Source organism: Dermacentor andersoni, chromosome 1, assembly GCF_023375885.2.
Source record: "Dermacentor andersoni chromosome 1, qqDerAnde1_hic_scaffold, whole genome shotgun sequence".
Lineage (NCBI taxonomy): Eukaryota > Metazoa > Arthropoda > Arachnida > Ixodida > Ixodidae > Dermacentor > Dermacentor andersoni.
In genome coordinates, this window is record NC_092814.1 from 76,726,485 (window position 1) to 76,866,156 (window position 139,672).

The following is a 139,672-nucleotide window of genomic DNA, read 5'->3' on the forward strand; positions in this document are numbered from 1 at the left end:
ACTCCTAGCCATAGCCGGCAGAGAACAGTTGTTTCGATTCGGGATAGTCGAAATGGAATGCGTAGTCGGAGGGATTGGTCCAGGCGGTGCAGTCGAGTATGTCGGAAAGCTGGCTTGTTCCACATGGATCGTGTGACATCACGCGCTAGTATGCGAAGCTTTACTGTTGCCTCAGTTCTTGATAGAGGGATCGGTTCCTTCACGGCATTTTCGTGAGCCCTCCTGGCTGCTTCATCGGCGTTTTCGTTGCCCTTGATTCCGCAGTGGCCTAGCTGGGAGCCACTGAAAAGTGATTTCATGTCCTTTCTCTGCTAGCTGGTGATATAACTGCCTTATTTCTAGCACAAGCTGGTCTTGTGTTCCACGACGTAGAGCGGATAGCAAACAATGCAGGACTGCCTTCGAGTCGGTGAATATGCTCCATCTTTGAGGTAGGTCTTTATGGATCATGCGAAGTGCGCTGCGAAGTGCAGCAAGCTCCGCAGTAGTTGACGTTGTCCGGTGAGATGTTTTAAACTGAATGGTCATGGCTTTTTCGGCAAAGATCAAATCTCTTGTAGATCTGTCCACAGTTGTCGAGCCATCAGTGTAAATCTGGAGATGGTCCTTGTATGTCTCGTGCAGCATGAGTAGAGATAGCTGCTTGAGAGCTGGCGACGAAAGTCCTGCTTTCGTTCGAATTCCCGGTAGTGAGAGTCGAACTTGTGGGCGAACCAAACACCAAGGAGGTGCTACGAGCCTCTCGGCAGGCGTATTATATCTAGAGAGGCAGTCATGGTACTTCGATATCTCATGGCAAAAAGAGGCACTGGGCGGTAGCGGCGAGGTGGTGGAAACGGGCGCGGGCAACGTGCCTGATGTGTGCTCTGAGCACTTCCAATATCACATGAGTTGTGACTGGGTAATCTTGAGCTAACATAATTGTCTCTGCTGATGATGTGCAGCGCGGAAATCCAAGACAACTCTGAGTGCCTCCGCCTGTGCACTCTCAATTGTGCGGATGTTACTTCTGCAGATATTGCTCAGTACAGGTAAGCTGTACTTCAGATCCCAGAGAAAGAGCGTCCTGTAGAGTTTTAACATCGCTTGTTACTGACGTACCTCACGTTTTCCCTCCAAGAAATTTGAAAAGGTGTGACATGGCCGTTAGGCGTTTCTTCAGGTAGGCCACATTGGGAGTCCAGCTAAGGTATCGATCAGTGATCACCCTTAAGAATCTGTGCGTTCTGTAGTAACATAAATTTTTCTCATTGATAAATATGGCGTAGGACATCATTGGCTTTTGCGTAAACGCGACCAGTGCACATTTCTTAGGTGAAATCTGGAGACCTTGTTCGCCAAGGTACGCCGATTTTGAAGTCGCAGCGTTTTGAAGCCTCGCGCGCACCTGAGGACGTGTTACACCTGCTGTCCACACGCATATGTCATCGGCGTACCTTGATATCTGGACAACACTTGGTATGCGTTCCACAAGACCAACAAGGTCAAGATTGAATAGTGTGGGGCTCAAGACGCCACCTTGGGGAACACCACGGTGTGTGTAGTCTTGAGAGGTCGGACCGTCATCAGTCTGCACATAAAAGACCTCATGTGTAAGTAGTTGCGGGTCCACCGGTACACTCGGCCACCAAGACCAACCGATTCAAGAGCATCAAGTATAGCGCCATGAGCAACATTGTCATAAGCTCATTTTACCTCCAGAAACATGGCGACAGATAGACATTTACATATATTTTGATGTTGGACGTAAGTGACCAGTTCGATGACATTATCAATGGAGCAGCGGAGACGCCGAAAACCGGCCATAGCATTTGGATAAACTTTGTAGCGTTCCAGGTACCACTCCAATTTGGCAAGGATCATGCGTTCCATCACCTTCCCTATGCAACTAGCCAGCGCAATGGGCCGGAATGACGTGAGCTCTAGTGGTGACTTGCCAGGTTTAAGGAGCGGTACCATACGGTTTGTCTTGCACTATAGAGAAACCTTTCCATCCCGCCATGATTCATTGAATATATCCAGCAACGCATTTCGTGTTCGCTCACCCAGATGGCACAAGATGCGGTACGATTATACCATCTGGTCCAGGCGGCGACGACGACTGATTACACAATGCAAGAGCCGCATCGAGCAGTGGTGAAAGGCAGGTCCATGCGTGAATCCCGTGAATGCGGCATGATGCTATCCGTACCAAGGGAGCCTGTGCACGTTTATTGGCCTGCAATCTTCCTGCAGAAATCTTCCGCTTCCTCGATGTCCTCTCGGCAGTGGAAAAGCGCCAGGACTTTGGATGGCACGCGTTGTTCATGAAGTACAGGTAGGCCTCGCCGTATGTGAGAGAAATGTTTTCGGGGTGTCTAGGGATTCAAAAAAATTTGTGAATTACGAATTCAGAGATCACGCTCAGTGCCTTGAGTCAAGGTACTGAGCATGATCTCAGAAGCGGCACGTCATCGAGTGCACTCGCCGAAAGGCGAGACCGCTGTTCCGATGAAACGAACTTAAACGGACATATACGAACGATAAAACTTCGGTAGCAAGGCGTTGAACCAGTAGCAAAGGAAACAATAAGCTCTTCAGCACGCAAACCCTGGGATGTGCTAGGATGCCGATCTGCTAGTGCACCGAGCGGCAGGCGTAGATTAGTGGAGAGCGCGACCGGGTATCGCTTACACTATGCCTGCCTGAGATACGCGCTTATGCTGACCCCTGAGATATACGCGCTAATTCCGACATTGCCTGACGCCGGTTGTTTCGGATTGCCGAGTTTCCCTTGAACCGAAAACCGATAAAAATATTTCGGTTTTACTCCGAAACAAAATAATAAATAACGTTTCAGTTGCGTTTTTGTTCCAGCCAAAAATATCGTTTTGTTTAGTTTTTCGTTTTTGTTTTCGTTCCGTTCCGACACGCTGGTCTTGCGAGTGTACGAGACTACCTTTGTTTTTTGCCTTGTTTAAGAGGAGTGTGTTCTCTCGACACTAGTACTTCGGTGCAACGATGTCCGCTTGCAAAAGTTCACAATCGCGAATACAGGTGACTAAATAAATTTTTTGATATCATCCACCGTATAAGAGAAAAAGGGTAGTGCTTGATTACGGTGTTTACGTTATTGACAAATATTGGTAGAGGTACTACAACTGAATCCTGGGAAACTCGAGAGATTGCAGCGTAAGTACAGGAATGTTGAACGTTGACGCAAACAAAACAGGTCCTGCTGATTAGATAGCTTTTCAGTAGACCGAAAAGAGAGATAGGTACGTGAAAAAGCAATAGTTCGCGGATTAATATGTGATTGAGCAAATCAAATGTTTTGCTGAGATTACAGTATACGCAATCAAGATAACCGCGCTTATGAACTATCTGCGAGGCATAGGCCAAAAATGATGCAAGGTGTGTGGTTGTTGACCAGCCTGGAAAAAATCCGTGCTGCTCGGCCAGTAGCGAAGTTCGAACCGTGTATACTGGAATTTTGTGCAGGATAGTTCCAAATAGGTTGGAAGCTAAACGAAAATAGATATTGGCCTGCAGTCGTTGTTCATTTGTTTTAATACTGATTTGAACTATCAGCATTTCTCTAATGCTGATAGTTGTTCAAAATAGAAGTTAGAGAAGGAGCTAGTAGTCATCCGCATGTTTTTTTAGCATTGATGGAAGAATTCCATCTGGCCCACATGAGAAAGAAGCGCTGTAGTGCCATGCATGCAAATGCCTTTCTATCTAACTGCTAGAACAGACGATACCAATGAAGTATCAAGAAATGGCGAAGAGTAGTCGAGATTTTCCTTTCAACAACAACAACAACAACAACAACAACAACAATAATAATAATAATAATAATAATAATAATAATAATAATAATAATAATAATAATAATAATAATAATAATAGTCTCTACGGGGGAACAGCTGTTGTACTGTTGTACATAAAGCTCGCGAAGCACAACATACAGGAAGCACAAGTGCAGTGGATAAAACGACATGAAAGAATAGGAGAGAATGACAAAAAATAGGGGGACAAAGAGGAGGGTGTGTAGATGAGTTGATCATGCAACATAATTTCTGAAACCATTGCAGATAACAGAAAATTAACTTTTGAATATGTCGATATGAGCAGAATGCAGATCTTTCTTCACGGCGAACCATCGGATAGACACTTCTACAAGAAAGCTGCGTAGAAAATGCCGTATGCTGCCAGAGAGATCTTTGCGGCAAGCCAAATCGTACTTGGTTAAGGAGCTTTAGGCAATGAGCTGAACTAAACTGCAGTGAACTTGGTTCATTTGCAAAATAAAACAATTGGGAGCCGGGCTTACGGTGCCATTCACACTTGACTAAGGCCTCATATACCTAACGTGTTTCACATGTCTAACGCGTGCAGAGAAACTTAACGTTCAGTCAAAATGTGCACAAAGGTCTTTAGTGTCACCAATCCTAGCCGATGAAGCATGTCGAAGAGTGTGTAAAAATTGAACTTACTTTCTTTTTTTGTGCTAAGACAGGCTGTAATGTATACCACACATATCACAGAAGTAACGCAATCGAGTCTTGATCTCGTGCGCGTCAAAGGCTTCTAGGAAGATTCTGCTGTGACCCCAACTTAAGGCATAGCTGATCATAAGCTCGTGCATGGGAATCTGAATATACAAACATGCGGCAAAGTTACACCCCCTGCGCACACGTTTCTAGATTTACCATCTGCTGGTGATGAATCTGTTCTATATTGTTTGCACCTGTCCCTTGATGAATTTAACCATGATGACGACGTCATGTTTCTTTGGGACAAATTTAAATGTGTTGTTCAGTCTTACATTGTTTGATTTATGCAAATGTGTAGACAGAAAACTAAGCGTCGTAACCCACAAATCACCAGATAATTCGTTCATTTAAAACGTAGAATATAAAACGTCAGAACAGGTACCAAGTTCCCAACTTTAAAGGGCGCTTTACTTGTCAAATGACGCAACGCTTGTGACAAATTCTATAATCAGATTATGATTACATTTTTAAATAAGCTCCCCAAGTGAGTATTGGCCTTTTCTGTCCGACTCAATACGATGTGTTGAACAGCTAAGAATAAACAGCAAAGTGAACTCTATTTTTGAAGATATCGTTAATGAATTTAATAATTAATTTTATAAAACATTCACTCGGCCTTCAATTCTCAGCGCCCGAGATAAGACCAATTTAAAATCATCATACGTAATTCCCGATGTTGTGTTTGATCGCGAGCGAATATTCTGTATGATGTTGAATATTGAAAAAAAAAAAAAAAAAACTGGTGCTGATGGGTTGCCTAACAACTTTCTTCGACGCCACTATATATATATATATATATATATATATATATAGTCTGTTTACATTATTTGCCAATATCAAGATGACGTTGTTTGCAGATGATTGTGTCATTTATTCTGTTGTGAAGAGGTATTCATGCCAGGACACACTTAATAACAATCTTTGTAAGCTGGCGGACTGGTGCGGCAAAAGAGGAATTTAGAAAAAGTTTTTATAAAAAAGTGTCAATGAGAAAGCTACGAAACGAAAGGCACTACCTTATACTTCGAAACCTTATCGGGACCTTAAATCTGTTACTTCTGGTAAATACTGACGCTTAGCAGTCAACAACCTGAGATTGAACACTCATATTGATAACGTATGCAACAAAACATTTAAAAAAAAACTTTGCTTTCTACGTAGGATATTAAAGACGTTTGCACCAACTGGCAAGTTTCACGCTTATTGCTGCATCGTACGCCCAGCTCTAGAGTAAGCCTAAATAGCATGGCACCCACACTTGAATAAGAAAATTGCCGAAGCGGAGCCAATCCAGCGCCCGGGTGCACGGTTTATCTTCTCAGATTACCGAACATCACCATCTGCTTCTGGTGTGTTAGGCAAACTCGGACTGTATCCGCTTCACGTGCGCCGTAGAATCGCCAGGCTCCAATTTTCCTACTTGGTGCTCCATAAGCAAACTGGTTTGGCTAATGCGCCATATGTTTCTCACGCTTCACACAGGTCATCGCGTATTTTTCATTCTAGTACAAGCATACATTGCCCGCAGAAAATTTTCAGAAATCATTTCTTCCATCTATGAGTGAAGAGTATAATTATCTACCTCAAAGTGTTGTTAAATTCACATCACATGATTATTTGCAAAACTATTGTGAACCCATCTCCTGTAACCTTCTCCTACTTGGGCAGCACTGCTTCCTGCAGTGTTGTGCAAATAAATAAATAAATAAATAAATAAATAAATAAATAAATATGACTAAATAAAAGACTCGCCACCACAACTTTGGAAAAACATTTAAGAGCACCTTATGGACACTGCAGCATCTTGACAGTGAGAAAATGTCTCTTCAGAAGGCAATGCAGTCGCGAACACTGTTGGCAGTCTTAAATACTTTTAGGTCGTTAGCATACAGGAAGAATAAATAATGTTTGAAGTGTCGGCGAATTGGCATTTACGAAAAATAATAAAACGGTCAAGAATTAATCCTTCACGAAATCCGCTAGTGACCTAGAGAACCAAACTTCCTCCGTTATTGCTCACAAAGCAAGATCCATCGCTTAGGTAGTTCGACAACCGGGAGGTGATGGAAGAGGTTATGTCGATCTGCAGGCGGGCGTCGAATACTGAGTACACAATAACCAGTGTGCGTCAGTTGCAATATTTTTAGGGATTTGTTAGAAGACATTGCAATTAAAAGCAAGCATTCGTACATTCATAAAGTAAGCAATAAACGGTCGATAAATAGTTAATAAATATGCTTGAAATCTATGACATTGAACAATAGCAAATGCGAATTAATTATTATTAATTTTCAATTTCACATACCTTTGGAACAAGCGCAGTCGCTTTCAATTTTTTATTCTTACTTTCTCAAGTCTCAAGTTTCTCGTGTAGCCGCTTTGTGCTCTTCTTCAATCAAACAATATAACGAAGGGGAAAAAAATTAATCGTGCAGTATGAATTACTTATCTCGAGATAATGAAACATCTTGCGAAAACTAATCATTATCAGTGTATGTTACGGTAGCCTCTCGAACCTTATGAAACCATGTGGACATCGCCCTCTTAATATAGCTTCAATCACCTGTCCGTATCAATGAACAAGAAGAAGGGGAACTGAGGGGCCCCGTTTATGGCAAGTCACAAACAAATCTCTGGGTGGGAAAACGGCGCCGTGGTGCTGAGCTCAATTGGTAAGAACATCGCATGCGTAATGCGAAAAAGTGGGTTCGTATTCCACTTGCGGTCAGTTGTTTTTTCGTTCTCTTTCATTTTCATTTATCTGTAATTGCTACATTTCAATTAAAATGAACAAGTAATTTCCCCTACACTTCCTTGTTGCCATTATCTTTTGGCTTTATCTGTGCGTATTAAGCATACATAGCGATCGTTTCCATCGGTTACCCATCAGTGATCGTACAGTGGCGCTGCTATCGATTTCTCGTAAAAGTCATTATTACTTTCGTCTTTCTTACTGCCGAAGTTTTATCATATGATTCGTTCTCTGAAGCCCACAGGGCACGTTTGCTGTTTCTGCTTTAGATGAGAAAAAGACAAAATTCGAGACACGATACAGTTATGTACGAGTTCGCTTTCTTCCATTAAAATTATTTTTTGTCGCCTGCCGTGTAGCCTATCACCGATCTATTGTATTATACCGGGCTCGTAGCCAGGTCGGCATTTTAATTTTAAATGACGGTGAAGAACTAAGCACTACAATACACCGTCTCTTTAAACTGGGAGAAAACAAATATAGCTGCATGTCTTCGTAAAACATGCGCAAGAGTTTTAAAGGATGATGATGGTGTTGAAGCCGATAGGGTTACCCTGGCGTGCTTGGCCAGCATTTTGTATAGCACGGGTGTTTTATCAAACGTTCATCAACTAGGTGTCTTAGAGGAAGGCAATCGACATGCGTAGGATTCCTCTCCTGATTACTCCGGCTCATTCGGGAAACACTACGCCTTAAAAGCTCAAGCGTGGAAGACCGCTCTCATCTTGGTTTTGAAGCAAGGTCTTTCTTTCCTCGCCGAACTGGGGCACAACCAGACTAAATGCTCCACATCATCGATATCACCACATACGACACCGAGTGGGGAACCGGATCGTCCGGTCTTCAATAGTTAAGCCTGTTTGTAGCACTTCCACGAAATAGAATTGCCTTGATGCAAACATGGTAAGTTCAAAAGAAGACAGGTGAACCACAGCGCATTAAGCACAGGGATTACGGATGTTGAGATCCAGGTTCAGTCCCATCCCACAGTTGCCATCCAACTTTTGAAATCCAGGTTCTAAATCCTGCAACTGCAATCCACTGTTGCGATTTGGGTCTTGGAATTCCACGGTTGGAGAGGGCAACAAGAGAGGGCCGACGCTGCAAGACTTCGTCACCAACGTTATGTTTTTAAGAATTAAATTATGGGGTTTTACGTGCCAAAACCACTTTTTGATTATGAGGCACGCCGTAGTGGAGGACTCCAGAAATTTCGACCACCTGGGGTTCTTTAACGTGCACCTAAATCTAAGTACACGGGTGTTTTCGCATTTCGCCCCCATCGAAATGCGGCCGCCGTGGCCAGGATTCGATCCCGCGACCTTGTGCTCAGCAGCCTAACACCATAGCCACTGAGCAACCACGGCGGGTGTGATGTTTTTGAAGTGTCGCCCAAGTGTTTTTCGATAAATTTGCAAAAAATTATAATGCAAAAATTATCTGAGTATCTCCAAGCGACGTCAAACAACATTTCTTTGATTGTCTCCAAACACGGGGTATTTGCACATTTTTCAGTCTTGGTGCATGATAGATGGGACGCCCTGTACATGAAAATGTTGGGGAAAAATGTACTTAGACAGATACAGCGTTGTGATCAAAGTTAGAATAATAAAATTTTGTAACTTTTCGATATACTGGATTCTTCAGGAACCTGTAATAAAGCTTGTGCTGCGCTGGGTTGCAAGTGTTCTGATGGCCACGCGCTCAGGATTTAGTCTAGTGATGTTGGCTTCCTCTCCAAATCATGTATCTTCGCAAAAGGCCTCTTGCGGGGAGCATAATAGTTTTTGCAGTGTAATAGCAGATACTTTATGTCCTCGTCAGCCTTCTCCCAAAAGCACACAGTACTGTCAGCTTTTCCTATCTTGTATAAGAAGCATTCAGTATAGGCGGTGCCAATTCTAAGTCTATGAATTGTTTCTATTGAGCGACTGATCTGTATAGGTATGGTGAATTGCATGTTAGGGTCTGTCACATATAATCTGGACATTTTCGCACCGTTTTGTGAACCAAGTTTTCCTGCACATTCGACAACAGAGTTTGCTTAAAAGACACGCGCATCACTCGCCGCGACGGGTTAGTATAGCGATAGTACTCCATTTTCGCAGCTTCGAGCACATGTTATCTGCCGTGACGTTTGTTGTAATTTTGCAATGACTTGGTATCCACTGGAATACGATATCAGGGAGAAGACCCTTTGTTGTAGCGCAAGCCTTTTGTATTTCGTATATTAACGCATTGTTTAGTGTCCCCAAGCTCTATGGACAACAGTCAAGCTTGGGAATCGCTCAGAATCGCCCACTGAAATTGTCCTGAGTGTGAACATATGAGACGTAATGCGGAAAGTATAGCACACAGCTCTGCCGTCGTAAATGTCACAACCTAAATGTTCTTGGCCCTTGATATACCGGTATAAAGGACGTCGATGAAGAGCTCCCATTCTTACACGAACTGTACCTGACTTTAATACAATCTATGTATGTAGGGTAGAGGTGCGACAAGGTTGACTGTTTGATTGCATTCACTGGCAGGTCGCACTTACGAGTTAGACCCGGAATGGAAGTGGCCTAAAGTGTTTTTCTCTTTAGAATATGTGTAAAAAGAGACAAAAAGAAAAGTTAAGATTTGTGACTGATACATTTTGCAGTTATCATCTCTCTCTCGGCGTAGCAATCTTTATCCTTTGTGTTTTCAGGGACGATGCGAAGACACCGCGACGTCAAGCGGGCGAGGAAGTTCGTATTCGGCCCGCGGTGGCGCCGCCGGCCATGTTGCTCGCTGCGCTGGAAGGCTCGTCGCGTGACGCTGCCCCAGCTGAATGCGGTTCCTAGGCCGCGTATTTATGAGCGCACGTCTTTCCAGGCATCAGCCGGGCCGCGCTTTTCTTCCTGCCGCCTGTTGCTGCTACGAAAAAGGCGCGACAGTTACAAAAAAAGGAAGCAAGCGAAAGCAGCAGGCGGCAGAAGAGCCGCACCGAGGGAAGGGGCGTCAATGCACACACAAGCGCACTTGCAAGGCATGATTTACGGCCACGGCGCATTCAGTTCACGGACGGAATGTCCGTGCTCATGTGCAACAAGGCTTTCACACATTTTTTTTAGAAGCGTCTCGTCAATGTCTCGGCATATCTTTGTTCACTTTCGAAGCTGTTTTTCCTTTCTTATTGTCTTCGTCTCCTTGTTCCTCACATTGTGCGAAAGAGTTGTACTATAGGCATCACGCACGTTGCTGCAGAGGCCGCCACTTTGGCGCTATCTCAATCCGCTCATTTAGCCTGCAACTTAGCTTGCAAGGCGCGTTGTATTCCTCATTTTATACTGTGCTCAAGGTGGAGCTTTGTCTTGTAGTTGTGAAGTTGTCATCTCGATAAAATCTGCAAGGTACCCTTAATCGCACAGCACTCAACAGAAGTCGAGTGACTAGCAAAACCGGAAAATGGGAGGCTCTGTATGAAAGTTCTTGTTATAGATTCTGTTGAATGGACAACGAAATGCCAAGTGGAACAAGCATAGACAAACGGACAAGAAAAGTTTGCTTATATACGCATGCTCTTTCTTTGCGTAGCTCCATACTTTAAGAAAGGATGCTGTATTGTTCTCATTCACTTCTTTGCAATTTCTGTAGAGTCCCACCATTGCAACGATTGAAAATACTGCTACCACCAATTTCCAGCTTTTCGATCTCGCCTCCTGGTTTTAACTTACTCCCATTTATATTATGTTTCTAGGTCATATTATTTGAGAATAAAATCCGAGGTTCTTTACCTTGCACTTCACTCTTCCTTTCTCTGGAAGGTATACTATCTTGTTATTCAGTGGCACAAGGGCTAATGTACTTTTTCTTTTTTTTCACCTAGCAATAGTCGCCCCTTAGAACTTCATAGGGTACGACACCGTCTCTGCGCAAAGCTAATGTACTCACTCTTGTTTAGCCGTTTCAATCTTCAGACTTCTCCCAGCTTTTTTTCAGGGGAAGTTATATAGATGAGTTCTTACCGTAGATATTCTATTGATTATGATATTGACGGAAATCGTATCTGCTTCCTGCGAACGTCTACTGTAATGCGTAAGCTCTTCATTGGGATTGGTCGTTAACAACGGCAGGTACATAGCTACTCTTTGCCCTACATGACTTGTAAGTGTAGAGAGTCTACCGGTACGTGAGCAACTGTCCCGAGTTGTCACATCGCGGTGACAGTGATACGTCACTTTGAGTATACAGGATACTGTCGAAGTGCGCTGCTAAACTATCGACAGATTCACTGACGCGGGAAGCGTCTGAGCAAAGCCAGATGCGATTACCGTGCCTCAACCCTGTTCGAGCGAAAGGTGTTAGGCACGCGTGTCGTGGTTCCAGCAGACCTCTCTGTCTCTCTAGTCAGCGCAATCGAAGCTTAAGCGAGGCATCGAGGATGTTTTATCAAGCAGGTAGAGGACGGCTGTCATTCTTTATTTGCACGATGTCTCTCAAAGGATTATGAAGACGTGTGCCACGGCTGAAACGCATGTGGTTTGAAGTCTTGCGGCACGACTGGGGGCTTGTAGCAGTTGCCCAGTGGCGATGCGTGTCGGAACTATTAAGTGCGAAAAGAATCATGTCGCAAAATTTACTGGGTGCTCAAACGTCGTCGCGTTTCCACGTGTGTGTCTTCTAAGAACTATGCAGCGCTGTTCCCCATCCGTATTCAAGAACCAACTAACCTACATGCAACTTTTAATTCCTCAAACAACCCTTGTATAAACAAAACGCGCTGCTTTGCTTTAAGTGCATACTATATACGTCGGTGAAGCAGGCCGGTGCGCCACAGATCGCAAGCGTAAACATGCAAACTCAGTAAATTAGTCAGACAGCGCACTACTCCACTGCATGACTCTGCTGCACTACAGGGGATGAACACCTACGTTCGATTTAAAGGGCCTCTCACCAGGTTTGGGTATCTGGAAACAAACATACGCCGCGAATCAAGCTGAACATTTAAATGATGGCCGGACCCACTATCCCCGCCAGCAAACATGACGTCACAGTTCTCGCCTATCATGTCGCATGCCCCGCTGCTTTGGGACCTCCTTCTGTATATATGGTTGCTATGCTTTCATTTCTTTGAGTGAATCAATAAGTTTTAGAGAGTTTTGTGTCTCTTGTAAAACCTTTACAGGATGATGACTGTGCATTCATTAGTGATACCCTTACTATACAAGAAATTGAGCTAGCTATTGATCAGCTGCCCCTGTCGAAAACACCCGGCCCTGATGGACTTTCCTGTGAATTTTACAAAGCTTTCAAATCAATTATCAGCCCCATATTATTGGACATTTTTATTACAAGTTTAGAGGTAGACGCCCTTCCGCAATCTTTTTGCAAAACCCACACAGTTTTAATTCCAAAAAGTTCAGATAAGGAGAAACTGCGTTCTGTTGAAAGCTACCGACCAATCACATTGTCAAACGTGGATTATAAAATTTTTGCAAAAGTTTTATCGAATAGATTGCAATTTGCGATGTCAATTCTCATTGGTTCCCATCAGACGTGTGGAATTGGGGGCCGATCTATTCAAACCAACATACATATCGCCCGTACACTCCTTCAATACTGTTACGGTTCCACTGAACAGCTTGCAATGCTCCAGGTAGACCTTGCTAAAGCTTGATCGTGTCAGTCACTCCTATTTATTTACACTTCTAGAGCATGCCAATGTTGGCTCCGTTGTGCTTAAAGGCGTTAAGCTTTGCTATACGTGTTGTACTACTCGTTTAGTTATTAATGGCCAACTCTCTAAACCCGTTTCCATTTGCTCTTCGGTAAAACAAGGATGCCCTATGTCCCCATTACTATTCGCCCTTTATCTGGAACCGCTATGCTTAAGCGTAATTCAGTCGAGTTACATCCATGGCTTCAATATACTGGGTAATGAAGTAAATGTTTTAGCTTATGCAGATGATTTAGCGTTCTTCTGCACGGATAAATCCAGTGTTGAAAAGGTAGTATCAACAATAGAGAATTTGGCAGCGTATCAGGAGCACGAATGAATTCGGCAAAAAGCTTAGGCTTATGGTTTGGCTCATGGTGCTATACACCAGAACAGTTTGCAGGCGTTAATTGGACCGGTGTCCCACCAAAGTATCTCGGCGTGCCGCTAGACACATATAAATTAAGCGCACACTATTGGAAAGAACAAGTTTCGGCCCTGCAAAGTTACGCCCAGACATTCGTTCCACACCGACTTTCTATTTTTGGGAAAGCCGAGGCCTGCAATAAATTCTTGGCAACAAAAATTTACTACGTATTGCAAGTTATACATTGTGCCAGGCTCTACAACCAACGCTTTCACCGAATCTTTGCAACCTTCGTGTGGTCTTCAACTTTTGAGCCCATGAGGCGAGACAATATTTTCAGACCCGTTAATGAAGGTGAGCTGGGTTTAGTACATCTTTATGTGCGCCAAATAGTGTCTCGTTTCTTCTTTTTTCGCGATACATCGCATCCTATAATTCGGTCATTCATGCAAGTCACACTTGTTAATGCGTTACCTGATTTAATCGTTTCTTCGAATTTTTCTTCGCGTTTATACTTGTGGGGGTTCATGCAAGAAGTTTACTTCGCGGTTCGTTTACTGACATTTCGGTTTTCCACTGAATACTTGTACTCTGTGTCGCGTAAAACGTTATACAAAGATCTGTTGTCCATGCTTTTTCCGCCTCCATTTTACCGATCACTATACATTCAATGGCCAGGTCACGATGTTCTAAAGCGAGTTCGTAAAATGTATATATCCCCTTGCTGCAAAACATTCTTTTATAAACTTCATAGCGAAACCATACCGGTTAAAACATGGCTACAGAAAAAGGGTATCTTTGTCTCTTCTGTTAACTGTTGCCTTTGTGACGTGCCAGAGACGATTGAACATTGTTTTATTAGCTGCACCGACGCCATACTATTTTGGGATGTCCTCCAACGGACTTTAAAAAAGGACTTTGACATCAATGCTCATACTGTGCGATACCTGCTGCCGACCGCTGATAATAGTGCACCTTTCGATATGTTTTTTCTCATCGGAATGCACAGTTTGTGGAAAACGCGAATGATGGACCGAAACGCCGAAACGGTTGTGCCTACAAGGTTGAATTTCATCCAAATGACACTACACCTAAAGCAGGTTTATGATGGACTTGATACCCAGCCGGACTGGTACCCCATTTCGGTGAGGTGCCTATCCTTACCACCCTTCTAAAGTGCAACCGCATTTCTACCCACAGTATGAACGATGCATTTTCTCTGAGTGACTATCATTGTGCTCTCCATTCTCTGATTATGCACAACTGGTGAATATCGGGTTGTTACTACTGTAATAAATACCATGAAAGAAAGAAAAAAAAATTCTTATACTTTTCCTTCTTCTAGGGTTCAGGACATGGCAGAGCACGCAAATTGCCAACAGCAGCGGGTTGCAATGAAACGTAGAGTGCGCGAAACAGTAATTGGAAGCGCGCGGCTCAGAAAGCAGGGAAGAGAGGGAGAAAAGAATGATCCGAGGGCACTTAAGCACTTCTTATGAGTTCTGAATACGAATGCATTAATGTCCGATTATGTACCATAGCGGTACATGCAGCCCGAGCCAACAAGCAGCAGCGGGACGCGGTGCCAAAGCCGCATGCCACGGACGTCCTTCGCGACGAGAGACCGAGGAAGCAGCGGCCACCAAGGCCGGCAAGCAAGCGTAGCAGTGAAGCCCAGTGGGAATGAGAACAACGTTAGTCTAGTAACGTTGGGTGAAAGAGCGAGATACGGACTGCACGCCAGCTTCTGAGAGCGAGACGGCAGAAGCCGGCGCGCTCTAATTTCATCACTCCACCTAATTTTCAGGTAATAGCTAACAGCAGATTTGTTGAAGGATGGTGGGCAGATTGTTCTAGAGAAACTGGTCACCCTGTATACGCAATGCCTCATGACCTCGAGCGTACCGGAATCTTGGAAGAACGCTAACATAGTCCTAATTCATAAGAAAGGGGACGCCAAAGACTTGAAAAATTATAGACCGATCAGCTTACTGTCCGTTGCCTACAAAGTATTTACTAAGGTAATCGCAAATAGAATCAGGAACACCTTAGACTTCTGTCAAGCAAATGACCAGGCAGGATTCCGTAAAGGCTACTCAACAATAGACCATATTCACACTATCAATCCGGTGATAGAGAAATGTGCGGAATATAACCAACCCCTACATATAGCTTTCATTGATTACGAGAAAGCGTTTGATTCTGTCGAAACCTCAGCAGTCATGGAGGCATTACGGAATCAAGGTGTAGACTAGCCGTATGTAAAAATACTGAAAGATATTTATAGCGGCTCCACAGCCACCGTAGTCCTCCATAAAGAAAGCAACAAAATCCTAATAAAGAAAGGCGTCAGGCAGGGAGATACGATCTCTCCAATGCTATTCACAGCGTGTTTACAGGAGGTATTCAGAGACCTGGATTGGGAAGAATTGGGGATCAAAGTTAATGGAGAGTACCTTAGTAACTTGCGATTCGCTGATGATATTGCCTTGCTTAGTAACTCAGGGGACCAATTGCAATGCATGTTCACTGACCTGGAGAGGCAAAGCAGAAGAGCGGGTCTAAAAATTAATCTGCAGAAAACTAAAGTAATGTTTGACAGTCTCGGAAGAGAACAGCAATTTACAATAGGTAGCGAGGCACTGGAAGTGGTAAGGGAATACATCTACTTAGCGCAGGTAGTGACGGCGGATCCGGATCATGAGACGGAAATAATCAGAAGAATAAGAATTGGCTGGGGTGCGCTTCGCAGGCATTCTCAGATCATGAACAGCAGGTTGCCATTATCCCTCAAGAGAAAAGTTTATAACAGCTGTGTCTTACCAGTACTCCCGTACGGGGCAGAAAAATGGAGGATTACGAAAAGAGTTCTACTTAAATTGAGGACGACGCAACGAGCTATGGAAAGAAGAATGATGGGTGCAACGTTAAGGGATAAGAAAAGAGCAGATTGGGTGAGGACACACACGCGAGTTAGTGACATCTTAGTTGAAATCAAGAAAAAGAAGTGGGCATGGGCAGGACGTGTAATGAGGAGGGAAGATAACCGATGGTCAGTAAGGGTTACTGGATTCCAAGGGAAGGGAAGCGTAGCAGGGGGCGGCAGGAAGTTTGGTGGGCGGATGAGATTAAGAAGTTTGCAGGGACGACATGGCCACAATTAGTACATGATCGGGGTTGTTGGAGAAGTATGGGAGAGACCTTTGCCCTGCAGTGGGCGTAACCAGGCTGATCATGATGATGATGATGACCCAATTTTCTGCCGTCCTCGACTGCACTTCCCTTCACTTGGCACCCATTCTGTAACTCTAATGGTCCACCGACTATCTACCCTGCGCTTTACTGCTCAGCTCCATTTTTTTCATTTAATGTCAACTAGAATATCAGCTATCCCCGTTTGATCTCTGTCTCTTAACGTTTCGCCTAACATTTTTCGTCCCATCGCTGTTAGCGTGGTCCTTAGTTGTTCTTGCGCTTCTTTGTTAACCTCCAGGTTTCTGCCCCGTATGATAGCACTGGTATAATGCAGTGACTACAGTTTTTCAACGGTGATAAGCTCTCAATCAGGATTTGGTAATGCCTGACGTATGCACTTCTACCTATTTTTATTCTTCTATAAGTTTCCTTCTCATGATCAGGGTACCCTGTGAATAATTGACCTAGATAAACGTACTTCTTCAGCGACTCTAGACGCTGACTGGCGATCATGAATTCTTGTTCTCTTGCCTGTCTATTGACCATCACCTTTGTAATGGATGCATTGGATTGAACATTTGCAAGGATACATTAGTTTCGGAGCTACCTGACCCGAAACGGATTCTTTGTATTCACCGAGGATCGTTAAACTACCGACAACTACACCAGCCGTGGAGTTCCTCAAGGTGGTGTTCTGAGCCCATTTTTTTTTCAACCTTGCTCTGATTTGGCTGGCGGAACATCTGCCACAGTGGGTCAGCCTGTCAGTTTACGCAAATGACATTTGCACCTGGGCTTCAAGAGTAACTCGCCCGCAGGTTCGCCCAAGATTACAAAAGTCTGCAACGCTGACATCTGCTTATCTTAAGAGACAAGGCCTCGGCGTCTGTACAGCAAAATGCGCATTATTCGCGTTCACGCGAAGCTCGATGACTGGATGCCATGGTCAGCCTATCTTGTACAAGAGAACTCATCCCTTTTTAATGATCACTGTCGACCGCGACCTCTCCTGGAGCCCCCATGTGTCCTACCTAAGGAAGAGACTCCTCTCGATCAATCACCATTTCAAAGCCATCGCTAGAAAAACATGGGGACCGTCGGTGTGTTCTATGCTTCAACTGTACAAGGCGCTCTTCTTGGGTTTCTTGCGTTACAGCACTCCGGTGCTGTCAAGCACCCGGAGGGCAAATTTTAGAGTGCTTGAGAGAATGCAAGCTCAAGCACTTAGAACCTGTCTTGGTGTACCGCGATGCGCTTTAACAGCCTCAACAATCGCCATCGCCAAGGAACTTTCCATCAGTAGGTATGTCGCCACCAACACCCATTCATCGACAGTTTTCGCGACTCCAGTCTCAACGCCTTCCTTCTCTCTCATAAAGTAAACCAGAGGCAATGTTTTCGGGCATCGTAGCCTCCTTTCAATACTCTCTTCTATGCGATTCCACGCCTTCAGCAAGATCACCTTGTCCTTTGTGGTATCTCCAGCAGCCACAAGTGGGGGTTTCCATTCCAAGATTTGGAAAGAAGTCCGACTTGCCAACTTGCACCCTGAATGAAGCCGCTTTACATCATCTGCATGATTCCTGCTCGAATCCAGTTAGTGAAGGGAAGTGATTCATTTCATCATCAATTCAAGTATACATATCTTCTCCAGTGGTACAGCGGGAAGGGGTGGCGAAAAGGCAGCTTAATGCCTGACAATGCGCCAATCCCCGCCCAGACAACATTTATACACATGGCTATTCGACTCTAACCAACTCTCCTAGTGCGTTAGTTATTCCATCGACGTCAAGAAGTTCAAAATCAGTCACGTCACAACATCGACAGGGTCCGAACTTGTCGCCCTCCGTAGCGCAGTGCTATATGTGCACCAGCAATAACCAAATCACTGGACTATATTCTGTGATTCAAAAGTAGCCCTGTAATCAATTTTATAAGTTCTGCGCCGCGGCCCACGTAAACAATTGGTAGCAGAGATACGATTACGCTACCATCAAGCGGTGGACAGAGGCCACGACATTGAATTTCAGTGGCTACCTGGGCACTGTAACCCTACTGGCAATAAATGTGCCGACAAAGCTGCCCGTGAGGCACATGGTGAATGTGAAAGCACCTCGATACCATTTTCGAGAGCGGATGCAACGTGGCACCTCAGTGGTCTTACCCACATTATTACTATAAGAAAATGGAATACACCGGAGTTCACCAGACAGCGCCTATATGGATGGACACAGATATGAGAGAGAGAGGCAGCGTAAACTTTTATTTCAAATCAACAAGATTTGAGTCCGGCGTCTTTTTAGTGGGTCTGGGCACCCGCAGACCACAGATATGAAATTACGACTTTTACCCGGTTTTAACGGACGGAAAGAAACGTTACTGTGCGGCCTGCGAATAGGAGTTTCATTCACAAACGCCTACTCATTCCTCATTAGAATGGCGGGCAGTGCCGATTGCAGTACATGTGGTGTCAAAGAAACGACCAAACATCTCTTGTGTGTTTGCTCCATATATGAAGATAGGAGGAGTGCCCTTCGGATAGCTTGGGGCACTTAGACGACAGGCCTTTCACAGAGGAGAAGACCTGCCCGTGCTCTCGAGCGTTTGCTATCTACAGGCCATAAAGGCGCTGCTGGGGTTTACCTTAACAATATACTGCCACGTACTGTAACGTACTGCTGACGACCACTGGCTCCTTGGTCCTCACAGGTGATTTCAACACGCATCACCAGCTATGGGGAAGCACCAAGATTAGCTTCAGACAGCAGAATGACGGCAGCCCAATGTATTGGCGAGGTACTTGCTTGGACGTGACTGATTTCAAGGCGCTTTGCCACGTGCACACACAGGCTTCACGCTATTCCTCTTTCCTCTTTCTATTCCCCCTTTCCCTTCTCTCAGTGTAGGGTAGCAAACCGAACGCTCTCTGATCTCTCTGCCTTTCTTCTCTTTGCTCTCTCTCTCTCTCTCTCTCTCTCTCTTGAAATGCATCAGCCTGTATGACCGCCTGTGACTGACTCAGCGATGACGCTTGTGTGTGTAAAAGTGCAAAGTGTAGACTTCTCCCTTCCTTCTCTTTCAATTCCCTTTACCCCTTCTCCAGTGCAGGGTAGCCTACCAGGCTCAGCCTGGTTAATCTCCCTGCCTTTCCCTCATGACTTCTCTCTCTCCGCAAACAAAGGGTAGGGAACGCTTCGGGCTAACTTTCGCTTTAACGCGTCTCCTAAACTTAAGATTGCGCGACCTCCAGCACTACGTGCACGGGAAGACAGCTAATATGAAGTTACCAGACATCTCCTCTCACCCAAGCTTTGCGCACGCCGGAAATTACCGCCAAGATAGGGCGCGCAGGCCTCGTATGCGCCCAGCCGCACATCCACATCCGGATTAAAGGGAGGAGACCCGTGCTCACCTGCTCTCCAGGCACGCGCTTGATCAAGTGAGCTACAACATTGGGCGCAAGGTAATGCGGCGTGCATCAAGCCACCATCCTTCCCTGCTCGCTCTCGCACGTTTTCCGAAGCGCCCACAGTAAACTGAGAAGGATCTTATTGCATTTGGTCCTTATGCGGAAAATCACCATGAGAGCGACGATGGCGGTGAAAATTCGCCTGTAGCGTTCATATATTTGATATGAAGGAAGGACAGGGATGGAAAGTACACTTTGTTCAGTTTTATACCCTACACGTGAGGATCGAAAGCGAGAGAAGACATGAATTCAGACGAATGACTCGCACCAGACAAGGTGAAGTGGATGTATATACAGTCGGGCACCCAAGTCTGTCGTATATATTCAGGTACTGTAGAAGAGCTCGTGTTACTTTCTGGGCTGATGAGCTGTAAGGCTGGGCTGTGGGGGTGGAATGCAAGAACGCTCGTGTAATGCACATTGCGTGCACGTTAAAGAACCTCACGTGGTAAAAAACAATCCCGAGTACCCTATTTCGGCGTGCCTCATGATCAGATCGTTGTTTTGGCACGCAAAAACCCAGACTTAAATTTTCAGCCATTCCAGTGGCGATAGCTGCATGAATTTACGGAACGCTATTCCGGCCCACAGACGACACAGCAATGTTGTGGCATGGGGTGAAAGATTTGGTGGTAACTGCAACAGTAGCGAAGGAACCACGATATATAAGCGGCAGTTGGAGTTCTGTGGAGTATTACAATGCGTCCACCTGAGCGCCGACACACCATAGAGTAGGTGCTACAAGAGATATTCGCCATCGTGTGCGTACATCGGTTAAGCGACTTGCTTTAGGTATCGACAAAGCTAACGGAAGTCATTGAACACAAAGGCAAGAGAGAGAAAAGAGAGAAAAGAGCAGTGATGTTTTCAAAACCGAGGAAATCGTACAATGTGCGTAGCCAGGTATCCCATCTTCTAAAAGGCTAATGTTGATGTCCCCCATGATGGCAGTTTTCTGTGCCATCGCCAAAGTGCTTAGGAGTACGTCTACTTCATTACCAAATTCTGACACAGGGTGGTATAGCGAACGATATGTATAGCCAAAAATTGTTTTCTTAGTTGCTACTGGTAACTCTACATTTATCTACACCGACCTAAAATGCTCATATTCTGATAATATAGCGACTATAACGTGTTTTGCTAGAATTTGTCATCTTCTTTCCCAGAAGCTTTGCAGAAATGCGGCATGTTCTGAGAACATCGACAAGAATTAAAACGTTATGCCAGAATCCCCAGCGGAAGCATATGTTCTTGCAGCTGGTGGAGAAAAGCAAGATGATGTCACGAGAAATTCAAACGATGGCACAATGAAAGACCTTTTCTTTCTGTTCTTTATTGTTTTTCTGTCCTTTTCGAGCTTGTCCCTCGCTGTCCAGGATGCTCTCTCACACTCTCTTTCATTTCAATATGGTGGACGAGCTGTATGCTAGCCCATGATGTTCGTCCCATGAAAATGTCACACCAAAACAAACGCACCGCGTATGACTTTTAACAACACAAAGCCATAGTAAAGTCATTTAGGATTGAATGTGGAAGCAAACTAACGCCTGCACTCGGCTTTTTCCATGTTTTCCAATACGAGCGAGCGTTCTCGTGTACGTGCAAACAACCTAACATGTGCCTTGCCCTTCGGTAATCAAGCCAAGAAAACCTTAATACTGAATGGGCCAAAATTTTTATTCCGGACGAGATGACGTTGATGAAGTCTAGGCTGTTGCAAAGACTGAAGTCGGTCAAGCTTCGCCAGTATTGTTAAGTCGTCGCCGTAACCTATAATGATTTTAATTAGCCGAGAATAGCCGGCTGCATTCATGTGTGAACATAGTTAATATGGCCGAGACAGAGTAATTATCCGTGGCACCCTTCAAGCAACACCAGAGTCTCAGTCTGTTCGAGTCTTTGCTCAAGAGTATGTCCCACACCTTCTCTATAGCCCTGACTGGCCTTCGCTTGCATTGTCAAGGTTGAGTAACATACTTATAGATCTGCATAAATATCCAAGAAAGTAGAGAGTAAAGTTATCATCAGCGCAGTAGCTCAGCCAGCTTAGCACTACGTAATGCCATTTGGAGGTTGCGCACTTTGGTTGCCACCATTTGTATGCTACCTTTCAATCCATTATCATTCACTTTGCCTGTGGATATTACAACTGTAATGAAAATGATAAAGCTCGTGCTCAGCTGTGAACAAAGCACTTATTAAGAATGTAGATAGATTTAGCTGAGGAGATGAGTTGAAGAGGTTTGAAGCCCGTGCCTTCTGCTACTCAATTTGCCTTATAAATGGACTAAGGCACAATGGGTTATGAAAATTACTTCAAAAAACCTGATTGACATGTAAAAACGACAAACAATCAAACTGTGCAAGACATGATGTCACATTTCATTTCTCTTGCTTTATTTTGCTTCAGTGAGTTGAGTTCTTCGGTAATTCATCTGATCCGGTACCCCCTTTGCCTTGTTTTTTTTTTACGTTTTTTATTTGCCGTTTGCGTTGGTTTACGAGGGCTAAGGGCTCGTCGAGATGTCTCCCGACATAATTTTTTTCGTAATTCATGTGTGTAAACTAGCTCAATAAATAAAATAAATAACTACTCTGCTGAACTCCTAAAAAATGCTTTATTTTCATTTATTTTTCGAATTGTGGGCTGTTCTAAAAACGTCGCGGCGCTTATCACTAGGCCAAAAAGGTATCACGCATGCTTTCATGTTCGCTTCGTATCTTGATCTACAATGTGCCTTTGACCTTGCAGTCTGACGTCAAACCGTACAGTCTGACATATGTCAAGCCTTTCTACAAGAAAACCACGCTAAGGACTGCTAAACCCATGACTGCTGTCAGCACTGGCAGGTGTTGTGCAGTCGCTTCATCTTTAGTTCTGTCGGCCTTAAGCGCCAAGCTGAACTTCCTGCAAGAGCGCGCCGCCTATTATTTCAGTCATTATTCGAAACTTTTTTATTATCGCTCTGGATGCGGCACGCAGAGCAGCAATTGCACCGTAAGTAATGTAAATCACAGCCAGTACCAGCTAATATCACAAAAGGTAACTCCACGTAAGCGCTTTAAGCACCGGTTTTCACAAACACTACACGAAAAGAAGCAGCAACGTCGTGTCAGAGAGAGAGAAAGAGCAAATAATAAAGAAAAGGTAGGGAGGTTAACCAGGACTGAGCCCGGTTGGCCACCCTACACTGGGGAAACGGAAAAGGGGACGGAAAGATTAAAAGAAGAAGAGAAAGTCCACTGGGGATATCGTTCGGTCACTCAGTCCGGATCACAGGCGCTGACTCAATCCAGTAGCTTTCAAATATCGCAGCAGCGCTTTTGTGGCCTTTTGTAGCTTCGATATGCGAGGCCATGGTCCCAAGATCTTGTTCAAGGTGAACGGTATTCTATCTAGCTGAGTGAGAGCTGTGCAGAGGTCATGTCTTTCGTTTTCAAAAGATGGGCAGTAGCACAGTAGATGTTCTATAGTTTCCTCGACACCGCAGGCATTGCAGTCGGCGCTATCAGTTATTCCAATCAAAAACGTATATGCATTGGTGAATGCGACGCCCAAGCGTAAGCGGCACAGCATTGTTTCCTCATTTCGCGGAAGCCCTGGTAACAGCCGCAGTTGCATATAGGGGTCGAGGGAATGCAATCGATCTTGGGTGAATTCAGGTGTGTGCCACTTCTCTGATGTCATATGGTGTGCTACACTCTTAGGCAAAGTTACACCCTTTGGCTTGCCCCTTCTGCCGCACAACAATAATCGTTATCTGCCTTGATGCGTTTCCTTTCTTTAACGCTGCGAGCCCGGTACTTTCCAGTAACGAACGGCACGCGCGTTATCAGCATAGAACAGTTTACACCCTTTGGAGTGCCCCTTCTGATAACGCGCGTGCCGTTCGTTACTGGAAAGTTCCGGGCTCGCAGCGTTAAAGAAAGGAAGCGCATCAAGACAGATAACGATTATTGTTGTGTGGAAGAAGGGGCAAGCCAAAGGGTGTAACTTTGCCTAAGAGTGTACACTCTAAGAAAAGTTTACACCCTTTGGAGTGCCCCTTCTGCCACACAACGATAGTCGTCATCTGCCTTGATGCGTTTCCTTTCTTTAACGCTGCGAGCCCGGTACTTTCCAGTAACGAACGGCATGCGCGTTATCAGCATGATAGCATTCCCGACAGGAAAGTAGCGGGCGCGGCGTTTTCAAGAAAGGAAACGCATCAAGGCAGATGACGATTATTATTGTGTGGCAGAAGGGGCACCCCAAAGGGTGTAAACTTTTCTTAGAGTGTAGCTTGCTTAGGTGTTGGGCTGCGTCGGTCCGTGATGAAGGTACAGAAACAAGGGTTGCTTCTTCGTGTACTTTCATAGCAGCTTCGTCAGCGAGGTCGTTGCCGGAGATACCGCAATGGCCAGGCAGCCACTGAAACACGACGTCGTGTCCTTTCGCTATCATACGATGGTGCATTTCTCGTATCTCCGACACTAATTGTACACAGGACCCGCGACGAAGAGATGACAGAAGGCATTGTAAGGCCGCCTTCGAATCGCAGAATATTGCCCACCGATTAGCGGGTTGGTTGTTAATGTAATCAACGGCACCTCGGAGGGCAACAAGCTCCGACCGGGCCGATGTTGTCAAGTGAGAAATATTGTATCGGATGCTGATTGATCTTGCTGGTATAACCACTGCGCCGGTGGAGCTGGTCTGAGTGGAAGAGCCATCCGTATATATGTGGACTCGGTCAAAGTAGAAAGTGTGCAAACAATCCAAAGCTGCTTGCTTCAAAGCTAAGGTAGGCAGGTCAGTCTTTTTTTTTTATCCCTGGCACAGTAAGACGCACTTGAGGTTATTTTAAACACCACAAAGCTGAGGTTGAACGTGCTGAGGGTGTGAAGCCCGATGGTAGACAGGCACGATGGATGCTGACCTCGTTGGAGAAGGACGCCTGTGGTCATCTTCTGACGTCGTGTCAGCATACCTAGAGCACTATAAAGGGAGGGTGACTCACGTGTCACTGGCCATTTTTATTTTCATATTATTATTATTATTATTATTATTATTATTATTATTATTAAGACGTATAAAAATATACTTGTCCCTCTACTAAAGTCAAGTACGTCTCCTAGCACTTGGAAGGTGGCATAGGTAGTGCCTGTACACAAATCGGGTGCTAGAAATGCAGTTATTAACTACCGGCCAATATCTATAGTCTTAGCTGCGTCAAAAGTGTTCGAATCTCTATTGCATTCCCTGCTTGCTGTTAGTGCTAAGAACATTTTAATAGATGAACAGCATGGCTTTGTATCAGTGCACTCCACAACAACGAACTTCGTCACATTTATCAACCATGCTTCCAGTGTGGTACATAGTAGGAGCCAACTAGACGTCCTTTACTTTGACTTAAGTAAAGCATTTGATGTTGCTTGCCATGAGCTCCTCGGGATCATTACAAAGCTCACACAATTGGACATACCTTCTTCCGTCACTGCCATGTTATCTAATTACTTAAGCAATAGGTCGTGATTCGTCGGCATTAAGGGACAGAGCTCTTCTAGCTATGTGGTAACTAACGGAGTTCCTCAAGGATGTGTTCTTGGCCCTCTTCTCTTCCTACTGTTCATAAATGAGATTTCGTCAGCCATTCAACACTCTTCATTCCTTCTATATGCTGACGGCTTAAAGCTATTTAAGACAGTCAACAGTGTTCACGACTGCACTGACGTCCAAAAAGACATTTCTTTCGCTCTCAATCTGAGGCAGACAAAATAAACTGCTCTTAAATGCTTCCAAAACAATGGTATTCAGTTATATGCGAAAAGCACATCATGTGTAATTTTCACACACACTTCGGGATACTTCATTGCCCAGGTTCGATGAAATGAAAGATCTTGGTGTGTACTTCGACAAAATGGTAAGCTTCTCTTCACACACTAAATATGCGAAACAACGTGCCTTTCGCGCTCTTGGTATTGTTTGTCGTATATCACCATACTTCCACTCCCCTGTTGCCTTCCTGAAATTCTATTCTACTGTGTGCCTTCCACTTCTAGAGTATCCCTCTGCAGTTCGGGCGGAACGTGCAAATTTAATTCGAACCTAATTAAACGCGTCTAGAATAAATTTATATCTCTTTTAAAGCACCGCTTTTGCCGTTCTGGCGATTATAGTCCAGCTCTCTAAAAGATACCTCAACTCACACCTCTAAAGTCAAAACGCATTAAACCAACCTTCCGTTCTTCTATAAGGTGGTCCATGACATTATACATTGTTCAAAGCTTCTTCATCATGTGCAACTTTCTGAGCCGCAAAAATATACACATCCAGCTTTTCTGTACACCAGGGTTTAGTTCGCGTGGGTGCCACCACGTGGCGTATTGACCTTAAGCTTTTCAAGCTTCTCGCTTTGACGTAGTGATGACGTCAACTAAACAAAAATAAAACAATTAAAAACCATTCCTGCGCACTGAACTTCACCACAAAGCTTGTCCCGCCGGCGTTATCACTGCTCTTGATAAAAAGTAGCCGCTCGTCGGCTGGAAATGACCTATCACCCTTTGAATCCGTTTAGTGGTGACACGGCAAACACAGCGATGATTGATTCCGTGCTCTCCAGAGGCTTTCCGAAAAGCAGCCACGATTTTCATTTAATGCTACGAAGTCAACGTGCTAGGATAATCGTTGGAAGCACTCCGCGGCAGCTTTTCTTCAGTAGGAATACATTCTGTAAGTGTTCGCAAGACAGCGTCCGAACGTCGCACAGCCGCTATGAGAGACGCCGTTGTGGATGACTGGATTTTGACCTATCGATTTTGTTAAGGTGCCCCCAAACATTTCCCAAGCAATTTTCCTATTCCCACTCATGGGCTACCACAGCAGCTGCGAATCGAGAAAAAAATGTTTTTATGTATTAAGATGGACACATGAACTAGTTGTTTTTGCACCTTGAGGCATAAGGCACGACGCAAGAATTGTGCAACCTTTCTCTGTGTCGCCATCCGTTAGCATGCCATAGCATGCTAACGGACGAAATAGCTTCGTCCGTGTACGGAAGAAGCTGCTCACAATGGCTCGTCACATTTACTTGCCACCGGAGCAGGTGCTCCTTTGCGTATGATATATACGTTACTTGCAATTAGTTGTCGAAATACTGCCATCTCACTATTATCCATGTGCACGAAGGAAAATTGCTGTTTAAGATGATTGTGCAGTAATGGATGCGGGATTTGTATTTTCTCCGTATTGCCTACCATGCTGCCGTTCCGCCTTTATAATGTTGCCGCAGCGTGGACTAGCAGATTCCAAAAGCCAAAAAGGCTGCCCACATACTCAAAGTCATTGCACGCAACTCATCACATTTACTTCTATTCAAGAGAGAGAGAGAAAACAAGGATAGGAAAGGTATAGGGAGGTCAACCAGAACAGCATCCGGTTTGCTACCCTACACTGGGGGTGGGGGGAATTGTGTGACTATCAAGGACCTCATCAAGAATTGTTGGCAGTTCGAGGAAGGTGAGAGTCGGCACACGAGGCAACTTGTTCGCATCCTTGTCGCGCGAAGATCGGCACCAGCCATCCAAGAATGACGCCATGGACTGCATTGTCTCTGATGCTATAGAGCCCGCGTCCCAAATTTCAGCCCCGGCGCACCCTGTATTGAATGGCGACCAGGAATCTCCCCTATATGTGCAGTTGTCCGACAGTTGCCGCGCGCTGGCGTCGGCCACAGGACTTACTTGACCTCTCTTCAACACTTGTCGACATTCTCGCCTTATTTCGCACCATCGGGCTTCAGCTGAGCTCCTTCTACAGCCAACTTATTTGTCCCAAACTTTTGCCAACCACTCAGCGTTATGGTTTGTTTATCTTTAACCCCACAAAGTTAGTGCTGTCCTGAGATTTCCAGCGGTTTCACATTTCTCATGATGCCCGCATTTTTGTCAGCCTCTGTTCATAAATTTAAGAATTTTCTATAGACGTCGTAACCATAGTACACCACCTGACCATGCTGCTCAAAAAATCCTCGTTTATTTTCCTGAGGTTTTCTGCAAGCTTCTGCCTTCTTGTAGTTCATCAGCGTCATGAATTCAGTATCGATTCTGTATCATTTTGATGACTACGCTCCCACGGAAGTCCGCAACGTTTCAGCGGCCATGGGATTGGAGCCGTTTAAATCAGCTTTACCGTGGACTTGGAATGAAACGGTTCTGTTAATTAGCGCGATTATTAAGCATATAAATTCTCAGTCTCATGACGTCATCGCGTTCTTTGAGGGATTTCATCACTGCGACACTCAAGTGGCCGACTGGGCCACTTGGCTTTGTGGCTTCAGGAGTAACCGTATACCCTGCTGCCGAAACGCCAATGGTCTATCCGGTTTACTACTGACCTACAAGTCTGTGCTTTTTTCTTTCCAGTCTGTTCATTATTTGCGTCCTCGACATCTGGGCTGTAAAAGTGCTTCCTTTTTACTACACTGTACTAATAAGTGAACTTATTTTGAAATTCTATTCGTTTATAATGTCGCATTCTTGCTATCATTGTCATACGTAATGTACACAGAGTACTCGGGCACCCTCAGATTAAATGCTTTCACTTTCTGCCTGAGCAAGACCGCCATTCTGATGCAAATAAACATGACGAACTAATTTCCAGAGAACTAAACACTGAATAAAAAGCTGACATCATCCATGGACAACATCAACAAGGGCCGCAGTACTTAATATCCTGACGCTTCTATTTGCAAGCTTAAATTTTCCAGGGTATGATCTTGTATTGCAGAAACGTACCCCGGATGTGTATTTATGTGCTAGTTGTTATCTTCGGGCACCCAATAAAAATCATCCCTCCCCAACTCCATGATGTACCAGCTTAAGAGGCCACTTATAGTGTCCCTGTGCATCATGTCACGTGCACTCAGTGCTCTCTCTCTCTCTCCTCTTTTCCTCTTTCCAGTGCCCCTCTCCCTTACCCCCTAGTGTAGGGTAGCAAACCGGGCGCTCGTCTGGTGGACCTCCCTACCTTTCCTCTCCTTCCTCTCTCTCCCTGTCTTGGGTTGGCATGTACTATTATGTGCGTCGTTACGTCGCCACATACCAACTCTGCCAGGGCTTGAAAAAGCCGTCCACCTAACCTTCTTGAATCTCTTCACACACCATGCGGGTAATTTCAATAAGGTATATTTCAACATTGTCATGGTGCGGCATTATTCGATTCGGCGAAGCACCGATCAGCGGGCGCCCAAAAGGTCGTGGAAGTAGGGACCGGCGAGCAAGCCGCGTATTGCCAGCCACTCGGGCAAGCGGCCGAAAGAAGTCGAAGGCAGGTTTAGAGATTATTGTCTTTTTGTCGTCGGCGCGACAATGACGCCCCGACAGCTTTTTGTAGGAACTCCTGTGTATTCTCTGCCCCGCGCGTGCATTGAGAAGCTTACTAAGAAGGCGGAGGTGCGAATACTCCGAAATATGTTCTGTGTCTGAGCAATCCTGTGTCCACGAAGTGCTGACAGTGTATGTGTGCCGACAGCGCCTTAGGCCGGCCACCGTCGTTTCTCCTGTGTTTGTGGACGAACAATAGAGCCCCGCCACGGACTCAAGGGTGTGTGTGTGTGTGTGTGTGTGTGTGTGTGTGTGTGGTGCAATACGAGTGCGCGACCTCTAAATGCAGGGGGGAATCACCTGTTCCCTCGCCCCTAATTAAAGGGAGCGCGGCCAAGACCTTGGGAGGAACCGGAATACAAGTGGGTGAACTTGATTGGATCGTGACCAATATCTGCGGTTCCCCAATACAGGGAACTAGGGAAAGGAGAAGTTATTTAAACGCAGGTTTTAGACCGAGCTAAGCAGTCTAGAAGCTGAGCCCACAATCTGCTGAGACGCGTCAAGGAGCTATAGTCGGATACAACTTTAGAAAAAAGGGGAGGCCCCGCCCAGAAGACCGAAGCTCGATCGCCGATTGCCTCCGCGACTAAAATAATCTCGCTCGAAAAATCGTGCTCCTAAAACGCGCAATTCTCGGTATAAATAAAGACTTTTGCATTTCGATGACTGGTTTAGTAGAGCTCTCATGTGCTACAGCACATGCCGGATAGGGACAGAAAATTAACCCCGTGCCTTCTACAACGCTGCCCGTCGTCTGCTCTTTAGCTTCATTGCAAGCGACAAAAGTAGAAATAGCAGCTCTGCATGGCTTTTGCGCTTGTTCGCATGTACATGGCGTATCTACTACTCGTTTTCCAAGCTTAAAATGAATCAGTTGCTATTGAAAAAGTACTTAAATAAAACAATGCATTTATCGCTGAAGCACACAGCTGACGCGACTTGGCCCAATTCGAAACGCGGGCGGCCATCTTCTTCGTAGGCGGGGTCACCGACCGTCCGGCTCATGACGTCAGTCCAGAGTGCGCGCCCATTGGTGGATGCTCGTGTGCATCCGCGCCGGAGGAGTAAACGCCCCCTTTTTTCTAAAGTTGTATCCGACATTTAGTGCCTTTTTTTATAGTGCCGTCCACTGTCGCCTGGACCGCCTAGCTCCGTCTGAACCGCGAGTTACTAGGTGACGTAAAAGACGACAAACAAACGTCTGCAACGAAGCTCACAGTAGTTCCTCTCAAGTTAGCTCAACCTGCTCCAGGGACGTCATCAGATCTAGACTTCCGGGAAACCCAGCCCAGCAGTCCCATCTACCGCAACGAGATCGGCTGGCCAGCGTTCTTCGGGAAAGCTCTGCCGTCGACTCCACGCCTTATGGACTTGCTGCTGCTGCCCGGCCATGCGTATGCCATCATTTGTTTTCTTTCGAACTCTGTCTAGTGGACCACCATTAAGTGTATTCGCGTGTAGTGTTAATTTCTATATTCACTGTTAACTGTTCGTTGTATTTATTTTGAATTCATCATTGATCTAGATTAAGTGCATATGTGTTAGTCTTCTTGTGTTTTTTGTGTTCCTTTTCATCTTTGTGTCAGTGTCAATCGACCAATATATTTTTTTCTGTCTTTCTCCTGACTCTGACTCCTTCGCTGGGTTCGCTTGAGTGCAGTACGACCAACCGGCTTGTATGCCCCGTCGACGACTTCGCGCAGACGGCGAACGGGCGACAAGACGTCAGAAACACGGCCCTTTCCCTTTGTTCATTTTCGCAAAGGGTGTGTCTATTGCTGTGGATACGAAATACGCCCAACGGTAAGTTACCACTCAAGCCTTCCCGGCAACCTGCGCAACTGATGCCTCAGCCTTTTTTCAAAACGGCGTTGACGTTCAATATGGCGATCCTCGAGTACTTCTCGCGGACTTAGCTCACCACTATCTCTACAGTGCCACTGCAGATACTACTCACGCGTGATAGACACAACAGAAACACGCAACGACCTTAATGAAGTCTCAGTCACACGTTAGTCGACATGCTGCCGATGTACATTTCCGCTGATCACTGGGATAGGGCACGAGGCCCTGTCATTGGTAACATTTGCCTTTAACTGCTCGCTCTACGACATTGCTTGGTAGTCATCGTTTTTTCTTTTTGTCGACAGGAGCATACTATGCATGCACGCTTCCTCTGGATATATTTTCGGCTTTAGATGCGCCCTCTGATAAGGCTATATGGTTGTGGTGGTGTTGCCTTGACTGATCACACAAGTGCACTTGCTCGGGCCCACTTATCCGCTTAACAGCATTACTAAACATCATTATATGACAGCTACACGTGGATCACCCGCTCATCACCAGAACCTGTTGAGTTTGTCAGTCGCCCTCGTCGCGTCCTACGCCTACGTCCGTGTTGTCAGCCTGAGACGCGTACTTGATCCGTACATCGAACCAATACAGTACATGAATTTCTCGTGTTTTTTGACGCTTAGCACATCTCCATCGCCGACAACTTCAGTTTAAAATATTGCAACAAATAGATAGAAATCCATCTTTCAAGCGTCTAGACGGATGCGCACTTAGAACCCAAGAAGGCAGTTATGCAGGAGGTTTCGGCGTCAACAAAACATTTCACCAAAGAAAAAAAAGCCCGGTAATCTCGACACGAAGAATAGAGAGAGAGAGAGATAAAGAGGAGATTAACCAGATATTAGTCTCCGGTTTGCTACCCTACACTGAGGATGGGAGATAGGGGTTAGAAAGAGGACAGAGAGGAAAACGTTAAAAAAAAACACGCACACGCGGAGGCACACACACACAAGAGGCGTTCCAGTTAAAGACGTTCACAAAGGCCGGTAGATCGCAAAAAGCGCAATAGCGCTTGCACGGCGTTCTTCTGTGACGGTAGGTCCTTTCGATGGTGTAAAATTCTTTTTTCCGATAGCGGTTGGTCGTCCAGCTGGTCAAGTTCGTGGCGAAGGTATTCCCTCTGTGGACTGTACTGCGAGCAGGTGCACAAAATATGGTCAATCGATTCTTTATGGCCGCAGTGGTAACAGGTTGCGGTGTCGGTCACCGATATATGTGGAATGCATAGGCTTTGGTAAAGGCAACGCCCAACCACAGTCGATATAAAAGCGTGGCGTCTCCACGGCGAAGCTGTGATGGCGCTCGAAGACTTAATGTGGGATCAAGTGAGTACAGTCGCGTATTTCTTAAATGCGGCTCATCCCATTGCGATGCGGTGCACTGCCGAGTAAGTAGGCGGAGCTTCCGTGCTGCGTCAGCAGTTCTAGAAAGTGGAATTGGGACGAGGTGCTCCTCAGTATGGGCTGAGCGGGCAGCTTCATCCGCCCGTTCATTGCCGATAATCCCGCAGTGACTTGGAAGCCACTGGAAGGTTATTTCATGGCCTACATCACTTATATGGTGTAACGTCTCTGTAATATGAAATGTTATTTGTTCGTGCGGTCCGCGTCGTAAAGGTTACAGTAGACACTGTAGTGCCGCCTTCGAATCGCAGAATACCGTCCACTTGTGTGGCGGTTCATCACCAATGTGATGAATGGCAGTAAAGAGCGCTGCGGAGCTCTGCTGCCGTCGATGTTGTCGCGTGGGTCGTCTTAAATTTGATTGTTGTAGCTTTCGCTGGTATATGACGATTGCCGCCGTGGAGCTGCTTGGAAGAACATATCCATCAGTGTAAATATGCGTAGAGTCATGGTAGTTCTCGTACAAATATAGTAGCGTGAGCTGTTTAAGGGCTGGTGATGATAGATCAGCTTTTTTTCGAGATGCCAGGTATTGTGAGGTGGACTTTTGGCTGAGCGAGGCACCATGGAGGAATCGAAGGTCTCGCAGCTGGAGTGAAACAAGCTGGCAATGATTCATCATATGCGGTTATCGTTTGGCTGAAAGGTGTCTGTGGTCTGTCCGCTGGTAGAGAGGCTAAGTGGTGCCGAGGAGTCTTGGCTAGATGCCTTATATGGGTCCTGAGCACTTCAATTTCAATGTGGGTCTTTACAAGGTGGTCTGTAGCGACTGCTATTGTAGCCACTGTTGAAGCACTCTGAGGCAGGCCTAGACAAATCCGGAGCGCTTGAGCCTGAATACTTTGTATTCTGCGTAGATTCGTTTCACCTGTGTTAGTTATTACTGGCAAGCTGTATGGCAGAAATCCTAGAAAAAGCACCCTGTACAGTTGTAACATGACACTTGTCGACATTCCCCAGGTCTTGCCAGCGAAAAACTTGAACAGGTGGCAGCTGCCTGTCAACCGTTTTTTCCCGTATGATACGTGAGGGCTCCATGACAAGTCCCTGCGGATTATGACACCTAGAAATTTCTACGATCGAACCCGTCGTATTATTTGGCCATTTATCATTACGCTGTACTTTGCCATGGGTTTGCGCGTAAATAGCACCAGTGGGCATTTCTCGGAGCAAATCTTTAGGCCTCGATTACGGAAGTAGATAGCAGTTTGGGTAGCGGCTCTCTGAATTCTCGCTCGCAACTGTAGGCGTGTTACTGCAGACGTCCATATGCAGATGTCATCCGCGTACATTGATAGCCTGACTGTGGTTGGCACGTGCTCAAGGAAAGCAATTAGTGTTAGATTAAATAACACAGGGCTAAGTACACCGCCGTATAGGACGCCGCGGTAGCTATAATGTAGACAAGTATGGCCTTCCTCGGTGCTTACAAAAAAGTATCGCATGGAAAGGTAGCTCCGTATCCATTGAAACATCCGACCACCCACTCCTAACTCTGCGAGAGCAGAGAGGATGGCTTCATGCGTAACGTTGTCATACGCCCCTTTAACGTCGAGGAATAAAGAAGCGCAGAGACGCTTACGACATTTCTCATGCTGAATGTAGGTGACCAGGTCGACGACGTTATCGATCGATGATCGACCACGTCGAAAGCCCGCCATGGCATCCGGGTAGGTGTTGTGGTACTCCAAGTACCACTCCAGGCATCTTAGGACCATCCTTTCCATTACTTTGCCCACACAGCTCGCCAAAGCGATCGGGCGATATGATGAGAGTTCCAACGGCGACTTGCCAGGCTTCAGCAGTGAAACAAGGCGACTTGTCTTCCAGCTTGTTGGTAGCGTGCCATCTCTCCAAGATTCATTGTACAACTCAAGGAGAACACCTCTCGCTCGCTCCCCCAGGTGACACAGAGCTCGGTAGGAAATTCCGTCAGGTCCTGGCGCTGATGTGCGGCTACACAAAGCTAAGGCTGCCTTAAGTTCGTGGATTGATAATGGCAGATCCATGCGGTGATCACGTGGTGGCGGACAACTACTCGAAGGCGATGGAATGTTGGTAGCTGTGAGTTGGCCGGATAATCTGGCGCAGAAATCCTCTGCCACGTCAATCTCCGATCTCTTTTGAGAGAGGACAAGAGCCTTAAATGGGAATCGTTGTACGGGGAGTGTCCGGAGACCACGCACCGTTCTCCATAGTTGCGATAAAGGCTTGCGTGGATCTAGCGACTCACAGAAGGCAGTCCAACATTGCAATTCGAGATTGTCTAACCGGCGCTGGATCTTCTTTTGCGTGCGTCTGGCGGTCCATAAATCGTCCATTGTCTTCGTACGTCGGTATCTTCGTTCAGCGAGTCATCGGATTGCTCGAAGTCGTTCTAGTTCCACATCAAATTCCGTCAGTTTCGAAGAGCATGTGAGAGTACGCATAGTGTCTTGCACCGCGCTAGAGCGCTTCTTCCAAGTCGAAAGATGGATTGGCGGCGCAGTGTTCTTCCATGATAGACTGAAATTTAGACCAGTCCACTCTTTGGATCGTATCCCGTATTTTGGAAGAGGACAATCCTCTGATCTTGATGTACGTGGGGATATGGTCGCTTCCGTGCGTCTGCACGTCTGACAAGGCTTCGTGAGGCGACAGCAAGGTCAAGACAGCTGCTGTACGTGGAGCCACGTAAGAAGGTAGGACTACCATCATTCAGCAGCCAAAGTTCATTACTGTAGGCGAAAGATACCAGAGCTCTGCCTCAATTGCGTTGATCTTCGGACTTTCCCAGAGTGCATGATGGGCGTTGAAATCTACAATAATGATCCAGTGATTGGGAGTTGAGGAAAGGATGTCTCGAAGTCTTTTGTGATCAGATCGACTTGACAGAGATAGGTAGACGCCCACAAAAGTAAAGGACAAATTATTTTTCCTTATGTTTAGGCATATATATTGATTATCGTCATTAGGTGGTACAGGCTGATGAATGTAGGTGAGGTCACGGCGAATAAACACCAAAACCTTACTGTTTTCACCAACAGTTGACGACATAAACGATTCATATCCAGAAAGCCTGATTGTGTTCGATAAGTTCGGCTCGCAAATGATCATAATGCGAAACATATTGGCATACATGAAGCGACGGAAATTCGAAAGGCGCGCTTTGAGTCCGCGGACATTCCACTGAAAAATAGCTGCCTGTCGGACCTCATCCCTAAAACACAGTGGCTGTGGAGCCATGTTCTACTCAAGGGTTGCCAGCACCGGACTCAGAGCGTCCAGTACTTGAAGCGCCCTTCTGGCAGACGGTGTGTGCATGTTGCTTAGCAACACGCGAATAGCATTCATTAAAGGCCTAATAAGAGCTATTACTTGCTCATCTGTTTTCCGCGACCCCTCGGATACAGCACCTTGCGGGCGGCTTCTTCTGCGGCTCTTCTGCCGGTCGTACACGCGGAAGTGGCGGCCATTCCTTTGTAGAGAGAGATCTGGCAGCTTTCTGCCCTTCTAACATCGGTGTTCGGAGTGCTGGAAACTTCCACTGATGGTGCTGCTTGACGAGCTAACTTTTCCTGAAAAGTTGATATTTTCAGTCGTGAAGACCTTCGACGGTGACGTCGTCTTCGCCGCACTTTAACAGCTGCCTCTTTGTGGGTAGAGTTGTCTCTCCCCATTTCTTTAAGAATGTTGATCTCTTTCTTGATCTGGGGACATTCTTTGGAAGAGGCGTTGTGATCACCCTGACAGTTAGGACACTTCAACGTGGTTGCGCTGCAGTTGTCTTCTGAGTGGGGTTCGGTGCATCGAGGGCACACGGCCGAATTTCTGCAAACGCCCTTCACATGGCCAATCTTCTGACAATTGAAGCATTGCATTGGTCTTGGAATAAATTGTAGAACCTGGTGGCGAAAGTGGTCAACGTTCAAGTAGGCTGGAAGGCAGTCGGCTTTGAACGTTATCCTCACACAACGTGTGTTGCCGAGGGGACCAACACGCGCAATGACGTTGTGTTCACTTGCTGGTTTTATGAGAACTGGGAGGTCTGCGTTAGATATTTCATTGTCAATGTCATAGGTGACTCCTGTTATTGTGGCGCCATTCGATGGCACGATGGAGCGGACTTTGATGTTGCCCAGCTGTGTTACATGTTGTAGAATGTTCAGCGCGTTCGGGTTTATCACATCGATTGTCATGATGTTTCGCTTAGTGTTTATCCTGACATTCTTGATCTCGTTCGGCACGGTGTTTTCTAGATACATGGAGAGTGCTTGCCTGTTTAGGACGCGCAGGTTGTCAGTAGCGTTCTATGGCACAAACAGGATGAAGTAAGGCCATCGTTAAGGCGCTGTTTTCACGGTGTTCGAGCTGGACGCCGAAGATGAGTTGAGAATTCTTCGTTTGGCCTTGCGGTACTGGACAAGTCGAAAGCTGTCGTCAGAGGACTCGTCACCTGCTGCGGAGTACAGCTCTGTGTCCTCGCTATCATTCGACGTATTTCCTCGCTTCCTTGAACCGATGTCCGCGGGTGAACGGAAACCGGGAGGGTCTTCGGGGTGTTGTACACCCATCACCGCGACGGAGGGGGCGGTAGATCCCATGGGTGCAGTGAGAAGTCCAGAAAAGCACAGAGACGGGCGAGATGCACCAGGAAAAATGCATTCACCGAAGGTCAGACTTCTAGGATGGAAATGGAAACTGAAAAATAGTTAGTCCAATTGCGGGCAAATAAAAAATCGCAGTTTGGTCCGAAAGGCGAACCATCGATTTGGAGAGCAAATTATTACACAGCTGTACGAAGTAAGGATAGTAGATTTATCAGCAGCATAAACTTGCAGACATTCGCTTACTACGCTCTAAAAAATCCACGCTTATCTAAGCGTGCGTTTTAAGTATTTTTACACGCTTAATGTAAGCGTTATATTTCTCTCCGCTTACCGATCACGCCTGCTAGGAGTGATCAGCAGCGCCTCCTCACGCTTAGCAGACGTGATAAAGACCCTGATTCCATGCTTATTGTGGCGTTAGGAATCTCCACGCTTGGAGAGGGTTCCCGAGGGGGCAAGGAGGATGGAGTGAGGAGCATGCCCCATCCCCCCTCGCCCCTTCTATACATGCGCTGGAAGCAACGAAGCACCGGCCCTTGTCGGCTTGGGCGCTTGGGTGGCTTCTCTGTAGCGAGCTTTACTCACCAAGCTCTTCGCAGTCATCTTGTTTAACCTCTGCTTCGACGGCGCAGACTGTAACGAACCAAGACGCTATGACAGTGGCAGCATGCCGGCGAAGTAGAAGCTGATTATGCTGCAGAGAGATGGCGCAAAATGCTCCCGCCGGTGACACTGAAACTAATCCACTAAGAAGGGGCTTTGCAAAGCCCTGGCACATGTCAAGAACGCCAAGGAATATAAAACGTAAACAAGCCCCTCGATATCTTCTTGTACAAAAGGACGAATGCCCTCTCAACCATGCTGTGCGGCGCAGCGCGTTCGAAGCTAGCATGCCTTGTGTAGGATAGAAACGTCAGGACAGAATTTCCTGCATTAAAATAATCATGCTATTGCACTCTTTCTCCGATTGTTGGCCCAAAATACCTGATCAATTTTTTTTTCGCTGGCCTCTTTTTCTAAGAAAGACGAATATTCTAGGCAGCAAAAAAAAGCATGACACACATATTTCTTCCTGAGGTAAATCCTTTATTCATGATATTCACTCCCAGGAAATATGATACAATGAAACGTTGAGGCTTAAAAACAACACTTGCAGAGTTAAAGCGTTTTCAGATCGCTGAGAAAGCGTAAGTCTTTATATGAGTTTGATTTAAATGCGCAACGCAGTGAACAAATCCTTTAATATTCTTTGCGCCCATGATATTTCTTTGCGTGTTCTTGGCTTTAAGTTGGTTGCACAAACATTGGCCATATGCCGCCGGATATGTTGCATATTACATACCATACAGGCATATGCACATCCCTAGTGTCTTTTCTAGGGATATGTTATCACTGATCTCAGTGTTTGCCTGCTCACAGCCACAGATAAGAAGTCTTGCTTCCCCCAGACAATGCATGGTCTTATAAGGTCACTTAGCGCTATCTGAAGAAAAAAAAATTCTTAATACCCACAGTAGAACACTTCAGAGGTGAAAACATGTTTCTTTTAGACTTAATGTGGTAACGAAGACCGCTTGCTTTTTCACTGCTTTAACACTGGTTGCACTGATTCTGACATTTCTCCTACTGACTGCTCTTAAAATGTTGCGGTTTGCAAATGTTTGGAAGTAGGCGATATGGGAAAGATGGTCAAATCACCGCTGTAATGAGAGCATGCATTGCAAGCCTGGGTCGCAAGCACGCTTCTGAAGCGACTTATGAAGACTATAAGATTTCATTATTTTTGATGAGATCACAAGGAGCTTTTTCAACCTTTATTCGCTTTGAAATGTGACGTGAAAAACAACAATGTGTAAAGTACATTTAGGTAAGACACATAGCAGCAACTGATTTTATTCCATCATGCTCTTCATAAAAATAAAGTTTAAAAATCCGAACACAACTGGCAACGCTTTCGATAAAACCTTTTTATACCTAAGCAAAAATGAGCTAGAAAAACGTAGTTACGCTTAATTCCCAATCTAATGGCGATAGAAATTTTGACAAGAATGACATTCTACGTGAACTTATCCCACGTGAACTCTCACTGCGGGCATAGACGGGTTTGCAGCTGCAAATCATGAGCTGCATCGGGCAGAGTATATTCCCGTTCATTAAACGGTCATACTTTCTCTCTTTAAAGCCCAATATGTAAAATATGCGGAGCTACACTAGATATATATCCTATTTCAGGGCGCAATTGAGGCTGCAAATTAAGTAGCACGTGTGGTTGCAACCTCACATGCAGCGCTTCGGAGATGCAGGTCAGTCGACTAACAAAATTATGAATTTTCACTTTATAGACAGTGGTATACTATGAGCAGCATACGTGGCAGCTATATATACACGGCTTACACGTCATACCACATTGATGCGTCCCTAGCAGAGTTCTAAATTATGAGAAGCAGCCCGGTGCAAAATGCAGAGTCGCAACTCCCAGCTCAACACCCTTGCCCGAGGCGAAATGGCAGCGGACACAGAGACAATGGTGCGCTGGCGAATATGAAATAAAAACAACAGAAATAGTGCGAATTTTGTACTTCAGCACAATAAACTGAACAATTAAGAGGAATTCAACAGCGCAGTGTTAAAACTTGTTAAAGAAGCACGACGCTGACTTCTCTCTATTTTGATCAACGCTACTGCTCCCGTAAAAGGTTCTCGCTTTCCAATAAATTTACCATCACGGCAAATTTTGCACCACACATTATACAAGCACATGCCCGAAATCATGACAAACTGGCAGTCAACCGCTATTTAATAAAAGCGAACCATAACTAATGTTCTTGCCTCTATATTTCAATCGTCCATGAATATCAGGTGAGGGACCGCGACATATCCATTATCCATACGGAAATACTGCTCTGTAGCCGTCAGGCCGTGGTGCATTCTCTCTTGTAAACTCTCGTAAACTCGGCACAGTGCACAATGTATGCATACACCACCCGCGTTGTACGCCATGAATGTCTGTAGAAGTGTACATGGCGATACACACCAGCTCTGACAATTCGATTAGGTTGCAAGCTCTGTGCTGCAACGAACGAACGTCGATCGTGGCAGTCCGCCGAAAATTCCACACCAAAAATGGTCGAGCGCAGTATTCAAAACACCACAGTCTTCTTCAGCCTCCCCAAGAAAAGTTTCGCATTCTCCGCAGGGCAGCGAGAAGACGCAGAGCGTCGTTCTCCCTCACTCATGCTCTGCGCAGATCACGTGATATATCACGGATCCCCTATTCGGATATATATAAGCGTGATAGAAAGTTCCCGCGCGAGCGCTCCGCGGGAGGTTAAGCGAGTAATTTGCGTTTTTCACGCGTACGCGGCTCGCTCACACTCGCACAAAACAGAACCATGGCGGGCAATCTTGTCCTCACGCTTACATGAAGGAATGTCACGCTTAGTTTCGGTCACGTGGGGCTTAAAACGTCACCCAATGCCTCATTTACATGCGCGTCACGCTTAAACTTGAAGTTTTGCGTGAGATAACGCGTGGAATTTTTTAGAGTGTACCTAAGTTAAGAAGCATAGTGTCGGCGCGCACAGGCAAACATGAAGACATCACACTCGATGACCGCGGACGCTCGCTGTCAAAACGCTGGCGTGAGGAAGCGCGGCAGCAGCAGTGAGTGAAGTGACCTTCGTGCTCTGTATCGCTTCAACGCAAACTGAACGGTGAGAACGCAGCACGCACAAAGGTATGAGCCGCCCCCGCACCTGGACTCAGCCCCTGACGCGCCCTATCTTTCAAGATAGGGCGCGCACGGCCGCGCAACACCGCCCCCCCCCCCCCCCCCCCCCGATATCATGCGAGAGATGGAAGACGGCGCGTTTCCTCCCCGCTTTCCTCCACTGCACGCGCTAGATTGAGCCGCCATCGTCGACACCCCTCGGGCACGGTCGCGCAATACGCAGTTGCTGCCGGAGCACAACGCCGCCCCACTCTCTCCCCTTCCACCGGGGCCTTTCGCGCGACGGAAGACGGCGCGTTTCCTTACCCGCTTTCGTCGCTCGCGCGATCGAGATTAAGCCGCGACCGTCGGCTCCCCTCGCGAGCTTTCACTCGCACGTACAGCATGCGGCGCGCGACGACGGTGTTATCGCCCTTGGACTTTATACGCAACATCACGGCGACGGCGACGGCAAAAATGCACCTGCAGTGTTCATTTAATTGCTATCGCAACAAAACTGAAAAGGTAAAAGCCTGAACCGAAAACCTGTGGCTTCTCTATAGCGGTGAACCCAATTATTTGATTAGAAAGCAAGCAAGTGAAGACAAGAAAGCGGTCTGCACTGGGAGAGAAAGTGGCTGTCGCTGTAAGTGAATTTAGAGCCCGCAAAATCACTGTAGTGTGATGCTTTTGATACATCAACGACCATGTCAAGGATTTTTAGCTGGTCATTCCCAAGAAGAACTGTATAGGATTACGGAAGTGATGCTAGTTGTAGCAGCGGTAACTACGTTTCCAGAGGCCATTGCGAGGTAATGGCGCTCACTTTCTTGCATTTATACGGAAATCGTCAAAATGAGGCATCTAAAATTTTGTGAATGAAAGTGAGGACAACCACGGAAGTACGTGCAAGAAAAGGATGTAAGAAATTCGGGACAATTGCAAGCAATAATTTTACATTAGCATAAATATGTTGGCGAGATATGTCAATCAACTTTCCCCGAGGAATGAATTCTATTGCTCAGATGAAGATGACTGTCCTTGAAGAGCAAATTTTTTTCTAATGCCTTGCGAATACTTTGAAATATTTGTAGTCCGAACATACTTTCAGGACACTTTCTTGCGTTTTTTAAATGGCAAAGCAATAACTTCGAGCGACGGTCTTTGATTTGCAGGAAGCTTGACAGAAGACCTATGTTATTTTATCTCGTATCAGTCGCCTGCTGATAAGGCACTGTTAGCTTAGGCGTTTGCAGACACCACCCATACTGGGACTGCTTATTACTGCCTGCTACATCTCGGCTCAAGCGGCGAAGTAAAATAATCAGGCTGATGGCTGGAAAAATCGGCCACCGTAAACCTCGATGCGTAAAGCGCAACAACAAATATGTAGAATGGTGGCATTGCTTGGGGTAAGTGTTATTAAGGCGAGCGCTTTTCTAGGCTCATGGTGAAGTTTGTGTCAGCAGGCCTGACCGCCGGAGAGTCCGCCGTAGCGTCATCACGCCATATGAAGACAGAGTAAAGACATATTAAAGAATGGAAAATGACTCATAGTGAGAGTTAGTGAATGATAACGTTATAATTAAGATTGGTAGAGGTTAATAATGACTAGTACTGACTACTAATGACTCTGAAATTATCAATATGTCTAACGACGGCTTATAATGACCACAATTGATTAGAAATGTCTAGTAATGAGTAGTAATGACTAAAATGACTACTAATGACTACGAATTGACCAATATATCTAACGACGGCTTGTAATGACCACAATTGATTCCAAATGACTAACAATGCTTACTAGTGAGCAGTAAGGACTAATAATGACTGAAATGACTTGTAATGACTTGTAATGACTATGAAATGACCAATATGTCCAACGACAACTTGTAACGACTACAATTAATTAGAAATGACTAAACATGCTTAGTAATGACCAGTAATGACTAATAATGACTGAAATGACTTGTCATGACTACTAATGACTACGAAAGGACCAAAATATCTCACGACGAATTGTAACGACCTTAAGTGATATTAAATGACTAAATATGCTTAGTAATGACCAGTAATGACTAATAATGACTAAAATGACTTGTAATGACTACTGGTGACTAGGATATGACCAACATGTCTCTAACGACGGCTTGTAATGACCACAATTGATTCATCATAATCATCATCATCATCAGCCTGGTTACGCCCACTGCAGGGCAAAGTTCTCTCCCATACTTCTCCAACTACCCCGGTCATGTACTAATTGTGGCCATGTTGTCCCTGCAAACTTCTTAATCTCATCCACCCACCTAACTTTCTGCCGCCCCCTTGGAATCCCTTGGAATCCCGTCCGTAACCCCTAATAACCATCGGTTATCTTCCCTCCTCATTACATGTACTGCCCATGCCCATTTCTTTTTCTTGATTTCAACTAAGATGTCATTAACTCGCATTTGTTCCCTCACCCAATCTGCTCTTTTCTTATCCCTTAACGTTACACCCATCATTCTTCGTTCCATAGCTCGTTGCGTCGTCCTCAATTTAAGTAGAACCCTATTCGTAAGCCTCCAGGTTTCTGCCTCGTAGGTGAGTACTGGCAAGACACAGCTGTTATACACTTTTCTCTTGAGGAATGAATAGTGGTGGCGTTGAGGTAGAGCATCCGCCTCGCGTGCAAGGGGACCGCGGTTCGAATCCCGGTGCTGCGCAATTTTCCACGGGATTAAAAAAAAAGAAGAAAAAAATTCGTGTGTTCATAAAGTTGCATAACAGGCATGGAGTGCGGCCTGATCCCGGTGACCAGAACCGGTAACGCACTCCCTCACCAGAGCAGGATTGGCCACCCTGGTGCAGAAATTGGCCACAACCTTTCTATATGAATACAACAATCAGACACAAATGACTAAAAATGCTTAGTAGTGAGCAGTAATGACTGAAATAAGTTATAATGGCTACGACATGACCAATATGTCTAACGACAACCTGTAACGACTAAAATTAATTAGAAATGACTAAATACTTAGTAATGACTGAAATTACTTGTAACGTCTACTAATGACTATGATTTGACCAACATGTCTAACGACGGCTTGTAATCACCACATTTGATTACAAATGACTAACGATGCTTAGTAGTGAGCAGTAATGACTAAGAGAAGAGGCGAATGATAAGAGGAGGAATAGTAGGCTTTCGCTATTCACCTCTTAAGAGACCCTGTAATTTTTCAGATCTCGTAATGTAATTCACTTCGGCTTGTTTTCCGTTCACATGAATGATAGTGAAAATCTACTCAGGCGCGTGATTTACCAGTAAAAGGTTTATGACTATGTACTACATGTACCAACTGGGACCCCCTATATATGCTGTTCCACAAGTCAAGTAAAACACTTGAATAAGATTACTTTAAGGAACACGTGCGAATTTGTCACGTACATTTGAGACGTCAGCTGCGAAGACAAAGCATTGGCACAATTACGCCTCTGCACCACATTTGTTTGTGCTTGCTCCTATAACTGTTATCGGCGATAAAAGATAAAAACGCGGGCTTCCCTTATCCTAAATGTGTTTGTCCTTATCACAGTATTAATGCTTAAGCATTCTTTGGCGAGTACCTCATCAAAATTTGTCTGTCCCGCGACGCATCATATCTGTAAAATAAAGGCATAATTGTTCAAGTTAACACATACAATCGTTATGATAGAGTGATAGTATATGATTGGTAGCGATGGGTAGACATGCATAATCTAGCTAAATAAGTAAGCAAATGAGAAGTAGCAGCCGAGCCAAAGAATGCTTACGCATTACCGCAATTCTCAGAATTTCTGTAGCATATTTTTTTGCCATTAGTCAATACCATGATGACTGGTCGGAAGCGAAAGCGGATAACTTGGAGAGTTCATAAATTCTCTTTATTTATGTAACGATCTTTACCCATTGTGCTCTTCAGAGCAACCAAAAGCAGTGTATTAAGGCAGCTGTCGTAGAGATACCTATTGCTCACCTGCTTTTGCTACGTAATATTAATAATATTTAGGAGGTGCAGAAGAAGAAACGCGTATATGTGATGGTCCTACACCTATGACCCTGTGAATTCATTATGCGAGTGTCTTGTATTCGTCTCTCAACCTGTTGCTGCATGCTCCGTGATGACCATCGGGATGCTAACTGTGACGGTCCCGAACTTCTGCTCATACTGCCTACGACCACTGTTCCCCACCAGCTTCACGATCACCCGACAACTAGCTACTTCGGAGTACCCCGCATTTCCACGAAATTGTGACGACAATAGGGCAGGCGAAAATAAGGGGAAATATTTCCACAACGTAAAGGGGGAAGGTACATGCGAGCTGGTGCGTCGACAGCAACGTTAGCATATCTCCGACCATCGTCACCTCGCTGAGCGCCTTCTCCGACGTATGGGAATGGTCTGCAACAATACATGCTGCCCACGTAATGTCATCATCATCATCATCTGCCTGTTTTATGTCCACTGCAGGACGAAGGCCTCTCCCTGCGATCTTAAAATTTTTTTTTAGTGAGCCATGTGGGAGGGGGTGGCCGAATACTGCACCAGGGAGGCCAATTCCTGTTCTGGTGAGGGAGTGTCTTGTTGAAGCTTAGTGCGCCTTCCTAATTTGGTTGTACCTGGATTAGTATAGCCCCACTCGCTCTCGGCACCTTTTGCCGGTGACAGGCGTCACTCCAAGCCTGCAGATGTTGTGCCCATGTAATGTAGGTGCTGCCGAAATGCTGCAGTAATAAAATTGATGCTTTGACGTCGTATCGTATTGCCGGGTAGCAGATTCATGCGAGAAGGACAAGAAAGAACGCTGACGAAAAATGTTTTGTTAATAAGTATTAGATGGTTCGGTTTGCGTGCGGAAGCCTTGTTCGCTTATTCACGCCAGGCATTTCGATAGTGTTTAATACTCAAGGTTCGAGAACTAGGGAGGTTAGCATGTCGCCCAGTTCACAATAATTGACTGTAGAAATTGTAAGGCTGATGCCACAAACGAAATCGAACCAATCACAATAATAAGCCGCTCTACCAGCTTACGTCAGGCGTATAATAAAATGGTTATCGCCTTCCAGTTTTCATAAAAGCACGAAAATCAGGCCTTTGTTCTGGAAATGTACTTATGTTTCGCTGACATCCCTTTTTTTTCATACCATTAGCATTATTAAATAGCTGGTTCCAGACAGAATGGGGACGTGGTTTTGTGCGCGCCAGTGGCGCTGAAGAATGTTTATTTATGTGCGTTTTCTTTATGTTAACATAGGATTTTTTAGAACAACCCTGGCACGTGGCACGATTTGACTTCTTGAGCTAAATTATTTTAGAGGTGGAAATTATTTGATTTGCACGAGTATTCATAATGAATGTTTGATAAATTAACGAAGTTTCGCTAATTAGGTTGTAATCAAATTATTTTGTGGCACGTATTTCAGTCTACAATATCTAGACGGCGAATTCCAAATTGATATCCACTTGGAACAAATTGTGAAGATGACACCAGCTTCGAGATATGCGTTCCCAAATTTTGCGACTAAATGCATTGGTGTTCAAGAAATTTTTCAGCTTCAATGCCTAGAAACCTAAAAAGTAGTTTTGTAAAAAAAAAAGTAAGTTGAAGAACAGCAGCGCTTATCTCAAAACTGGTATTAGTTTAAAAATTCTTTCTAAGTGAATGGGGTTTGTGAAATCACAGGCTCAAATTCGTATAGTATTGCAATACGGGAGCTAAATGTAGTTAAGTAAATAGCTGAGTAGCAAAATATTCTTATTTAGACAATCATGCATTTTGATTTACACTGTTACCCAGCTCAATCAGTAGTTCTTTACCATACACCACAGGTTATTTTTTTTTTAATTCTGTTAACACTAAAAAAAAAAAAAAAAATGGTAGGCGACCTTAATCTTTGACTTAGGTGTCTCTCAGTTGCACTTGCATCTCGGCATTCGTGGTCTTTAGGTTAGGTTTAGGCGAACGCTACGCACGAACCGAACTTGGAGGCAACTGTTTTCCATTAATTAGCCGGTTAAATATGCCGCCGTCTTGTCCATGACGTCATTAGCGACGTCATTACTTCCATTTTCTACTTCCGGGTTTCCAGGAATTTCGCCAAGTCGTGCTCACTTGGCGGGTCGATGCTGTGCTTTGGTGTGCGGTAATCAGTGATTTTTAATTAATTCTAATTATTCCGGGCACTTCAGTAACTCGTAACTAAACTTATGATCTGATGTCGCACCTATAATGAAAGCCACGAATCTTGTACTGTACGTACGATTTCTTTTCCTTTTTTTCTGATTTATTTTGAATTTCGTTCCCGTCGTCTCAGTGATGTCCAATTAATTCTGATTATTCCAGACGCTTCAGTAACTCAACTTGTAACTAAACGCTTTTGTATCATACCTATAATGAAACCCATGAATTTGGTACTGTACAATTTTCTTTCTATTTTTTTCTAATTTATTTTGAATTTCCTCTCCGGTCGTCTCAGGAGGTGAACCGAAAGTGCTGCGCAAGAAACAAGTGTGCCACTCAATGTTCGTGTCACTCAAACTCGAAGCCTATCACAAACAATCACAGCGAAAAGCCACAAAGTCAACGGGTAGGGACATTTTTTCGCAGTCTACGATGGACTTGCTGAACCGTCGGCGTTATCTGCAAGCTGATTTCCAAGCCCGACGCGTGCGTTTCATTCGCGGCTGGCATCGTATGGCAAAAAAAAAAGAGAGAAAAAAAAAACGCATACTTGCGCAACCTTGCTGGATCAGAAGAAAAATTTCAGTGCAGCTGTTTTATTTATAGGTTGTATTAGCCATTTTTTAATATCCTGCAATAAAACACGCATATTAAATATTTGTCCGCATATGACCCGTAGCATGACTCTCTTATTGTGTATATTTAAGCCTGCTATCACATTCCGTTCTGGAAAAACAGCTTCAAAACATGCGTACGATGCTTGTATACTGCTTTGCAGTGGTAGAATAAGTAATTCACTGCAAGCACTGCAATTAAACGACTCAGTTTAAAAAATGTCTGCGTACGTCCTGCAGCGTGGCCCCCGTTTGAGAGAGATTCAAACTTGCTGCTGCGTTTCGTCCTCCCACAGCACGGAGAAATCCTGCGTATAACGTTTTCAAGCGCTTGTACAAAGCTTTACAACATAGAACAATTCACCGTAGCAGTGCGGCACCGCTCTTCAAAATTTTGATATTGCAAGCCTGAATGACGTGTTTTGCTTGCATGTAGTCAGGCAAAATATGTTCTTGCGAGCTAGTGCGAAACGTTTGATTTCTTTTTCATATAAATAAATGCGGTGCTTTCAACCTTACTCATACTATTGTGAATGCCATGACCTTAGTCTTCGATTTGCACTTATAAGAAATTTAACTTGCGATACATGGTACCAGCTTCGGCCGTATTGGATTTCAGACAAATAAGTTTTCCCACTAGAAAACATTAACCGTCATTCAACGGAGTCCCCCCGCCCACGCTTCCCCGCTAATTATAGTCTCGTTTCTTCATAACCGTGGTGTATGTGGCCGCAGACATCAGAGGTAGGATAAAGCGCGGTAATTGTAGGGCTAATAAACTAAAGGCAGGTGATTCACTTTTTTAAATAATGCACTTAGGTGACCTGTCTGTACATGCTAAATCAGCGTTTAGATTACAAAAATTGTGATTCTCCTCGCCTTTTTAGCGCGACGAATCTACATATCCTTGCGAAACCGAAACTCAGACGCTAATGAGTGCATGCAGCTACGCGTGCCATTAAAGAGACGTCACCGGTTTAGACCACAGCTACAATTTCAATAACGCTATACAGCATCATACAGTAGACTGATAGACTATGATATTGGAGAATAAAAAGATATACCGGCAGTAATAAAAGAAATTTTTTTCAAGGGAGACGTACATATTTATCCTTTGTGTCGGCTGGATGAGCTGGATGGCAGAAGTCATGGAGAAAACAACATCGGTCAGCATGTTTCCGGAGAAATACCATGACGTCCTGTGAATGATAGAGGCGGGGTTGTTTCAACAACTGACTACTTTAATTCAACTGCTGAATGTTTGGTATGCGGTGGTACGGCATCAAAAACCAAAAAAAAAAAAAAAAACGTGCGTCTAAATAAAAGAAGAGTTGTCAAAGCATGCGTCGAATAAGCTAGTAGCTCTGATAAACGCACGGAAGCGCAAACCTATACTGAAAGTGCAAAGGGAAAGACACAAACAGTGAGATTATGAGTGCGAATGTTAGATTGTACTTCAAGGCCAATCATCTTTGGTTCACTCGTCTTAGCGAAGGCACCAGTCATCGGTAAATTCTCGTGACACTCCCGTAGGAACGTTTCCCTGCAATGTCTGGGATGCCACCAAACGTTTGCTGCGGGCAAACGCCGCCGACAGTGCTCGTAATAACTGAAACACTATTCGCTTGAGATTCGCATAGGGGCTGACGGGCAGCATTTAGTCAGCCCTTCATTGTATCATAGCTGCTGCAAATTGAATAATCGGCGTTGGCATTTAAAACGAGAGAGAAAATTGTGCAGATACCACTCACTCACAGGGGAAATCCGTGCTGCGTAAAGCGTAACATTTAAAATTATTGTCTCTAATATAAGTCTGCGCACATGACTCTATCAGTAGAGCATCCGCCTATATGAGTTAAATGGTGCTGGTTCTAATCTCACATCTGTAAAAATATCTCTTTAATTGAAGAGGCCCCAAACCAGGCGAGACGGAAACTTAGCTAATGCAGTGTTGTGCGAACACCGCTGATCGGTGTTCGCACAACCAACAAAAAATATGGTGGTGCTGGCGTGCAGCGTCAGACCAAACGCGAATGTTAGTGTAGCAATATCAGTACCCCTTGTCATCACCACGCAGAAGGAGATTTAGCGCCACCCAGTTTTGTATAACAATGCCTTCCGCATGATTCCTATGTCACTCTTATACTCTATAGCGTTTCCGGCCGGCTGGTCCAGCTTATAACGCGTGCGGAACGTCGCTCGCGTGTTCCAGTTACCTCTGTCCAGCGCCAACTTATTCCAGCTAGCACCTGCGAATTTCTTAATTTCATCACCCTACCTAATCTTCTGCCGTACTCGACTGCGTTTCTCTTCTCTTGGCACCCATTCTGTAACCCTAATGGTCAACATGTTATCGAACCTAGGCATTACATGACCTGCACAACTCCATTTCTTTCTCTTAATGTCAATTAGAATATCGGCTATCCCTGTTTGCTCTCTGATCCACACCGCTCTCTTCCTGTCTCGTGACGTTACGCCTAACATTCTGCGTTCCATCGCTCTTTGCGGGGTCCTTAACTTGTTTTCGAGCTTTTCTGTCAGTCTCAAAGTTTCTGCCTCATACGTTAGCACTGGTAGAATGCACTGATTGTACACCTTTCTTTTCAGTGATAATGGTAAGCTTCCAGTCAGGATCTGACAAATGTCTGCCGAATGCGCACCAACCGATTTTTATTCTTCTGTAAATTTTCTTTTCATGATCAGTGTCCCCTGAGAGTAATTGACCTAGTAAATGTACTCGTTCACAGACTCTTCACAGACTCTAGAGGCTGACTGGCGATCCTGAAATCTTTACTTGCCAGGCTATTGATCATTACCTTTGTTTTCTGCATATTAATCTTCAACCCCACTTTTACACTCTATCTGTTAAGTTCCTCAATCATTTGTTGTAACTCGTCTGCAGTGTTGCGTAACAGAACAATGTCATCTGCAAACCGAAGGTTGTTGAGATATTCGCAGTCTATCCTTACTCTTAAGCTTTCCCAGTTTAATAGCTTGAATACTTCTTCCAAGCACGCAGTGAATAGCATTGGAGAGATTGTGTCTCGCTGTCTGACCCCTTTCTTTAAAGTTATCTTCCTACTTTTCTTGTGTAGAATTAAGGTGGCTGTGGAATCTCTGTAGATATTTTCCAGGGTATTTACGTAAGCCTCCTCTACTGCTTTAGTACGTAGCGCCTCTATGGATGCTGGTATCTCTACTGCATCAAATGCCTTTTCATAATCTATGAAAGTGATATAGAGAGGTTGATTGTACTCTGCAGATTTCTCCATAACGTGATTAATGACATGGATGTGATCCATTGTAGAGTATCCCTTCTAGCCTGTTCCCTTGGTTGACTAAAGTCCAGTGTTGCCCTTATTCTATTGGATATTGTTTTATTGAATATTTTATATAATACTGGAAGTAAGCTAATTGGCTTATAATTTTTCAATTCTTTAACGTCTCCCTTTTTGTTAGTAGCATACTGTTGGCATTCTTCCAGTTCTCTGGGACCTTGAAGTCGATAGACAGTTAGTAAAAAGGGCCGCCAGTTCTTCAAGCATTATGTGTCCTCCATCTTTGATTAAATGAACTGTTATTCCATCTTCTCCTGCCGCTTTCCCCCGTTTCGTGTCTTCCAAGGCCCTTCTAACTTCATCGCTAGTTATAGAAGGAGCCTCTGTATCCTGCTCATTACTACTTCGAATGGAGGCATTCGGACTCCTCTGGGTACTGTACAGGTCAGTATAGAATACTTCCGCTGCTTTTACTATATCTTCGAAATTGCTGCTGATATTATCCTGCTTATCTTTCAGTGCGTACATCTTGGTTTGTCCTATGCCAAATTTCCTTCTCACTGATTTCATGCTACGTCCATTTTTTACTGCTTGCTCAGTCTTTCTCACGTTACAATTTCGTATATCCCTTATTTTCTCCTTGTTCATCAATTTTGACAGTTCCACGAATTCTGTCTGGTCTCTTGAGTTGGACACTTTCATTCTTTATCGTTTCTTCATTAGGTCCTTTGTTACAAGCTCACCATTATAGGACCAAATGGTGCACGTCTTACTGGCACCCTCATTTGGTTACTCCATCTTCAGCTATATTTCGTGATGTCAACAGCTGTGAGTACAGTGTACCCTAGAGCGCATTAAGGACAGCCGGAAGTCGAAAGGAAAAAAAACGCGCCGCCCAGAAGAATAGCAATGCGAATATTCATTTTGTTCTCCTAGGTGGCATACTAAAATTTATGCAGCTGATTGTGGGGCTCATTAGTCGTGAGAGTAACCAAAAAACACAGCTCAGTGTTCAGTGCCAGCCTAAGGATATCTACATCTGGGTACCTACGGAACAATTCCGCAAGGGCGTGAGCGCCTATATATAGCTGTGACTCCCGTATTCAAAACCAAATCGCATCGTATATTCAATTTAAAGTCCAGCTGCAACGAAATTTCACTTCGGCGAAGTTGATTGTATATGAGTGGCGTATACGCCCGCAAGTATCACTTAAGGTGAGGGCGCGTGCACACCGTGGTTAGTGGATATGACGCAAATCCGAAACCCGATTATTAATGTTTTGAATGCTGAGTCATTTTAGCGAGAGAGTGGCGTTTTTGTCAGCTGTGCTGTCGATAACGTCTATTTTTCTAGCTTCTCCTAACGCAGCCCCTTGTGTCTCAAATGTAATATGTGGCAGGAAGGTTGTTTTTGCCTGCGCTTTGTCAAACTAGGCCATTATTGCTGCCCAAAATTTTGATGCATTTGGTCTTCACATGAAATGGCAAATCATTTACGCGGTGGAGCAGAAGGTTTTGTTTCTCTTTAAGACAACGATCCCTCTTTAATGTTCCGTGAGTTTTGTAGAGAAGGGAAAGCCTAGCGCTAATTGGTCATTTTTGTACGTTGCTTGTCTTCGGCCCATTTTCCCTCTCCTACTCAAAAAAAAAAAAAAGCCTAGGTGCGTTATTTCATTTATCTACCGAAATTATAGAGGCCTCTATAAGCAGGGCTAGATCACTATATGGTCTTTGCTTTCAGTGACCTGCCAAAACTGAAATTTATTGTGCATTCCATGGTAGATGGCACAAACATTTCTGTTCTTTTTTTACGTTGCACAAGGACACGCTCATGCTTGTAGTTATGTTGTCCAAGTCCAATAAATAATATCTTATTGTAAGAGCAAAGACTTCCCAAATGAGCAACGCATGCTACGTTTTGGGAAGTAAAAATACTAAATACCAAGTGTACGTTCTAGTTGCACCAAATTAAAGAAATTGCCTGTGGCCGATAGCACAATTGTAAACCCTGAATCAAGTTGCTCGAGGAGACGGGCATTATTCTTCTATGAGAAATCAGAATACTCCATTTAACATTGCATATAATTGCACTAATTAACGTTTAATTAATTAATTTACGACACACAAAATTTACAAATTGTAGACGGCGAGTTCGCAAGCCGTATCCACTTGTAAGGAATTCTCACGATGACACCAGTTTGGAAATATTATTATTTAACGTGTGCGATGAAATACACAGGCGTTACAGTAACTTTTGTGCTTCCGTGCATAAAACAGCGTTTTAAAAAAAAGTTAATGGAACAACAGCGCCTTCATCAAAAACGGTACCATCCTTGGAATTCGTTCCAAGTCGATATGCCTTGCAAGCTCACTATAGTCGGATACAACTCAAGTCTGCAGTGAAGCCTGGCCTACGCCCTCATAACCGCCCGCCACTGTTCCTCCGCGAGGCTGCAAATAGTTCGTACTTGAAACTTTCCCTGTTACCTAAATAAGGCGGTAACCCCAAAAATAGAACTATAAGTGCGCAATTTTGTACGTTTTCGTTCGTCTATTTAGTGGAACGGTAAAAGCATAATAGTTTATTGAACTGAAATAAGACTGTTGCTTCGCTGCAACTATTTATTGTCAAGTTTCACTTCAGTTGGCAGTGAAGTTTCATGAGTGAAACGGGGTCAGCTGTGAAATGAACAGTACCGCGGGTTTTGAAGAGTGAAGTACTCAGACTCCATACACTTTGTCCATCTCTGTTGCACACCTCATCGCTTCCGCCGATGAAAGGACTCTTCAAGAACAGCAGACGCTCAGGAGCTATCAAGTACGACGCCATTTTGAAATGGTCGCATGACGACTATTTTGTTTGCTTCTGTGATTGGCTGGCGGAGTAAGAAACCCGCGTAGTCCATGTGCCCTGGTTGCCAACTGCTGTTTTTTTTTTTAAATTGTATCCTACTATATCTGCAATTCGCAAATTAGAATATGTGCTCGAAATAATTCGTAAAAACATAATTAGTGAGCTTTCGTTAATTAGGGAATCACAATTTTTTTTGCTCGTAGAAGTAATTCCTCCCTCACCGAGTAATTTAGTTCAACGGTTACAACTGGGCCGCCTGCCACAGGTGATTTCTTCGAATTTGTTGAAGCTGAAAAAACACCCCACATAATATTTAAAGAGTAACATTGAAAAACCAAAACTAAAAACGAAACCAAAGCTGGATGGATGGATGGATGTTATGAGGGTCCCCTTTGGAACGGGGCGGTGGGCTGCGCCACCAAGCTCTTGCTATTATACTGCTTAATGTCCTACCTAGGTTAAAGAAATAAAAACCACGATGAATTCCCACAACCAGATTTTCTGACCCCCTATTATGAACTGTGTGTTCGTACGTCTCCGTTCTTTGTCGTCTCCCTACTTTTCTTACACCAATCTTCCAATCGCCTCTTACTAATCTCTATTGCGGACACGTTTACTTTCCCACTGCTCTCGCTGAACCCAAGGGCTTCAAGAAGGCCAGTGGTGCCTAAATCGACTGCTGGGCAGACGTCTTCACATTCTAATAAAACATGCTCCATCGTTTCCCTAGCTTTACCGCAACAGGCGCATGCTTCTTCTTCCTTCTTATATCTCGCTTTATAAATGCGTGTTCTAAGGCATCCTGATCTCGCTTCCGAAAGTAATGAGCTTCCGTTTGAGTTATCATAAAATGTTTTTTTTTCCTGATTTAATTTTTTTCCTCTTAAGCAGTTACTCATGGCAGGTTTCTTTTCCATTGCCGCCACCCATGAGGTTATTTCAGCCTCTCTGACTTTCCGCTTGACGCTCTTTGTTGCTGCGTTGCCCAACCTACAGGCCGCATATTTGCTGGTAATCTTCCTAGCTCTTTTCCTCCACTATGAATCAAGAGCTTCAGTTTCCTGTTCCTGCCCTCTGGTGGGAGACTGCGGAACTATGTCCTATGTGGCTTAAATTTTTTTTTTTTTTTTATATATATCACGGAGCACGGTATTCAACTGCGTCCAGCATAACGTGGGACGATAGGTGCGTGCGCTTAAAGGGGCCCTGAAACACGTTTTATCGCAGTAGAGAAATGCATTCGAAGTTAAAACAGGCTATTTAAGAAATACTTTGCCGCAATAAGTACTTCAATGCGTTCTGCATATCCCGGCCACGGCGGCCGCATTTCGATAGGGGCGAAATGCGAGAACACCCGTGGTACTTAGATTTAGGTGCACGTTAAAGAACCCCAGGTGGTCGAAATTTCCGGGGTCCTCCACTACGGCGTGCCTCATAGTCAGAAAGTGGTTTTGGCACGTAAAACCCCATAATTTTTTTAATGCGTTCGGCAGAAGCGGAGTTATTGGCGATCAAACACACCCTTCGCGGTGCTTCCGCACCATCAATGCCTTGCCATGGCTTTGGCTGGGCGGGGCGTGCCCACAACACTCCGCCTACTGAACGTTACCGTGGCGCGCAGTTAAAATTTTATTTTGGATGCTCACTAGACGCCGATACTTGCGATTGTGGCGCCTACGACACGCCAAACGTAAGCCAAACGCGGTTGTCCTCAGCGAGTCGCAGTGCGCTCAGCCAGTGGACTCGTCGCGGCACCCCGCGGCGGTTGCGGCAGCTACGCTACGTGGCAGACCGCAGCTGCATGCAATCGTGCGTCTGTAGTACGTACGCGCAGCGTTTGCTTTGTGCAGAACAGGGCTTGCGTGCGTGCTCGCGCTCATATGTGATCCACTGTGGCCGTGCTACGTGGTGCGGACCGGCTTTGTCCTGCGCCATACTTGACCGACGGCTAGTAGCCGCATCCAACTCTCGCATTTTTGCAGTGATATCAATAGCTCAATACTGTATCAATACGAAGCGAAGTCTGCCAAGGCGTCTACAATCAAGAGCGGCCAGGAGTGAGCGCACGCCGGCAAGCGTGCATGCGGTCTGGCCTTAAGTTTCGCGTGGTTCGAGGCTAGTTGAGCGTTCAGAACTAGTCGAAATTATTGAGACCCGGCGGCTGCGACACCGATAAGCAGGGTGGCCGAAGTTTAATTTCTACGCGGGCGGCCACGGCCGAGCGTGAGCAGACGATAGTCGTCTTGTTCTGGTAGTACGTCATTATTATCGAAATTCGAAAGCGGTTTTTCGCTTACTTCAGCCTGTTTATTAAACTTCGTCAATAAATATACACAGAAACATTACGAAGAAGCGCACTGATCCAAATACCCTTCTTGATTGGTCTCAGCTTTGGCCCATAGCAACCGCGTATGGGAATCTGATATATATTACGAAATAAAGCGTCCAGAAAAGGGTGAGGAGCAGGCTTCTCTTGAAATAAGAGCGTGTGAGAGAAAGGTGACTTCGCGCTCCGCTTGCGAGCTCCACGCGCCGCGCACGACTGCAAAACTTGGCTGAGATGTTCACAGCAGCGTATTCTATCTCAGGGAAGAATGGCGCAAACGAACAGGGACGAGATAGAAAACACGGACGAGTGCAGACTACCAACAATGGTTCATTTTGAAAAACATGAAAAATGTATACCCCAGCATAAAACACGTGTAGCAGCTTAAAGATTAGTGGTTGAATAATCAATTTCTAGTTCGTGCAGACTCACTGATGGCCTCGCCACGCACATGTCACCGTTTGCGCCATTCTTCCTTGAGTATGGATTACCAACACGCCTAGAGTCAGTACTTCTGTATGCTATCCGCGGAGTGCTTTTTCACCAAGCCCGAGGGGTGGTTCAGGACCCCTTTAAGCCACTCACCCACGGCTTCCGACGTCCCAGCAATGATAGGCTTGGGTTTATCAAGATCCCACGTGAACTTGTACGAGTGTGTTTCAAAAATCGTTTTTGGGGACAGTGCTACGCCATGTGTGGAAAGTCAAGATAGGCATCATTCGAAAGCTGAGTCAGCGTATACTAAATGCAATTCACCAGCTATAACTATAGCCGGCGTAGTTCTATGCAGTGACCGTTTTCGTCTCAAAAATCGAGTGCAAATTTTCGTCGTTTCTGTAGGATTCCACTGCTGAATCTTTAACCGCCCTGGGAACAAAATTTTGGCTTTCAACAGCATAATCACTGAATTTGACTCGCGTGACTTGTCTTCTAGAGCCTCTCTGTCACCTGCATTTTTTTAATAATTGACGTGTACTTTTAATTATTAGCGAAAATCCCGTTCCTTTCATTGAAAACATGCTGGCGTCTGCCGCCACCACTTGGGGTGCTGGTTGGTACGTGTTTGTACGTGAATGGACGTGCGTTTCAGGGCTCCGTGGTGGCGACGAAATCATAAGTTTTTTGTGCATGCTTTGAGCTTGCTTCTGTTTTTAATTTGCGTTTTTTATAGCGTTTAAATAATAATTAGGTAGTCTTCTCTCTTTTTTCTTCTCCCTTTTTTCGTGGGCGCGGGTGTGTTTCGTGTGTATTTGGTTTTGCAGGATAGTCAAAGCGTCCTTTCGCGCCACGGGCTTCAACACGTGCAACCGGGCGGGATGTTGAGTCTTTATATAGTAGCTTGGAAGTGGCAAGGCTAATAGCTATTAGTAGTTTTACTGTGTGTGCTTCGGTGTCGGGAATATTGCTTTGGTAGGGGAGTGAGAGCGTGGCCACGTGGTTGAACACGTGCGGAAACGCGTCATACAATAAGTATGTGTGTCATTGATTGCTTTTAAAACATTGGTGAGAATTACTTTGCAGCACTTTAAGGATTTAGATTGTGCGCGTATCGGTTTTTGCTAGAAGGCACGTGCTCTGCATTATTATAGTATAATAGTACTATAGTATTTGCATTAGAACAAGCCGTGGAATACATGGCAAGAAAGCCGGGAAAGCGTGCAGTGTGCGGGGGGTCCCTCAAGGCAGACGAGGGGACGGATGAGAATGGAGAGGGAATCGAGTCAATCGGCAAACACTGTGATGTCGATGCTAGGTTGAAGAAAATGGAGGCTTTCCAGGACTTGCTTGTCAAACAGGCCGAAGAGCTCAAAAATGAGCTAAATATGGAGCGTGATGCACGGAAAGTAGTGGGAAAAAAGACTTCAAGCAGCCGAGGAAAAGATGAACAGGGCCGCCATTGTGAGCGAGAATGGTCGTGACAATGGAACGCAGTCCCCATACGTGACAAGAGAGGGAGTGTGAGCAAAGCACGTGGAACGCGTGCAACGGGGGGAGGGGGGTAGCAGGAAAGAGCGGCACCTACCTTGAGGCTGCCACACACAAAAAGCAGGAGCGCAGGGGTCAATGCCCCTTTTCAAGTTCGAATCACGCGGAAAAGGACAAAAGGAAGCAGAAAGAGGTAGGAGGGAGTGAAATGTTGATTATCGCCGTCGACTCAAACCTAACTAGGTGCTCAGAAGCAATTCTGGAGAGGATGAAAGGCGATAAAAGAGTGGCGCTAGAGACATTTCCAGGGTGGACACTGGGTTATGTCATGGAGCGAGCAAAAGCAAGCTCGCTGAAAATGCCCACGTGCGCAACCTTGTCATAGTAGCAGATGGGCTAAATGATGTCCTAAACAGGAAAAAGGGCAGGACTAGCCCAGTGCTTGGGGAAGGGGATGGACGACTTGCGCGAGCTGTCCCCTAAGGTGCAGATCGTGGTGCGCACAGTGCCGTAGGTGCCTGTACGTGACAGTCACGCACAAAGAGCCGTAGTGGCTGCTAATCAGGCGATATGAAAAATGAGCCGAGAGAGAAGTTTCGAGGTTGTCGAAGTAAACAGGGAAGTGAGAAGGTGTGGTGGTGTTGAACGAGACGGGATCCACTTCAATTATAGCATTGGACGAGAAATGGGCTGGCGACTTGCTGGTCACGCTGTTGCTTCTTTAGGGGGGCCACGGGCACTCAGGAGGTCAGAGTAGGTAGTAATGAAGGAGGTCCCCTAGGGGAACATCAGAATAGCATCGCCGTCAATAACTGAAAAAGGAGGAAAACAAGAAAGAGAGCTCGACATGCAATAGGCTACATGAACATGCAGGGCGGCAGAAGGAAGGAAAAGTGGGCAGAGATTGAAGAGCCGTTAAATAGAGAACACATAGGGGTGTATGCGGTGTTGGAATCGCACCGCTGGCACGAGTTGTTGGGGTCTCGGTGCTGACGCCCGTTATTGCCAATGGGTCGCAAGCCCCAAGGGTAGCGTTGGCCTGGCGGCCTGGGGCACTGGAAGCATCCGAAGGTCCCGGCAAAGCAAGAGAAGACTGGTAACAGAACAACTTGTTTATTCTAACATAGCAAAAGAGCGGCCGGTCAGGTCGACCGAAGTGGAGAGACGGGAGAGCACGTAACTCAACAGTACAAATCGGAGCCTCTCTTCTGGCGTCCGGGGGCAGCTGCTCTTATACTCTCGGCGTCGCGGTCCAAAAGGGAAGGTCACGGGATGAAGGTCACGGGATGAAGGTCACGGGACGGCGGAGCATGAGCCCACGACGGCGCGCACGGCCGAGCCGAGAGACCTGCTGAACCGAGTGTAGTGACGCATCGCCAACCCTCACTTGGGGAGCTCCGCTCCCCGGCTGCCGCGCTTTGACAAGCGTGGGCACACACGCACACACGAAGACACGTGGCACTGAAACACGCCTGGACACGCTTGGCGGGTAGGCGTTGCGGCGGCGTTGAACGGGCCAAAATGTCCGCCGCTTTGAACAAAGCCCCGGCGTCCGTTGCATCCGCGCCGGCATTACCGCGCGTTGTAGGCGAAACGTAACAGACCGCCCCGCCGGGGGAAGGAGATCCCGATGGTCAGGGGACTGCATCCCCTGTCCGGAGGGATGTCGCTCGATGATGCTCATAACCGAAGTCGGGCGTCCTTTGGCGTTTCTTGAGCGCAGCGCACAGAGAAGGCCTCGTTCTCACGTTCAGGTGCACACAGGACACTGCAAAGTGACTTCGGGAGAGTTGACATTTTTGTTCTCGTTTCCGGCAAGCGTTAGAACTACGCCGAAAGTCAACCGCTCAGTCAGCAAGCACGGCACAACCCTCACTAAGCCCTGCCAGGCTCTTTCCCCTTTTATACTGCTGCCTAGTTCCTTACAGTAGTTTAGCAGCACTCAGAACGCGTCCACAAATCGGAAAATTGCACTAGAAAGCACATCATCACTTTGAAACACTACACAAAAGCAATAAGTTAAAAAAAATCCTGCCTCAGGAAGAAAAACATCAGTAACAAGCAATTTTGAGGCTGATTCCCACGTTAGGGGCTTCGACTTAAGCCATCGGCGTTACCGTTGAGACTCCCCTTTTTGTAACGCACCTCAAAGGAATATTGTTGCAAAGCGAGGCTCCAGCGCAGGAGGCGGCCATTTTTGGGAGAGATGGTCTGCAGCCATTGGAGAGGGCAGTGATCCGTCTCAATGATAAACCTCGAGCCAGCTAGGTAACATGACAATTTCTGAACGGCCCACACGATACACGCACACTCTTTCTCGGTGGCGCTATACGCCTGCTCACGACTCGTCAGCTTACGACTAGCATACAGGACGGGGTGTTCTACTTCTCCATTTTCCCGTTGGCACAGTACAACGCCCATGCCTCGCTCACTAGCATCGCACTGAACAACGAACCCTTTTGTGTAGTCGGGCGATCGTAGCACAGGCTGGCTTGTTAGGGCGCTCTTTAGGGCGCTAAAAGCTCTTTCCTTCGTCTCATCCCAGACGACTGTTTGCGGCTCTGTCTTTCTTAGAGCATCCGTCAAGGGAGCCGCGATATCAGAGTACCTGGGGATGTACCTCTGATAGTAGCCGGCGACACCCAAGAACGACCGAATATCGGTCTTCGTGCGCGGTTGCGGGAAGTCTCGCACAGCGGCCACCTTTATTTCAGAGGGGCGGCGACGACCCCGACCAATCACGTGTCCGAGGTAGACAACCTCGGCCTGTGCTAACTGGCACTTGGGAGCCTTGACTGTCAAGCCCGCATCGCGCAGGCGGGTTAGCACTGCCCGCAAGTGCGCCATATGCTCAGGCCAGGATGCGGAGAATATCGCTACGTCGTCTAGATACGGTAAAGCGAATTCTTGCTGTCCCCGCAACACTTTATCCATGAGGCTTGAAAAGCAGTATGGCGCGTTCTTCAAACCAAAACTCAAAACTTTAGGACGGAAAGTCCCCATTGGTGAAATGAACGCCGCATACCTACTAGCCTCTTCTGTAAGTGGAACCTGCCAATAACCCCTGACAAGATCTAGGGTGGAAATAAACTGAGCGCTACTCACTCTCTCAAGGCGCTCCTCGATGTTAGGGATCGGATAAATTTGATCCTTAGTGATCGAATTAAGCCTGCGGTAGTCGACGCAAGGACGAGGTTCCTTGCCCGGTACCTCAACTAAAATCAAAGGGGAGGTATAATCACTCTCACCCGCTTCAATAACACCGAGCTGTAGCATTTTCTTTACCTCAGCCTCCATAATATCGCTCTGGCGGGGTGACACCCGGTACGCCTTGGATCGTACTGGCTCTGGGGAGGTAAGTTCTATGTCATGAGTAAGGACAGAAGTCCTACCAGGCCTCTCAGAGAACAGACCTTGAAACTCTTGTAAGAGCTGGTGTAGTTCGGTTTTCTGCTCAGGCAACAGCGATGCTTTACTTATTAAGTCACTAATGACTTGATCGGTGTCTTTCCTGTTCGTCACTGAGCCTAGTCCCGGAAGCTCGACCGGAAGCTCTTCTAAATTTCCCGCATCGGGAATTTCCTCTCCAGTATCTGGTGCCTTTAACGCTACAGGCTCAATTTTATCCCGTTCGGGCGTGCTCTGACTACCAGCTTGCTGCACCTCTGACCCTTTCTCATCGTTCAACAACGTCGGCCCCGCAACTACCGCCTTTGCAGCGAGCTCCCGAACCTTCGATCTGGTTAAGGCCTGAACGCTAGCCTCACCAAACAAAAGCCCCTTATCGCGCAGGAGGTGATCGGACCTGTTCGAAAATAGGTACGGGTACTGGGGGGGCAGCATAGATGACACTGCGGCCTCCGTCTCAAGTGCTCCGAAAGGTCCTTCAATAAGCACTTTTGCTACCGGCAGACACACGCTATGAGCTTCCACTGCTTGCTTGATCCATGCGCACTCGCCCGTGAACATATCGGGTTCTACGTAAGAGGGGTGAACTACATCCATTGTAGCTGCGGAATCGCGAAGCACTCGGCACTCTTTCCCGTTCACGAGGAGGTCTCGCATGTAAGGCTCGAGAAGCTTCATGTTCTCGTCAGTGCTGCATATAGACAAAAACACGACTTGTGTTTTTGTTTCTGGACACTGCGCCGAAAAGTGACCCGGCTTCTGGCACGTATAACAAACGCGCGCTTGCCTCGTCTCGAACCGCTTTCTGCGTTCGGCTTCGGTTGCCGCCGTCTCCTTACGTTCGGTCGGACTGCTTTCACTCGCATCCGAACTACGTGTGTCCCCCTTTGCTCTCATGGGCGTGAACTTTGGCCTCTCAAACTTGGAGCCAAATTCACCCTTTTGACCGTCCTTAGCTCCGCGAGCCCGACGCGTCACAAACTCCTCGGCTAGCTCAGCGGCTCTAGCCACCGTACTAACGTCTGGCCTATCCAAGACCCAGTACCGCACGTTCTCAGGTAACCGACTATAAAACTGTTCTAGCCCGAAACACTGCAGAACTTTCTCATGGTCACCAAACGCTTTCTCTTCTTTGAGCCACTCCTGCATGTTTGACATAAGCCTGTACGCAAACTCTGTATATGACTCACTTTTGCCTTTCTCATTTTCCCGAAACTTCCGACGGAACGCCTCCGCTGACAGCCTGTACTTTTTTAGCAGACTCGATTTCACTTTGTCGAAATCCTCTGCCTCCTCTCTCTCCAAGCGAGCGACTACGTCGGCCGCCTCGCCGGGTAGCAAAGTGAGCAAGCGCTGTGGCCACGTTTCCCGAGAGAACCCCTGCTTCTCGCACGTTCGCTCAAAGTTAACCAGGAACAAACCAATGTCCTCTCCAAGCTTAAACGGCCGCATCAGGTCAGTCATTTTGAACAATACTCGTTCTCCTGCACCGTGTGCCTGACTTCCATTACGAGCGCGTTCCATCTCTAACTCGAGACGCTTCATTTCCAAAGCGTGTTGACGGTCGCGCTCTTCTTTTTCTTTCTCTTTTTGTTCTTTAAGTTCACGCTCCTGTTTCTCTTTTTGCTCTTTAAGTTCACGCTCCCTCTCCTCAATGGTCTCAAGGCATTCCGACAGCTCGTCATCCTCAGCTTCTAACTCAAGAATAGCCCTTAGCAGTTCTGGTTTTCTGAGTTTGTCTGAGACATCCAGACCCAACTCTCTTGCAAGCTCCAGCAATATCGGTTTGCGCAACGACTTCAAATCCATGGCTGCTCTGAATGCTGCTTTCTCTACTGTCTACTATTGTCTTGCCGCAAACTAACCCGGCAGCAACGACAACCACAATTACCAGCTCTGTTTCTAACTCTAACAAAAGCCTGGCAAAACTCAGAAGAAGAAAGTCCCGCACTCACCAAACCTCGCAGCCAAGACTTCAGCGCAGTCGTTCCGCTGCAGGCAACCAGTCATCACACAGGGCTCGTTGCGCTGCTCCCGGATGGTCGTTGTGCTGCTCAGCATACATTCAACCGCATCTCTTCGCTGCTGGCCTCCGTTGTCGCGATCTCACCGCTGGCAACCAGATGTTGGAATCGCACCGCTGGCACGAGTTGTTGGGGTCTCGGTGCTGACGCCCGTTATTGCCAATGGGTCGCAAGCCCCAAGGGTAGCGTTGGCCTGGCGGCCTGGGGCACTGGAAGCATCCGAAGGTCCCGGCAAAGCAAGAGAAGACTGGTAACAGAACAACTTGTTTATTCTAACATAGCAAAAGAGCGGCCGGTCAGGTCGACCGAAGTGGAGAGACGGGAGAGCACGTAACTCAACAGTACAAATCGGAGCCTCTCTTCTGGCGTCCGGGGGCAGCTGCTCTTATACTCTCGGCGTCGCGGTCCAAAAGGGAAGGTCACGGGATGAAGGTCACGGGATGAAGGTCACGGGACGGCGGAGCATGAGCCCACGACGGCGCGCACGGCCGAGCCGAGAGACCTGCTGAACCGAGTGTAGTGACGCATCGCCAACCCTCACTTGGGGAGCTCCGCTCCCCGGCTGCCGCGCTTTGACAAGCGTGGGCACACACGCACACACGAAGACACGTGGCACTGAAACACGCCTGGACACGCTTGGCGGGTAGGCGTTGCGGCGGCGTTGAACGGGCCAAAATGTCCGCCGCTTTGAACAAAGCCCCGGCGTCCGTTGCATCCGCGCCGGCATTACCGCGCGTTGTAGGCGAAACGTAACAGACCGCCCCGCCGGGGGAAGGAGATCCCGATGGTCAGGGGACTGCATCCCCTGTCCGGAGGGATGTCGCTCGATGATGCTCATAACCGAAGTCGGGCGTCCTTTGGCGTTTCTTGAGCGCAGCGCACAGAGAAGGCCTCGTTCTCACGTTCAGGTGCACACAGGACACTGCAAAGTGACTTCGGGAGAGTTGACATTTTTGTTCTCGTTTCCGGCAAGCGTTAGAACTACGCCGAAAGTCAACCGCTCAGTCAGCAAGCACGGCACAACCCTCACTAAGCCCTGCCAGGCTCTTTCCCCTTTTATACTGCTGCCTAGTTCCTTACAGTAGTTTAGCAGCACTCAGAACGCGTCCACAAATCGGAAAATTGCACTAGAAAGCACATCATCACTTTGAAACACTACACAAAAGCAATAAGTTAAAAAAAATCCTGCCTCAGGAAGAAAAACATCAGTAACAAGCAATTTTGAGGCTGATTCCCACGTTAGGGGCTTCGACTTAAGCCATCGGCGTTACCGTTGAGACTCCCCTTTTTGTAACGCACCTCAAAGGAATATTGTTGCAAAGCGAGGCTCCAGCGCAGGAGGCGGCCATTTTTGGGAGAGATGGTCTGCAGCCATTGGAGAGGGCAGTGATCCGTCTCAATGATAAACCTCGAGCCAGCTAGGTAACATGACAATTTCTGAACGGCCCACACGATACACGCACACTCTTTCTCGGTGGCGCTATACGCCTGCTCACGACTCGTCAGCTTACGACTAGCATACAGGACGGGGTGTTCTACTTCTCCATTTTCCCGTTGGCACAGTACAACGCCCATGCCTCGCTCACTAGCATCGCACTGAACAACGAACCCTTTTGTGTAGTCGGGCGATCGTAGCACAGGCTGGCTTGTTAGGGCGCTCTTTAGGGCGCTAAAAGCTCTTTCCTTCGTCTCATCCCAGACGACTGTTTGCGGCTCTGTCTTTCTTAGAGCATCCGTCAAGGGAGCCGCGATATCAGAGTACCTGGGGATGTACCTCTGATAGTAGCCGGCGACACCCAAGAACGACCGAATATCGGTCTTCGTGCGCGGTTGCGGGAAGTCTCGCACAGCGGCCACCTTTATTTCAGAGGGGCGGCGACGACCCCGACCAATCACGTGTCCGAGGTAGACAACCTCGGCCTGTGCTAACTGGCACTTGGGAGCCTTGACTGTCAAGCCCGCATCGCGCAGGCGGGTTAGCACTGCCCGCAAGTGCGCCATATGCTCAGGCCAGGATGCGGAGAATATCGCTACGTCGTCTAGATACGGTAAAGCGAATTCTTGCTGTCCCCGCAACACTTTATCCATGAGGCTTGAAAAGCAGTATGGCGCGTTCTTCAAACCAAAACTCAAAACTTTAGGACGGAAAGTCCCCATTGGTGAAATGAACGCCGCATACCTACTAGCCTCTTCTGTAAGTGGAACCTGCCAATAACCCCTGACAAGATCTAGGGTGGAAATAAACTGAGCGCTACTCACTCTCTCAAGGCGCTCCTCGATGTTAGGGATCGGATAAATTTGATCCTTAGTGATCGAATTAAGCCTGCGGTAGTCGACGCAAGGACGAGGTTCCTTGCCCGGTACCTCAACTAAAATCAAAGGGGAGGTATAATCACTCTCACCCGCTTCAATAACACCGAGCTGTAGCATTTTCTTTACCTCAGCCTCCATAATATCGCTCTGGCGGGGTGACACCCGGTACGCCTTGGATCGTACTGGCTCTGGGGAGGTAAGTTCTATGTCATGAGTAAGGACAGAAGTCCTACCAGGCCTCTCAGAGAACAGACCTTGAAACTCTTGTAAGAGCTGGTGTAGTTCGGTTTTCTGCTCAGGCAACAGCGATGCTTTACTTATTAAGTCACTAATGACTTGATCGGTGTCTTTCCTGTTCGTCACTGAGCCTAGTCCCGGAAGCTCGACCGGAAGCTCTTCTAAATTTCCCGCATCGGGAATTTCCTCTCCAGTATCTGGTGCCTTTAACGCTACAGGCTCAATTTTATCCCGTTCGGGCGTGCTCTGACTACCAGCTTGCTGCACCTCTGACCCTTTCTCATCGTTCAACAACGTCGGCCCCGCAACTACCGCCTTTGCAGCGAGCTCCCGAACCTTCGATCTGGTTAAGGCCTGAACGCTAGCCTCACCAAACAAAAGCCCCTTATCGCGCAGGAGGTGATCGGACCTGTTCGAAAATAGGTACGGGTACTGGGGGGGCAGCATAGATGACACTGCGGCCTCCGTCTCAAGTGCTCCGAAAGGTCCTTCAATAAGCACTTTTGCTACCGGCAGACACACGCTATGAGCTTCCACTGCTTGCTTGATCCATGCGCACTCGCCCGTGAACATATCGGGTTCTACGTAAGAGGGGTGAACTACATCCATTGTAGCTGCGGAATCGCGAAGCACTCGGCACTCTTTCCCGTTCACGAGGAGGTCTCGCATGTAAGGCTCGAGAAGCTTCATGTTCTCGTCAGTGCTGCATATAGACAAAAACACGACTTGTGTTTTTGTTTCTGGACACTGCGCCGAAAAGTGACCCGGCTTCTGGCACGTATAACAAACGCGCGCTTGCCTCGTCTCGAACCGCTTTCTGCGTTCGGCTTCGGTTGCCGCCGTCTCCTTACGTTCGGTCGGACTGCTTTCACTCGCATCCGAACTACGTGTGTCCCCCTTTGCTCTCATGGGCGTGAACTTTGGCCTCTCAAACTTGGAGCCAAATTCACCCTTTTGACCGTCCTTAGCTCCGCGAGCCCGACGCGTCACAAACTCCTCGGCTAGCTCAGCGGCTCTAGCCACCGTACTAACGTCTGGCCTATCCAAGACCCAGTACCGCACGTTCTCAGGTAACCGACTATAAAACTGTTCTAGCCCGAAACACTGCAGAACTTTCTCATGGTCACCAAACGCTTTCTCTTCTTTGAGCCACTCCTGCATGTTTGACATAAGCCTGTACGCAAACTCTGTATATGACTCACTTTTGCCTTTCTCATTTTCCCGAAACTTCCGACGGAACGCCTCCGCTGACAGCCTGTACTTTTTTAGCAGACTCGATTTCACTTTGTCGAAATCCTCTGCCTCCTCTCTCTCCAAGCGAGCGACTACGTCGGCCGCCTCGCCGGGTAGCAAAGTGAGCAAGCGCTGTGGCCACGTTTCCCGAGAGAACCCCTGCTTCTCGCACGTTCGCTCAAAGTTAACCAGGAACAAACCAATGTCCTCTCCAAGCTTAAACGGCCGCATCAGGTCAGTCATTTTGAACAATACTCGTTCTCCTGCACCGTGTGCCTGACTTCCATTACGAGCGCGTTCCATCTCTAACTCGAGACGCTTCATTTCCAAAGCGTGTTGACGGTCGCGCTCTTCTTTTTCTTTCTCTTTTTGTTCTTTAAGTTCACGCTCCTGTTTCTCTTTTTGCTCTTTAAGTTCACGCTCCCTCTCCTCAATGGTCTCAAGGCATTCCGACAGCTCGTCATCCTCAGCTTCTAACTCAAGAATAGCCCTTAGCAGTTCTGGTTTTCTGAGTTTGTCTGAGACATCCAGACCCAACTCTCTTGCAAGCTCCAGCAATATCGGTTTGCGCAACGACTTCAAATCCATGGCTGCTCTGAATGCTGCTTTCTCTACTGTCTACTATTGTCTTGCCGCAAACTAACCCGGCAGCAACGACAACCACAATTACCAGCTCTGTTTCTAACTCTAACAAAAGCCTGGCAAAACTCAGAAGAAGAAAGTCCCGCACTCACCAAACCTCGCAGCCAAGACTTCAGCGCAGTCGTTCCGCTGCAGGCAACCAGTCATCACACAGGGCTCGTTGCGCTGCTCCCGGATGGTCGTTGTGCTGCTCAGCATACATTCAACCGCATCTCTTCGCTGCTGGCCTCCGTTGTCGCGATCTCACCGCTGGCAACCAGATGTTGGAATCGCACCGCTGGCACGAGTTGTTGGGGTCTCGGTGCTGACGCCCGTTATTGCCAATGGGTCGCAAGCCCCAAGGGTAGCGTTGGCCTGGCGGCCTGGGGCACTGGAAGCATCCGAAGGTCCCGGCAAAGCAAGAGAAGACTGGTAACAGAACAACTTGTTTATTCTAACATAGCAAAAGAGCGGCCGGTCAGGTCGACCGAAGTGGAGAGACGGGAGAGCACGTAACTCAACAGTACAAATCGGAGCCTCTCTTCTGGCGTCCGGGGGCAGCTGCTCTTATACTCTCGGCGTCGCGGTCCAAAAGGGAAGGTCACGGGATGAAGGTCACGGGATGAAGGTCACGGGACGGCGGAGCATGAGCCCACGACGGCGCGCACGGCCGAGCCGAGAGACCTGCTGAACCGAGTGTAGTGACGCATCGCCAACCCTCACTTGGGGAGCTCCGCTCCCCGGCTGCCGCGCTTTGACAAGCGTGGGCACACACGCACACACGAAGACACGTGGCACTGAAACACGCCTGGACACGCTTGGCGGGTAGGCGTTGCGGCGGCGTTGAACGGGCCAAAATGTCCGCCGCTTTGAACAAAGCCCCGGCGTCCGTTGCATCCGCGCCGGCATTACCGCGCGTTGTAGGCGAAACGTAACAGCGGTTACAGAAACGCACTTTAGAGACTCGGAAGAGCCGCCTGTGATAGAGTATTATGTTTGGGAAGGGTGGAACAGAACTAAGTCGAAAAGAAAGGGAGGGGGAGTCGGAATGCTCATCCTTCAGGGAGCCAAATGGAAAAGAGTAAATTCAAAATTTCAAGAGCATCTTCGGTTATCAGGTAAATGATTGGGGGAAAAAAACTTAGCTGGTCGTAACGTATTTCTGGACCGGAAATAATTGCACAGAGAAGAATCAAGAGTTAATGGAATGCGTAAGTGCTGATATTAAGGGTTCCGGGAATGATGCCGAAATTATCCTATTAGGTGACACGAATGCCCACATAAACCGACAACAACGGGAATTCAATGCTAGAGATGTGTGAGCAACATAACCTCGTTATCGTGAATACAGGTCCTAAGTCTGAAGGGCAGATCACGTGGGAAGTGGGAAACCGGCAATCGACCATTGATTACTGTCTGATGACAGGGGGAATTAATGATAAGTTGAAAGAAATGGTCATGGACGAGGAAGGATAGAGCAGCATAGAGAGTGACCATAAGCGCATCATTTTGAAAATGCGATATGTGGTTAGGAAAGAGAGCAAGGAGTGCAAAATGGCCAGTCCAAATTTGAACGCTGAACAAATAACAAATACAGTTACAAGAGTTGAGGAAGCAATTGGCAAATGACCAAGTAAAGAGCGGGAATATAGTGAGCTTCTAAGTGTAGTAACGACAGAAATACGGAAAGAGAAACAACATGTTCGTTGGAAAGGAAAAAAGAAACCGAAAAGCTCGTGGAACAGGGAGATACGAGAAGCGATCGCCGAACGACAGAAAGCATCCCAAGAGCACAGGCAGGCAAAGAAGGCGCAGTTGTTGCAGGATGAAGTAGCCAGTAAATGGGAAATATACCGGGAGAAAAGTCTATGGTTCAAATACTGGCGCAAGCAAAGATAAAAGGTGAAAGTGAACGTTGGTTGTCAGAAATACGTGAGAAAAAGAAGGCCGCACCTAGAATATTTTGGAACCACATAAAATTATTAGGCAGGAAGTCGACAACAATACAACAACATATCCTAGACGAAGATGGAAACAAACTGGAAGGGGAAGTGGCAATAAATTACATACGAAAAATAATAGCCGAATCTGTCGAAAAGAGCATGAAAAAGAACCAGATGGAATAGGAGCTGGTGAGGAGACATTTCAACTCGAAAAAAGCCGGAGAGAGAATTCCTAAGCGCACAGCCACAGGGCTAGACGAGGTTCACATTAGGCTGGTTAATGATCTAGGACCAAAAAGTAAGGAAGCCCTGGTGAAAGCAGCGGAAAAAAAAAACTTTAAGAGGCAGACAAATACCGGACAGTTGGCGACAAAGTAGAATGAACTTAATTTATAAAGGTAAGGGGAAGAAAGACAGAATTCACTCGTATAGACCGTTGACCATTACATCGGTAATATACAGGCTAGCAATGCAGGCAATCAAATTAAAGCTTCAAGCATGGGCAGAGAATAATGAATGGCATTTTGGGAGAACTTCAGAATGCCTTGAGAATAGGTAGGCATTTGGATGATAACTTATTTGTTCTTACTCAGTGTATTGAAATATCAAGAGTAGGAAGCAGACCGTTATATGTGGCCTTTTTAGATATTACAGGAGCGTATACGACAACGTAGACCGCAACATTTTGTCGGATATTCTGGAAGGACAACGCTTAGGCGACGATTATCTACAGCTTTTGAGAGAGATTTACCTAGAAAATACCGTTTGCGTTGATAGGGAAGGCATGATTAGCGAGGAGAAAATTGATATCAACAAGGGAAGGCAGGGGTGCCCTTGATCCCCACTGCTGTTTATGATGTACATGGTGGGAATGGAGAAGGCGCTAGAAGGAAGTAATATCGGGTTTAATCTCTCATACAAACAGGCGGGTACAGTAGTAGAGCAGCAACTTCCAGGTTTATTTTATGCGGACGACATTGTGTTGCTGGCTAACAAGAAAATGATTTGCAATGTCTGGCTAATATCTGTGGACAGGAAGGCGAGAATTCAGGTTTGAAATTTTACGTTAGAAAATCAGGTGTTATAGCACTCAATGAAAACAGTGAACAGACAGTGGCAATACAGGGCCTGGAAATACCTCGTGTAAAAGAACATAAATACCTTGGAATATGGATAAACGAAGGCATTAGATATATGGAAACAAGAAAAAACAATAACAGTAAAGGGGAAGAGAAATGCAGCCATAATGAAGCACAGAGCGCAATGGGATACAACAGGTAGGAGGTGCTCCGTCGTATGTGGAAAGGTATTATGGTTCCAGGACTTACTTTTGCAAATTCTGTTGTTTGCTTGAAATCAGGGGTACAATAAGGACTCGATGGTAAATGAAGGTCAGTGGGATGCCTCGAATTGGGCGTTCACGGGGAGACTACAAATGAAGCTGTGCAGGGTGATATGAGCTGGACTAGTTTTCAATTGAGGGAAGCTCGCAGTAAAATTGATTATGAAGAACAACTGAGGAATATGGAAGAAAATTAATGGGCTGAGAGAGCGTTCAGATATTTGCACAGGAAAAACATTGATTCACAGTGGAGGAAAGGACTAGGAAGCTTACCAGCAAGTATGCGGCCTGTAGGGTGAGCAACGCATCAACAAAGAACGTCAAGCGGAAAGTCAGAGAGGCTGAAATAATCTTATGGGTGGCGGCAAGAGAAAAGAAACCTGCCATGAGTAACTACATAAGAGGAAAAAACGAAATCAGGAAAGAAACAATTTATGATAACTCAAAGGGAAGCTCGTTACTTTTCGAAGCGAGATCGGGATGCCTTAGAACACGCACCTATAAATCGAGATATAAGAAGGAAGAAGAAGCACGGGCTTGCTGCGGTAAAGCTAGGAAAACGATGGAGTATGTTTTATTAGAATGTGAAGACGTCTGCCCAGCGGTCGATTTAGGCACCGCTGACCTCCTTGAAGCCCTTGGGTTGAGCGAGAGCAAGGGGAAAGTAAACATGTCCGCAATAGAGATTAGTAAGAGGCGATTGGAAGATTGGTGGAAGAAAAGTAGGGAAACGACAAAAAACGGAGAGGTACAAAAACAATGTTCACAATAGAGGGCCATAAAATGTGGTTATGGAAATTCATCGTGTTTTTTTTTTCCTTTTTATTCTTTTTTAACCTAGGTAGGACATTAGGCAGTATAAGAGCAAGAGCTTGGGGGCGCAGCCAACCGTCCCTTTTCAAAGGTGACGCTCATAACATCCATCCATCCATCCAGAATAGCTGGATATGGCTCGACTCTGAAAAAAACATGTATTAAGTATTTTGCCCCTATTGACAGATATCAGAGTTAATTTCCTGTGTTTTGTATATAAATATATAATCATGTATGATTACCTCCCATTTACGTTCGCTTCCTCGTTTTCTGTTTCCCTGTTTGTTTCTGTTTCTCCATCTCACGTTGTTTTGTCTACAACATTTGCCTTCTCTGTCCGCGCCGAGTCTCCAGACTGTGAGCTGTGCAGCGTGAATGGGACTGTAGGTCCCTTGCTGTGTAACTGCCCTCAGTACGTAGAAGAGGAGCGAAAAAAATCAAGCAATGATATAACGCGCCCCGACAGCCCACCGTTGTCGGATGACGTTATTTTAGGCTCTTGGCAAGACGTTAAATCTAGTTTCCAGGCCATCCAGGCATTTACTTTTAAAAGGTACGGGTCTTGACTGTAGGCTTTAAGTAGACCTAATTGCTTCTTACAAGCTTTTAATCTTCCTTCAGTCGTCATCGTCACCCATCGTGCTTCTCTTTCTTCCCTCTTTCTGTCCCTCTTTCCCTTCTCCCAGCGCAGAGTAACTGGGTAGAAGAATTTTCCTTTGACCGACCTTTCTGCATTTCGAGGTTGTCTCTCTCATTTATTATTATTCTTATTATTATTATTATTGTTATTATTATTATTATTATTATTATTATTATTATTATTATTATTATTATTACTATTATTATTATTATTATTATTATTATTATTAGTGGAAGGTACCTTGGAACATATGCATCAAATACGACACCATGGTTGCTCGAGTACTAACGCCAAATGCGCCCTATCCCTTCGTTTGTCCTCGTCCGCGACGCGCTACGTTTACTGCTTGTAATGAATCACCAACAAGCCCAAATAGCCACCTAGCAAGATTCAAGCGTCGCAGAGAATACGTCAGCAGCCACTATCATGATGGTACACGTTCCTGGCCCATTACAACACATTTAAGCGCTCTTTCTGTAAAGAGCAAAAACTGAGCAGTTCGAAAAGCCAGCGTTATGTCTTGGTGAAAGTACGAGTGTTGGCAATCGCCTGTTGTCATGAGGAAATAGTTGAGCAAGAATGACAGATAATTACAATGATTGCTTGTGCAACGACGGCAGCAAGAATAAAAGCGACAACAACAACAACAGTGATCATCATGTACATCATTTTAACAAATAATTGTTTCTTTTTTTTCTGGGAGGGAGAACGTGGTAAAATAACCTTATGAAGCATGTAGATCAATGGGTGTAGTGATCTTATGTGCTATTCGGCAGACACTGAAAACAGATGACCGAAAAGAAAGGGGGGGAGGGGGTGCGCTAAAGGTTTTGATCGAGCAGGAAGTTCTAAATCTAAAAAAAAATTTCCCGTCTATTACGATGCTCCGTAATGCGAAATTTGAGCGCAGCTCTATACGCGTTTTCGTTTCGCAATCTATTGGCTGGCGCGGACAATCTGTCTCGTGCGGCACGTTGCAAACGGAGCGAATTGTGCCGCGACTGCCTCGCTAATCGGGAGATCACGAGAGGCAGCGCGTGGGTAATGCGTGGGCGCGATTCACAATAGCCGCCATAGACAGACCTCCGCTCATGCAGCGCTTTGTTTCCGTATACAGACAACGTGCGCTACTGTGGTGCCATCTCGTAGGCATCGTCGCCACAAAGCCCGTCTTGCGCAGCACTACGCTTTTCTTCTCATGCTTTCGCCATACCCTCCTCCTCTGCTTTCTGCCTCATGGTACCACTGCAGCCTCCTCCGCCGCTTTGCTCCTCGTGCTCTCTTCGGTATGTGCATCTTTCATCTCCCTCTACGCTCCGCGTTCGCTTTCATCCTTCACTGTGCTCGCTTGCACGCGAGTTGACAACTCGAAGGACCGCTCAGCGGCATTCAATTGAACAGTAACGCTTTTTATTTTATGCACTCATTTTATACACTACCCGCCGCGGTTTCTTAGCGGCTATGGTGTTGCGCTGCTGAGCACGAGGTCGCGGGATCAAATCCCGGTCACGGCGGCCGCATTTCGAAGGGGGCGAAATGCAAAAAAACGCCTTGTGTCCCGTCCATTGGGGGCACTTTAAAAATCCTCTGGTGGTCAAAATTAATCCGGAGTCCCCCCCCTACAGCGTGCCTCCTAACCAAATCATGGTTTTGGCCCGTAAAAGCCAGAATTCATTCATTTTATAGACTCATGACATGGCGCCACCTCCTTCCCATTGGCTGCGCCGTCACGTGCCCAACGACCGCACGCACTAGGCCACACGTTTAGTCAGCCAGGTGGCTGCGACGTGACGTGCGCAATGAGCAATGACGTACGCACTAGGAACAGACTTTGTCAATCAGAACCGTGGAACCGCCGTGGCGCCGAGGAAGAGTGCTCGTCTCACACGCCGGAAGCCCGGGCTCGATTTCCATTGAGATCGACGTTTGCCTAATATTCTCTTCAGGGGCATTAATTTACTCCGATTGCAGGAATCTCCCTAAGAAAATTAACGTGAATTACATTATTTCTTATGTGGTTTTACTCGTTGTCGTCGGTCATGGCGGTCACACCACCGACTACAACGCCGTATTTTCACGTAGTGGGGCATATAATGCTTTCGCATTAAAACGTTATGCAGATCCAACACGCCTGTTAGAATTGATGTGCAGCAAAGCTACAGTGACGCCGGTAATTAGGTGCTATATAGACCTATATGCGATACGTATAATTGCCTATTTTCATTTTACAAACAGGCAACGTCTTCACTCCTTTACATAATTTGCACATTCCTGTGGTTTTCGCCGAACTGAGAAATTGACCGCACGTCCCTGCGCAAGACGTCGCCTGCAGGACTCACTTCTTGTGCCCCATCAAAAGAAGAATGTCCCCACATTGTAGTTTCTGTGGTAACTCCGACGCTTCAGTGGAGCATACTCTCATAGCATGTCCTCAATATAACCAACAGCGGCTTCGCCTGCGGGACCATTTAAACATTATTGACAGACATCCCCTCACAGTGAGCAAAGTGCGCGGACCGTGGTCATGGCCTGATAAGCAGAGGCGTGCCTTGACTGCTATTCGCGATTTTTTAGTGGACGGTAATCTTATGGACTGCCTATACGTGACATTACGTGTTTTGTCTTCTCTACATTGTACTTCTCTACATTGTACTACATAACGGGCTGATGTCGCATCCGTTTTGTCCTTATATTATGTATGCACGAAAAGGCTCGCGCGTACCCTTTCACTCCTAAGCGATGGATGACCGTCCTTTAGGTACTGAACTGTGCATTCGGAGCTGGTGCCCGTAGACCCTCTTTGTGTGCTTCTGTTTGTGTGCGTATAGGGCTTGTTAAATTTGACTCTTGCGCTTCCTTTTTTATTGTTGTTTGAGTAAGGAATTTAGGATTTGGAGATAGCCGCCTCTCACGTAGCCTACATTCCCATGTTTCTACATCTAAAATTGAAAAAAAGAAAATGGTTATTTCGAAATGCAACCGCCAGTTCATGTGTATACCCTCTGTGATACGTCGGTGTTGTGTGATCCTTGGAGGGGCAGAATAAGGTGGACAGAGAGAAGAACGACACATATGTAATATATCCATTAGGTCACCATGCATACATGAAAATACACTTAAGGATTTTATAGCCCCTTTGTCTCAGTGTCATTTACCAATTCTGGAAGATTCGTCAGGAATGGGCACGCACACAGTGGCACACACGCTGTGGTCCAAGGATGGGGGTAGGCTAAATATTTTTTAAAATTCAAAGAAACCATTAACTATCAAAAACCATTGCAATAAGAAATCGATATGCATTAAAGACACCTATCAGGCGAAATTATCTGTACACGTTTTATGTATTTATTTATTGCTTGAGTGCGCACAACAAGGGTGCTCGTACTGGCACTACTTGGAGGTCAACATATAGGCCTATAAAACGGCTTATACAGGCCGGTGCGCATACAACACTCTCCCTGCATTTTCCTTTCTCTCTGTGATATATATATATATACACACAAAGGGTGTTATTTTTAGCTGGACCACATTTTTAAAAATTGCCTGTGGCAGATAGCACAGCTTTACACCTTCATCTAAGTTACTCGTTGAGACGGCCATTACTTCTAGAAAAAATAAAAATGCTTAATTGAATAATTAGCATAATTACGCCAATTATTTTTAATTACTTTACGGCACGTATTTCAATCTACAAATTGTAGCTAGTGAGAGTGCGAGGCACATCCCCTTTTGGAATGAATTCTCTGGACCACATCAGTTTCAGGGTATTAATTTTCAATGTGTCCGACGAAATGCACTGGTGTTCCAGTTACTTTTGTGCTTATATGCATAAAACAGCGTTCTTTTTTTAATATTTGCGGGGAGCGTAAGTGCCCCTTCACGGCACAAAACAGGCGAAACTCCACTTTTTTTTTTTGTGAGGAAAGCAACAGAAGTTTATTATATCTATCTAGCTTTATTTAGGACGTAAACGTTTATTCCGCAGCTGCAAAATAGAGGAAGGAGCTTTGTGCAGTGTGTTCATGTCTAAAGCTAGAGCATCAATTACCGACCACTAACAAATTTTTCTATTTTATTGAATTCAGCGCGGCGTACTGCGTTTAACAACTCTTTCAATGGTAAGTACTATTTCCTGCTGGTACATCTTGCAAAGTCCTGTATTAAAGATGAGTCGCATGATATGGTAGCATATATTGCTTGAAAGATTCTACAGCAAACGCTACTAAGAGAACTTCAGGAAATTTTCACGCCGTTGGTAGCAGTTGGCGTCATTATGTTTCCTTGGGAAAAAATAAGCCATCAGAAGATTTCCCTCGTCGCCACAAAGGGCCATAGTCCCTAAGTAAGTAACCTGCATGTGAGCTATCGCGACGCCATCATTCCAATCTTCCTTGTCGCTTTCGTCGTGCCACCATCGTCCCGGCCGTCCTTACCGCACCGCTATGCCGTCATCGTTCTAGAGCCGCTATCTTAGACGGCGTTATACCTTCGTCATCGTCATTACTGTCATATCCTCGTCGTCGGGCCAGCTCTTGCTGTTTTGGTGGCGGCTAAAGCTTTCTTTTTCTTGCAACCTAAACCAGTATGTATAGGAGCATATTGCGCTGGCCTCTAACGGCATGTATGGCGTACTGTCTCCAGGTAAGCCGTTAAAATCCATTTGAGATTCTTGGTGTGTTACGTTTACTTGCGTAAATACATATTGCCTGCGTTTTTTTACGATTTTCCTTGTCGGGGCCATTTTCATATACCTTAGCGGTTGTTACAATAAAAGTCGAAGCTATAGAAGTGCGATGAATGATGTAAATCTCGCATCAGCATCGGAATCCTGAACCACTGTGTTGTTAAAAATGCAGACAACTTAGCGTTTCTGCATTTCTGAACAACAGATTCAAAGCAGAAAGTGATCGAATACGCCCGAACTAAACCGAGCTATGTGTATATATATATATATATATATATATATATATATATATATATATATATATATATATATATATATATATATATATATATATATATATATATATATATATATACATAAGAAGACATAACGAGCGCGCATCGCGAGAGCGACAGCGGCAGACGTAATGAAACGACAAGCTGGCGGCATCTGTCGGGCGAAGCCCCACATGGGAGAAGTGATCATTTTTCGCGCTTTATTTTGACCTCAAGGATACAGCGTTTATTACTGCACGCGCGCTCAAGCAACAAAGCTCAACCTGAACAATAGTTCTCTTTTTGGGACCGTAATTTAGAATTGCATTTATTGAAGTTTACTCTATTAGTAATGTTTATGTAAAGAGATGTTGGTATGAATGACGCTAAACGGACACTAAATTAAGAACTAATGAAGACAAAGAGAAAAAAAAAAGTTGTTCGTGTTCTTGGGCATTGTCTTTAGCTCCGGGCAAACGTGTAATCGTTTATTTAGCGCGAGTATTTTTATTTTAGTTTAGTTTTTCATCTCTTTGTCCGTTTATGCGGCGGCAGAAGAAATCTGCGAGCAAAGTATTGTGAATTGCGGAAGTTTCACCTGCTGCTAGCCTTCGTAGACATTTCTTTGTATCTAAAGAATAAATTTTCTCTGTTATTTATTTATTGTTTATTTATTTTTACAGTGAACAGTGTTTATGCAATGGGAAATGGTCCGATGCTGTTCGCTCGTCACGCCTTGGTTCAGGCACTGCACGACGTGACGCAAATATTTTCGGACTTGGTACTTAAGCAACGATCATGCAACTCCCCAAGCCGGATGTTTTAACCATGCGCTACACCAAGGCCGCTTTGCACAAGCAAGTAGATTATAGCTGCGTCGGGCGTTGTCAAGGGCCAAAGGTTTCCGTGGGACTCATCTCGAGCAACAGCGCCCGGCTGTGCACAGCTAGCAGCGATGGACACACAGTGCCCTGCGACGCTGTTGCACGCACCACCGCTACGGCGCGCTCTTCCATGGCTCCGCCGGCGTTCTCATTGGGCTGCCTCGCTTTCTGCGAGATTCGCAAATTCGTGGCGCAAATGCGAGAGAGAGAGAGAGAGAGAGAGAGAGAGAGAGAGAGAGAGAGAGAGAGAGAGAGAGAAGAAAGGACAACGAAAGAAAGAAAAAATTGGAATGCGATTCAACCTCTAGTTTAGAATGTCTTCCTGAGCGAGTTGGGAGCGAGAATGAGCGGAGTCACTGGGCAGGGCACTCTATCGCGTGACCGCTCGCGTGAGGGGCGGGAGAGGTGGGGGGGGGGGGGGGGAGGGAATAGGAGGAGCGTCGGACTGCTTAAATTTTTCGACTGCGCTAACTCCGGGGTCGACCAACATGTTCATATAGAACCTACCCATGGCAAAGGGCCGCATTCTTAGACTGCACATACCCACAGGATCGGGCCGCATGTTTTGACAGCACTAACTCCAGCATCAGCCCACGAAAGAGGCCGATCCAGGAAAACACATGCTGGATAGGTTAAAAAAAAAAGTGGGAGTGAAGGGTGGGGGGGGGGGGGGGGTGCGTTAATTCACTAACAAATGCATTGCCTATAGAAAGAAATGCGCCAGGAGTACAGGCAAACTAAATAAGAGCAACCTCTCGGAGCTCTCGCTAACTGGGCGTGACTTTCTCGTCCTGCTTGCAAGAGGTGGATGTGGACAGCGCGCGTGGCTGGTGACAGGCTAGGTGACTATTTGTCTCCGTCCCGTGTCAAAGGTGATGCCGATAGACATCGTCATCATCATCTGGGATGGGGCGTAGTGATCCTGCCCGAGGCAACGGGATTTGCGATGGAAAATAGTAAAGCAGGACTGGAATATTGGTGGCACAAAGTCAGGGAACATAAAGAATAGATTTTAAGGCAATACAGTTCTTCCAGAGTCAATGATTCGTTAACACGAGCCATGAGTTCTAAAGGCAAGAAAAAAAAAAGGCAAAAGTGACGATCTTGGTGGCATCCGCCATCACCGCGTTTCAAAGGAGAAGCTATCATAATATGCACCAATATTCATCCATTCATCCATCGTCTGCTAATGTTGCTGCGGCTGCTGCCTCATGCAAGCTATATGCTACTTTAGGTAGCGGGGAAACCTGTTAGCGTTGTGAAGTTCTTCAGGTGGACACTAGATTTCTCTCAAAAGATAGCCATCTCAAGATAGCGTGATATGCCGTACACGTATAGAAGATTCGGGGCCTCAGAATTGCCATTCTCAGTAATTGCGTTTAGGGAATCTACTGGATTCTGCACACATTTTGACGTCCAATATGTGGGCAGTAGGACGGATGCGTCGCAAATTTAAAGATGAAAAATATTTCAGACAGATCAGCGCCGTAGATACAAAAAATAAAAAAATATAAAACGTTTTGTGCAAGACATTAGTTTATAAGGCACACATCTTCGAACGGCCACAAGATACGTTGCAGCCCAGAATAACCGTCCTACCGCTGGCTGTCTTTCTTTCGGTTTACTCCTAAGCAATGACTGATCTCCCACTTTTTGTGGAAATACAACGCACAAATATTCTTATTTCTCCCGGCATGCATTTAGGCTGATTGACATTTGACCCTTATACTGGTCGCCTGCTGTTTTCCTCCCCAAGACCAATGAAGAGTGTACCTTGGCAGGTTGCAGGAGCCGTCCTAAATGTCTTGCGTTTATAAGGCTTCATCACTCATCTTATTCTGGAGCATTGAATAAGACGCTTCGAGCATTCTCGCGTGTGCACGAGCTGTCTGATGAGTTATTATTCATTCCCCTCAAATATTTTCCATGGCGCTTAAGGTAATGAAGACTGTTTAACTTTACGTTGCTGCTTTCTCATTCGTCTGCGCGAAGAACTATCGTGTTGCCTCTCGAAAACTCCGTGCTTCCAGTGCTGTCAAATCAGCTCATGACAAACCCTGGGGAAGCGTTTGTTCGATATATCTTTAACTACCACACAATAAAACATGTGCGCTGCACATTTTGGCTCATTGTGAATTTTATAATTCGCTACCCTAACACTCGCTGTAAAGAACCTAAAACAAAAGAAAGAAAGAAAGAAAGAAAGAAAGAAAGAAAGAAAGAAAGAAAGAAAGGAAAAAAAGAAAGAAAGAAAGAAAGAAAGTATATATTGCGGCCGTCTGGTCAGTATTAAAATGAAGTCATATTTTGTCATTTTAATTTTGAGTCATAGCTTCCACTGTATTGAACTCAAAGACAGAAGACAACACATGTAAATATAATGAGATAATGTTTGAGAAAATGCATTCGGCCAAAGAACTCCATGAAGGTATACTACAAAGGAAGGTGTTTTAACGACACAGAGCCTAACATTAAATAATATTAAACATTTAGAAGCTATATCTTATATGAAAATAACAGCTGCAGAAGGCCACAAGCTCGCTGAGACAATTTCTGAAGCCAACCTTCTGTGATTCAGCGCTGAGAAACTTCGTTATGTCGGCGACTTCTGCGCACATAAATTCTTGACACTTCTACTCTTAATGTTCTCATTCTTTTTTATTGAAATGAAAATAAGTAGAGGAGCCGTTCATGCCACTTGCGAGCGATGGTTACTTCTTTTCCCATAGTTATATAATAAGGAAAAATGCGTAAATTCTTGCATCATGTAATGCTTAAAAAAACTTAAGAAAATTTAGCCACATTAAGGGTGGAAGTTTCCCGCGAAATGTTTTAGTTGAAAGAAATTCCGCGGATGTCAGTGTTGCAGAAGCCTGTTTCACGCAGACACACAAATAACACATCCACAGTCGCATATGATACAGTCAGTATGCAAGAGATATGTCAGCAAGAAGCGTTGTTCAGAGAAGCTTTGGTCTCCTTTCCCCTTACCCCAGTGCAGGGTAGCCAACTAGTCTCATTCCTGGTTAACCTCCCTGCCTTTCGCTTATCTTTTTTTTCTCTCTCTGTCGAATGCCTTGTTAAGCTTATTTTCACGAGGACTCGCTATTTATCAAGTCACTGCAAGCAGGTTAGATGGCGTGGTTTGAGAGGTGACGTTCATTGATGGCAGTGTTGAAACGTGAGATGTCGTTGATCAAAGTGATTTAGGCAGGCAGGTCATTCCAATCTCCAGCTGTATGCAGGCAAAGAAAACGCTAAAAGGTAGTTGTATGAGCACGTGCAAGATATGTTGTGTTAGGATGACTTAGACGGGAGATGCGGTGGGCTAGCGGGATGATTTGATTTGTCGGAGGGTAAGGGAATAACAAAAAAAAATGTGGTGTAAACAAAGGCAAGAAAATTTAGGCCGTAAGGCGAGTGTAGGAAGATGAAGCTGAGCTGCAGCTGTTAATGCAGTGATGCTAGGGTTGTACGAATAGTCGTAGATGATGAATCAGGCAGCACGGTACTGAATGGATTCAAGGGTACTGAGAGGTCAGTCTGATGCGGATCAAATATGGCGGATGGACACTAAATTTTGGAACAGAAAATTGATTTGTTGGCCAGGAACTTCACAGAGAAGGGCGTTCATAATATGTTCCTACGCAAGTCTCCAAAAACACGGTTAGCAGAGTTCATTACTGGAATTACGTGGTGTGATCACCTTATGTCGTGAGAGATATGGACACCTAAACACTTAGAGGAGTCAAAATGTGTTACAGGGCACTTGTTCAGCAAATAAGAACGTGCAACATACTTGTGCCGGCGACGAAAAGGTAATAATCGGGTCTTACTGACGTGGAGTGACATGAACCAATCGCCGCATCATTCTTGTATACAGAAAATATCTCCATGGAGAGTAAATATATCGGGAGAACTGTTTGTGGGTTTATGTATCACGTAATCATCGACAAAAATGTGGATGCTAGATGAAACACTGAGCAAGTGGTCAGTGACAGAAACTACAAAAATGAGAGGTCTGAGCACAGAGCCTTATGGAATGCCTGAACGTACTGGAGAAAGGGAGGGGGAGTGCGAGTTGATGAAAAAGAATGACGATCAGTTAGGAACCTATGAATCCAGTCAAAAACAGTCCGGGAAGGTTCAGAGAGCTTGCTCAGAAGGCAGTTGTGTGACACTTTATCAAAATTATAGTGGAGATCGTGCAAGAAAGTGCGAGTTGAAACTCACATAAGTGACCTTTGCGTAAACGATGCTAATTGGGGATAGAAAATATGACTTAAGAGAGGAAAATCACAACATGAGAGTATGTAGTGTGCTCTGTAATTTTTGAACAAACAGTTGTGACACATATCGACCGACAATTACTTGGGGAAAAAACAACAATCACATTTCTTTAAGATAGGTATTACCTTAGCGATACGCCAGTAGAAGCGAACACAACCAGTTATAGGCGACTACTGAAAGATGTCTCACACGCCACGTGCGTTATCAATTCTATGTATCGGCATGTCCCTTTTGCCCTGATGATCAGTTCTGAACTGTGTGATGTATGATTTATTCCACGCTCCGAAAAGAGTATACAATCGGCGAAAAAGAAAGGAAAAAAAATGCAGTATTTAGTATTTCGCAGGTGAATATATATATATATATATATATATATATATATATATATATATATATATATATATATATATATATATATATATATATATATATATATATATATATGCTGCTGTTTTATTCTTTCCCAGGCATCGTTTTTCCCCGGGCACAAAAGATGGCGCAGCATGTGCTTTAGCGGCGCTTTTATTTTAGTGCTGCGACATGTGCAGCCACGGGCCTCGCGCACAGCACCGATATATTATGGGAGCGCTGGCACATCCGGGAGTTAAGTTGCATATACTGCTTCGTATGTGGTGCAAAAGAATCTCTCTACACATACAAGTCGGCTTACTATTATTTTTTCGCCATTATTTCCCGTTTCACGTTAGATCGTTACTTATTCCACATGACTAAATAGCGATGCAGGTGCGTAAATTGCGCATTTGCTATATAATGGCCGCTCGTTCAAACCATCTATAACCTTTTCTTAACTGTTACGACAAACAATAAACCCTGAAGAAGCGCAGGTAACTGAAAATTACGTATTGAAGTCTGCTCTGTTGAGTCTGCTAAGGGAGGAGGACTCGGGGGCAGGTAACAAAATTCAGCCAACAGAAACACGGTGTCTTGTACGACGCTTGTTATCGATGTCTCGTCTTGGACGCCGCTATCTGCGCGACGGCCTCTGCCAAGTCGCCGAACATCTCCTCACCGTGCGCCTCTCTCGCATTGCCCTCAGTTTCTTGCATTCTTACGCACGGATGATTCAGCCGCACGTATATTTGCGCGTCGATAGGATGGTACGAACGGCACTCATATAACCTCCATAGAAAGTGATAGTCAACATTTCTTCACGTTGTCGCTTGATAAATTTTCAGTCGTCGTGATCTCTTCCCGAAACAACGAGCATCTCGCTTCCTGCGAGTAATTAGTTGTACTTTCGCACGGAACTGCAAAACCAAGCGTATATTTATATCGGATTTACTGCGGAGCAAATAAGCGTCGCGTTCTCCCGATCAGTGTCCGCGTCGAAGCAGGAGCACCGGTTCTCGGCTGCCACGTCAGCTCTGGCAGTGTCCTTTCGCGTTTGTTCTCCCTCTTTTCGAAATGTCTATCAGATCGCCAGGCCGTTCGCGGCCGTGGATGGCCGCGCGCGATGGCGAGGGAGGCAGGGTTGGCGTAGGCGAGAGGTGGGGGGGGGGGGGGGGTCGGGAACCGTTCCATTTCTTTCTTTCTTTTCGTACGGCCACCTGGATGCCACCTGTGCGCTCGGCTAACATCCTCGCCGAAACGACTGCCTTGGCCCGCAGCAGCAAACGGACACGCACGCACACTGCACACAGAGACGCAGCGTCGGGCCTGCAGCGACGAGCGAGCCGCAGGGGGACAGACACCGTCACACACGACGGTACTTCACTGGCGCCCTCTGGCCGAAGTCCGCGTGCATGCGCCTCGCCTCGTTCCGCCGACTGGCGCTCTCTTTCTGCCCGCTGGCCGTTCGCAACGGAAACGAGGAGCCCCCGTAAAGCGGAGCGTGCAAGGCAACAGGACACGAAAGCCGCAACTCAGTGACTCGGCCGTAGGGGTGGTAATTGAAAGAACACATGCCCCGTGGCACTGCCGACATTGCGTGTTCACGCGGACACACGATTCAAGAAGATGGGCCTCGAATCGCAGAAACGGGCGTTCTTTTTTTTTTTTTTTTTGACTTCGTAGTGTGCAGTCACGGGAGCCACAGTGGCAGAGTCGGCAAGACCGTACATTGGCAAACAAGCCCAGACCGATAGTGACAGCGAATAACATTACAGTGAGAAATCTTTACTTGTTACGAGCGAAAAGCATAATGTATATGTCCCTACACGTGTGGTCTTCGTTCTCCACCTCACCGGAGAGTCAACTGGAAAGAAAGCTATAAAGCTTTCTCGAAGTCCCCGGCACATTTCGCCGGCTTAATTGTGGCGACGCTCTTAGGCTCGAAAACGTGGCGTCAGTTGATAAGCGATGAAGGTAAATATGACTTACGAATAGGTCTGAATATGTTAAATTCATATTTGTAATTATTTCTGTAAGGAAAATTATTGCAGGTCGATTGAGTGACAGACATAACGACATTGTTTCCTAAGCCAATTTTATTTTTCTGTGAAAAAAACAAAAGAAAATTGTGTGTTGCGTGTTTGCAGAAAGTTTAGGCTCATGCGCACGCACACATGAATGACACTAAGGTCAGCCAGATATCAGAATCATAAACACATATTATTACAATATATAAGATTATTACGAAATGGAATCTACAGGAGGCCAGAATATACACTTGATCTGACAACAGTCTCTCCGGCATGTTGCACAATAATCCATCTTTTGAAAAGTAACAGCACTAAACGGACAAGGACTTAGGCAAAGAACGCGTTACTGGCGCTGACTCGCAACTGAAGTTTACTTCGAGGAAAATCACATTAGTAAACACGCGCCGCAGGCCAACAACTACGCAATTGTACACACGCAGCAGGAGCCATCCTGGTGACGCGTCGAACCACACGTGGAATAAACCAGTACGTCATCACGTGGAACAATAAACTCAAGTGTTGATCTGCACAATTTTTGGTACGGTGGCGCTTAGTTGAAGGGACAGGAATACTTTAATGAGAGCTAGACATGCGCAGCCAAACGCCTGGCGTGCTCCAGGTGATACGATCAAAAAAGAAAAAGAAAAAAAGAGAACAACTTGCAAGAAAAGAAACGGAGGGAAATAAAGGAAAAATTAATAATAAGTAAATGTAAAAAAGAACAACTACAAATATACGTCTTCACTAAAAAAAAGTAAAACAGAAAAAAAACGCTATTGGATTAATAAAGGGCTACGCAAACAGAACTGCAAAGCTTGACTAGAGCTTGTGTAATTAATGAGAAGTAAAAAAAACTAATAGAAATTCGACAGAGACACTCAAACTGCTTACGTGTGGGAATGCGACAGCATTATTGTACTTTTGGTTAAATGTTACTTTTCTGCGCGTTTCTTGTCTGTGCAAGCTCTGGCCTGCGTTTTAACTGCACCTCGGTAAGGCCAAATCAAAACGCGCCAAGCGTGTCGACGCGCTCGCTTGCCCGCGAGGAGTTCGTAATTCGAAGGATCCTTCAGCGGAGTTCAACCGGACATTAATGCCTTTTATTTTATACACTCATTTTATACACTCTTGACGTGGTGCCACCTCCTACCCGTTGGCTGCGCCGTCCCCACTAGCCTCACATTTAGTCAATCAGAGCCCTGGAGCCACCGTGGCGTCAGGGAAGCGTGCTCGTCTTGCACCCCGGAGGCGTTGGTTCGACTCCCACCAGACCGAAATTTGGCTAAAAACCTTTTCAAAGGCGCTAGTTTTGCTTTGTTTACAAGAACTTGCTTGAGAAATTGGATGTCAGTCCAAGTATTCGTTGACGTATTTTCTAATGTTTGTTGTTGGCATTTTTGGTACCATCATTCGGTCACGCCGCCGAATACAACGCCGGATTTTCGCGTAATGGGGCGTCTAATGCTTTCGCATTAGTAAAAAAAAAAAATGATAAGAACACGCCTCTTTCACGTGCACAGCAGTATAGTATACGCTCCCCTACAAAGTGTAGGATATCGTGTAGCTCCAGGCGCGCACCGTGAGGGAGGTTAGAGGAACTGTGTTAAGTGGATCTTTGATGTTGTGCAACGCTGTATATGTTGTGCGAATCAAGTCCTCGCGAACTTTGCCATTCGGCACGTTGTATCATTACACTGCTGAATGTAAAAAAAAAAAAAGCGAATAGTGCAAGCTTCATTGAGCCGAAAGCGATGCAAGTACGCACGATCACATCTGTCGAGGTCACGCGGCACCCGAAAGTCGCAATTAATACGAACACTGAAGAGAGGCCAGCATTGCCGTCCCGTACCACTCCTTTTGAGAAGCACGCAATAGCAGACACGAAAATGCCGCTGCATCTCGTGTCGCGAGAAGTATGAGGAATAAACGGGCGTCACCGCCACTACCAATAATAATAATAAGAAGATGAAGAAGGAGAAGAGGGAAATGAAATAAAATACGAACAAGTTTTCGCATATCTCGCAAAACACACGCCACTTTAGTCATCTGGTTGCCGCAACGCGTGCCTCTTCGGGATGGGTTTAACACCGGGGTCCTTTAACAGGCTCGCGAGCTGCGCGCGCCACATGGCGGAACCTGTTGAAGTTGGGCCGCAAGCTCCGGCTGCTGCGGACCTTTTGCGACAGCTGCGGCTCTGACTGCGCGCTGCGATGTTCTCTCCGTATCATGTAGGTGCGGAGTAGTGCACGTGGTGTGCTTTCTATACTAGTGCCGCCTCGAACATAAGTTGCAAAAACAAAAATTGCGTTATCCGGCCGCTTTTCTTTGTGTATGTGCTATTGGGAGGAGTAACGAAACAATGGGCGCCAGTTGTTATTTGAACATTTATCCCACGGCTGCTTATACTGGAGATCTCGCTTCGCATTGGCGCGTGCAAGAGATGGAGGCGCGTGTTTATGCGAGAGTCGCAGTTTCGCGTTTACAGCAGAACGAAGGCTGCGGTGCTGTACAGGAGCGCGCTGACGCAAGTAGGGCCGACGGAAGGACGGACGCGTGCTCCGCCAACAAGAGCCGGCCGAGCCTCCAGCAGATGGCGGTCAGCGACGGGCACGAGACGCTATAAAGGAAGCAAGAGCGAACGAGGCAACCGGCTTGTTTGGCGAAAAGACAAGCTGTAGATGGAGGACACAAACCCGTCACCGCCGCCGCCGCTACTGGCGGGAGGCACTCCGTATAATGTCGACTAATGATTTCGCGCGGTGTGTTCCGCACAAAGTTGCTCGAGGCATTTCTTCGCGGTCGATTTTGATCTCTTCAAGGATGGCGAACCGCGCGAGTTGAAGCGAATCCACGGTAACCGGTGCAACGCGCTCGAAAAGACGGGGAGAACACAACACGCTCGCTAACTTTCGAGCGTTCAAATTATACTCGTTACAATGCCATGCCAGCAAGGCCGAACGTCAACCCTTGTCAAGCATTTATGGTGCCAGCGCATTGTAAACAACGTAGAACGTCTTTTTCTTACTGTGCACGTTGTTTACTGCAAGCTGCTACTTTTTATTTGTTCTTTCAATGATGCAGTGAGACTACTATAAACAGGCGTCGCTTTTCTTGCCCCCTTCCTTTCTTTCCCTTTTTTTATAAATTTCTGCGACGGGTTGAAATACAGCAAGTACGATAGTGTCGTTTTCCTCCAATAAACCGGCTACGCGCCTTTTAACGTCAGGCGTTCTTCAAATGCCACGAATGGCCACCTTCCGTTCCCCACCTGTCATAAGTTGCGAAGAAAAAATACGCAGAAAATTAAGCTACATAGCCTCTTTTAATGTCATGGAGAGGTGCGAGTATACTTACTCTCCGTTGTCATTCAAGGCGGACGATGGTCATCATCATGCATATTCGTAACTGTTATCTTTTAACGTGCTCGTAACACAGCACAACGCGCGCAGCTCACGGTGTTATGATTTCCTCGGGATACCGCGATTCTAGACAGTCATTCGAAGTATATTCAAGTTAAACAGCGTTTTTCATTCCTTTGAGATCACGGGTGCGTGCGAGGGACCACCTATGCGGCAATTTTTTTTTTTATGTGCATTAATGTTCAGCCAAGTTTCTTAACTGCAGGCTGGTCGTTTCACCTCTTTACAGTGAACAGCTGCGCATATAACCTCAACAGTCACTGCGTCACTGCTGCCACAAGAGCGTAATTACCGTCGTAACTCCTCCAGGCAACTTGTAACGACCGAAGGACTACAGCACCGCTTCCAGCCGCTGCGCATGCCTTATAATGTGCCGTTGTGCTACAGCGGGAACAGCTTTCGCGGTGTATTATCGAACCTTGGTGCTGATCCCATTAGCTGGCCATATTAGACTACGCCTCAAGTTCTTACAGCTACGCGAAGCTGCAGCGCAAAGAAAGATAGAACAAACAGGCGGAGTAAGCGAAATTTATTCAATTTCTCCAGGCAATGACACTTACGCGGCAATAGACAGACTTTTTTAAACACGATACAGGGTAAAATCAGGAGCACCTATAGAAAACTAGTTACGCAAAAGAGAAGTAAAGACTGACTTGAAATGCATTTTCTAAATATATATGTATAGATATATATTTATTACTTAAGTGACGATTCAGCGGTTTCATGTCTCTTGAAAGACTGGATAGGACATTTATCTTCTGTATGTATGCAGCTGTTACGACTACATCGCAATCGAAGCGCGCCGCTTTCGCACATGGGGTCCAATGTGCTTCAATTCCCACGATATTCGCTTCAGCCTGCCTGCGCGGCCATTTGCAGATAGTTATGCAAGCGACCGCATGAACCTCCGATATATTGGAGCATACGTGACCGAAAACAGGAACATCTTTCTACCTAAAAGAACTGATGGGAAATAGAGATAGACGGAGAAAGAAGAAAGAGAGAGAAAGGAAGGCATGCAGCAACGAGGCTATGATCTCGTAAGCCCACGCTCACTTTTTCATTTGCAGTCCTTTTGGTTGGTCAGCGTTCGGGCATGCCGGAAATTAGTTTACCCATTACACGCAATATAAATCTTGATTAACGTCTTGAGAAAAGAAAATGAACTCAATATCTCCATTTAATTGCGAATGGCGTTTTTTTTTTCCTCAATGAATTGGGGCAGTAAAGGGGTTGGAAGGGGTCGGGGACAACATTTTTTTTCTCCTTACTTCGGACAACAACAACAACAACAACAAAAAAAGACAAGAAACATCCGCCGTGGTTGCTCAGTGGCTATGGTGTTGGGCTGCTGAGCAAGAGGACGCAGGATCGAATCCTGGCCACGGCGGCCGCATTTCGATGGGGGCGAGTCTTCCACTACGGAGTCCTCCACTACGGCGTGCCTCATAATTTGAAAGTGGTTTTGGCACGCAAAAACCTCATAATTAAATTTTTAAAGAAATTACTTCAGAACAGAAATTGCACGGGAACTCCCTTCTTCCTGGTACATTTCTACAGAGATGCTAGAATCTTCATCAGTGAAATTTTGTGGCTACAATATAAAGAAAGGAAAAAAAAGTAGCGATAGGTTTAGAGCAGATTTCACTTGAAATATGGGCATGCCTGAGGTGTGTGGATCGCTTTCGATTCGCCTTATTTTATGCGCTGAGTGACAACTTTGGGAAATAATCGAAGCAACTAGGACGTATACTGAGTACGGCTTTCTGCTCTTTCTACCCCAACCACAAAAGATGCAAAAGGACACACGGATGAGTGGCACTTGATGCTGTCATTTAATATAGTGCTCGAAGATAACAAAATTAATGAGGCGGTTGCCTCGATATGACCAACAGTGTACAAGACAGCTTTGTAAAGGTTAGATAGCGTGCATGGCAATGAATTTGAACTGAACATGGAAATGCAGGGATGTTAAACAACAGACGAACATACGGTTCGCTACCCTACTGCTGGAAAGAAGGATGGAAGGGCAGGGGGGGGGGGGGGCAGGGTAAACGACAGAAGACGCAAGAGAAGATTTTTCTTTTACTCGATCCGCAAGAGACTTCTCCAGTGTAAGTCGTGACTCAAGTCCCTTATTGATTATTTTAATACCCTTTCTCGAGCCGTGTAGCATGTTCAGTTGTGCTGGCTCATGCTGACTTCGCTGCGTTTCTTGAAATAAATTATTTATGTGGTTTGGGTGGTTTTGGGCATTTAGATAGCCGTGGCAACAACGAACTAAACAGCCACTTTGTTTTTAGCATTATGTGCATCACTGATATGGATCAAGCTTGCTATGCTAACAAACGACCTTCTTCAACTCTTTTCCGCAAGAATGAAACGCGTGTCACTTGCAGAACACATGCAGGGGATTGTTTCCGTAAAGTACCTGCGAGAGATCTTAACTTAATATCTGTGTGCGCGACGGAAACATAGGAATGTATTTATTCAGAAGTAGAGAGGTTCACTTCTCGAACAGGAGCCGGCTGCCCTAGATCTTCTAAGATCTCGTAGAAAAAAAAAGGAAGAAAAATCGTTTGTGCTGCAAAATATAGAAAACCTTGACGAAAAGCCGCTTATCTCATAACGTCAAACTCGGTACGCTGCCGTGAGTACGTGATAAAACTGCATTTCCTTTTTCAAGATTCAGCGAGTTTATGCACGTTACCTGCGTTTAACGGAATATGGAGCAACGTAAGTAGCGTTGCTTACTCAAAATTCAAAAAGTAATATCTTGTGGTGGAAAGAGAATGAAAGAAGGTTCCCGTAAAGTTCTCGTGAAAAACAAAAAGGGGGAGGGGGCAGTAAGTTAGAAGACAATGTCGGCGACATTTACGAATTTTGGCAGAGCAGTTGGAGTATTAAGACTGCACAGAAAATTAGGACTTGCCTGTAAAAACACCTATTTACAGCATAAAATGCTAACACTGACTTAACGTAGTGCTTGTATAGGGGCTGCTACAAAATAAGATATTCTGATATTTCTGCAGAAATTAACCTAGGTAATATCGAAGAATAAAAAAAAAATTCTTTTTTCCTTAAAACAGATGACGATTCTGGACATTTCAGTTTAATTGACGGAATGCCAATCGTGAATGATGAAGAGGAGGAAAAAGAGAGGGAAAGACAGATAGGTTGACCAGTGCAATGACTGGTTTGTCAGCCTGTGCTGGGGTAAACGGGCAAAACGAATTAATGAAGACAGAACGAGAAACGAAATAAAATAAAAAGAAGATAATCGTCAAGATAATTTGAGCTCGAGACACACTGAGTATGACATCTGTCGTACAGTAATACTTAGCTGTACTTACAAATGGTTAGAAACAAGTAGCTTAGGCCTTCGAAAAATGTTCGCATTAGTGCCAAGTCTTACCGCCTTAAAAAGTTAACCCATTGAGTGTGACACTACGCAGGCAAGTACGCGACTGTTAGTTTCCTTGTAGCAGATCCTAAAGGAACCGTATGTGATTATCTTAGCAGCAAGCTCAAGGAGTAACAAATGCAAATTCAGCAACCCTAGATGAACACAGTCCACGAGCTCCTATCGTAACACCCCTGTGGACGTCATGTAGATATATGTACGAGCGAACACCTGGGGGGGGCACTATGTCACCGCATCTTCGAGTCCCGTTCTCTTACCTTGTTGGCCGGCATAGATCCATGCATTCGATAGCTAAAATTCCACACAACTAGCAGAACAGCATACGTTTCAATAAAGAGCACGCTCTTAAAGCAAGCATGCGAACCATAAATTAAGCATTGCATACCCCCCTCAGCAGTTGTAGTGGTGGTTTGGCAACAGCTTCGCTGGACATCCACTTTCGCAGGGCAGGGATGGCGAGTCAATCTTTTCTTACACATTATTTCTTTATAGCGATTGCAGAGGCGAAGTTAGAACGCAGACGAGAGGATAAATGATTTCGGGGGTTTTACGCGCCGAAAGAACGCAGGCGATGCACGGACAAGGAACGCGTGGATAACACAGGCTTCCGAGAGCGAGGGAGACGTGGCGTCGCGGCGATGAGCCCTGCCCTCACGCAACACCTGGCGCGCCAACAGTTGTTCCCTTTCGCCCGCTCTGCTCCGTCGAGGCGTGCACGTGACGTGGCGTCACAGCCAATGGGAATTTAGGGGCCGTTTCGCTGCTACAGACGCCGGCTTTTTCGCTCAATGGGCCATTTGATGATTTGATGAAGCTTTCGCATCAAATCGCACATCTTAGGCGTGCTCTTGGCAGCGTCGAATAACGTGTTTGCAAGGTTAGACCGCTCCGCATGCTTTAACGCTCTCGCGTATATACCACTGCAAGCTTCGGTATTTCTGCTGGCGCCAGGCGTGCACCAAGAAGCTTCAGTAGCACCAACCGCACAATACGCGTTCCAGTTGCAATCTGTTTATGCAACGAGTAGAGATCACTTGTCCGGCATGGGGAATCATTTCCCTCAATCCAGCATCATTTAGAAATGAGCGCGTATTTTCACAGCCGCCGTTTTCAAGTTGGTTCAACACTCTTGGATCGAAGCCTTGCTGGGAATATGGTGACACTGTTCAGACATAATAAGACAATGACAAAGAAAAACATAAAAAAAAGCAAGAACTCGTTGGGCTCGCACAAATGAAAAGGCTGCAGCACGCGTGACTCGCATGAAACCTATCAATCTCAATGTGGCAGGCAAACGTAGCAATGCGCACGGAGAAAGAAAACAGTTAGCCCCAATTTTGTGATCCTGATGACGGTATAGAGTGTTAGTCTTTGTATTGTACTCAATCCAGATAAGCCCGCCATGTTTGTAGATTTTCTTTCTTCAGGAAATAAGTGGAGCGTTACAATTTCATCGATACGCGGTAATCCGCTCTAAGCCGCTCAATTCGCGGTTACTGCAATAGCGATTGCTTAAACTTTACCTATATCACAACTGTTTAGCCACTTGCCCGTTATTAGTGGTATCTTCGGGAGATGCAAGCGTATACTTACGCGGCTCTGTGGGTAATTTTTCTTTTATTTAACGCCCACATTTTCTTGGTGTCTAAAGAACGTGACATCTATACGAAAGATAGCGCAGCCCATGGTGACCGCAACCGCGGTGCGCTTGCTGTCTTGTGTTATAGCTATATAGCTGTTGAGAATGGCTAACCCTGGTAGTGCAGGAAGTATAGAAGTTGAGACCTCCATACTTCAAAGCAGGCCAGTGCCCGCGTCAATACTGCCTCCGCAAGGTCTTATGCCTGCTCTGGTGACGGACGCAGTGGGACAAAATGCACCCCCCCCCCCTTTTTTTTGTTGTTTTGCACAGATCGCAGTTATGTGGAGTCTTTGTCAAACGTATTATGCAAGGGTTGCGCGTAACGAAAGCTACTGCTGGTGGCCTTGGTAGGACAACTGTGGCATTGTCACCGCTCCAAAACATTGAAGTACGACGGCTAGCGCCAGAAAAAAAATTATTGCAAAGGCGGGAGGTTCCGAACAATGAGGATGCGACAGAAGACCGAAATGGCCTGAATAATAGATTTTAAAAGAGCGGGTGCATTTCGTACACATTGAACAAGGCAGATTTTAATTGGAACACGTTGAACGAGCTCTTGATATTAGGTTTTATTCGAAACCAAAGATGTTCTACGAGCCTATATAGTGACTCAACAGTAGTGCTGAGCCCTCCACCAGCAACTGAAAAACAGTTACCGGAAACACGACCGCATAATGCCAGTGATTGAAGTAATTCACATAACGTTTCGTGCTGTAAATTGCTACAAGCCATTCCTTCCCCCAACACCAGTTTTCACAAAGGGTCACGAGCGCATCCTGTGTTGCTTGTAAAATCATGCTGCGGCCGGTGGGTATACGTCGCTGCCTCGCCGATGTATTTCGGCAGCCGCCGTAACTTTCCCCTCGCTATGCCTGTCAATCCACTTTTCTCTTTCTTTCTTTCTTTGTCACTTCACCTAGCATTGTGTAATTTCTACCCGGAACGGGCCATCTACGCCGAGGCCGGACCGGGCTGCTGCCTATTGTACCGACCTTGCAAAGGGGAGCGCGAACAGGTAGAGACACCGCGAAGTGCGTGCGCCTGATAGGCGGCCAAGGAGAAATAAATGCACCCGCGGCAATGCGCGCAGCAAAGAAGTGCGGCCTCACAATCTCCACAGAGGCGCTCGCCGCTGCAAGTGTGAAATCAGGCCCTCCTCATGCCTCGTCGCTCTTCCGGTGCAATGAATCGAAACATGCCGCCGACACGTGCAGAGGGCAGTTTTGATTGATCACCGCGAGCTGCCGCGAATGCGCGAACAGCCATCCGCCGCCGCACAACCGCCTAAACGGCTTAGAGCTGCGACTCGAATAGCTTGTGGCCGCGTCTGCAGCAGCGGGGGCGAGGAGGCGAAATAGCAGACGGCTGGCTGGCACTTTGACTTTTTCTGGCACTATGTAGCTATCTCTTTAGCGCGAAACAAGACCTTCTCCACAAAGTATACAAGTGCACGGCCAGCCTGCCGTGTGATTCCCGCAGCCGTACGTGGCAGGGACGCGCGTCTGCTGATTGCCCTATTCCGCTCCACGAGGGTCGCTCCGTTCGTCGTGCCGCTACACGCGCGGCGGTGCAAAGGCGCGCGCAATCCGAGACAGCTTTGCTGCCCCCTCGTTCGACCAGCGCATTGCGTGCAGCCTGATTAGATAAAGCTAAGCGCAATGCTTTGTTCGCGTAACCCCACTTCCCCGTCAACAGTTCCAAGAAAACATGTTCATTTGCTATGACTAATCGACAAGACGGTTGCCTCTATAATAGCAGCTGGAGTGACGAGCACGACTTCGCAGCTATATGTATATGCTTCAACTTCTGTTCCTCTTGAAACAGAATTGTGGAGGTTTTCACCCCACAGTATGCGAAGTGTATTAGGTGCACATACACGACGGATTTCGTCAGTGCTTCTGCATTTGTTTGCTAGAAGAAACAGGGTCTCTAAAGCCTGTTTTGAAAAACTCTCCCACTCTAGTGACAAATTTTGCATTAATGGAAGGAACTGCGATACGCAAATCGTTAAGCGTCTCCCTTGTATCTACTCTACTGCGGAGTCGATTTAATTTAAGCCCCGAAGATCGTTACCAATGCTTGTCGCAGTAACAAGTGCTAACCCAAGGAATTGACGTTAAATAACATTCGCGTTACTATATGATTGCTCAAATGCTAGGATGGAAATCACTGTACTTTCTGTGTGCAGAGGCGCCTGATGACTCATGCCCAGGAATTTTGGACATTGCCCCTGCGGTCATCTGTCGAACTTCACCGCAATGCGCCAGCGTAGCTCAGTGGCCAGTAATTTTAACAGTAATCTTTCAATAGTCCACCCGTATTTCAGCAAATTACAGTTAGCAACATGGACGTGGTACGCCCTTTAATAACATGCGTATTTACAGAGCTTAGTCGTCACTTTCCTGTTGCGTTATAGCAGTGTTTTAATCCTGATCAAAACACTGCTATATCGCAGCAAATACATTACGACTGAGTGCCGTAAATATGCATGTTAATAAAGGTATGTACCCTTTCAACGTTGATAATAGAAAGTTGTTGACGTTCGGGCGGCCTTCTGAAATATTTTTTTTAATGCTGCCCTTTGAGCTACGCTGGTGCACTGAGGCGAAGTTCGGCAGATGGCCGCAGGGGCAATGTGCAATATTCCTGGACATGAAGGAGCTAAATGCGACATATTATTGCAGTTATCACGTTAGCAAGGAATAAAAGCATGTCTGGCGCTCGTTGGTCATATATGGACCTTCCGCCATGAAACACACTATCTATCTATCTATCTATCTATCTATCTATCTATCTATCTATCTATCTATCTATCTATCTATCTATCTATCTATCTATCTATCTATCTATCTATCTATCTATCTATCTATCTATCTATCTATCTATCTATCTATCTATCTATCTATCTATCTATCTATCTATCTATCTATCTATCTATCTATCCATCTATCTATCTATCTATCTATCTATCTATCTATCTATCTATCTATCTATCTATCTATCTATCTGTCTGTCTATCTATCTATCTATCTGTCTGTCTGTCTGTCTGTCTGTCTGTCTGTCTGTCTGTCTGTCTGTCTGTCTGTCTGTCTATCTATCTATCTATCTATCTATCTATCTATCTATCTATCTATCTATCTATCTATCTATCTATCTATCTATCTAAGAAATAAAACACGTTAAAATTGACCAGGTACAGATTATAACTCATTCATTCTGCCTTTTAATGAACGATAGCAGCCAAGACCGGTGCTCGAACAGTTTGATGAACATAATTGATGCGGGGTTCAGTATGAGAGTATGCCTGCGTGTTTATTATAAACGTATACGTTCTTTTTTTTTTTTTTTCAGGCTGAGAACAAGAACAAGAGCTCTTGTGAGCCTGTATTGTCTTATGGTGGTGCCTCTTCTATAGAGGCGAGCTCTTTCAAGATACGGTTATATATCCAGGCAGCATTCATGGATCGGAAAACGCAACTCGCACATCGACCACAAGAGCGCAGAAAGTCTGAATGAGGGACATCGCACGACGCATTCAGCGAGGCGCCTCTTTCTTCTTATGTTGACCAGTCGTGTAGCATGCATGCAAGGCGTGCAGATTTGCTAAGCAAAGGCTCCCAGTAGATAGTGCACATGAACAGTTATGCTAGTAAAGGGCTGCTGTACAGTATTCTCTCGGTCTACGAACCGCGTATTTCGCGCTTGGCTGAAACAAGGCGCTGCATTCCACACAACGAGAACGCTACCATTGCGACGATGCTCCTATACGACCTATTATATCGCCCGACTTTCTTCTTAAAACGAGGGCTAATTTTACGAATCACCTGAGGCGGATAGCGCAATTACATCTATTCTGGGCTATTCAGAAAAGTGGTCGTTAATTTGCAAGTGAAACAACAAGGAGTTATTAAATTCTACTAATTAACTTTCAAATAAGTTACTTGAGGAAACATGCAGTTTTGGAACTGAGGCTAGCCAGCTTTTTTAGACTGATCCCTTTCCAGGGCTCCTCTGACTAGCAAGCCTCTCGAGATAGCCGTCCCCTAAATTGTGCCGACACACAATGCCGTTTCGCGCCAATTTCCCACAAAGCTTTCCTTGCGCATTGCAGCCCAATACTTCATGGAACACTAGTTTTGTATTTTGTCGCACGTTTCGGGACAGATAGTTTAAATTGTACTAGTTTCAGGGTCCCTTACAAATGTACTGCATGTCTGAGAACTGGCCGTCAATAGTTACGCATATAAATGTATTCCTTAAATAGCTATAAGAAAATTTGGCACAGATTTGCCCAATATTTAATTGCCCACTGCAATTTGCCCAGCCAATAATATCCGCATCTTGAAACAACCCAGTTGAGCAGGCGCAACTCCGTTAACACCGCAGGCAAATAAAATTACATCGGTCGACATTGTTAGCAAGAACGAAACTTACAACAGCAGAACAGAGTACCCCGTGGGCTTTCACCCCACAGCGTCTCAATCATGTTTGGTTTAGAAGACACTCTTGCTCCAGGAGGCCAGCGTAAATTCACATTACGCAATAAAGCAGTACGCGTATAGCACACTACGGCGCAACGCTGCTCTTACGAGGTAACAAAGAAATGCACACATTGGAAATAAAGTTCACTGAAGGCTTTGAAATTATACAAGTCAACGAAGTTTTTTGATATGAAAGGGCGCTGCGGGGCTCTCCGTTCTCTCCTAATGCGTACATATTCCGCACAAGTCCCCCTAACCTCAAAAGCACCGCATAACCAAAGCGTATTTTCCCTCCATCACCAGTTACAAGTCCGCTCTAATATGCTTTGTTTAGCCAGTGCCGCCGCATCACGGTGAATGCATGGTTGATGTGCCTGCCGGTGAGGAATTCCACTCGAGATATTGACGAGGGGTAACCGGCCCTCGAGGACAGGTGCAAAATGCACTGCCCCAGTTGCAGGTTTGAAGGAACGGCAATTTAGATTTCTTTTTTTTTTCTTTCGACTCGTCTCGCCTCCAGACGAGGTTCGGCGAAAGTCGAAACGCGGGCCGCTTGCGACAGCGGCACGCGCCGGACGCGGAAGAGCGAGCGCGCGCGTGTCGAAGGGCGCATGCGTGCGAGTGACCTTTGGATAGGGCGCGAGAGCGGAAGGCGGTGCGTGCGAGCGGGCTCCTCAGGTGCTGCTGCGTGCGCGCCGCTGGTGGCGTCACGGCCTGCGAGGGAGCACGTGGGCCTTGCCGGCATTCGACTCGCGCATGTGTCTCGCTCTGGAGCCGGTGGGGATGACAAAACAGAAATGCCATGTCGCGAGAACGGCGTCAGCAGCGGGCAGTGCTAATTGAAAAATGTGGTTCCAACAAAGCAAAGCATAAGAGAGAGAGAGAGAGAGACGAGGAAACGTGAAAGGTAATAGAGTAAGTTAAACAAAATACAAAAATAATAAAAAGAAATGGGGGGGGGGGGGGGGCGGGGGTTCGGCGCAGGTTGATAAATTTCTTGAATGATTTGTTCGGTTAAGGGACCTATGGCAGGTACAGGATGAACGATTCATTTTTGTTTTGGGGGTTTATGCTAACGTAAAAGAATGTAAAGGACACTCCGCTTGCTCTTTGCGTTCATCCTACTTGCCGTGAAATTGGCATTGAATGAAGCGCTCCCTACAGCTGGAACAAACGAATACCGTAAACTGACTGCGCAGATTGCATTGCATTAAATATTTAAAAACAAAATTTGTGATGCCTTTGTGGGCCTAAGCGTGGTATTTTAAGAATTCGGGCGCAGCTTCTGCTGTCTGTACTAAGTAAAATTAGCAACACTGCGGCTACAACCTGCTGCACACAAGTGTGCTGTATGTCGTCTATTTGTGACTTGGTGTTTGGTCACAAAACGAACGCGATAATATTTAGGTCACTAACTATTTTTAATGAAATCCCCTTTACAATCAGCCACGTATATATATGCATATGACCGGTGAACATTAGCGAAGAGTTACTTCCGGTGTTTGTTCCACGTATGCAACTTGTGCTCGACTGGGAATTTCTCGTGAAAGATATTTGCGCGACAACAGACAGCTGCGAACAGACATTGCGACAGTTGATACATGGATGGCGCGGTTGAGATAAGCTTAACACAATTTAGGGAGGCGCTTTTGATTTTATTCAATGATTCCTGAATCACGTATCAGAGAAAATCAGTTCAGCATAATGAATATGCTGAAGTGATCTTCGGCTGATACATGTAGATAAAATGGTATTGGCAGTCAGGCAAGGTATCATGTTCAGCCAGATCACATGCGACGAAGTGATTCGCGCCAAAACGATCCTCCACGTGTACAATATGTGTCAGCGCGTATACGTGGATTCCACTGGTACGGTAAGAGCATTGGCAGTGCCTCAACTGCGTACAAAGGAGGCTGCGCAGCAGGTGCTCAATGCGTTTAGGTGATGCTATCGCGGATAAGAAGGTATGATCGGTACTTTGGCGTTGGTACCCTTGATTCCCGCAGCAAAGTAACCAGATGAGAGTAAGAACGGCACTCGGCTCGTTTAATGCAAGCGTGGAGGAGCTCACAACGAAGAGCGCGCTTGGGATCAGGCTTTTCTAACTGCGCGGATGGAGGCCACGTGCTCCGCGACTGTATGCGGTGAGGAAGAAGGAAGCGAGGGGTGCTCTGGCGGCGCGCGCCATGCAAGCATCACCGAAAGGGGTGAAAGGTGGAGACAGCATGCAAGCAGTGTGCCTCTTGCGCAGGACCAACGCACCCGTGGCAAGGCGGCTCACGTCACGTGGCAAGCAGAAGCGTGGGGTGGGGGTAGTCTCCCGGCGCAGATCGCGCGCGCCGCAGGTAGACCGCTGCCCCGGGCGACGGGTGCTGCAGGCTGCCGCGATTCAGGCAAAAACGGGGCTGCTGTTGCAGCGGCGGCGGCGGTGCCATATTCACCTCTCTGTCCGGCGGTTGCGGGCGCCACGTCCGCCCAGTGAACGTGACAGTGGGCATCTGCGCATGGACCAACATGCCCATTGTAACGGTCACAAGGCGGCCAGGACACACAGTGGCGACGAGTCGGCGTTGGGTGCTCCGAGCGTGGGTGCATGCGCGCATGCGTGGCCGCTGCCTCGGGTCGTGATCGTCCCCGCCCCGGCCGCGCGTGTCGTTAAATAGCCGCGGCACGCATGCGCCCTGGCGACGGCAGCTGCGCTCGGAGCCCCGGCTAATTTTCCGGCCCACGGGACGCGTCCGCTACGTGGCGCTCGGAGCCGACGAACCGCGAACCGCAGGCGGAGCCTCCGGCGCGAGCCGGCCACGTGCGCGCAGCGTCGCGCCGCCGGCGCCCGCCGCGCGCGCGCAATTCTAACGAGCGCTGGGGCGGGGGGGTCGAAGCCGGGCGCCCGTGACCAGCGGCCGAAGGGGGCAGCCCGCCGGCAAACAGCCGTAGCCCCGTGGTGTACCTCTTGCCCCCTTTACACCCGGCACTTCTCACCTTTGTAACGGAGCATCGGCATCATTTCCATTTCACGCATGATCTCATTCCGGTCGCACACATCTACATTCGTGTATATACAATGTCTACGTATATAAATGTACTTAATTTCTATCGGTGGGGACATGGAACGCTAAACAGAGCCCACCTCCTTTCTTTTTTTCAACTTCTTTCTCCTAAAAGTATTCAGATAATATTTTTGGTAATCATTCCGTCTATCCGTCTTGTTTTTTATTTATGATTATTGTTATTTTCTCTCCCAAGTGCATGCGCTGAGGACCGCGTATAACTAGGTGCACTACGCCCACTTTTCTCAGAAGTGGTATGAATGGCCGCACAGAAGTTATGTTTTCTTCGTCCTTGGAATTGGAGAAAGAATTCCCTTACATGTAGTGGGACCATTGGTCAGAGTGAAGTTGACAGAACTCTTCAGAACCCAGCTTGATCAGGTTGACAAACGATCAACGCGTCCTACACCGGCGTCCCCCAGGCCTCGGCACTTAGCCCCCTTCGTTTCCTAATCTATATTAACGACTCACCTACATGCTTTCCTTCACATGTTCATTTATTTGCTCATGACCGCGTTACTTGCAGATAACTCATGATAACGGTGTAACAACACTCCAATCTCATCGCTATTTCTTACGAGTATGAAACTTGACAAATGGAACTAAGTGTTAAAAAATGCAGAGTAAAGCGCGTGTCAAGGGCCGCGTCTACCTTGCCATCTAAATAACGTCCCATTAGAGATTGCGTCATCTTGCAAGTATCGTGGTATACACATAACAACTTACCTAACTTGGTGCCTCCATATAGCTCGAACACGCGATGTATAATTCTAAACGCATGCTGGGTTGCATTCGGCACAACTTTTCAAGATCACCTTCATCAATTCAGCTAGCACTATACAAACTACTAATTTACTACAAACTGAAATATGCTGCGTCGTTATGGGGATCCATATTATTCAAATCTGATTGACACACTTGAAGTGACACAATGTAACTCTATCCGCTTTATTCTCTCTAATTACAGGTGCAATGGAGCCTAACTACAATGAAATCCAGCCTAACCTTGCATCTCGTTGTAAGATGCTTCGTTTCGGGATTTCTCATAAAATAAATTTTCACTAGTACATGCGCGATGAACTAATCTTTTCTCCTGATTGCATTTCATGGTGACTAGATAATTTTTACAATGTTGTCATTCCGCCATGGAGAACTAGTGCTTTTCTGCAGTGTTTACTCCGTACGGCAAAACAGTGGAAGCGTGTTCCCTGGCCCATTGTAACCATTCAAGATCATCACCAATTTGTGAAATGTTTGACAAACATTGTAAGAGACATTTGTATTTATATTGGTTATAACCCACTCTCCGTTATGATGTCTATTTGACCCTGAGGATACTTGTAATAAATAAATAAATAAATAAATAAATAAATAAATAAATAAATAAATAAATAAATAAATAAGGAGATGGTTTAGAAACAAAACTTAATGAACCCTGGCCACATCCGTTGATGGCACACAAGGCTATTCGTGCACTACAGGTGTTTTTAAATAATACTGGCCTCAGTGAAATATTGTAGCGCTGCTGTGCGTCCTACTGCGTGAGCGCAGCGCTCAGTCTCTTCCTCTTTTCCTCTTTATATTCCCCCTTACCTTTACACGCAGTGTAGGGTAGAAAACCGGACACTCATCTGGCTAACCTCCGTACCTTTCCTTTTTTTGCTTTCTCTCTCTCTCTCTATCGTAAGGTGGGTTTTACTATTTTCATTAAACAGCAGAAAATATTACGGTACCCAGACCATTTCCCTCTACGTTTTTCTCAGCATGTCTTTTTCTTTTCCCGCATTTTTTTCGCAAGCAGAGTAGGTCTGTAAGAACTGCTATTATCATAAAACAAGCAGGTTTAACTTGGGAATTCCAACAAAATGTGACACGCAATAAAAAGGCACAAAATCCGAAGAATATTCGCGAGTGCACTTTTCTTGGAGCTGCCAGTAATTGGCGAATCTCTCCTTAATAGGAGTCCACGCACAAATCGAGCACGTACAGTAACGATCAATTGTTGCATCAATTGTTGGAGAGAGATCAACGGCTGAAGTGCATATGACATATTAGCAGGCGTATGCTGAAGTGCATATGACATATTAGCAGGCGTATTCCTAGCGCTTCTTCGCAGCTGTCACTTCCGAACGTGGGCACATTTGCCGGGACAGAGGCACATGTACTTTTCTACGAAGTACTAAGCTCTCTCGGCGATTTCCCGCGGACGCCGTACATTGGGCTTATAACAAAATTGTTTGGTCGCAGTCAGACTCTATCTTAATGCACCTTGTCGTCTACCTGGCCCCTAACCATAATAGCCAGTCCTCGGCCGCGTATACCTTTTTTTTTTTTTTTCTTCTGAACATGCGGCGGCACTTTGTCTCTCTTCCGAACGCTTGGGGGGCAACAACTTATCGCTTCCTACCGCATGTTTTGTTTTCTGTGTTTGTATTGGTCAATGAATCAATAAAACAAGCAAGCAAGCAAGCAAGCAAGCAAGCAAGCACAAGAACGATTTCTCGTCGCTGACACGTGCGCCGTTCCGGCAGGTCCGAAATGTTTCCGGGGCGAATCGGGAGTTTTGTGCACAGCGCATAAGGTTGCATAGCCGGCGGTGGTGGTAAGCTAGAAATTTGCGAGAATCGCCGCTTATTGCGGGGCCCCCGTGGCAGGCAGGCAGGCAGGCAGGCAGGCCTGTTGCTGCGTAGCACGTGTGACGGCGACCCCGTGGCGCAGCACTACGCCTACACTGCGCCGCCGCCGCCGCCGCGCGCACAGGATGCGCTCGTGCGGCCAGCCGGTGCGCTTCCTCCTCCTGCGCGCGGAGCCGCCTTCGCCGCGTTTTGGCCGCAGGTGCATCGCGCGACGTTTCGCCCTCGCGCCGGTTTTTTAGACGAAACGCGCGCGCTCCGGGACCCGTCTGTCTCTCGCATCATTATTTTTTTTTTTGTAATTCTTTTCTTTCGCTTTGTTATGTGGCTTCGCGATGCCCGCTTTGCCTAGATATCTGATGGGAGCCATCTCCGTGGCATGCGTACGCGCCGGGCTCTCTGTGTGCCTGTCGAGCTGCGTGAGAGCCCGCGCTCTCCTCGCCCGCGAACACTTGTCCGCCGTTGCGGGAGCGCCGCCGTTGAAAAAAAAAAAAAAGAGAGAGAGAGAGAGAGAGAACTGGCACAGCGTGTGGTGCCCAGCTAATGTGGTTACAGGCCTCGAACGAAAGACGAAAAAGGGTGGCGGTAAATAGGAGGGCACCACAAGAGCCGGCGACGCTCGTGAATGCGCCGAATCAAAGGATTTTTTATTTAATTTTTTTTTTGCGGAGGCCCTCTCCGGCACCCGTTTCCCGAATATCCAATGTCGCCTCTGCCACCTTCTATTTGGTGTTGCGTTATGCGAGCAGCTTATTTAAATGTTATCGGTGAGGCTTATCGTCAAATGCACATGTGGATAGATGTATGTTGCCATGAGTGAATAGTTCATGATGTGACGTCCGGAGTCGAAATGATATTACATATATAATTAAACCCTAACCCCTGAAGGACAGAGAGAAAACGAAAGAGGTGAGGGAACAACAGCTCGAGGACTTGCGCGTGATCTGTGATGCGAACGGGGGGGGGGGGGGGGGGGGGGTGTTTCGAATTGTCTGCAAACGGAGCCGCCATATATATACATATATATATATATATATATATATATATATATATATATTTCCCATTGCCACGGATTCCGTAAAGAGCGAAGTTTCCTGGTGCTTGCACTCGGCCACCAGATAAATTTTGCGCAGAACTGTTGTTAACTATACGCTTGTCGTCCATTGTTATTGCACGCTGAATGTTAGATGTGAATCCTACAAGCTTACGCTTTTCTGGAAAGCCAGTTAGCGCGATGTAGAGGTCATGAATAAATTATACAATTTCTACGTTGCAATATACTAGAAGAAATTAATAGGTCATCGGTTTCGTTTTGCGTCCTGCTACATTTATAAAGCAATTTACGTGCTTTTGTGCAATATAAGATTTGCATCTGGGATTTTAAATATACAAGCCTTTTCAGAAAGCTTTCTGGCCCCATGGCTTGTAACTAGGGTGGTCGCCGACGACTTTCGTACTAGAGCCATTGCCTCTCCTTTGGCGCTCGCGGCTGTGTAAGGCGCGTACGAAGCGTCTACCGCTCAGGAGGTTGAGTTGCTTCGCCTGCATTAGTATTACTTTTTTTTTTCCTCCTAGAGCCTTCGGGAACTCGCACTTATTTGGAACACGAAGGAAAATGAGCCGCGTAACACAGGCAAGTTTGACTTCAATGGGCAACGCGAGCACTGGATGACGGCAGCACATGGCATACAATGCTCAAAGGTTGCGCAGCGCGAATCTCGCGAGGGTTAAAGTGCATAGGGCACCACTGTATGCCGCCGTTATTATTGGCAGCGTTCGGCCAGGTGGGCTCGGCGCGTGCCACATCCACGTCGGGTTACGCGTCACGGAGCGACACGGGGAGGCGCGCCACTCCTCTCTCGCAGTCCTGCTGGTGACTGCGATGGCGCCCATTAGGCATGCGCTCTGGTGCCTCGCGAAAAACGCGTGCAGATGCGGCTGTGCGCGACCGGCTTGTTTAATTGAGACGCATCGTATAAGGCACTGAAGCGACGACGGCGGAAAACGGCGTTCAGTTCGGTCATCGGCGAATGATGCCCTTCCGCCGGCCTAATTGGGGACAGCACCTCCGACGGCGGTTATGCTTCGGGGAGTATCGTTCGTGTCCGTTTCCGCAGTGGCGCGTTTTATTGGGAGGATACTGTTGGCGTTCCATCATAGAAGTGGCTTCAGTGAACCAAACAAACAAGAACCGGAAAGGACGCTTCGCGTCCCGTTGTAGGTGCCAGGTGGCGATTGCCGAGACGGCCCTCTGGTACGTGGCCCGAGCGAATGCCGCAGCTGGTGGCGCCGAATGTGGTAGGATATTGAACCCCGTGCAACGAGTGGCATCATATGCAAAAGAGGAGCCTTAAACCGTGCGCGGTTTGACACCGTTATGCGGCATACGCGGTTGAGTTTGGCTGAGTCTGACCTGCAGAACGGGGAGAAGGAGAAACGTAGATAAGACCTTATACAAGAAACATATTAGAGGTTGGCTTGTATGTTACAGTTTAAACTGGAGATGGGACGACGCACGAAAAATTGACACTTGATGAGCAACACATACAGAACGCACGCTGCAGGGTTGTTGTTCTGGTTTCTTTCTTCGTTTCGTGCTCATCCAGTCTGATAGGAAAAGCACGAAAAAAAAAAAGAAAGCCTTCTGACCCTCTAAATGTCAAAACAACCTTTTCTCTCTTATTTTTACGTGTTTTTCATGCCGATATTTTATTTTATTTCTTCTCTATTGCGTATACGCAAGCTGTCAAGTCACAGTTCTTTTATATGGATGGTAATAAACGCGTCCGTTCTCGCGATAGGAGATTCTTTTACAGTTACTTTAACTATAATGGAATCGTTGACCTCTACAGAGCTAACACTATATTCCACCGCTATTGTTCTTTTCCAATGACTTTATTGCCAAAAAAACTACACTATAGGGACCCCGCTTTTGATGTTTTGTCCCCTTGGCTGAGATCAGTGTGTAGATTCAATTTTTGTTCCAAAGAGATAATTTCGGTCGCTCGTCATTGCTTGTACCTATAACGTGCATTGCTTCCAAACGGCCTTGCAAGATTGCGGGAATATCGTACAACGCTTGCTAAGGTAGAGCGGGTGGCTCTGTCGACGCGCTTAAACCATTCACCCAGAAGTATCTAAAACGTTTACGTCATGATGAATGAAGGCAGCGATTAAACAACATCAAGGAGCACCGATTTCTCGGCATAATACTGGGTTATCAGCTGTCCTGGGCGCCACAAGTAAAAAAAAAGCATCTCCAAAGGAAAGTTGATTTATTATCAACAACTTCACAGGCGTGCTGGCACGTGATGGAGCAGATCAGCATCACCCGTGCTCCAAGTTCTCAATGCTCTGCTTAAACAAAGATAGTACACTGTGTGCCAAACTCACACAGCCTTCTGCACACCCCGAAATAGAGGATCCAACGTAGTTTACCGAGATGTATCCCAATTTATGCCTTGGAGTTCCGCGAGCGACTTGCTTAGTTATTTCTAATGCTTGTAAACTCCAATTTCCGCATCTGAGAACTGGAGAAACATGTCGTATGGTTTTCTTTCAAATTGTGAAGTTTAACATCTGGAAGTTGCATAGTGCATGGACTATGAGGGACGCTGCGGAGCAGACTCCAGAATATATCTTGAACATCTGGGGTATATTATAGCATGTATTCTTTAGAGTTGTTTAGCACGCGATTCACGAGCGTCTTTGCATTCCGCCGGTATTGTAATGCAGCCGCTAACCAGGAATTGGACCTTTGAGATCGTGCTCTGCAGCAGGACGTCATAGCCACTTAGCAAATGTGGAGGGTGTCGGCAGGTTTTTCGACTTCATACTGAGCATGGAAAACACCCATTGGCGTCAGACCTAATGAAAAGGGACCGTAGGCATGTCCTCAAAGTATTTAAAGCACCCATCAATATTCTGCCAAGTTGCGAGTCTTGGAAGCCAGACGTCGAATACCCGTTGTTAAGAACGGCCTGCCGAAGAGCAAGTTTTGCCAGCCAGGTGCGAGAGCGGCGTCGACTTATCCGGAAAAGCCACCATCATCCTCTAGCCAAACGGCGTCACTAAGTCTACTGTGTCCGCAGGACAATGCGCCGTGTCCGACACTCTGCGTCGCGGGATTGCCGAGATGAGTTCGACGAACCAGACTTTGTGACTGAACACGCCACCGCCGATCCGGTCTGACTTGAGCAAGGGAGGTCCCGAGGGAACGTCTTCGGAGGCCCCTTCCCACGCACCGTTCCTGACGTAAGCCCCGAGTTCTGCGAAGTCCGTCTGCCCTCGGTGGAGTCCGTGAAACCGGTGCGGCCTCCCGCTCAAAGATGGCTCGTCTACGTCTAGTGATCGAACGTTTCCCTCACCTAGGGATCGAGGGAGGACCGAGTGTTTATACACCGCTGTTGTGCGGCTGCTCAGTGTACTTTCTCTCGCAGTCATGCTAGACTGATGAGCTGCAACGTCCTTATGTAGATACTGTAAATAAATCCATATTCCTCGCTCGCTATGAGAAGCAGTCCTTCTCTTCAACAACGTCCTCAGCGTGGATAAATTGGACGACGGCATGGGCCAGCTACCATCTAATTCATGCCCGACTCCAATCTTGACAACTGGTTACCAGCGGTGGGATTGACTTCCAATCCTCACACCGTTATGGCGACTTCATCACCATCATCATCATAAAATGCAGCAGCAGCCTATTTTTCAGTCCACTGCACGACGAAGGCCTCTCCCGATGATTTACAATTACCCCTGTCTTGCGCTAGCTGATTCAAACTTCGGCCTGCGAATTTCCTAATTTCATCACCCCCCTCCCCTAGTTTCTGCCGCCGTCGACTGCACTTGGTCCACCTAATCTTGGTCTGATGGTCCACAGGCTATCCATCCTACGCATCACATGCCCTGCCCAGCTCCATGTTTTTTCTCTTAATTTCAATTAGAACATCGGCTATCCCCATTTGTTCTCTAATCCACACCGCTCTCTTCCTGTCTCTTAACTTTACGCCTAACACTTTTCGTTTCATCGCTCTTTGCGTGGTTCTTAATTTGTTCTTGAGCTTTTTTCTTAACCTCCAAGATTCTGCCTCATATATTAGCACCGGTAGAATGTAATGATCATAGACTTTCCTTTTCGACAACAACGGTAAGCTCCCAGTGAGGATTTGGGGATGCCTGCCGTATGTACTGCAACCGATTTTTATTCTTCTGTAAATTTCCTTCTCATGATAAGGATTCCCTGTGAGTAATTGACCTAGATGACCGTAGTCCTGCACAGACTCTAGAGGCAAACTGGCGATCACAAATTCTTGTTCCCTTGGCAGGTTATTGAACATTACCTTTGTATCCTGCATATTAACATTCAATCCTACTCTTACGCTTTCTCCGTTATGGTCCTCAATAATTTGTTGCAATTCATCCGCAGTGTTTCGGAAAAGGACATTCTCATCTGCCAACAGAAAACTGTTGAGATATTCAGCGTTGATCCTCACTCGTAAACCTTTCCAGTATAATAGCTTGAATAATTATTATAAGCATGCAGCGCATAGCACTGGGAATATTGTGTCTCCTTGCCTTGCCCCTTTCCTGATAGGTATTTTTCAACTTTTCTTGTGGAGAATTAAAGTAGCTGCGGTATCTTTGTATTTATTTCGTAAGATAACGTATGCCTGCTGTACTCCTTGATTAGTCAAGGCTTCCACGACTGCTGGTATCTACACTGAATCAAATCCCTTTTCATAATCTATGAAAGCCATATAGACAGTTTAATTGTAATCCGCAGATCTCTCAACTACCGGACTGATTATTATACCTGATATGGCTACTTACACCTCCAAGAATAGTTTGAATATAGGAGGAAGAATTATAAAAAGCTACGCGCTTGAGCCAAGGCCACACAACAGCTATCATTATAATAGCCGATGTAGATTTACAGACGGTATCAATGATACTTATATGTCTGTACGGATGGTTCCCGTCGAACCAACGCTTTTCTTCGGCATTTCTTAAGCTACATCGCTACCTATGCGGCTGAGCCACTCGCTACCCTGTGCGCGGTTGAGTTCGTAGCTTCCGTGTAAGAGACACAAAAGTAGGTTCGGTTTTCGGCTACAGCTGAGCATTCACATCACTTAGTAGTAGAACTATAAAAGCAGTAAACGCTAGGGAAAGCTTATGAGACACTCAATCTGCTCACCTCACACATTGAGAAGAAGTATCCGCGAATGAGTGCCACGATTTATCTTCAGGTATAGGGCGCGCTGTTTACCCACGCGTCCTAGAGTATCCTGCTGCACGTAACTCTCATGCCTACCATATATTTACCTCGATAGGCGCCAATGCACCATATTACGGCTGATATAATGATATAAGCAAGTAACACTGTTGCCTGCGAAGAGCAAAAAAGGAAAGAAAGAAAGAAAGAAAGAAAGAAAGAAAGAAAGAAAGAAAGAAAGAAACTATGCTGGCACCTAAGCAATTCTTATGCTGCGTAAATGCGAGAGCATTACTTGACGCTGAGTGTTTCGCTCTGTTATGTCGCTGAGTTTAGTGCTGCTGCGTTATGTTTCCGAGTGTAATGCTGTTGCTCATGAGGTCGCAACAACGCAAGACGACTAATTGGCCATATTGCGACCTCGCAGCTGAGTTTTATTCGCGGAGTTCAGTTGTGTTTCACAAACACGGCGTTGAGTCTTGTTTCTCGATGATACCACTCTGCCGAGCGATGACAGTACTTTTACAAGGGGCACCATAGTGTTGATACTGCATTTCTTCATGGGGTTCGTAGGCGAACTCCACCTGGGCGGATGTCTGCCTTTCGCGTTGTCGGGGACTTGGGTAGCGGACGTTGTTTCGCTGCAGCAGCTCGCTTCGCATGTTTCGCTGCTTTGCGATGATCTCGTACTTCGTCGGCAGTGAACTGGCCCCTCCGGCCACACTTTGCTGTCTCGCCTGATGATGTAGACACGAGCGATTAAGCTTCGCATGATGAAGACTCCATAGCGCCGACAGTGGCGCCATTCCATAATGTGCCATCTAGTGAATCGCCCGTCAGGCAGAGCTCAACCACGCGCACAGCCTCGAAGATATTCATCACTGTCGCCTGTTGCAACGGTGGCGTAGTGGTTAGCGCGCTCGGCCACGGAGCGGCAGCAGTGACGGTGGGGCAGGTGATCGAATCCGCACCGTGGTGACTTTTCTGATGCGAAAGCATCGAATGGCCCATTGAGCGAAAAAGCTGGCGTCGTCTGTAGCAGCGAAACGGCATCTAAATTATCATTGGCTGCGACGCCACGTCATGAGCGCGGCTCGACGGAGCAGAGCGGGCGAATCGGAATGCCTGTTGCGGTGATAGCTCGCCACGCGTTGATAGCGACGCACTACGTCTCAGATATACAGCGGAGTGTGGCTCAGAACACGAGCGTCTGTTGGCTCGAAAAACGCGAAGCGGAGCGGCGTCGAGTGACAGTGAGGAGCCCCACTTGTTGTCTACACATCAGCGACTCCGCAAAAGTCGACTACCTACCCCGCAGCAAAACTCGAAGGACGGTTCAGCGGCGTTCAATTGGACATTAATGCTTTCGCATTCACGACTCTTAAGAAGTGCTTAGGTGACCTCGGATTTTTTTTTTTTTTTACTTATTGAGATGAAGACGGCGTAATCTGTGTGCCGTTTTTCTGTCACGGATTTTCTGCCACAGCTTTCTATGACGCCGTGGTCGCACAATGAGCCAAGTAATGCTCTCGCATTCAAAATAATTAGAGAGAGAAAGAAAGAAATTGCGTGAAACTGGGAAATTGCAGGCATCCACGGGGAGGATGTTCTTCAGCAACTTGCGGTTTATGCACTCAAGAAAAGGTATACTGAAGCTCAGTGCGTTTCAGCTCCAGGTCGCAGAAAAAAAACACGCATATTCGTTAAAAGTTTATTAGTTCAGCTGTTTGTGGTATGTTTTATTTCGGTTTTCGTTTTCTGCGCTGCTTACCGTCCTAAGTCAAAGTGTAAAACTTAGATCAACCGTACTGCTTCCGCTTCGATTGATCTCTAGCAAGATTAAGGCGTTTGTCGTTTGGATTATCAAGTACTATTATCTTGTGGAACTTCACCGCAGAACCTTGCGTGAATACCCATTCGGTATGATTGACTCACGTAACTGAGAATGATGTTTAACACGAGAGTGTTTTCTGCCGAGCCCCAGCGGAAATCTGTCCTCTCTACGTAAATCAGGCAATCATCATCACGCGAATCCGTGAGATGGGGATACTTTCAGCTTTGTGCCCATAGGGGTTAGGAAAGCAGGCAGAGAAAGAAATAGGAAGGTTTGCTTTATTAAAGGAATTGTGTTCATGATGCACCTGCGCCTGTTGCTATTAGGACATTGAGGTATCATTTGTTTCATTCCTCAGTAATTCCGTAGAAAACGAGGCCGGCAGCCGGCTGGCAACATAAGAGTAGTAGAAATGGTAGTGCTTTGAAGTGTCTTGTGGTCAACTCAGTTGGCGTATACGGGCGACGGCGTTCCTTGCGCGTTGAACGCGACAACCTGAGCCGCCGGAAGTATGTGACTTAGCCATAGTCGAGAACGAGCTATTTTCGGCTTTTAAGTCTATGAAGCATAATCGCAGTCCAGGATCCGATGGTCTGACAGTTGAATATTATTTGAAGTTTTTGATACGGTTAGGGAAGCCGTTCACATCATTGGTGAACCGGCTACTCAGTGAAGGGACTCTGTCAGCGTCTCTAAGAGAGGGGCTAATCACTCTCCTTTGCTAGGATGAGTCGAGAAGCACCGACTTAAGAGCCTGGCGTCCAAGCACACTTCTGAACTGCGATTACAAGCTCATAGCAAAGTGTCTGTGTATGCGACTCACTCCAGTGCTCAACACTGTTTTGGGTCCATAGCAGGGATGTTGTGTCCAGGGACGTTCCACTCAGCTTCACGGTTTAGCAGTCAGGTACCTTCTCCTGTGGGCAAAGGCCAAGAAAGTTCCAGGTATTCTGTGCTCCTTCGATCAGGAGCAGGCTTTCTATATGATTAGCCATAGGTACCTGTTCCAGGTTTTGGAAGAGGCTGGCAATAGCATGGATTTTCGGCAGATGGTCAAAGCTTTGTGTTCTCGACTGACTTGTGCTGTTCTCATACAGGATCGCGTCTCGGAAGCATTCACTGTGGGACGTGGTGTACGGCAGAGGAATACTCTCTCGCCTGCTTTCTATGCGCTCGCTTTTGAACCGATTCTGCAGGGGTTGTCCTTTGACAGTAGAATTGGCAGGTTCCTACTTCCACCAGGTTCCCCTCCGGTTGCACTCTTTGCCTATGCGGATGATTTGTCGATTATCGTCCCGGACGAGGCATCAGCTTGCACTGTCTTGGATGCCATGGACAGTTACTGCGCGGCGAGAGGTACAAGGTTGAATGAGTGGAAAGGTGCAGCCATGTACTTAACTCCATTCCGCCCAGTCCGCATCCTGTTCATGGTCTTCCCGTGAAAACGCGGTTGCGCATTCTAGGTTTCCAATTCGATCCAGACGGTCTGTTTTCTGAAATTGGCAGCAAGCTAAGGAGAAGCTCGAAACCAGGATTAAGGAATTCAGCGCGTTGTAATGTCCATTGACGGCTAGAGCGACAACTGTTCGCTGTTTTGCTTCCTTATGTACGTGACGTGTGTGTCTCCTCTTCCAACCCAAAGCAAGCTTATCTTGGAGAGGGCCCTCTTTCGTTTCCCCTGGAAAGAGACAACTGGTTGTGTAGCTCGGCAGGTGCTTACATTGCCCAAGGATAAGGGAGGACTCGGAATTCCCGACCTGGGCATCGTGGCTACTGCACTACACGTCACTTTGACCCAGGTCGCTCTTAACTTGGATATGCTCCTGACTTGAAGCTTTACTTCCTTTGTTCTTAGTACCCGACTCCGTTTGTTATCGCGAAGCACATTTTCCCACTGTGTGTCTCGCTCAGGTTCCCCGTCCACGATTTATGCGGCGGCTGCCAACTCTCTGGTATGCCTACGCCCGGCATCGATGTAGTTTCAGCACCAATCTAAGAACTAGTCGATATCCTCACCCCAGGTCTCCTCTGCATTGCCAAAAATACGATCTGTTCATCCACAGGTCAAGCTGGAAGCTCATTACGGCCAGTTTCCTCGATGCCAGGCGAGCTATGTTCATGTACCACCAGGCACGACGGTGCCTGCCGTTGAGTTATGGGTACTTCACATTCATCCCGGCTCATGGAATGTGCCCTTTTTGTGGTGGTCGTGATTCGGTTCCTATCTTTACGTAGTGTTTGCTTCCCGCAGCTCTTCTCCAACGGACTGCTAGTCTTTTTAGTCTTCCAAGTGTACCATATATGACTGTTCGATTTTTGCACCCTTTGTCTAAGCAGGCGATCAACCAGTTCGTGCTTCTTCTTGTCGAGTGCTCATACCAAGTTTGGTTGGCACGCTGTGATGCGGTTTTCAGGGGGCGGGCGCCGGGCCTTCACAAAGTGCTTGCAAAAGCACGGAAGGAGGTCTGGTTCCATCTCACCCAGGAGCGGCATCACTTGGGAGACAAGAAGGTTCTCGAAGTGTGAGCTCGTTCATCCGTGATTTCTGATGAGTCAGGTGGAAAGCTCTCCATTATTCAAACGATATTGCGCAACAAAAAACGACACGGACGTACCACTGAAACCGATTTTATACATGTGAAGCAGTGTAGACCGCGCATGCGCTTACATGAAAATGAACTGCGCATTCATGTTACATAGTTACAAGTCATATGATGCCGCGTCCAAGAAACTTAGTTCTTTTTCTGTGAGAGCCAAAGAAGGGAAGCTAACACACTTATCACCCAATTTTGCGATCATCTGCGCTTCAGATATTTCTCGGAGCTCATTTTCATGTAAGCGCATGCGCGGTCTACACTGCTTCACATGTATAAAATCGGTTTCAGTGGTACAATACACTTAGTTGAAAGTTTGTGCTTGGTGTGTCGTCCTCTCACGTCCGTGTCGTTTTTTGTTGCGCAATATCGTTTGAGTAATGGATTACCAACTTGGCCGGAATGCTGCTCTCTCCATTAGGTTATGATGCATGCTCGTAAGGTCGCTCGACTTGGCCGTGTCTACCAGTCGATCTACGGGGTTTCGTTTTGCTCAGTGAAACCCAGAGCCGGAAGCAGTCGTGGCGCACCCTCGTGTGGTCGCGCTGCTGCGCGGATGGCTTTAGTGGTCTCCATGGTTGTATGCCTAGATGTTGGGTTGATGAGTACATGTAAGCTCTGGGACGCGGCACCCCCGGGTGCCAAATCCTTTTCCCATCTGACAACGGCACCATCACCGCTTGCTGGTGCCGCGGCGGCTCACGCCTTTCTCACACGTCTGATCAGCTTTGAAGATGTGTACGGGCGCGCGCGTTGTGCCGCCGGACCTCTAACGACTCAGTTTCGCCCCACATGCACTCAACGTCGCGTCGGAGATGCATAGGACACCTGGTAGCCTCCGGGGGCCTGTTTACGCTGAGCAGCCGCCCAGGTCTCGCGTGCTTGTTATCGCTGTCATTGCTTCGCCTTTCGAACGCAACTGCAATTAATAAAATACTGTGCGCATTTATCAACTTGCATTTGTGAATGTGCAACAAAGCTGCCACTGTTTCTTAGAATGCACGTTTCACTTTCGTCTTGTAATCAATCCGTCAGAAAGAAGGTTCAACCAATCTTTTTTCTTGCTTCGCGTTTGTAACAGTAATACAAACAGAGAGAGAGAGAGAGAGAGAGAGAATAAAACAACTCGAAAGCGGCGTTACCAAACATGACTTGAAGGCTTGTATACGAGAGTGATATTTGAGGCTACTGACTTTGTAACTACCGCTGTACGTAGTTGTAATTCATGAGAAGTAGAGCATATTAATTTTCTGGAAATGATACACTGTAATAACCTGTTTTGACTAATGCTCTAAGAATATTTAATATGGTATCTCAGTACGCAGCGACAACATTATTTGGGCGGAGTGGCCCAGCCTGCTTCATAACGTATTTCTATTCCTTAGAATAATTTTCCGACAAATTTTCTAAAAATTTCTGCCCTTGCTTTTCCTCGTTCGCTCTCTCTCTCTCTCTCTCTATTCGTTTTCTTTCTTGCTCGTGCTGCTTCAGCTTGGTCGCATCTGTGCACGAAGACGGACAAGGCGCCTCTGATACTTTATTCTGCTCTTCCACTGAAATCCTACGGGTGTTCACATGCCGCAACCAGCCTCATCAACAACTGCCGAGCTGACCGCGATTGATGCTGCACTGAAGTGCAAGAGGAGTTAACCGCATCGCACCCAGCACCCATAGCAGACTACAGAGAAGTGAGGCTGATGGTCCACTTGTGCGTAGCATTAGTGAATCTAACAACAAAATGAGATATTGTAGGTTATCCCGCGCTTGCCGGTAGATATGCCTTCGTGCGTCAGCGTCAGAGGCTAAAAAAATCAGAGGAGCAAAACGTAAGATATAGCACACTTGAATACATGTGACCGCGAAGAAATGTCAATGAACCATCATTTAGCAGCCTAAAATAGAAGAGGTCTAATATGGCTTTTTGGAAGCGACAACATTTATTGTGTATATTCAGCATCCCGATAAATGGGTAGTTTGCGCAGGTTCACAGTCTGTAATTGAGCTGCTTTGCAACGTCCCGGGAAAAAATGCACTCAGTAAAATATTCATGAAAATTTCTGAGGTAACACAAGTTGCGCCAACTTGCGGTCACGAAACTGCATTTCATTGGGTTCTCAGTCATGCCAGCATAATTCGAAATTAAAGAGCGGACGAATAGGCAGAACGTGCACACGAACATGCAGAGAAATACACCCTTCCGCTGTTCAGCAACGAAGTTAGAAACATATTATGAAAACTCTCAGCCAGATGATCACCTGCGGCATGGTGCGATGAAGAGTCCCAAGGATCTATTTTGTATGCCGTATAGGCCCTGGGCTGAGACTCGGTGTATATGCACACCGGGAGGTGTGGAAATGTTGTTTTACCGCTTTCGCCTTGGTGTGGCACACACAAAGCATTTTATTTATATAATACACCATGCAACTCCGCGTCGTGTTCGTGAGCAGTGGCGGACGAGGGCAGAGCCCATGTGCTGCCGGACTGCCCCTTATACTTCCAGCAAAGGCAGCAGTTGTGCTTTAAACTTATGGCTGAAGTGAAATTGTCCAGTGTACCTTGGGACAAAATTTGGTGCATGGCCAGTTAGTGGCCTTGAAAGAACAGCTTTCATTGCAGTGAAGGACTTTTTCTTGCGATAGCAATTATAATATGGACATTCCATGTAAATTGTTGTCGTCGGCGTCGTGGTTGCCGCGAGATTCCGGATATATTTAGGTGTATGTATGCTATATGCCATGCCATGCAATATGACATGCGGCATATGAAGTTTGTATTGCCACACCATTCTATCAATAAAATTGCACCTACCAGGTTACATTCTTGACAAAATTATTCCTCAGGATTTTGAGAACGGCAGCCCGCAAACAAATGTCATGATACAAAACACAGACCGCGCATGCGTTTTATCTTAAATCTTCTCAGGCTTAAATATCAAAAATGCAAAACAACAACAAGGCGCAAACCTGAAAATGATGCAATTTTATTGCCGCGGCTGTGCACTGCCTCCAGGATCGGCCCACGAAAGAGGTTTCAAACGTACCCGATACTGAAAAAGTGGTGGTAAAGTCGCTAAGAAAGACGTTGACTTTAATTAATAAACATAAATGAAATTGTCCGACGGCAGTATTCAAAAAGAGGACCTCTAGCACAACAGCTTGGTTTTACCTATAGCTTACGCTCACTTCAATTCGTACTGCCACTACAGCTACGAGTCTTACACTTTCTGTAATATTCTAACATATTGCTATTCACTGATTCGCCCTTATGGCGAAACTGGGATAATTTTTGATAAGTTCGGACACGTGCTCGAAGTACCAGAGGCAATCTCGTGCAGAAACTCACCTTCGTTGTTATGTTTTGTCTGTCTTTTTTCTTTTTGTATTTTTCTTTTCACTCTTATATGTGTGCGTGTCTGCGCGTGCTAAAGTGTTGTGCTTATTTAAATTTTTTTATTAATTTATGGTAAAGCAAATTTATTATATTGCATAGATGTGAAATGGAGCAGCCCAGGAGCATAGTGCTTCCAACCTCTCCAGTTAAACGCCATTTGAACCTACCTACCTACCTTCGCACAGAAATGAAGAGGCTTTCCCTTGTGCTCCCAACCATTGTGACTGTCGGGAAATTTCATGTAGGCTCGCGTCCTCCACGAGCGTCACCCCGACTGCAGCGCGTCGCCAATGGACCGTTTCCTCTCCGTGTTCGTGGCTGGTCTCATCGCTCTGCAGAGCACTACTACACAAGTTAAGCATTCGCTGTGTCTTTGTGTGTGACTGTTTACGCCGACAAGGACGTGCGTACAGCCTGTTGTGTGCTTCTTGCCGCTCCTGTGAGATAACTTGAGTGCCCGATATTGCATTGTTCCGCTTCCCTTGCGTAGCGCCGCATGGCTACTGAGGGACTATCATCTTCTCGGTCTTCGGCGTACCACGAACACCAGCTGGATATTCTTCTCCGTTCCGTGTACAAACGCGCGCTGGACCCCTCGATGAATGTCCGTGTGCGAGTACTTGTGCGTCTCGGGCACCACCAAGCTCATCGGGCTCTCCTTAGTTTTCCAGAAGAAGCTGACTTGGCTTCCCCTTCGTAGCATACTTTTCCTAGCGAATGACGAAACCTCAGACCTTCTATTTTTTTTCTTTGCATTAGTTTGTAATTAGTGCAACCTGCGGTGATATTCTACTGTTCCTACTGCTGTACTCTATCCATTGCCACTGTTTTACTTTATTTACTGTGATCCTGTCATCTTGTTCTTTCTTTTCCATGTCTTTCCATTCTTCCTGTTTTCAATTTCTATATCTATAATACGCGCTTCCTGAAGATTAGGTAGGCGTTGTGCCCCTTCCAGTATATATATATATATATATATATATATATATATATATATATATATATATTAAAGCCGTATAAGAGAATATTACTAACCCCGCGTACTTTTGGGAAACATATATATTGCAGAATGTATTGAATAGAATACTCGCTGCTTCGTGTAATGGTTACATAAGGCTGACTTCCGAGTGCGATATTTATGTTGGATAAACGGCACGCCCAGGAAAGATAGAATCCAGGAGGACCACGTTCGAGGTATGGCAAATGTTGCCGCCGTCAAAGCAGATATTCCAAGGTCAAAACCTGAGATGGCCGCGTAGTGAGGACTGACAAATATATCGGCAAGTAGGCGCGTAAGATTGATATTGATGTTAGAAAGAAGCGAAACCCAACCGATAACGGTAAAAGGCAGATCAGAGCTTGTCAAAAAAATGCATAATAAAAAATAGAAACCGCGTGGTAAAATGACGTCCCCGAAGGTGTACAACCGATACAGTACAATTCCGCTCCTCGCTCCCCTCTCCCCCTACCAGCCCCCGCTTCCCCCCCCCCTTTCGGTAAACAGTCGCTATTCGAAATTAGAATAGCCCAGTTTGCTCTTGTGTTTCAGGATACAAACTACCACTGAAAATATAGGACGGTGAGATCAGAGCTAGCTATTGTCGATGCACACAACTGAGGCTCAAGGGGCGTTAGAATAAAGGTTTAAATATTTTTGTAACGATTAGCGTTTGCTCTATCAAAATGGATTTGTTCAGCGTCAATGCCAAGTAAGAACAAATAAACATTTTAAATTTACGGCGTACAAATGAACAAAATTTCCTTTAAATATTTTCAACTGCAGGCCTTACAGATTATACTACGCAGTTAATTTGTGTCTACGTATCCTTCCCGAAACACTCGACTACTGCTAACCTATGCTGAGGAGTAAGCGTCGAGCTAGAACGTTTCGGTGCGGTCAGCAATTTTTCTCCCTGCTTACTTGTAGCAACGTTGGAGACAGTAGTCGTCAGAGACCAACACCTATCTTGTAGCATTTTCTTTGCGTGCATGGTTATAGAAACATAGGACATCAGCGTATTCAGCGGATCCGCGGAGTCGTGACTTGACGCAACACGGTGTCACTTTCGACACTATACAGCTAGCGACGAAATACGGTATCGCGTGCCACTGTGCCGGAGCTTGAGCAAAGTTAGTAGCAAAATACCGTACATCGCAGTGGTTCTTCACTAAGTCTATGGAATGAAGATGGTGAGCTTTGTGGCATGTTTTTCTGCATGGTGACTGCACAATCATGCGCATTAAGGTCCAAATAAAACGCACTATAGTGAGAAACACGCGCTCATTGTGCATATTCGGAAACAAAAATGGTCAGCCTCATATATTGATGCCGGGACTGTTTCTTGAATTCGAACAGGGTCATTTAAAAATCACTTGAAACAAATAGCGTAATTCGATCTGTTCAACTGGATTACCTGAAGAGGCTGACATTACTTGCACGACAAATTGTAGTGCCCAGGTAAGTAATTACAAATACGCGCTAATTAACTCATGAATTATTCATGCCCGGCCGCTGGTTGCAATCGCGAAATTTAAGTCGATCAAGGCATGTCTGCTTAGTTAGCACCGCTCCTATCACGATATACATTTCCAAAATCTGTTACAGAAAAAAAAAAGACACACTGGCGTCTGCGTTAAGATCTCCCCGAATTGCTGAAGGTAGGTGTTTTGGAATGTGTTCATTGGGACGGTGAATGTATTTCGTAGTTTATGTTAAAAGCGGGTATCTGGAAAGTAGTGCTGCTATTAGGATTTCTGCTAAGTGGTCACGGCTATATTGCTGGGCCTTCAAGTTCGCAATTCTAACATGTGGCCCAACGTAAATAATCTAAAGGTTAAATAGTGAACCTTTTTAATGAAATACCTGGACGTTGTAATTTCCCGTGGAAGTCATTCCCGCCTTTTCCAGAAATCCACCTGAAAAGGCAGAACAGCACTGCCACGTGCGATTAAAAAAAAAAAATGACTGTTAAATTAACCTTCACCCACCACCTCGCAAGTCTGCCAGTAGAAAGGCCCCACACGACATTCAGTGCAACTGTCTTCGCGCACCGTGCCTTTCCCAGGTCAGGTTACGTACCTGCGGCAAGACTTTCCGATTCCTCCATGGTGTATGAGCCGTACTGAAGTAAACCTTACAATCGCAGGACTTCAGAAAAAGTCGAACTTGCCGACATCAGCACTCAAGCAACAGTCGCTGTACTTCTCTTGTACGAGAAATACAGCGACTGCACACACGTCTATACTGATGGATCAACTACGTCACCCAGTTCCGGTGGCGCTGTAGTTATACCAGCAATGGGAATAACTCAGCGGTTCAAGACTTGCCATATTACTACGTCTACAGCTGCAGAGCTCGCGGCTCTCCGCAACGCGCTTCATGTGATAAATGCTGAGAGTCCTAGAACATGGGCAGTCTTCTACGATGCAAGGCCGGCCTTGCAATGTGTGCAGTCGTTTCTCCGACATGGAACTCACGACCAGCTCACGTGCGAAATCGTGGAACTTGTCCATCACTTGAGAGAAAAAGGCCATGATACCTCTTTTCAATGGATATCAGGTCATTGCGGTATCAGAGGAAATGATGACGCAGATAAGGCAGCTCAGACGTCAAACAATCAAGACCACTGCGTCCCCATTCCCCTCTCAAGGACCGACGCTGCGAGACAACTTCGCATTCTAGCACGCACGATCTCCTTAGCAGAGTGGAATGCCGCGCATACAAGGCGCACAAGACTGCCCAGACTATACCCTTCACTGCAACTGAGACCTCCGGCATTGTTCCAAAGATAATAAAAAAGGCATTAGGTACCAATGCCAAGAACAGAGTATGCAGGTTACGGATAAGCCTGGTACCTCGCCCAAGCTTTTGTGCAGTCAGGAGCGAATTTCTTAACAGCTATGTAGGCAAAGAAAAAGAACAATGTGCTTGTAATATATAGTTCATGCGAGGCACAAAGTACATGCGGCGTTGATTTGCTTAACTGAAAAAGTGAGAATGTCACCAATTATTTTGCTTTGTTCCAAAGCAGCTGCAAATGTTGCTCGTATAAGCAATATAATCAACGTGGCATAGAAGATACGTCGCCATCCTAACATTTTAATACAAAAATTGTTGAACTGATTGCTTTCTCCAACTATTGTGATGTTTCTGACGCAACATTATCCGTGGTGTAAACACGGCGGCATCTTATATAGTTAAATCGCCTGCACACGCTTGTCAGCTAAGCTTGAGGACCTTGAGCCGTTTGTACGTAGTGTGCCTATAGGCCACCAACAAACAGCGCAGAGACCCTGTTTAGGACTTAACGAAGTTGCATAGGCTCGTTTGGCATGGGATGGCCAGCGTAGGGCAAACAAAAAGACCAATAGAAACAACGCGTTCATATTAAGAGGACAAAAAAGGGTGTAGCAAAGGAATTGCTTGCGCAGACATGGCCCGTGGTCACTAAAAGCTTTTGCGCTAGAATTGTTAGTAGGAACGCTTCTAGCGCAACAATTATAGCGAATTGTTCGTAAGAACAAATTCTAGGCAATCCTTAATGTGCACGTTAGCGAAGGCGGCCGGACAATGGGAAGAGCGCTTCCGAACGAAAGGCTTTATGAATACGGTCGCAGATTAGACTTTAAGGATAGCGGCTTTGGTTACAGTGCTGCTGATTGCGTTATCAAATAAGCACAAACGCCTCAAAATTCGCAATTAGATCATGCTTTCAGTCCTGCCGCCAGCTCATAATGTTGGCATATATAGACTATATAGGATGCCACAGAGGGTAGAAAATGGAGCGTATGGCTGAAGGTATACTTACAATTTCTGTCAGTCTTTCCGGGGCCTCGACTCGCGCCATGGCCTGCGGCTTGTCTGGACGCGGAAAATGACTGAGACTGCCTCAGCTGCGACAGGTATCGATGCCCACGCCAAACGTGAGAAAAAGTCCGCGCGGTTGCACTCATCGTCCCCACGCTGTCGGTTCCCATGCTCGGCCAGTGGTCGCCGAGCTGCGCCCTTCTTCCCTTTCGTTGCTGTTTCCCTTTCCTCCCGTAGTCGTCCAATATCTCGCGAGGCTCATTGGCATCTTGCATTTCCGCGTCGTCGTCTTGCCGAGCATTTCTCTCACGTTATATCGTGTCTCGCGTTCCGGCATGGCACAAATGAATGCACCCAAAGCAGGAAACCGCACGCCCGCCCTGCATGGCTGTTTGAGCGGACGGCGCCGTTTCGGAGGGCGTCCCTCGTCACGTGAACCCCACCCTTCACCCCGTTTGTCTTATGGTTGTTGTTGTTGTTTTTTCTTTTTCTTTGCCTCAGTCTCTATTTGTCCGGCTAGAATGCGGCCGTTCGGTCTGCCTCGTGTTGATTGAACGATACCCGCTGTGGTGGACCTGCCGTTGTGCTGCAGATCACGAGGTTGCGGGTTCGATTCTCAGCCGCAGCGGCCGCATTTAAACGTGGGCGAGGTGTAAAAACGCTCGTGTACCTTGTTTTCTGGGGCGATAAAGAACCCCATGTGGTCAAAATTATTCCGCAGCCCGCCGCTATGGTGTCACTCATAACCCGCTGTGCGGTTTCCCATAATTTAATTTATATTGTGATAAAATTTATGTTGTCTTGTCCTCCACCTATGTACTTGGTGCGAATTCATGGATCGGGTAAGCAGGGCAATGTCATGCACAGCGATATTACTATAGTAGGGGAGATGAAAAAAAAAATAGAAGAACATATACATACACACCTTGGGATGTGCCGCTTATAGGTGGGCAGAAATTTGCTTTAAAAGGGAATTAGCCTGGAGTAAAATTTCTATATCTGCAATGACGTAATGCCTTTTCTTTCTATTTTACCATTTAGACTGCACGAATGAGACTATACCGGGCAAATACAGAACCTCTGCAACACAACTTATTTCACTGCTGGCATATCTTCGTTGTGAGAAATAAAAGTTTTAGGGTGTATGCGCTACCTGAAACATATTATATTAATTATATAACATACTACAGCGCGAACTGCCACATCCCTAGGAGTTGATTTCAGCCGTACCTGTGAGAAAAGAAAAGCTCGCGTTCAGCCTTGCAGGTGCCGTGAATGCGAACAGCTGCCATGATGGCCGCATGCGGAAGACGCTCTTGAGATATGATATCGCACTGGCGAGAGTCAGATGTATCTGGCGCGATTACGCGGAAGAAGACATGGTTTTCAAGAAGACAGAACGTGTGTAGCTTCGTGCGCTGATAATGGAAAACGCAACAGAACTAAATCATACGAAACGTCCAAATGGCCGTGTACTTAAATTTAGTTGCACGTTAGAGAACCCCAGGTGGTCAAAATGAATCCGGAGCCACCCACAACGGCGTGCTTCATAATGAGATCGTGGTTCTGGCGCGTGACGCCCCATAATTTATTTTTTTTTAACGTCCAAACGTGCCTTCCAAATAAATGCTTTCATGGTGTTGTATGATGCCTTTCCTAAGATAGTGCGGAGCTGTACGCGTTTACCATCTACAGTATTCTTATTGTGCTCAGCCTCACTTTGGCAGGGACTCAGTTTTCGCCGTCTTCGCGAATGCTCTATAGTGCATGAAGACTGGGCCCAACGAAAAAATCGTATTTTTGTCGCGATATATGCCCAATACCTCAATTTGTAGGTATTTAGCGCCGACATATGATTCCGAAACTTAAACATGGCCTAGTGGGGAGAAGTGCGGGAGGTTACAAACGGAGCGGAGCAGCTGCGTTGTGAGCAGGACACGTCAGCTTGCAGCAGACCACCTGTGAGCATGCTGCATCTCAGTGATGAAAAAGTGTCAGTTGCTGGAATCACCATGCCACTAGGGCCATTGCCAAAGCAGCCGAAATGAGAGCTTTACTTGCAACTGATGTGCTGTATGAAATAATTTCCCATAAAGTTATCGAAGCATGCGACACAATTTTAGATATATGGGTAACAGGGAGTGCATTCCCAACTACTTATCTGTATTGGATAACTGTTACGCCAAGTCAGTGTGTATTAAAAGGGTACTTATAAGCATTTAGCCCTACCTAGAAAGAAGTTGAACTAGGTAGCTTTAAGTTGCAAGGTATATTGCCCAATTCGTCTATATTCAACGGTGCAAAAATAAGCTACCAATGTCCCGTGTTGTCAGCTTATCATTCTTATTCAAGTATAAAGTGGACATGGAAGCCCCTCCAGAAAAGTTCATTGTGGAAGAGCACAGTACTTTAATGAAGTTTATGTTCCTTCAAAAGAAAAAAAAGTGCGAAGTGGATTCATGATGAAATTTCGCAAACTTTGGGTGACGGAAGCCCAGTGAAGTGCTGTTTCTGTCTCTGTGCCTGCAAATGTGAAAGCCATCCGTGACATGTTCATGAAGGACTGCCTAATATCAGCCAAAAGTATTGCTCTGTATCTAGGAATATCATGTGAGAGAGTTAGTGCCATTATCCACGACGTCGTGAAAATGAGACAGCTTGCAGCAAAGTTGATCCTAAGACTTTTGACGATTAAACAAAAGAATAAACGTGTGAAGACATCGGTTGCTGTTCTGTAACATTTTGCAAAAAAAAAAAAAAAAACTGTGTTACGTTTCCTGGACAAACTGGTCCCTGTTGATGGTATACAGATACACTGTTATGATCCGGAGACAAAGAAACAGTCTTAGGAATGGAGGCACAGTGGTTCTCCCAGGCCAAAATAGTACATTGTGCAACAGTAGGTGCAGAAGCAAATGGCAACACTTTTTATGCCAGAAGAGTGGAGTTCTGCTGGTGGACTTCCTCCAACAGGGTTCAACCATTAGCCCCCATATTACTGTGTTTTATTGACGAAGTTCTGGAAACACATCAAAGAAAAACGTTGAGGAAAGCCCTCAAAGGATGTCGTCCTGTTACATTACAGTGCTTCGGCAAACACTGTGGGTGATACATTAGCAAAACTGGCCTCCCTTGGCTTTAAAGTGATTTCCCTTGCCCCCTATTCGTCCAACCTAGCTCCTTCTGACTATCGTATTATTCAAAATCTAAAAAAAAAAAAACTCAGTGCCCTTCCACTCTGTGAATAAGGATGACCAGTGAAGATGTGTATGTGGGTCCCTTAATGGCGAACTGCCACGGGTCGGCCCGGCATTCCACTGTCTTCGGGATAAGCCCATGCATGGGGAGTACTTAACGCCTGCTTCAACTCCACCGCGGGTAGGTCCGGTATAGCACTATCTTCGGGATATCTTGCCGCACGCGGACACGATAGTGGGATAAATAGCCCTTAACAACTTCGCTGTAAAAAAGAAAGAAAAGGCACTTAGAGGGATAGCGATTTCGCAGTGTTCCAGAGGTGTAGCGATGTAAATGAGCGGCGACACTAGGAAACGACATAATTTTATTTACAAGGAGTTCAGAAGCAGCAGCACAGATGTTGCGAGTGCATTGACTTCCCGGGGAAAGATGTAAAACAGTGTCGATGTTGTCTGATCTTTTTCTGGGTGAATCTGAATCACTTATCATGGGGTACTTATCAGCACCCCATGTCCTACTCCTTCTAGAGCGGCTTTATTTTACATACGCGCTTCAGAGGCTTTGGTATTAGTATTATTGAATTGGTAGAGGTCATGGATGAACGTACGTTTTTTTTTTTTGTCAACGATTCAACGTGACCTTTTCAACGTGTCATCGTTTGCGTTATCGCTTCGCTTGTTTGTTGTGCTGGCACATGGACAGGTTCTATTAGCGTTACCGTTGGCATTAAAGTTGCAAATTTGTACACAAGTAACACTTGTAACTTGGCCATACGTGAAAGAGCCATACGTGTTTGCAGCTCCCTGTGACTTTGAGCGTCCTGTACGCGTTAGCATTTCGCGCTGCGCATGCCCTTGCAATGTCATTGCGTTGTCCCGACATACCCCATCCATCTTAATGCCATAGAGTTGAAATGTATTTTCTGTTTTGTGCATTTGCTTTATCAGGGTAGGCCAATCTGGTGAGAGTTGTAACGAAGCTAGTACTAGCCGGGCAAGTGAGAGTCTCGGGTCGATGCCCTACGTCGTTTGAAAAACACAGCCGTTGTAGTGATGTGGCACATGCTCGTAATCGCCGCAGCGAGTGCTTCGGTCTTCGCTGCTTTGCAGCTATAACAGCATCCGGTCGTAACTGCGACGAACAAAATTTACGGCAAATCGAGCATCCCTGTGTCCTCCGAAAAGAAAGAAAAGCTGCAGAAAATAACTGCGCATACAGAATCAGTACCCAGCTTCGCAATTTCCTTCACCAAACAGAACCGTCGGCCAGAACTGCTGTGGGCCAAGCGCGACAGGGAGTGACAGGGAGTCCATGAAAAAAACAGTTATCACTGTCCAAACTCTTTCTGAATTGAGGCCAATAAACGCGGCTGCATGAGCTAAAGCTTTGTATTTTCAGCTTCTGGCAGTGAGGTCACCAAAGAGTAAAACAACAAAGGTGTTCTGTAGGAGGCGATCTTCATGTTCTTAAGCTTCTGTAGACGCCGAAAGACGAAAATGGTGGTTGGGTGTGCGGATCTCGAAGTAAAGTCTTCGTGGGAGAACATCATTAACGAAATACACTGTCTAGATTAGAGAAGTCTATAGGGGACTTGCATAAGGCCGGCAACCTTGTGCTACAGTCAGTCGACGTTGGTTTTCGGCGGCCATTGTGAGGGGTAGACACGGGCCAGCTCTATAGTAGCCGGTCGCCTGCCACGCCGCCTTTTTGTGTTTTGTGTTTTTTCTCCAAAGGCCCTCGACTAAAACTCGACATGCCGATGTACAACTGCATGCTGCTATGCAAGCCGTGTGTACAGTTCCTGCCTTAAGGTATACAAATGCGCAAAACTCAATACGGCGTTCAATGCACCAGCTTCACCTTGAACTCGGCCGCCCGTGGCCGTGCCGAACGTTTGCCCGTATTTCACACCAATTTTTCAAACTTTTATGTGTAGGAGCTTTACTTCACCATTCATTCAGTATATTTAATATAATGTGTACAGCGTACACATGACTATAATTATCCGTTTTTCGCGCTCACGAATTACAGTACTGATGTAATTGACGTGCGTCATTCACCCAGAGCCATGTAGGTGACAGCAACCACGTTTCTTGAGCGAAGGATGAGACGCCGGGCAACAGTGACTGCGACAAACTGTCAGAATCGTATGGCTGAATATTCGAGCTTTAGTGATGATACACTTCAGCCGTGCTAGATGACCGCGCGAAATCGCTACACTAATACACATGTCGCAGTATGCCGTGCTTCTAGATTTGCTTCCCTATTTTTCGTGCAGTTTGCTCTATCGGAATCCGTGTAAGACGCGCAAAATTTTGTAACTCCTGCAGTGAACGCCTCTCCCCGTCGCCGCTTTCGTCAACGTCGTATTTGTGACGCAAGCACGGGAGCACGCCAAGACATTTCGCCTACCCCTTTGCGGGGAATCAAGCTTGCTTTCATTCGCCAGGGCGATGTTATGCGGTGAAAACGCTATGTGTACACTAGAACACAACAGCAAACTTAATTATACCTGTAGCGGAGCACGCGAGGCCCACAAACTTTCTACACGCGTCGTGCGGTCGCCTGCATGTCTATCGTTCACGATGGAGGCGGGAACCCAACGTCTGCAAAGCGTGGTCGGCATTATGCGACAGGTCCATAAGGCTTAAGCAGAGCTTTTTGTTTGGGTGGCGATACTCTAAAACCTAGCGAGTTTGAACACATAGTGTAAACATCATAACGATATGCGTAGTGCTGTTTTTGATGTTATTCACTTGCATTGAAGACAAAATATAAGTATGTCTAGTGATCTTTACCGATCTTTTTGAGAATTTTCAGCAGCGCTGTGTGGAATAGTCACCGTTTAGCGTATTCAACAGTGACAGATTAGAGGGAAAATGAGTTTCTCGACCAAGTTTAAAATCTATGCCACAGTGTTCTTTGTATCCCAAATTACTGTTCACACATATTAGGGCTTCATGAACACAGACAACGGCTCTCATACAGAACGTGTTCATCCCTCTCACTCAGTTTTCTTTTTCCTTTGTCTCTTCTCTTTGCAGGCACCTCTTCCAGAGCCGCAAAGCTGGCGCTGCTGGGCGGATACCTGTCGCGCTTCCCTCAGCCACGTACGTGTGCAATCCTGGCTGTGCGCAAACGCGGCCGTGGAGGGAAAGCAAAATGCACCGACCGAGTCGGCAAAGCGAAAGAGATGCGATGAGAGACCGGCGACCGTATCGGGCCACCTGCTACAGCTGCCATAACACTTGCATCACCGGCACCGGGCGCCGAGACCACAACGCTTCATGTGGCGGCTCATGACGTACGCGCTCTTGTCGGTGACCATGCGCTATGCGTGGTGTCCTGCCCCCAAGCACGATTCTACTGCTCGTTTGTTTCTTTTTGTTTCTTTTGCTATTGGATTTAGTAAGCGAGAATATCTGCGCAGTCATTTATCTACCTCATTTATTGCTGCAGGAAAGGCAGGTCAGAAACAAGGGGCAATTCCAATGATTACATATACTATAAGGCCGCGGTGGCTCGCCTGCTGAAACTTCTTTCTGCTAAGCGTGAGCCCCAGGTTCGATAACGGCGGTGTTTCGATACCTAGTGGCGACGCCAATGAGGCTTCGATATTTTTTTTGTCTAGACCTACGTTTACGCGCCAACTTAATACAATAAACATTCATAGAAAATATCTAATAATAAACGTAATCAATTGGACATCATGCTACGTGCGAATTTGCATGTGAAGAGCCCATTTTGCCGATCACTCCCGCCAAACGTATAGAGCCATCACTCAGCCGTGGCTTTGGGGCGTAGATCGCATATATATAATTTTTCTCAAGACGCGTTGTAAAGTGAGAGCCGGGAATCTGAATATCATTGCGGCTATATGTGCTGAAAAAATTTATCGTGCTTCATTTTTGCGCGAAACTTGAAACATGCAAAAAAACAGAAATGTCTTCAGTGCGCGTCCTTCGATATAAAGCACACTGATGACAAGACTGGTTGATACTATGAAGGACAAGACATGTATACTGTTATTGTACACTACGTTCTTGATCATAGTTCGATTTCTTTCAAATTTTTGACAGGTGTGAACAGCGTTGCATTTGTGAGCCATCAGCTTGTGTCCAACGGTGGTTTCATTTTACGCTAGGTTTCGCTCGTGCTTTTCGTTTGGGGACAATCAGAGTCGAGACTACGCGCGCAGGTGTTTCTGAAATGGAAGTTGTACACTTTGCTTCGGACAGTGTGACAGGTATCGGCGCCAGGGGTTATATCGCTGAGCTGGAGTTCATATGAGCTGGGTGACTGAGAGGTGGGCTGGCTGTACGCAAAAACACTATTCGGCCGAATTTTTAATTTATTTTAAAACGACATACGCAAGTGAGGATCCAATTCGCAGTTAAACTTTAAGAAGGTCTGTTAGAAGCATTGGGAAGTTCTGCAGTGCTTCACACCGCCTGTTTCAGGGATGTTGAAGATAATTATAAAATTACCAGTGACTGCTAATATAAATAATGAGTGACTCTAAGTGCAGCCTGTTAATAACCACGGCGGACATTAACGGTAGTAGGTGAGTTACATGCTATTTAGCAGTCTACTCGACGTAAGTGTACTGACAGCTTTTAATTACTAGATATTTGATACAACTAAGTGTGGAATGTAAAGCCACTCGCAAATTAAGATAATGTCCCTTTACTATAGAAATCGTCGCCCAAGACCGTCGTTAGGATATCAGGATAGCCTTCCATGTATCCCCGCGGATCCTTCCTTCGTGGGTTTACGAACAATTCTATACGTGGAATGTCAATGTATTTCAAGGCATAGTTTGGGTATACTGTTGCCTATAAGTTTGTATTTCAAGTAAACAAACAATGCCTTCAATGACAGTTAGCACACTTTAATTCCACATCTACAACATAAGCAATAAGACTATCAATCAAAATGTAAGTTAGTCCGTTTCAGTTTATTGTGCCGTTAATTAGTATCAGGGACTATCTGAGGTCTTCAGTCATTAAAATATTGACTTGCCATCCCGGCACCGCGAAAGTGGATGCCCAGCGAAGCTGTTGAAAACCACCACTACTACTGCTGAGGGGTATGCAATGCTTTATTGCTCAATTCCTTCTCCGGCGCATTATTCAGCCAGAGGAGAATGTGGACGTGCGGACTTCCCCTGCGCTGGAATTCCACGGCAATACGACCAGCGGCAGCACGCCGCCGCTAGTCGTATTGCTGTTTCTTTTTCCCTTTTGCCGCTCCTCGTATTCACGCTGATCCTCAGGAGTCCTAACTATGGGTTGACTACCCATAGCGGTGCTGCAACAACAATGAAATCAGTTGCTAGGCTGGTTCTTTTACTTGTATATACGAAAGGCTAGTGACGTCACTCCTCACGTCGCAAATGCCGTCGCCGCGGCACCTTGCGCAACAGTAATCTTTGCCGGGAAGCGTATGCGGGGAGCACTACGCGCTTCGCATTGTTATAAGGAGCACCTTATCATCAATAATGTGGTTTGGATGCTTGTTTTGCGCTTGTGCCTTGGTGAAACGAATGCTGTGTTGTATGTTGTATGCGTCATACCAAAGAATGAATGCACTTTTCGCATCAATCTCTGACGTTTCTTTTTGTTGTTGTTGTTGTGAGGCCGATACTGAGAAAGATCCCGACCAACTATAGAGGCTCACCCATCCCCCGTCCCCGCCATTTTCCCTCCGAGAAATAAAGAAAGAAACCCGTTTCTTTTTGCTGTACTGCCGCACTTTGAGAACATCTGTCATCCTCACTTAAGAAACCTGCATACGGAATGCCTAAGTTGTAACTAATTTAATACTCGGCGAAAGCCGAATCGCTTCGCTAGCTTTGGTTCCTCTGCGCTACGTCAGGACGGTATCTAGCCTAATTGTTATGACATGACAATACGCACATGAAAAGCAAGGTTGACACGAAGCAAGAATGATTACAAGGAATGAGGGGAAAACATTCAAGCTCTGGAGGCGCCAAGTGAACAATTCACCATATGGTCTGCCCCTGTTTATTAACTGCGATAGCTATGTATATTTACTTCTGGTTAGTACCCGAAGCCGCAGTTAATGGTGCATCTTAGCAGCCGCTTTATTCTTAAATCTTCCCCCTTTGTAATGTTCGCATTAGCATAAGGCGTAACTGAATACTTTCCTAAAGGTATCTCGCAGACTGGCCGAAATAGAGTGCCGAATTAACGAAACAAAACAAAAATTCACATTCAATACGATATGGTGAAGATAAGACCAGTGAGAACGCACGTTCTTTCTTTTTTTTAGACCACAGCCTTCCGACAGTCGGCCGGCTCCACGTGGCAGCTCTACATGCCGCCATGACGCCGACGGCCCCATATTATTTTTATTTACGAAGCTCCCTTCCGGCGGCGCCGCCTAGCTGCATGCCTATCATGCGGTTGTGTGACACATGCGCGGGAAGCATGTGATTGCTGCGGCTGAACAGAGCCAACGCTGTTCGCCGTAAAACACTAGAGAGCAAAAGAAAAACAAATGCAGAGAAAGAGAGAGAGAGACGTTGCGTTTCCTGCAATCAAGTCTGGCTTTGCGCGGCATGTGTTCGGTGCGCACTCGAAGCGATTCATGAAATCGCCTTTCGGAAGAGGTGACGGCCCGCCATTGTCACGGGGACGGGCTATTTGCTATCGTTCGCTCTCTTTTGCTAGCCGCCAGTTATATGGACAGATTACCAAACATGGACGCTGCGTCTCGTAGCTTCGCTTAATTGCTATCGGGTAATGTCGGCTCGTTTTGCAATGTGACGTTGGCCGGCGCTGGCGCAATTCCCTGCTCCGAGTGCGTGCTGTCTGCAAACGAGCAGGCGGGTGAACTGTTCTTGAAAAAAAAAAAAAAAAAAAAAAACTTCCACTGGAATGAAATATAAATTATACAGGAGGCGGTCTATACCGAAGCAATAATGGGGATCCACAACTTGCAAAAGACGGTGGTTACATTGTTTTAAAAATAAATGAACCAAACTGGAGCTCAAGTGCGTACGCTTAGGGAAATTGAAATTTCGTCATGTCCCGATACGACGCTTCAGAGCAAAGCATCAATTTATCATGCTTCCCATGCTGGATAATACAAACGCAATCTCAGGGCAGCCAAGTTGTTGCAATTCTAATACATATCGCTACTTTTTCTGGGACGAATAGTATGAGCTAAATACTGAGCACCGAACTATTTTATGAGCATAAACCACGACTTCCACGATCGGTTTTTTTTTGGCACTCAGACCTTTGCTACCCACCATGGTTTCTACAGGCACCGCAAATAGAAACATCAATAGAAGGTCTTAAAGGTAAAAGCAATGTTTTCACATTAGCCGCGAAATAATTACATTTACAGCAGCTATTTGACAAGTACCGGAAATCTATTCACGTCTACACGTACGGTTCTGTAATCAAAGAAAGTGCGACTGCAGCTTATGTTATACCATCCTAACAGGTAGAGTACGCTTTTTCGACTAGGACGCACGTCATCCACAACAATAGCGGAATTAGTGGCAATTCTCCAAGCAACTTATTTTATCAAGCCATATGAGACACCAAAAAAGTGGGTAATTTGTACGGACTCCTTATCGGCTTTAGCATGTCTTGAAAATATTGATGACAGCCAACCACACGCAAGAATAACATACGCAGTACTGAGCAGTTTAACTTAGGCTAATGAAAGAAAACATGAAGTGATATTAAAGTGGGTCCCGGAACATGCTGGTATACCAGGCAACCAATTAGCGGACTCGTTGGCAAAATTTGCCCATGAACATGCAGAAATTCAACTCATCCCTTTATCACCAATGGACACGCAACACAGTACTAAAGAAGGACTTGTGTATGTCAACCTGGTTCAATGAACATACTAAGGAATCGATTCTTTACGAAGTGGGCCCTCAACTGAAATACCGGCTGGATGTAGAACTTTCGAAAAGTATCGAGACGCTAATTCATCGACTGCGCCTGGGCAGCATACACCAAACACCTTCTATATCGAATAAAATCGACTTCTTCCCCTGCTTGCTCCTGTGGCAACGACGATTAGGATATTCGCCATCTCCTCCTGCATTGCCCCAAGAAAGAGAGAGAGAGAAAGGCAAAGGAAAGACAGGGAGGTTAACCAGAGATTATCTCCGGTTGGCTACCCTGTACTGGGGGAGGGGAAAGGGGATGCAATAGGTGAGAAAGAAAGAAGGATAAAAAAAAGGAAAAAAAAAAACCTAAGCACACACGCACGTACACACGAACTATTTCTGTGGGCACTGTCACGCAGCCCGCAAAGGCATTCTTAGTCTTACGCAGTGTCACCGTACAGTCCTACGCCACACAGTGTACTGTCACAATTTGTCAGAAAGTCCCGTGTCTTTCAAGTATCGCAGCAGCGCCTTCATAGCGGATCGCGCTGATGTTCGCGTAGGCCAGGTTCCAAGGATCTTGTTTTCTGTCATTGGGCGCTTGTCCAGTTTGTCTAAGGTGGCTGAGAGGACAGTTCTTTGTGGGTTAAAACAAGAGCACTGACAAAGAAGATGCTCGATTGTTTCCCCAAACATGCTACGCAAAGACTGCAGCTAGAACAAGCACTACACTTCATTGATCCTCACCGACCTTTCTCATTCGCAAAATTGTTAGGCCCATGGCCATCCAAAATAACCCAGCGAAAAGATTGAATATACTCGAACATTTTTAGGAAGATACAGACATATTTAACAAGTACTAGATATCGCACTGAATAGTCACACGATGTAACTACAACTTGTTTCTGTTATTTGTAATTATTAGCGCTTATTTATTGCGTGCTATACTCTTTTGTATTCTGTGTATTCTCATCTGTTCATGTGCTCATGCACAGTCTACATCACGACCACTTGTGAGTGTTTATGACTTTGTTTACAAACCCATTGTGGTGCGACTTGCCTTTGCCTTTAATATTCATATGTTCGTGGGTGTATAGGACTGTGCGCTCTGGATTTCTGGCCCTGTGACGCACTTTCATTTCATTTTCTTACTAGACATATCTTTTCTTTTATTTTGTTGTTTCTGCTACACGAAAAGAAGTAGTCGTCACCTCGTCAATATCATGCTCTAAATATTGTTTCGTATAGTTCTCGTTCCGACTTGTTTTTGCAGTTTTTTTTCCCTCATACGATTCAGTGCTAGAATGCTTTGGCCAGGAATGTACGCGAATGCCTTTTAGATGAATTTGTTACTGTTTTTGAATAGTTGTAATGTATGTGTAAAATTCATGGTTATTTTCCTACTACTGCTCCTGTCATAGACAAAGGTTACTGCAGTATGTACAAATAAATAAATTAAATGAACTATAGGATGACTACAACTCTTTCTTTTGTTTTCATTTAAAAAAGGAAAGGTTGAACCCATGTGCGCTTAAAATGTACCTGGAGGTACCAAGGAAATCTTGGCACTCAACGTATGTGGAACTTTAACCTCGAGGTCTCCTTGTGCTTCGCGAATATAAACAGGTTGAAAAGTGGCATGCATATTTATTACCATATGCGAGTGCGTTAATAAAACACCCAATTTGATAAATATAGCTATTACGCACAAGCTTACGACGCAACTATCATACGACAGGAATGACATCTACTTCATGTCGTTTAAAACGAATACGTCATTTATGCGCTTAATTACAGTCTGATTAGTTGTTTAAGTACGTGTAGAGTCTAGAGATCCTGTAGTGCTTCTACAGCATGTCTATCTCGAACGAGCGAGTACATTTTATTTGAACTATTCTCAACTCATAAAACGTCTCCGGTAGCGCAATCAATCAACACAAACAATAAACTTATGCGCTTCTCTTGATTAGGCTAGAAACAGAACATCAGTTGAAGTACGAAAGTGTGGCAAAGATTGACTTGTGTCATAATAGGAAGCAAAACGGAACGGCGACGAAAATTTGGTTGTCTAAAAATTCTTAAACGTTTCGGCTTCCACAGGGAAGCCTTGTTCATTTCGTCAAAGTCTTGATTTCATTGACTTGTGCCCTTGTTGGTGCGACATGTTTGATGTACTATTTTAGCGCGAATACTTTTTTTCGTACCTACACAGGAAGGGACACACACAAGTGCTTACTTTCGACAGAATCTTCACTGGAAGCCGGATCATTACTTTATATATGCCACGCGCCAACTCAGGCATGCGCAAACAGAGATTAATACGAATGCAATAATTATTTGCTTGTTAAAGATACTGAAGGCGTGCTAACACAATCTTGGACTAGCTTCTCAATAGCTGCATTAGTCTGGTTATTTCGTCTTTCTGCTTGCGCACAACATTCTGTTGAAAGTTAGCGCTTTTGTGTGTTCCTTCCTGCGTCCGTGTGAAAAAAACGTTTTCGCGCTAAAATGCTATATTATGCAAGCTTACTGTATTGTGTGTTTTGTGGTTAAATATTGTAATTTTATGGTGTGTTGTATGTGTACCTGGCGAATGGTAATAGAACACACCTTCTTTCATTCTCTTTTACCTTGACCATGTATATCTGGAACAACTTTTCAGTCTTGATTTGATAAACAATTCACGACGCTCAGGGGTTGATGTTTGTCTCGGGTTCCAAGAGAGAGAGAGAGAGAGAGAGAGATGAAGAGGAAAGGCAGGGAGGTTAACCAGATATCACTCTCCGGGTTGCTACCCTACACTGGGGATGGGAGATAGGGGTTAGAAAGAGGACAGAGAGGAAAACGTTAAAAAACAAAAACAAAAAGAAAACACACGCACACACGAAGGCACACACACACACACGAGGCGTTCCAGTTAAAGACGTTCGCAAAGGCCGGTAGATCGCAGAAAGCGCAACAGCGCTTGCACGGCCTTCTTCTGTGACGTTAGGTCCCTTCGGTGGTGTAGAATTCTTTTTTTCGATAGCGGTTGGTCGTCCAGTTGATCAAGTTGGTGGTGAAGGCATTCCCTCTGTGCTCGGGTTCCAAAAATATAAAAAAGGTAAGGTTGTTTGTCTCCGCAACCTGTCTCTCGCATTTTACGAGATCGCCAGAACTAGCCCACATCGCTCTATTCAGGGTGTTGAATCACTCTCGAAGGTCCTTAATGGAGCTGTACATACGGTATGGTACAACGGTATGCATACGGTATGTACATACGGTATGGTACAAAAATCAAAATATTTTCTTTTCTTTTTTCTGTAATCTCCTTTTAGCAATACATTCAAGTAGGCTCCCGTTTCTTTCTTTCTTTCTTTCTTTCTTTCTTTCTAACGTATCGTGCACACAAAATAGCATTCTCAGAGACTGGTATGTGTTAGGCGCCTTTCCTTATCTCGTTTTTTTTCTTTTAGTGAGTATATTTTGACTGATAAGATGTATCTTAAGCATATTTGCTTGATGAATTTATTCATACACGTGAGCCTCTAACGAGAGCCTCTAACGACAAACCCATTTCAAAAGCGCTGCGTTGGCTTTCCTGTATGATCTTAAAGAGCCTGATGTGCAATGTGGTGCAGTCTACCAGAGCGGTACGCGTTGAGAACACGTTATCCTGTGCCCATCAAGGTATTTTTAACGCTGGTTTCGCACATTGAGTACACGAAGACAGAAACTATTTGTACATTGATAAAGTTGATTCGGAATTTCAACAATTCGGCTACGCGACCAACCTGCAGAAGCTGGTGAGATGCGGGAAAGCCACCAGTAGCGCAGTCGATTCTTACCTCTTAATTCCCTTATCCCATCATGCTCTCCTCTTCATTGTATCTGCCCAAAGCCTTTCCGAACAATATATGGCTGCCCATCTCAACAGCCTTCTACCTCACCTTGAGCAGCCAAAAAGGGGCGAGCATTTCTTACGCTCCGTGGGAGTTCAGTAGCAGTGGCATTCTGCCCAGCACATGGTACCAGGCTCGGTTCCCGACAACAGTCGACGCATTCCGACGGGTCGGAATGCGTCGCGGAGATGTATATCTATATATCTCCGCGAAAATCCTTTCGCGGAGATATATAGAAAAACCTTTCGCGGAGATATATATCTATATACAACAATCATAGATGGACAAAGTTGTTCAGGGAACTCTGAAAAACGGCGTTCCTCTTAGCCCATGGGTAGCTTTGTGACGTAAAGCCCCATTCTTAATTCGTAGAGAACATTAGTTAAGTATAATGCGACGTTCGGTATACCACATATTTCTTATGCTACAGTGAGTTTTATGTTTTATTATTAACATTCTTCCATATTAACGTAGTTACCATCGCTAACGCATGGTGGCGAACATAAAATAAAATAGAAGAAAGGGGAAAGAAAAACCCACACAATATTTTATTAATTCCTTTCTTGCGAACTTTGTTCCTCTTAGTAAATGGTATCCATGTGCGTGCACATTGCGTGCTAGAAGGAAAAAATTGGAGCGGTAATTTCTGTTACACAACTGCATGGGCGAAGTGCGGTCTGCGCCGGATGCTCAAGCCATACAAACAATTAAGTTCAGTTAAAATAATACTGAGTATTCTGCGGAATCGGTTCCAGGAAGAACACAATTTGTTTGCAGAGTTTTTAGCAGCAGCTATATCAAAATGTGGCCCGTATGGGAAGAATACTATGGTCTCAGAAAAATTAAAATTGTAAGGAATGCCGCGCACTGCATGCTTCTGCTGGAATCCCCTATCGTGGCCGCGTGTTATTCGTCGTGCTTATAATAAACCCGGGCTAATTTATTCATATTTATTTATTTATTTATTTATTTATTTATTTATTTATTTATTTATTTATTCAGTGTACTTTCAGCCCCAGAGCATTACAGAGGGAAGTAATTATGATCAACCAACCAGTAACAATGAAATGTGCCGAAGGTTAATGTATATACAAAAAGCGTAGCTTCTAATACAATGTTCTCTAATGCACATAATTAAGATATTACGCAACACAGACAAAGAAAGACGAGAGCGCAGAGTCGCGGATTAGCGTAAACTTTCTGCAAATTTTATTTCTGTCAGATGCGTCGATATATACACATTACCACCCATGCGCAATGAGTCGGCACACATTGAATAATTATCTGTTAAAAAAGGTGAAATTATGTCGCGCAATAACATCTCTTGAATACGAAACAAAGAAATTGACATAGCGATTGCTCGTGTATTAACTTTAGATGCGATATAAAATGCTTCCACAAGGGTGGCGATGTTGGCTTGTTAGTCGGTCATCAAGCGCTATCCAGATATCGCTTCCACAAGCTATCTGGAAGTAGAAGCTTTGGTTTCCTAATGCTTTGCGCCACCCTAATGCTTGGTTAAAGGCATGGTAATCGTTTGCTGAAACAATGTCAGCAGGAAGGTGGTGCCATTCTTGTGATGTGCGAGGAAGAAAATGCAGAAATTGAGATTTCTAGAAAATAAAAAAGTCGCTCCTACCTCGTGACGATGATCAATTGTGCAATACATTTGTGCCAAACTGTTCATCAGCCACATCTATTTTTTCCTCCACATAATGGAATCAATAGAAATGACACTTGTCGACTTCAGCTCTTTTCTGCAAAGTCTCGGTGTAACACACGCACACACACACACACACACACACAAAAAAGAAAGAGAAAGAACGCGCAAGGTTGAAACGCGCATGCCACTAAGGAGATGCTTTGTTTCTTGAATTACCTATAAGTTTGGCGCCAGAGCTCCCGCTCCTCTATGCGACGTCATTGTGTACCAATCGATTAGTTCTGTCCCGCGATGTAAAACCAATATTTCTCTTTGGCTGTTCGTTCACCACACGAGCACATTGTACACGCTGTGACTGTG

General features: G+C 46.0%; 1 long non-coding RNA gene and 1 pseudogene across 1 annotated transcript; both read right to left on the bottom strand.

Moving 5' to 3' along the window:
* Window positions 1–11,024: 11,024 nt before the first annotated feature.
* LOC140215568 (U4 spliceosomal RNA) lies at window positions 11,025–11,200 on the bottom strand (annotated as a pseudogene).
* Window positions 11,201–47,972: 36,772 nt separating this feature from the next.
* On the bottom strand, window positions 47,973–100,736 carry LOC140215592 (uncharacterized). Its single transcript, XR_011892473.1, has 3 exons — window positions 100,432–100,736; window positions 48,856–48,951; window positions 47,973–48,060 (listed from the first exon to the last, which is right to left on the bottom strand). It is a non-coding gene; the product is annotated as an uncharacterized lncRNA (long non-coding RNA).
* Between the last annotated feature and the right edge of the window lie 38,936 nt (window positions 100,737–139,672).